Here is a 143,098-nt window from a genome sequence, read left to right as displayed (position 1 = left end):
AGAAGTTTAAATTTGCTTGTATTGGTTAATGAGATTATTTACTGCCATAACATTGAGCTGATTCCTTGTGATTTTTTTCTTTTTTTTTTTTTTGATAACAAAAGGAATCAAGTTTTTTGTGTTCCACCATAGAAAAAAGGGTGTCACTGTCAGTAAAATATTATGAAATTACATGCTCTGTCTTTAAAGTGTCAGACCACTGTACTTGAGTATTTATCAAGCCAGCAAATATTAAACCCTGGTGTGACAGCTTCAGTGAGAGCAATTAAAGGGTGAAAACTGGAGATACGAACCGTTGGCTGCAGTTTGGGGGCAAATGTTCTTTAATGTCAAAAAATAATTCGATTTAGTGTAACTGTTTAGGATTTTAAAGTTATGAGTACGTTATTGAAAGCATAAATTTCCTGGCTTCAGAGTGGCATGGCAAAGCTTTTTGTCTGCAAGAAATGACAATTTCCAGCAACTGAGTGTCAGCCATGAGGTGTGTGCTTGTCTTTATCCTTTCATTACTTCAAACCCTTGTCACTGCGGATAGTGAGATCAGTAGAAAAGTGGATGTACCACATCTGCTGAAGTGTAAAAATATTCCATTTCTGTAGGTGTTGTCCAGCATGTAAGACAAACAAAACCTATATGAAGTAAAATGTGTTCAGGTTGGATAGTAGGAAGGATTTCTTCTCATGAGTGGTGAGGCATTGGCGTGGGCTGCCCAGGGAGCTGGTGGGCTCGCTGTGCCTGGAGGCATTTAAGCAAAGGGTAGATTAGTACTTAGCTACGTGGTTTACTGGGCAATACTGGTTGTAGGCGGACGGTTGGACCAGATGATCATAGAGGTCCTTTCTGACCTTCATGATTCTATGGTTCTGTGCATGTAATCTAAATCCATTCCCATCTTCACTTCTCCGTTTTCAATAGACTTCTTGTATTACAAGCTGGAAATTTTTCCCACTTTTCCATGTCTCAGCTGGAAAGCGAGAAACTGGTTTCAGGTGAATATCAGCAGAGCTTCTGTGAGGACAGTGAAGGACTCCTCCGTGTTTTGTTGGTCTGAGGCTGAAAATAAGAGTAGGGACTTGTTTTGAGACTTGTTGTTAACAAGTCTCACTGCATTTTACTGGATTTCTAAGAGTAATATTCTAAGTAGATTTTTATGATATGATCATTTAATTATTATTATTTTAATGGAAAAGCCTTATTTGGGGGGGGAAAAAATGAAGTCCTCAAACATTTAGCGCATATGGAATGGAGCAGTTTATTTTAATTGAGAAGATTAGAAATAACATGGTGTGAAGAAGAGGAGCTTTGAAAAGAGCCCTGTCTCTGTGACAACCCAGAGAGCTGCATGGATACTGAATCCAATAGAGCCTGGAGAAGAGGAAAGTGGGTTCCAGCAGCAGGAAGAAGGGAGTTTGTCAGTAGTTTGTATTTTGGTCAGGAAAAGCATATTCTGGGTGGTTGTCTTCTGGGAAGTGTGGTATCGCCTGCTATTTTTTCAGATTACACGAGTAAAATACAGACCCCAATACAGACACAGGTTTGGATGTTCTTTACAAAGTAAAACAATATCAATTTGCTGGGCTTTTTGGTATTTCTCTTTCTGAAAAGAAAGCTGTAATTTCTTTAAGAGTTTTTGGCTGAGCTAATGGTCTCCCCCTCATTCCTCCCTGTCTCCTTTAATTCCATTTCAGCCTGTTTTCCTTCTTTTCTGCCCCTTCTTAAGGAGAGAGCACAGTGCACACAAACAAACAAAAATTGCTTAGTCTAAGAACACTTTTATACATAAGGCATCCTGTACATGAGATCTGTCTTCATAACTAGTTCACTCATATTAAAAATAAATATTGATGGGAAACAGACATGTGAAAAGCAAACATAATGGTGACAAAAATCATTTAATGATAAGTAGAGAAGCAAATATTTATTGAAAATAAAACCATGTCTAAAGGCTCTAATGCTGACTTTTGGAAACATTACCATGTAGCAGTATTAGCAATACTGTGTGTCCTGTACAGTAGATATTGTTTAAAATTGCTTGGGAACTGGAGCTTGCAATTGTGAGCTTGGAATGTCCTGCAGATAATTAAGTTGTGGTCAGGCTTTAGAAAAATAAAAAGTTCTCGAACTATGATTTTACAAACATGCTACAATAACATTTCTTTATATTTAACAGTTTCTTATAGAAAGCTGATACTCTCACGAGGCATTCACTAAAGGTAAAACATCAAGAAAGAAAAAATATTAAATTAAAACTTCACTTAGGATGTTGACAGTTGGCTTGTAATATTAAACAGATGTGCATGTTCTTGGGATATTCTTCATTTAGAACTTTGTTTCATACCCATTTTCAAGTGACAGCTACAAATTTTTAATTAATTTAAAATACCCTTTTCTTCAGTTGTTTTTGATACATATACATCTCTATATAATTTTCTTTAGGTCAGTTCAGCTGGACTGTGATGCATGTTGTGTTGTCCAAGGAGAGAGCTCCATTTTTCTAGGCTTAGATTGCAAGAAAGTTCATTCAACTCTGGTTTTAAAGAAATAAATTACACAAATGGAAAGATCCTTTGGCCAGATATTACCTTTGCATGTGTGAGCAGGGCACTTGCTGATTCTGGTTGTGGGTATCTTAGGACATAGTTTGGTCTTTTTGGCTCATAGTAAATGCTGCACTCGAGATGACACCCGAGTAAAGAAATTCAAGATCTTAAAAGAGAAAAGTTTAATGAAATATGGAGGGAATGATCAGTTAAAAAGAAGAGTATAGTATTCTTAAAATGGCAGTATATTGTGTCTAGTTCTCTTGTCAGTCAACCTTCTTCAAAACCAGTGTTTTGTTCTTCTAATAGAAAAGAGCTACAAAAACGATCTTAAGTTTGGAAAATCTGTGTTGTGGTGGGAAATTTCCACCTCCTATTTTGCTATGGCTACTTGCAAAGCAAGTCTCATTGTCTGCGGATTTTACACACAACCAAAACTGGGATACAGTGCTGGAGAAAGTGTGTTCTTATGATATGATTCAGCTGCCCTTTGATTTAGTGGGTTGTGCACCACGTGAATTCAGGCGCAAGTATTGTAACATCCAAATGATACTCAACACATAATGCAGGAGTTAATACACAGGGGTGGATCAGGAATTACTTTTTGTTTGTGGGACGTTGCTTCTTTGCAAAGCAAAGAATTGGATACTGTGTTTACCAGATCTCAGGCTACTTCTCTTCTGGTGACCTATGACTCTCATCAATCTGACCTTAGACTCTGAAAATGTATGAATGTACTATCTTTATTTTTTAATAACAAATGAAATTATAGGAAACAATGTGTTTAAGTTTTTTCTAAACTAAAATAGCTCTGTTAGACTTCACAGGGTGCTTAATATAGTTACCTACCAGAGGTGTTGCTTACTGCAAAGCATATGAGCTCTTATTCATGGTGATTTTTTTTTTTCCTGACTACTTCCTCACAGCTTTCGGAGGGTATATGAATGTACAAAGATGGTTAAATGGTGTTTTGTTAATTTGTTTTCATTAAGAATGAAACCCAGGTTATATATTAATTGATTAAATAATACTGCAGCCTGCATACCAGCTTAGGAGCTGGATGTCTCCTTTCCTTATTTTCCAATCTTTCCAATCTCACTCACAAAGTGAGTGAGACTGGGTTATTGTAAGAATACATTTCATTACAATTAATGGTGTTATTTCCAGTTCCAGAGATTCTTAGTTCATTATTCAATCTATTATAGTGTAAATGGGAAATGCCTACAAGAATTTAGATATACCTTATTAAAGAATATAAAATGCAGCAGAGATGCCTGTAGACAGTAAGGATAAATACATCTGAGACGGAATTATAATATGAAGGAAAGGAAAAACAGAAAAAATCCAGGAGTTAATCAGTTTGTCTAAAGTGTAACTAAGTTCTATATTTATTTTTCTCGGTGGCATATAGAAAGCACAGTGCTGCGGTCTGGCTTTGACTTCACCATTTTACCATACAATGCATCGCAATTTATTGTCCCTGTCCTGAAATTTACAGTAGTTTTAGGAGTGGTTTGTGGGTTCACTCAATACACTTGAAATCTATGGTATAATTTTATTTTGCAGGGAAAATTAAAGCATGTAAATTTTTCCAGAAGGAAGCTTTTTTTGCTTAGAATGAATGACAAGAAGCCCTTCCTATAGGGCTCTCAAAATAACAATCTCCTGAATTAAACACTACGTAAATTTTATTCTGAATATTATTTCAATTTTAAAGAAATGCATTCAGATGCATCCACTGGGAAAAAAGATAATCCAAATACTATGTTAATTTTATCTTTTGAGTAACACTCATTTGCACACTTGTCTTTGTCACTAACAAGAATCAAAAGTTTACTTTGAATATTTCCTTTTCAGAAATGGTAGTCAAGTACTAGAATAGGTTCCCCAGGGAGGTGGTTGAATCGCCATCCCTGGATGTGTTTAAGAGCCATCTGGATGTGGTGCTCAGGGATATGATTTAGCAGAGGGTTGTTAGAGTTAGGGTGCTATGGTTAGGCTGCAGTTGGACTTGATGATCTTCAAGGTCTTTTCCAACCTGGGTAATTCTATGATTCTAAGTGATTGCTACTGATGTTTTTATAAAGGCTGTTACTTCCAAAAATGCTGCTGCCTAAGTAGGTGTGCTGAGAGCTGTTCTTATGTTATACAGCATCTTTCTTCTGGGGTTCTTGTGGTGATTGGATCTGGCATCAGGATATGTCCCTTGCATGGAAGGCTATGAAATAGAATAGATAAAGTGTTCATCATGGAAATGATGTGAAGTAGCACGCGCACCTGTTGATAAGAGGGAGATTGCCTTAGTATACGTGTTGTGTAAGTGATGGTACTGAGCATAGTACAAACTCTCTGAAAGAACAACTCTGTAGGTATCCGATCCTGCATAGATATATTTGACCAAGGATGTTTCCAGTGTGATAGCGTTACAACATAAATTTGTTTTTAGATTCGTAACAAATAATACTTTATTACTAAAAGCAAGAAGATGGTTGTAATGTAAATAAACTGAAACTCAGCATTTTGAGTAGTGAACTTGTTTGCTTGTTTTTATTATTCCAAACATTTCCTCTTTCTTTTGAGGCTCTGAACTGAATGACTGTATTGCCTTTCTTTTATGTTCTGCTTTAAATTGCTGTTACAGTAGCTCCCAAAGCCCCTAACTGGGAGCAGAGCTATGTATCCTTTGCAGAGCTTTTGAACTTTTAACTAAGCAAGGCATTTAAAGAGGTAGGGGTAGACATGAGATGAAAACCTGCTTGCGTTGAAATACATTGCAGAGTTGCGGTCAATTAAATTGAAGGAAAGATTTTGCAAAAAAATTCTTAAGAGTTTAATGCTTATAAGATAGTACTAAAAGAGAAGTCTGAAATGCTTTTAGACTTTTTTAGTCAGGTACATGCTGGTTTTTTTGTTTGTTTTGTAACAAATGAACTGAATTCACTGGTGATATTCATGCCTTATTGAACTGGTTTCTAAGAGAGCGTTCTTGGAAACTTCTGACCAACAGGAAGGACTCGTCAATAAGGGCGTTTCTAATTTGTGTTATTTATTCCTGCTTTAAAGATGTTCTTTACTCCAAAAACAGAAATAAGTATATGAATATTTATACATAATAATTATTAGGTACAACTTGCAGATTTTTGAGAGAGTTCAGTTCTGGAGATATGTCAGAGTTGTAGCAATTAACCTACATGCACGTTTATAATTCTAGAAAATGGACGGCGTATTACATTCAAAGACTGGATCTGATAGACCCAAATTGCTTAAAACATCAGTTATTGAAGATGTCCCCCTGGGACTTTGAGAAACCATTTAGCAGATGAAAGTACATTTTGAAAAGTTTGACCTTACAGGCAATCATAAAATGAATCAAAACAGTTCTTTCCTCCCCTGAAATGTACAGAGCCCATCTGTATCTAATCCAGTAATTACAGACTGAGTTCAATTACCTTTTCAAACTTGCAGCAGACTGGAGACTAGGCAGTGAACAAACATAGGGTTTTGTCTAGACCTCAATTGACCACAGTCTAAAACTTGAATTTATATCTCATTTTATTTCTAGCTTCGCTTGATAGTTTTTTAAAGATTTATTTTGCTGTCTAGTTGCTATATTGTGATTATTTATTTATTTAACTCCTTGACCTACTGCTTATGGCTACATTTTTATCCCAGTGAACTTTATAAAATTAGTCCTAAAAGAGTTTAATGAGTTGATCATTTAAAATGTAATGAAAACTGGGCTAACCATCTCCTGAGTCTTTAGTGTTGCTATAATAAGATTATGAAAGAATCTGAACAACTTAGCAGATTTTATGCTCTGTGCTCACTCAATATATTTAATGTCCGAATTAAAGACACAAAAAACTTTTGGTTTTTTTGTTCTCTAAGAAAATTGGATCCCATTTCTACCAGGTTGTAATGGTGCCAGGAATTGGCACTGGCTAGAAACAATGATGAAAATATGCTTTGGGCTATTTTGTGAATTTCTGTTAGGTCTCAGTCTCTGAATTCAGCTACCACTAAAGAATACATCCACCGTTGTATCAGCTTATATAGGTTATCCTTTTGATTGTCAAGTCTGAGGTCAGGCATCTCGATAGTAGCCACAAACTCTGCAGCCTACCCTGTGGCATACTTGTCATTGAGAAGTGCTCTGCTGAGCTCACTGACTTGTGTGAGGACGTTGCCAATGTGATGGTGTGATTCCTTATGTAACTGTGATATACGTACAGCCTTTGGAGAGCAGACTGCAATGAAAATGTGTGTAGTTTGCAGTTGTTGAGCTGTGCAGAAGTCAACCAACAGCCGAGCTTTTTGCTACAACTATGTTTGCTTTGTCTGTGGTAGCTGTGTAGAGGCAGCAGTAAGGACAGTAAGTGGTGCGTTCCTGGACTTTGTAGGGATAGGCATAAGACTTTTGTAATCCAGTAGTGTTGCTGTCAGCATGTAGATGAGCTATCTAGGAGGCAGAACTGGGCTGTGTTATCAGGTGCCTTACTAGCTTGTGGATGGCCTTGCAAAGTTCACATCATCTGGTCTCTTCCTTCCCCTTTACCTTTTGGCACAACTTTTTTATACCTGTGTAAGCAGTGAGTTTGGCTGAGTCTCTGACTTGATTCTCTTCTATGGATTGAGGGGAAAACGAGGGGGGCAGAAGCAGTATCTGCCACGTTAGCACGGGTTGGGGTGGTGGGTGTTTGTGTGTCATATTACATGACTACTGAGCTTGCCCCAGTCACTTCCAAGGTGACAAAATGGTTTTGCAAGAGCAGGCATTAGCATGGGCCCTAGATGTGTGTAGTTTTAATGTGTTACTGTCAGCGCTGCTAAGGGGTGTTTCTAGATAAAGAGAGACTTAGGAACACTTCTGAGGTGCTGGTAGGAACAACGTGTCAGTGAGTTTGGAGTCGCTGGGTGTTGTGTGAAGCTGGGAGAATTCAGAGCTTTTCCTGGAGGGTGCACATGTGTGAAGGGCTGGGGTCTGGGGCAGTAAGAGCCTGTCATTTACTCCTCTGTGCAGGACACGAGGAAGTTACTTTGCCAGGAAAAGTCCCATACGTTCTTTGTTTGATACACAGAGAGAGCTTTGAAGGGAGCTCTTGTTAAAATATTGGCAGTGTGTCATTTGCATCACCTTTGTTTTCTTGAATATAAAAGTTAAAGCTGCTCTGAGTAACGTTTCAGTTTCTGGCTGTGAGTTAAAAGCCAGCTGCCAGTTTTGCTCAAATGAGGTTCTGCAGGGGGATGTATGGGTGCAAGCATTTGGAGAAAGCCAGTAATGCTGCAGCTTACGGTCTGGCCAGATTGATGACCGGGTCTTGAATGCACCCATATGTTTTGATAGAGAATAGCATAATTTTATGTATTGATTAAAAAAAAAACCAACAAAAACAACTCTTTAAAATCAACACTTATCTAACTGTATTCTAGTTGTAAATAAGGCTGAAATGGTTTCTCATACAATCTGATAACTTCCCATTGATATAATTGAGGTAGACTTATAAGTGGGTAATAGAGCAGCTAGAACAGTTTTCCATAGTATGTGTAGATACAAGAGAAGTGTTCTGTTAGGTTGCATTTCTTTTGAAGAAGGCTCATTCTACTGTCTGTTTTCACATCTTTTGTTAGATTTATGTGGTCGATCTGGGTGTTCTCACAGGAAATGATTTCCATCTATATTTCACTGTGGAAAAAATTTCTGGGTTTTGGGCTAGAATTTGTTGCCTTGGTGAAATATACCTGTGTGAACCTGGCCAGTTCCCTTCCATACTTCTACCTACTTAACTGAGCTGTCAATATTTAATGATTTTAACCTTAAGATTCTTTATCATTATTTTTCCACAGTTGCATTCCTTATTGTTTTATTCAACTTCGTAAATACTCTTACACTATTGTGAACACTGTCAGTTGGTGTTCTTAACATACTATAGACTATCATTCTTAGCTATGTTGATATATAAAAGTGGTTTCAATTTGTGGTTTTTTTTTTTGCCATTCCCAATCTTGTTATATCAAAAGCCCGGAAAACTTTTGCTTCGTGTTCTCGTCAGTCTCCCAGTGTAGTAACAGTTTCTCGTGATTGCCTTTATCATTTTAAAATGTTTCTTGATTGAACTACAGCTTCTTACTTCTAAAAGCCTTTATCTTTTATCTTACTGTTTGATGTGCATCTCAAAACTAAAATACACAGACATCTGAATGCCTTATTCAAATTGGTTAAGTATTACTGAGTTGTAAGAAGGAGCCCATCACTTAACATCTTACAACTGCATACAAAGCAGAATTAAAACAAACAAACAAACAAAAAACCAAAAACACTAAAAGCACCAAAAAAATCGTGCAACAAAACAGAATATTAACTTCCACTTGCACTAGCAGTATTCTGACTTTCATTATTTTGCTTTGCTCTATTTTGTATAAACTCAAGCAAAATTTCTGTGGCTACAGGGGATATAAATCACGAGCTTACTTGTAAAGGGGGTTGTTTATTCAGAGCAGGGCTGACAGTCTCTCCTTAAGAGAAGCTATTACTTAATTTTATTTTCCTAAGTATAAATTCTTAAAAAAATAATTGTAATGATACCCCAAAGGTATCATAAACATATAAATAATTATAGCCTGAAATTATTAAAATTACAGGAAATGGACATTTAAGAAATCCTAATAAGATTCATAGCTGGGAGGGTAGAGAAAAGGTGTCTTACTTCACAACTAAAATTCGTGTCAGGAGTTCCTACTTCTAAGTGATTAAATAAATATGTATATTGGAATTGTCAGCATTACTCACATGTGAACAAATAGAGTTGATTTCCCTTTGAATTACAGCTGGAGCTTACTGCTCTTTAATTCTGAAAGTACTTTCTTGGGAAAAATTTCTATGTGACCATGTACTGTAAGTTTTCCTAGTAGAAATTAGTCTCTCCCGTCCTCTCACCTCCATTTCTTCACAGGTTAAACCAGTCAGTACATCCTAGGTAGATCAAAACTGATAGGAACAGCATCTTGTGGTGATGAAATGAAGGGTTCTGGAGATGGTTTGTCATGCCACGTTTTGTGGTACCTTACTCAGCTGGTGGGTGGACTGGTAGCAATGTGTGGCAGTAGTGTCGCCTACAGGAGATTTTGCTCAGATATTGCTGCTCAGGTATGAGACAGTGGGGTGGGCCCAAAGGAACCTGCATTAGTTCTTAGTGCTGCTTCAGGACAGCTTGAGCTTAGCTTCAACTTCTGGCCCATGCTCTGGGATTGAAAAGCTGCCATGGTTTGTCTTAGTTGCTGTTTTATAAGACAGTTCTTTGGTTTTCTTGTTTGTTTGTTTTTAAAGTGTAGCTGGAGGGAACGAGGTACTATTAGCTGATGTGTTCAGAAATAGCTACTTTGCAGCTATTTACTTGCTGTTGTAAATTTTGCCTTCTGTAGGTAAACAATAAAGACGTTCTCTGTGCAGCCCAGATGGTTGGTCCATGCATAATCCTTGAACATGGAAACAAAATGGAGCTTGTCTATTTGAATGATACTTGTTAGCGCTAGGAATTTGAGGCATGGTGAGTACTGTGTCAGTTTGTACAGCATTGCTGTATAGGTGTGTTGGTGTAGACTGCAAATACACAGAGAACACAGAATGTAAAGTGAAGATGCTGTGAAAGCAGAGATGGGGACCTACTGTGGAAAGTTCCCATTTGGCTACAGCTTCAACAGATAGGAGCCTGCCAGCTGGTGCCACATTGCAGAACACACAAGCATTCAAGCAATGACTTCAGCTGAAGTTTGGTCCCAGAGTTAACTCGTGCACATGCAACTCCCCACAGATTGTGCTATAAAACCCTGAATTTCAGAGGGCTACTCAGGTGGAGTAACCTTTAATTACTGCATGTGCGTTAAATGAGACTGGAAATCTTTGTACATCGTGAAATATAGTTAAACAAAAATACATAATGCTGCATGAGTTTCCCCTGTGAGAAAGGGGATGAGTAAAATCTCTCATGCAGACACAAATCTGAGTGCAGTCATTGCGGTGCTGTAAGTGGAGTGCTTTGAACAGTGATGGTAAAGGCCAATTATTGCAAATATGTATTTTGACCAATTGACTTTTATCTCTCAACCAAAACATTCCCCACAATTGTTGTGGAATTTATATTTTAGTCAATGAGGTTTTGGATGATTGTGTAAAAAAATATAAATGTTCAAGAAAGTTATGATTAGAGTTGGACTATAAACAAGAAAGAGGGAAATAGTTTAAGTAAAATCAGATGTTCCTTTTTTTTTTATGGAAGGTATTTATTGCCTCAGAGAGAGTAAATGAAGACTGGTTAAATAACAACATTTAGCATGACTGTACATTTTAAAGTCTACTGTTAATTTTTTCTCAGGGTCACCTCACGTTCCTGTTGACCCTCTCTGTAGATCTTCAGAATATTGAGGTGCGCTTCTGTCCTTGTGGGTGTTAAACCTGGGCACTGCCACAAGATGAAAGAAAACAGCGACAAACTGAGCACAGACATCCTTATCTAAATTCTACATGTATTCAGTTCTCCAGTTGAGGATTAAAACTTAGCTTTTAAGTCATTATCTATAAAATAAGACTTTTCCCGTATTTACAAATCCCTGGAGTAAAATGATTGTAATGCTTTGTTAGAACACCTAATATGCATTATCATAATTTCTGTCATTTAAAAATAAAGAAGAAAAAAAGCTTCAAAATAACTTTTCAGTTGGAATCTGACGTGGGTACTACACACATTGTTCAACAATGCAGCAATCTCACCCCATAATAACAGCCCAGCAAAACCTAAATCCCCTGATAACACTGGGTGCTTTCAGTCTCTATGGTATTTGATGGGAAACTGGAGCTTTCGTCCTCGTAGCTTCTAATTTTACTTGACTCTTACTAGAAAAATTCATAACAAAAAATAGTCTGTCCATCTTTTACTTGACCAAAGCTTACACCCCCTGTAAATGGATTATGCTTTAAGGAAAGAAAGCATGGGAAGACACGATTTGAAGCTTTCAGTCTGAGAACAAATTTTCCACTTGTAATAAACAGTGAATGAAAACCTTAAAATGATTAAGTGCACACCCAGGGCGTAATTAGAGGCTGAGCATTCAGGGTGAGAACCAACAGTAGCAAAAATCAACGTGAGAGAATATCTGAACCCCAGGCAGGATGTTTAAATGTATCCTCAGGAAAGCAGGTATTACAAAATGAAGAGGATTTTCCCTAAATGTGAGTTTATTCCCATTGTACTGTGCAAGGTGGTGCTTTTTTACTCTGCCATTTTTGCCAGGTTGCTACTAAGCAAACCAAAGCGTTTTCTGCCGCAGTCCAGCTGTTGCAAAACGGGCTTTGCCTTTTACTGCTATGTAGAGGCTTCTTAATCAGTTTCTTAATGATCCAAATACAGTCTGTTGTATTCTGCAACTAGATTTTATCTTTGAATATCCCACAGTGGATTATATATATATATATTTTTAAATGGTTCTTTAAAATTTTGCTTCAGTTTTGCTATCCTTCACCCCCTCTGAAAAATAAACTGTTTTTTTTAATTACAGAAATACTGATAATGCTGCACTTTTGATCTTCCCATGTTGTTTTGTTACCTTTGATGGATTAGCATGACTCAGTCTTCATTTTAATGGCTTTTAATTGACTCGGTTGGATTTTGAACGGTTTTACCCTGCGTACCATACTTCTTTTTAATGCGACTCATGCCTATTCTTGGTTATGTTCATTACTGCGTTGTGTACGAAAGTCTACTAATAAAATGCAGTTACGATTTTTCCCTGCCCGCGTCTGCTGCTGTAACATATATGCTGATGGAAAGCAGGAACTGAACCAGGGCCCAATTTCCATGAGATTAGAGGTAGCCAGGCTGACTGTCTCCTTTCCCCTGCCCCATTGCAGCGTATGGCCACCCCTATGTTGTTTAGGTATTAGTTGCTCTTTTGGGTTTCAGGTTACAGGAGCAATTGATCTGCGTGACCTAGTTTAGAAACTATAACGTTGGCAGTGGAAACCTAAACCAAATGTATACCCTCCAGAGACAAATCTTCAGAAAACGCTGGCGATTTTGGGACAGTGCGGGCTCCTGTGCTGTGGATGCCGGTGGGACAGCACCACCTAATGGGCTTCAAATGGAAGCAGCAAAAGCTTCTAAACAAGCGTTCACGCTACCAAGGAAATGTCGAAGCTGAAGTTTTGTTTTGGCACCGTGGCAGGGAATTGCATCGCTTTGTCACTGAAGTTTGAATTTCCAAAGGGTAGAATCCAGATACTAGATTTTGTTTGTTTCTTTTTGAAATGCTGTCTGCTCCTGTAGAAACACATATGAATTCAGCTGGCTTACAGGGCTTAAAATATTACATATAAGGAGCACGTAACAAAATCTGGTCTTTCATTTGCAATTAAAAATAATAATAAAGTTCATACCTCTGTATTATCAAAGGTAGGTTGTATTGGAGGAAGCATCCATATGAATGATTTCTGTATCAAAGCCTTTCTGATTAGCGTTTCTTGATAGTAAATAGTATAGGTAAGAACCCAAATTCTTTACTTGAAATTGTATTTAATATTGTTTTTTCTCCTTCTGTGCTATTAATTGGGATTTGTTCCAGATTTCATCCCCTAATGTCTAACAGAAACTCGTCATTTCTTCTGAAATGGAAAGTGAATATGTTTGGGTTGATTCTATGCTTAGAACTGAAAACATAAGAATGCAACTCTTAAATATTTTGCTCTTGGTAGAGTGGACTGCAAAATGTTGTCACCTTTTCATGGATCTATAAACGATATCCACTTAGGACATCTGAAATGAGTACTTTTGAGTGCACTGGAAAATTAAATGTAAAACTTCTGTGGTAGCAGTGGAATTTTTTGGTTGGTTGTTTTTGGCGCTTAAGGGGGTCCTTCCATCAGTTGTGCTTGTCCGTACTGCCACGTCAAACACTAAGCGCAGCATCTCTTACAACTTCTGCAGGGTCTTTCTGTTTTGTTTGAGTTTTAGGTATTTTTAAAGTATTCTTTAACAAATACGTCTCGTAAAAAATCAGCATAGAAACAGTACAAAGTGTAGCAGTTTTATGTGGTCCCAAATAACTGTATTGTTCTGATGGCAGAGCAAATGGGCTAAAGCGCTGTTTGTTCAATGGAAGTGACTATTCAGTGCTGTCGGCTTCCCTCTACAATATGTCACGGGAACCTACTCCAATCATTTTAATCGTAAACAATGCTGCTCCTTCTTGCAATGGGTTAAACGTATGCAAATTGGAACCTACTGTTTCATGAGCGATCAATTCTTTGTTGTGAGTGGCAAGAAATGGTGTACGTATTGCTAAGATACTGCAGGAAACATACCCAGCATCTTTGTTCAAAGTATCCGCATCTTTTGAAGATGCTGTATTTTAGGGAATAGTTTCCTGTTTAGCTTATTTAGAAATGTAACCTACTCTAAAGTAATAAGAAAAATCTCTAAACAGAAGAACATCCACCATTTCTAGCGAAGGCTTCGTGTACGAATAGAGCTGTGCGTGCCACCTGTGGTAGCAGATGGCAGCCATTCTCAGCTCCTTTTTGTGCTGAACCTACATTATATGCAGTAGTTGCCTTTATGTTTTAATAAAAGTTTATTTGAAAAATCTACAGTGGCAACATAACGCAGCTGCGTGTGTTAAAGAGGTAATTTGCAATGAAGATAAACTTTGAATTGAAGATAAAGTCCGAACTGGAACATGAAATAAGTTTAAAAATGTGAATTACAGGCTTTAATGTAAATTTATGGGAAGGTTTTCACTTGCACAGTGTTGACACTTATGTTGCCACCCAGTGGATAATTGCTGCTGCTTCACTGATTAGTGTTGTTGGGGTTTCCACTGCCAAAGCTGTGCTCGGGAGGGATTTACCTGATTTCTATACAGCATCTTATGGGGTTACCATTGTAAATTTCTGAACCTGTAACTGAATGTGCTTCCCCTCTTGGAAGATGTCTTCTACAAAATTCCCTACTGGTACTACCCAACTTCTGCTCCCCCTTGTGATGAAAAAGGTACTTCAGCTTGGGAACATGCTGTTAATGCATTAGTGTGATTGATGTTGGTGATATAGGGAGGAATTCCTATGATTCCCAGGAAAGTGTCAGTTAAATCTAGAAATTCAGTAATATTCGTCCTCTTAAGTTAACTTTTAGTGTAGTGTATGTGTCCAGGGAGTAGGGGACCTACTCCTTAATAAGGAGAGAGAGACTGGCTGGCCAAGAAAGCTGTTGTAGAAGGAAAAGACTTTGTAAAGATGAAGTAGAGAACTGACAAGTTCACAGTGACTTAACCAGAACTATTAAAGGCTATATGGCTAAAGAATATTTCAACTTATATATAAAAGAAGAACTAGAGAAAAAGTGGATTTTCTACACATGTCTCTACTATAAATTAAGAATAGTTTAGGTGTGGTGTCCAAACTGAGTTAATTAGGAAAAGGCACAGACGAGCAGGGCAAAGAAACCAGTGAGGTGGGTATTGGGAACTGGGGCGTGGAACTGGGAATGTTAATAAGTCATGCCATTGCTATCAGATAATCTAGGGGTTGAGACAAAATGGGGTCTGATTTGCTATCATACTGATATAGAGTATTCCCAGCCAACCTACTGAGAACTGTTGGTGGTAGTAGAAGGTAGGACTTGGATGATTATGTAGGTCTTTTCTAAACTTGGTGGTTCTATGATTCTGTGAACCTGATGCTTTAGGAAAATTGTGTTTCTATCTGGTGTCAGATGGTTAAGGGTCTGATTGGTGCTAATGGGAAGTCTACAGACTGCAAAGAGAATATTACCCAAGAAAGATGTGGCAGAAGCAGTACTGTTGTATTGAAAGAAGTACTGCACTAAGGGGAAGCAAAGAGTTGAGTTATTCTGGGTCTGAATTCTAAAAATAATCAGATTTAATAATGATCTTATTTTGGGGAAAGAAGAAGTAAGGTTGTGCTCTTAAAATCTCATGATGAGAGGAAGGAGAAGGAGCGTGCTCTGTTACAGAAAGTGGTGAATGATTTCAAGGTCTCGAGTTGTGAAGAAAAGAAGGAAATCCAACAGTAGAATATGGAGTTTGAGATTAGACAAACAAAAAATAATAAAGCAAATACATGAAAATGGTGGATGGAAAGATATCTCCAGCTAAATTGCAAAGTACAAACACCAGCGTATGCCCTTCTGGTTACTTGTTTTGGAAGAGGATGGATACGAACTGGAGCAAACACCAAGAAAAGTCACAAATTAAGCAATGTCAGAACTACCCTGTGAGAAGAAAACAATGCTTGGGAGTCTTTTGTTCAGGGTTATGGGTGGATATGACAGTGAACTCAGAAGCACACATGGAGGAAAGAAGAGCTTTTGGGGTAAGGACTGTTTGGAAACAAGAGCAGATGGGGTGAAAGATGTTAATTAGGAAACCTGAAAATCTGACAGTTCTTATTCCTAGAAAGATCGGTAGGATTCTCACAAGGGCATTCAGATGGATTAGGTAGATGCTTTATTACCTTTAAAATGGAGCGTGATAACTCTGTGCAGAGTGTGTGGTGTGCTTCTGATAACACAAACCAAATGCCAGTTGATGACCCTTCAAGATTTATATTTGTGGAATAATGGATGTTTTGTGTCTGTAGAAGATTAAGAACCTTAGAACAAGTAAATAGAATTGAGAGTACTCTGGGATAAAATTCATTTTCCCTTTATTTATGCTAGTGGGACTTTTTTATTATTATTATTTATTTTAAAAATGCCTTATGACAAATTGACGGTGCTAGTATTACATGATAAGAAAAGGCCAAAGAGAAATAGCCTTAGTGCAAGGTCACAAGAGATGCTGATAGAATCTGAGGGAAAGTAGAACAAGAAGTCTCACTTCTGATGCAAATCTTGGGAACTAAGAGCTTGATGTGAGTATGGGCATAATAGTGTCATTCTAAATTCTTGAAAATAGCTTTACAAATGAAGGAGAGGCAAAGTGGGGTCAGTGCAATTCAAACACACGATGACAATTTTAGCCTAAATAGAATGCTCTTTGTGGCTAGATGAATTAATTACTGTAAGACAGTGTTCTTGCTTGTCATTCTGATTCTTTCTGCTTGTTAATCACCCCTAAATTGTAGCTATTGCAATAATGTTAAGATTTATTACTTATAAAATTTTGCTAATCCCTTTTCTAGTTCAGTCTTTGTTCACGTATTAATGTAAATGTTTTCAAACGAGTCTCATTTTACTGTTCTACTCTTTGTTCTCTGTCGTACTTCTTGCTTATTAAGTATTATTATTCTAGTGAAACACTGTATGGCTATTTTGACAATGCTGCTTTTATAGTCAAGCTTAGTTTACCTATCAAGCAAAGTCCTATGAAGCAAAATTCATTACATACTAATGCTGAGAAAGAGATGAAAATACAAAAGTAAGTTCCGGAAGAAACATCTGTAGAATGATTTAAATGGACTGTTTGTGTCCAATTGATCCTAAGTAGCATTTTCAGTATTTCTCTCATTAATGCTATTGACAGTGCAAACACGCTTTATGGAACTTGGTATCTGCTGGAGTTACTGACATGTGCTGTGAATGCCTTGAGATTTCACACACTGTTCATCTCATGGAAAATTTAAAACACAAAAATAGCAAAATTTCCTGGCTGTTATCATGAACTGTAATAAAAAAGCAGCAGCAGATGATAACAGGGAAATGTAGGCCCGTGTATTTGTGCAGGAAAACAGGTTTTTTGTTTTAATAGATCGCTGTGGCCTTACCAAGTTTGTTTTTTCCTCTTTTTTCAGAGACCTACAGATCTTGTGAAGAAATAATCGGGGATATTAATCTTCTATTTATGCAAACTATTCTGTGTTCTGTCGCTGTGGTTTTTGTTTGTTTAACTACAGGGAACATTTGCATGAAAATAGGATTTTAAGACTTGAACAGCTTTTGATGCTTTTTCCCAGATACACAGAATAAACCACGTTTATTGTCATTTGTAAACCAAAACAACTACTGTATTGTGAAATTCCTTGTGTGGTTTTGTTTTTTTTTTTAATACAGAATTATTGAGTATTTGAGAATATGCTGTAGGATGATTCCCCCATTTCCCTGTCCTGTTGAAAATATATACTGGTAATACAACCTCCTCACTCCATTGGGTCTCTTTCCAGTCATGTTAAGGCAGCCATCTGAATTGAGTGTTTATATCATTCTTTATCAGTGTTCTAAAATTTCTTGTACGATCTAAAATGAATTAATTTTCTGAACTATATCTTGGATTTTTTCAATTGCCAGTTGATGCCATTTTTAATGTTCAGTTATGCTTGGAGTTATGTTTCCTGTTTTAATGTTTTGTATAGTATTTATGTTAAGCATTTAGTAGCATTTAATGTTTAGTTTATGCTTTCTGTATGTGAGACGTATGTGCATTTTTACTGCTTCTATAGATGATTTCTATGTATTGACTGCTTGAACAATGTGCAAAGAAAATAAATGTTTTGGTGCTAATTAAATTAGTAAAATTCACAGTGTATTAAGTTTGAAGAGTGGATGTACTGAACTTTAAATGTTTACAAATATTAATGTCTTTAGCTGTGGAGTTTAAATATGATTTTGTATTTTTAATTTTTTTTAAAGATTTCCAATATTGGGAAGCTGAAAGATTTTCTTCTTCAACACAGAAAGGATTACATTAATGCATATAGGTAAGTGTGCATTGTGTTTAAATGGTTTTTATTTTCTTTTAATACATCTATAGGCATAATAACTAAAAACAAAAATGTAGGTTGCTTATTAATTGGCTTACTTGTAAGCTCCTTAAGAAGAAGAAAATGGTTCTAACTGAAATGAAGAATTTGATTAAGAGGCTTTTAGGATATGCTCAGAAACTAATCAGTGGGGTAGTCTGAGAGTAGCACTACTGATGGGCTGCAGAATGGCTTATTAAAGTGGTTCCCGAGATAGAAAGAGATTAGTTTCAGTTGCCCCAACCCAAGTGCAACACCTTGTAATTGACCTTCCTGAACCCCATTAGGTTCTCCTGGACCTACTTTTTTGCTTTTTTAGATGACATTCCTTCCTTCTGTTTTATCAACTGGACGCCTCAGCTTCTCATCAGCAAATTTGCTGAGGGTGCACTCAGTCCCATTGGTTAGGTTGCTGATAAAAAGGTTGAAGAGCCCCAGTTTCAAGACAGACCCACTATGAGACACTTGTGATAGGCCTCCACCTGCATGTATAGCTATTGACTTTAGCCCTCTGTAGCCCTCTGAACTGTGGCCATCCAACCAGTTCCTTATCCTTTAGAGGAAATGTTCTGTTCATCCTAGTTATGCACAGAGAAAGAGGTGTTCTTCCCATGTGGGAAGGGAATAGATGCAGCTGAGCCCTCTATTCCTTAGGCTCTGCCTGCATTGTAAGAGCAGTCAGTCTGAGAAACAGCTCCTTTTTAAGCCTTGAAAGAGTCATTAACAGCAATGGCATTGCTGTACAGTCAGTGATATCAAAAGGTGTCCTTGGGACTCTTCTGGCACCTTACCTGAGATTTTGAAAGCAGTTTTTTTGCTATTGCAAAAATGAAACCTCAAAAGTAAAGATTTTGAAGTGCTTTGAATATAAGGCAATGAGAGTTATTCATAGTATTAGTGAAAATGAATTCTGTGTGGAAGGCATATGACAAACTGCTTTTCCAAGCAGCAAGTCGAAGTATATGTGTGTATTATGTCTGGCTGTCTGCTTTTCAGTTCCTTTTCGAATAGGTAATGAATAACACTAGGTGGAGCTACCAACTGAATACTGAAATAACTTCTTGTGTGAAAACTTGTGAATGCATAAGCTAAGAAACCGCAAATAATTGCAGGAAGAACAAACTGTCAGTGGATGACTTCTAGGTTTTATTAGCAATACTGTGCATAAGAATACAAGTGAGAACACAGAGTACAGGTTTTGTCCACGCTATTTTGGTTTCTAAAAGCTGGTAATGTTCTTTTTGTAAACTCTTTTAGCCAGTTATCGTGGACTTCTCAGTTACTTTTCCCCTCACTGCCATAGGTATTAGCTAAGGAGAGGAAAAATAACTGTCATATTCTTAAACAATAAAATAATAAACTGAATCTCATCTGTTTGCAGTTGAAGTGAGAAAGACAACTGGAAAAAGAATTAATTGAAGCTAAGGTCCAGACCCAGTTTATCAAGCCCTAATTAATCAGCTGAAATACCTAAACTGAGTCCAGAAAGCTCAAGAATTAGTAATTGCTTGTTCACTTCTTTTCTTGATTTGACGGTCAGCTGTAATGTATGAGAGGCAAACCTTAAATGAGTGACAGTGTGATCTAAGCTTACTCATTTTAAGCCATTGCATCTTCATTCTTTCCTGTTCATCAGGATTCAGTGTCTTACCCTTACACTTTGTTTTTTCAGCTTTCGTTGTAGGGAGTCTTCCTGTCCTGTTATCTTTTCTGTTGTATCCTATCTGCCATTACTCTCCTCAGGTTAGAACTTCGGTAAGTTTAAGTGCTGCCATCTTCCACTGGCACAAGTTAGCACAAGTTAGAAGACTTATTTACAGAGGGGTACATATAAAAGCTCTTCCTTCAGACTCCTTTCCGAATGTAAGGTGATGGTTCCTTGTTGGTTGGTTGTCTTTTGGAATGTTAGAATTTTATTCCTGCTAAATTGCAGGCTTTAACGACTTACCTTGCAATGTAACATTCAGCAAATATCTGTCTTTAGTTAAAGTCAGTGATGAACAGTACCTTTTAAAAGAAAACAAAAATGCCTTTGTAATTCTGTAATATCAAATTCTTCTTTGATAAGAATCATCTCTGATGATTCTTCTCTGGCAAGGTGGAGGCAGGAACTCTTCATTCTTGCATACATTAGTGGGATGTGGGTGATTTCTTTTTTCCTTGCTAAGCAAACTGTTCATTCTTTTGAGATAAAAATTGTTACTTGCCTTTGCATTTTCAGAGTATTACTGCTGTGTGTTCCATGTATTCTTCCTCTCTGTACATTAGTGTTATACATTCCTACATTACTTCCTTCGGTGAGATCTTTTATTCATTCTTAGGTAAGTTGTCTGATGTGAACAACTTGTGTCTTGCCTTTCGTTATGAGCTCCATCGTGTTTTTGATCACTGAACTGTTTGATCATTTGTACATCTGTGTTACCTGTGGTTATAGGAACTAGCAGTATGCATTCACACTTGAGTATTTGAAATGTTCCTCTGCAGGTATCCAGTTTCTCCAAAGCAACTTTCTAGGCTGAGATAATTCAAACACCAGCAGTTTTCCTTACTGTTTTAATTTAACCAGATATTGGAAATATCTGGTTCTGGATTTTGGTGGTAGACCACCTCATACTTGAAAGGGAAATATCTGAGGAGATCTTTCTTTCAGGGAAAGAACCACCAGGCTGGATGTGGCTGTGGGCGGCCTGGTTTAGTAGTTGGCAACCCTGCACATCGCAGGGGGGTTGAAACTAGATGGTCAACCATGGTCCTTTTCAACACAGGCCATTCTATGGTTCTCTGATAATTTGATGTCTAATTTACTGACTTTTGCAACTGTAGAGGTATTTATGTAGTTCATCAGTGTTGTGCAGGTTGGTTTATTTATTTTTTTATTTCCTTGAGACAGGTGGGATGGATGGCTTCTGATCTTCACAACATCATTCTGTGGGCCATATGTACAGTTCAGTGCCTGAACATTTCGTATGTTTTTTACTTCAGTTCATGTGCTTTGGAAAAAAAAAAAAAAAGTTAAAGAATTCTTTTTGTCATAAATGTGCCGGAGGAACAATTATTGAGCTCTGACATCATTTATCTACCCACTAAAGCTGGAAAAAAAGCCCAATAAATCAATTACATGTTTGTCAGCTAATAGGAGATCGTTGAGCACATGCCCTGTGCTTTCTGGAGAGTATTCCCTTGATGTAACCCATAAAAGAAAATCAGCAGCCATTAAAAGATTCTAAAAATACTGTCTGATGGCCTCCCCCACAATACCGGCCTGCTTTATTACAACAATTTAATTACGTCTTTAGAAGAAGCAGTGAAATGTGTAGGTGACCTGTAAAGACTTCAAGTCTAGCATCATCTTCTTGAGTGAATATACAACATTTTTATGTTCTCTAGGGCTCTCATGTCAACTGATTCATTTATCTTTTTATTTTTCTGAGTTCACAAGGTTCATAAATCACATCTTAGAAATAATAATTGTTCTTAACAGCATTCTGCAATTTCTCAGCAGTATTTTACAAGACTGAAAATACTAATTCAGACGTGCCTATACTGCCTGCTGTAGTACCTGAAGCTTCTGTGCAGGTTGTTGTGAGATGTTCTGTCATTGCCTTACTTCTGTACTTCGTAATGCATTGCTGGAAGAAAACCAAGTTTTTCTGCTTGGTTTAGTGTCTTCATTGAGTGAGTAAGCAGAAAATATTTCATGCACCAGCAGAAAGAGTTACTAATTCCAAAAGCTGATGTAATGCCTTCATAGACTCTTCCCTGTGCTTTTCCAGCAAAATAAGTTCACACAAATGATGCGTTGGAATGAACATAGCTGACACTTATTCAAAAAGGGGAACAAGCAGGTTGTTCTTAACACCTTGTCTCGCTTGCTTTTAGGTATGTCCTTCAGTGGAGACTTGGTCATATTTTTTTCCTCTTGTTTGAATGCTGTCCCATCTGGTGTTGCAGTGGGTTGTGGAACTGAAACAGTGCTTCAGCCAAGCTCCTGTCCAATGCTAAGGACTGTGGAAAGGTTACTGTTTATCTGCAATGGGTTGTGCTGCATTTATGCATTGCACAGTAATTTTTCACTGTAATCACTTTTTTTTTTTTCCACAGCATCTTGTTGTTTTGTTCAGTTGATGGTCGAACATGATCCCAGATGTCTTTCTGAAGTACCATTTCCTAATCTGAATAGGAGGAATGTATCCTCCATCAGTTTTACCTTCAGCATTAGCTCAGAAGCACTGCACCCTGAGGTAAACTTGTGCAATGACCTGGATTGCCCAGTACTTTTCCTCAGACACTCACTCACTCAGCATCCTGTTATTAAAATAGCATTTCACGCTTGCTGTTACTGATGAAAGTATCAATTAAAAATCATTACTTCTTTCTGAAGGTCGAAGGTGCTAAACTGGGCCCAGATGATTCAGACAGAAGCAGTGATTTGAAGGGAATAGTAGCAGCAGCTTAAAATTTAACTTAGTGCTGAAAGTTAATGTAGAAAAAGCCAGCAACGTTTAGGTTTTATTTATTCTCTACATATAGTTTTATTTGTTTACTGAGTAGCAAGCCAACATTTTCTTTGGTCTTTCTCTTATTAATGTTTGCAGAGTAACTTCTTGTTATCATTGGCATCCCTTGCCAGTTGTCTCATCCTGGACTTGACCCTTTTCTGATTGCATCCCTCCGTGCAGTGTTCCTTTAGAGTTGTCAGTAGCAATCAGACCTAATTTGCACTTTCTGTATTCTGCTTTATTGTGTTTGAACTCAGTGAAGAGCTCTTGAAATAGCACAGTTGATCTCTTACTGCATTGCCTGTTCTTCCTTTAGATCAAGGGCAGAATTGCAAGGTATCCCAATGTCATTTCTGTAGGAAGACTGCTGGTGCACCTGGACTTTCTTCTGTTCCATCTTAATTTTCCTTTTCTGTGTTCAACATCCTAATTTATGTATTTTTACTTTTAGACTATTGGAGTCTGCCTACTTGATAGCCACTATCTTTTCCTAGCTTCCCAATACCCCTTTTGAAGAATCACGGATAACTTAAGTTGCTTTCCAGTCCACATTTCCCACAAAGCTTTCTCCAATTGATTAGAATAAATATCTAGAAGAATTTAGTATTCCCTTCCTCTCCTCTATCTGTATGCATTAGCCAAAGCTTTTCTTGTACTCAGGCTAGTTCTTGTGGTTGCTTCTGGTTCATCGGGATTCATGTGATCTCTCCGGATTTAGTGATACAGCAGCTCATTGCTGTGATAGTGTCACTCGTAGTACTTCTAAGCAAGTCTTTGCATCTGTGACATATGGAACACGGTTGGTTTATTTGTTTGATGGTTTGTGATGGTGATGATGTTGCTTTCCTCTTCTTTGGCCTGTTCTTTTTAAAGTATTGGTTCTTTCTACAGTAAGGTTAGAGGATGGTGGTGGGATGGGTGTACTGTATGTGCAGACTCACTGTTATTACCCAACCAGAAAAGAGCAATACAGATATTAAAATACAAGTTGAAAACTTTTCTGTAGGTTTTCGGTACATTACAGAGTACTTATAATAGTTCTGTGGGGTATCAGGCTAACTTTGGCAAATGAAAATCCCTTCTTTTCACTTCTTTAATTGCATTAATATAGTTGCATTATTCATATATTGAACAAGTGGGGAAATTTTTCACGTATAGAAATCTGAGTTAAAGTAGATTTATTCATTTAGGTTTTTCTTGCCTGTTGAAAGGCAGATATAACAGGCAGTGGTGACCAAGTGATCAAGAGACCCAAGGTAAACATAAGAATATACTTAGCATAAGAATATACTAACTCTACTAGAATATATTAAATGTATAATGGATCAAGTAAAATGGAAATAAACAATATGGACAGATTGCAATAAGTCTTATAATCTACTTGATATAAAAGGTACGAATTCACAAATTTCATAATACAGCTACTTTAAAAATGAAGCTCAGCATTTAGGAACTAAAAGCATACATAGGTGAAATAAGTTACAAACTGTTATACTTTCTTTAGTGTTGGAGCTATTCCTTTATTCTATTTGTTTTCTTATATTTAGAAGTGAAGTTTGCACAGTTAGGTAAGTGTTGAGGGTGACTATTTATTTTCTGGTTGTATTTTCTCCTTACTTGCTCAGTATTGGATAATACAGGAGACGATAAGATATATTGTTCTTCCTATATCTTTTCCCACTCCAAACAAATGTTGTAAAAAACCTTTCAGCTCTATAGAATTGATGGATATTGCACTTTTTATTCATACAAATAATTTATGTCTCCATGTTCTGTGAAAATTAGTGTTGCAAAAAGGCTTTTTGTGGAGATGGCGAGTGGGAAGAAGATCCTAAATGTGCACTTGTAGGTGTTATGTTAGGGATTTCATAAGTGACAGTTTGTCTTGTTTCTCAGCCATATTATGTCTGAATATGGGAGGATGACAGATACCGAGCGTGATCAGATAGATCAAGATGCTCAGATATTTATGAGGACGTGTGCAGATGCCATTCATCAGCTGAGAACAGAAGGTAAACTGAGCAGCTTCTAAATGTTCTTTCTTAGTTATCGGTTAAGGGTAATATGAGAATGAATATTGCATGGCATTGTGAGTTCTGAATGCTTTTGTAAAGAGACTGGTAAAGCCTCATTCCTCTTTTGTTTCACCTTTATAATCCTGTTGACTGAGTAGAACCACGACTGCTTCTTTTATGCAAGTGAAAGGATAAGCCAGAGCATTGAATGTTATTTGTTTGTGTGCACTAATTAACAAGCATGGTGTGCTTTGTTTTCAAATAAAAATGATAGTCTTACATATTTACTGTTTAGTTACATAGTTGCACTATGGCATAGAGGACTGAGTCAAAGCTCAGTGACAGTCTCTTTCTATGGTGTCCACCTATAACATTGTACAGGGATACTCTTTCCAAGTTTGAGATCGTTAAGTCACTGTGTAAAATGGAATAACATCCCTATCATTACATAAACTCCTCAGAAATTATCTTCAACTATGGATGTTATCTTGAGTTGTTGGGTGTAGCTCTTAACATTTTTAACTCGAACAGAATAAACCCCAACAAAGCAAATCAATATTTCTTAATATAATAAAAACATCGTGTAATAGTGTGTAATAATAATGTACAGATTTACAGAACCTATGCTTAAATATAGCAATGTTGAAAAGAGTTGTGTAATATATATAAAATGTTAATAGGCATTTGGATATAACTTGTGTATGATCTGAAAATGCAGGCTTCTGTGCAATGCAATAACCAATTAGAAGATCATGTTGTATCTTTCTTTTCATTTCAGCACACAAGGACATCCAGTCTGCTCAGGTGAAGGAGCACAGAACAGCTGTCTTAGACTTCATTGAAGATTACTTAAAAAGTGCGTAGTATTTCTTCTGCGGCAGTGAGTGCTTAAAAACAAATGAGTGTATTTTCCAAGGAGGAAATCATGCTCTCCTAACCTGAAGTTTTTTACTGATCTCTCAACTAGGAGTGTGTAAGCTGTATTCAGAACAAAGAGCCATCCGAGTTAAGCGGGTGATAGATAAGAAGAGACTGTGAGTAATGAGCTCTCGTTGTCAAAACATAAGCAAAACAGATTAGCCTGTGCCTTTAGCTTGTATGGCATTTAGCAAAACTTCTATTCATGTTTAGATTCTAAGGAGATTGTTCTAGATGGAAATCTTTAGCTGGGTGAGGAACTTTCACTATCAGCAGGTGCATTCCAGGGCTCTCTTATACTTCTCGTGTGATAATGAAAAAATGCATTTATTCAGAAGTAACTTAATCCTAGTGCAGAACTTCTTCCTGCAACTTAGTGTAAAATATTTGCTTATTAAACAGTTCTGAGAGGTTTGCAGTTAGAATACTCTTTATCGTGTTTACTTTTACACAGCTGAACACCCAAAGCTCTTCAACGAGTGACTGGAGTGGTACTGTTGTCTTACATAATGGGCTGGTTCCATTGGGGTGGTTCGGATTTTGATTATATCCTGAATTAATGTTTTATAATGTCAGAATTATCATTTTAACAGCATGGACATCCAAATAAGTTTTTTTGGGTTTCTTTCTTGGTATTCAGCAAACTTGAGCAGGGAGGGAGGAGAAATTCTTCAGTGTTGAAGTGACCAGAAATCAGACTTGTGGAGTTTTTAGTACTAATAAATGCATCCTGTTATTTTCTCCTTGTTTAAATAACGTCGTCAGCCAGCGATGACTAATACATTATACTGTTTTTCTTAGAATTTTCTAATTATGAGTTAGAATTCAGACGCAATACAAAGGAGGAAAGAAACAAAATGCAACACCTTCTGTTGAGCAGCGGGAGAAGATTGCGGATCATAATGAGATTAACTGTTGATTATATTTGAGAGGGGAGGAAGTGATGAAGGTGGCACAGCGTGTGATGCAGCGCGTTATTTCTTGGTGGTTTTCTGCTGTTGTTCTTTAGCTTTTCTATCAGCGTGATTGTTAAGCATTTAACCATCTACCAGGTAGTTACAGAATTCATAGTAGACAACAGTAGACCTTGAAGGCTTACTAGAAAAAACAGTATGTAGCCACTCATAGTGAGGAATCCTTGACAAATACAGAAGTGCTGATGTAAGCACTGAATACGCTTCTCCTTTTTTAATTGCTTTTGTATTAAAATTACATAGCAGTGACTTAGATGGAATGTGTAGCTGACCATTGCATACGGTTTTTCTTTGCTTTGCTTCTAAATGGTCTGTTGTCTCTTGGCAGACAAGGTAAGGATCACTCTCATCCTGGTTAAGCTGTTCCTTACAGCTAGTTAAATAAAATAAGCCTGTTTCAGGAAAGAGCTATTTCTGCTATATTTGTGTACTTCTTCCTTATGATAATTTAAAATATAAAGTAAACTAGTAGATGGTACTTGAAAAAATGAACTGGGTAAGATGGCTATTTTTTAGTTAAAAAATGTTATAGTGACCAAACTTTGTATATTTTAATATGATTATTTTTGACAGGAACTTTAACAAAATGTCTGGTTTTCATGCTAAGGCCTTCAAAATTCTTCTCAACTCTGAATATGTGATTTGTGTTGTTCAAGATTACGTGCTTCCTTTGCTTTTGTAATAGTATTTCAGTGAAGGTTGTTAAATCCGTTTTGCATTTAGACTGGGAAATCTTCAATGTGAAGTCTGCAAAAGCAGGTTGGAGTGAGGTGAATTTAAGAAATCTGTGATTTTTCTTAGTTTAGAGATGCACTTGCACTCAATTAAATTGCAGGCTCTTGTGCTTGTAGGTCCAAACTTGAACCTGAGCAGAGCAATGTGTCCAAATCAGCTCTTTCTCCTGAAAAAATTTCACAAAGTTCTTTAGATGAGTCTGAAGAAAAACTTTCTGCAGAGGAAAATAAAGGTAAGAATAAAACCATTACAAGCCTATTCCCGTTCCTGTAATTCGCACTTTCCTGTTTTCTTCTTCCCTGAATTATTTCTTCTTCATGGCCACAAGTTGTATCAGAAGAGGTTTAGATTCGACATACGAAGGAACTTTTTCTCTCAGAGTGGTCAGGCACTGGAATGGCTGCTCAGGGAGGTGGTGGAGTTGCCATCCCTTGCAGTGTTCAAGAAGTGCCTGGATAGGGAGCTAGGAGACATGGTTTAAGGGGTTTTCTGTAGGTAAAGGGAGGATGGTTGGACTAGATGATCTTGTAGGTCCTTTCCAACCTTGTGATTCTATGATTCTTGGTGTGCAAAACCACCTAACCTTACTGGTGTTCTTCATTGTAAGGAATTTCAAAGAAAGTTAGCATGGTTTCTCCTATATATAATTGGCTGACAATTAGCATTAGTCTGCTAATCTGTTGTTTATTTTTTATGAAGAGTGAAGTTTCTCTGAGGAGTGACATGTAGGTCCTACAAAGGGTGGGCTCATATGAAGGGGGTACTCCATTTCTGAATGAAGACTCGAATATTGAATTACCTCACTACATACAAACTTTCTTTTTCGATTTGGTATTTGCTTATCTTTCTAACCAGTTTGTAGTGCAGCCCTATTGATACACATTGGGTTTTTTCCTCCTCTCAGGAGGCTGAATTTACTATAAGAGGTAAAGGTTTTGATGAGGTGTCATTTCTAGTGCTTAGTGTCTTGAGAGATGCAGCACACAAGCACATGGGTGAGTTTCACCTTAACACCTTATCAGTATGTCGCAGCTGTGAGTTTGTACCAACAGCAAAGGAGCACAGCACAATAACATCTGCAGAGCTCAGTGCTTTCCTCATTGTCGAATGTTTCCACAGTCTCTGAAAGCATCACACAAAGCAGCACCGCAATCTTTAGCTCAGAAATCTGTGCCACACTGTGGGAAGAAAACACTGTTCTGTGGTTGCTTTGGACACAGCAAACCACTGCAACAAATAGAAACTAAGAACAGTTTATTACACATTTTGTTTACTCCAGTTTTAGTTCCTACTAGCTTACCCCATAGTTTTGTATGAGAAGGCAGCTAGACATATGGGTCTGGTTTCAGAAGTGATGCTGATGTAGTGCTTCCAATGGGGGGTGCGGTGCTTCCAAGGGGATGCTGACCAGTCTTAGAAAAAAACTAGGAAAGTTGTATGTTAACATAAATCTGAAATAGACTAGAAGTGCACAAAATGTGCATTTGGTAGCTCCTGTCCATAGAAGTCAGCCTTGTAGCTTCACTGGTAGGTGCTTGTTGAAGCTTGTTGAAGGTGCTGGTCCTGTCCTTAATTTTAACATTATAATGAGAAACTGAGTGTTCTCCTTGGAGTACCAGGGCACCACTTGGGTTTTGTCTGGTGTTTCAGCAGGTATAAACCAAAATGGGACACTTCTGAGATAAAGCACCTACTGAGATAAGGCACCTACATGCCTTTGTGGTAGGAGAACAATCTCTCTGGAGACATGCTCTGTTGGCGGTACCATGGTGACTGAATGCAGCTCTGAGGAGATGTGTCTTTCTCACTTGCCTCTTACTTGGGTATTTACTTATTAGCAGTCACATTGGATAACAGGTGCTGGTTTTAACAGTGCTGACAGTGCCTGAAAGTAATTGGTTCCTCTGGGATAAAATAGGAATATTACTTATTTCTTAGCTCCGTAAACTAATTATCTTCTCTTCTTTGAATTCAATACATTTTGATATAATTTAGAAATATTGATCAGGTAAACAAGTTTTGTCTGTGTGAAATAGATTGGAAATACTGATGATGCCCAGTGGACAAGATTGGGTTGAATCCTTTCCATACAATCTTTAGAAATGCTCTTGTTTTTCTTCCTTATTACTTGCAAGAAAGAGCAGCTATTTGATTTAAGGTCCATATCCTTTGTTTGTAACATTCTCACTGCTTGTCCATCCTGGTTTGAGGACCAGTCTGTCCCCCCCAGAAACCAGCAGACCAACTAGAATAAATAGAAAACCTGAAAGCCGTAAAGAAATGAGAACTAAATCTTGCTGTATTTTAATTTGCAGGGTAAGTTAAAGCAAGTTCAAATCTGAATTCATTTGCAGCTGGTGCAGATCTCTGTTTTGGGCTTTGTAATAATGCCTCTGGGGGAAGGAGGCCTTCTCAAGGTTGCAGTGTTAATGTTAGGAGTTTAAACCAATATTAGAACAGCTTCAGAAGCAGTAGGTTCCTGTTGTAAAGTTCCTTTTTGTTCCCATTCTAACTTCCTCGTCTATAATTAGAGGTATATAATTAAGCCTAAAAATAAATCTTCTAGAAGGGAATATCCTAGAAATAGCCATTGAAGATGTTTTATGCCCAACTCCTGCTAAGATTTATGCAGATGATTAGCTTCAATCAAAGGGAAAGTGCTGGTGAAATCAGTGGAGCAGCTCTGATGTGTAGGGCTTATTTTGTGGGTTCAGAACTGACTCTGTTACATGCAGGAAGGCCCCTTGCCCAGAGTGCTGTGGGATTTGCTCTGTAAAACGCAGCCTGAGCAATGTGAATAAGTTGGATTTCTCTTGTCAGCGTAGCTCAAAATGTCTTTGGGAGTCTGTTTTTACATTTGTGGAATGAGGAGCTGGTGGTTCTGTCAGATCTCATTGGGAGATGGTAGCTCTGCATAGAGACTGGCATTTGGAACATTGGTTTAGAATCATAGAATGGCTTAAGTTGGAGACCTTTAAAGATTATCTAGTTAGTTCCAACCATCTGCTGTGGGCAGGGACCCCCTGGTTTTGTTCTTCTAAATTCAGGTGCTGTGGTATATTCTGCCCTATTAAGTCTCGGTCCATTGTGAGTTGTTTTACATACTCCTCATAGTCCACAAATTCCCATGTACTTGTCCATCTCTGCCCTGGTTTAAAAGTTAAAGGCCATTGGTGTAATTCTGTGCTATAACTGTACGCTCAATCTCAGTTAATGAGAAATGCTATCTAACAGTTTTATCAGAGCTCAGAAATATTGAGAAATGCTCATTGCTTCGCTGCTCACTGTCCTGCATTGTCTCAAACTCTGGTTGTTCTGTTACAGACAGGAATCTGCCCGACGCTCAGTCTAACCTTGGGCTATGGGGGGATGGGAAAGGTGAAGACGAGCTGTCACCTGAAGAAATACAAATGGCAAGTATGCACTTATCTCATTGTCCATTTCGTTGTGCTTCCTGCCATGTCCATATGTGCGAAGTAAGTTCAGATTTACACACGTTCATTTACAGCTTCATCTGGTTTTCTTGCGAGCTGAAGCGTCGGGCATTAGCTCCAATGGTGAGCAGGTCCTACTGCAGACCCAGCCTGACCTGTGAGCAGTGCCACTCTGCTCTGTCCCAAACAGGACACCCAGACCATGCACTCCCCTCAGCCACCTTGACGTGCTTATTCTGTTAATTAAATTGTAACTTGATTGAATTACACCCAAATCCCAAAGCTAGTTCAAACTAAGTAGATTAACAGCAGTAGAATTGGGCTTGCTGTCTTGCACAGATCCAATGTCAAATACTTTGGGATTTTAATCCTGTTTTCTGGTATTTGGGCTGTGCATACCACTCAAGATGTAGAAGTGAAGCTTGTTAGAGCACATGCTAAGTAAGAACTTAAAGGTAGGTGAGTCCTGTGTGCTGCTTCTGTGTTATCACAGACTGGTCTGTCCTAGATTGTGAGAAATATGCATGAGATAACTGAAGTCAGGCCGTTGCATTTGTAAAGCACAAAGTACCAGATGGCAAAATGCTTCGTAGTGTAGTGAAATCTAAAAGCTGTAACTTCATGCTATGGGTAGTACACGAGTGAGGTGAATGGTGTTATAAAGACAGAACCACATGATGGGAAAGCTTCCCCCATTTAAATGTCTGAAATAAAAAAGGACGAGCTTAAGGCAGGACATTTTCCTTAGTGCAGAACTCTGGAGCCAACTGTAGGTTAGTATTGGGTCTGGTTCATAACAGGAGGGCAGTAAGGACCATTACAGTGTTTGACGATGGATGTGAAGGCTCATATTGTTCGTTTAGGCTGACGGTGGTAATTCTGGAGGAGCTTTGTGAAGGGGAAGGGTGGGTGTGTGGATGGGGATGGAGAAAGTTCACTGAGTCCAGGCATGTGAACCCCAATGAGACTGACTGTCTTCTCTCTTCCAGTTCGAACAGGAGAACCAGAGGCTGGTTGGGGAGATGAATAACCTGTTTGATGAAGTCAGGTACGATTTGCTGTTCCTTGATGCTGTAACCAAGGTGATATCCATGCACTGTGACTCACCTGTGAGGCACTGTGCTGTGGGGATCGTGATGCTGTAGGGAGGGAGGGACAAAAAGGGAATGTCTGCTGCTGTGTGGTTTGCTGATGAACTGTATGGATTTACATGTTATGCTCTCTCACAGTGTCTCTCACGGGTTCCTAAATACACATTAAATGTACTCAAAATAGTACTGGTTAAATGTGGAAGGTTTACATTTTATCCATCTCAGTTAAGTTGTAAAAGATGAAGTTTTCCATTCAGAGTGAGTCTGTTGCATATACAGTGCTGGGGGAGGTGCTTGTCCAGCTGGAGAACCTAAACCTGCAGCAGCAAGAAACGCTTGTGTGAGCTTCTAATGGAGTGTTTCTTTTCTTTGCCAAGGCAAATTGAAGGAAAAGTGGTAGAAATTTCCAGATTACAAGAGATATTCACTGAGAAAGTCTTGCAACAGGTGAGTAAAACTGGATGTTACTGTAGCAAATACTGCTTTAAGGTCTTCCTGGTTGTGTTTTGCTTTTGGTTTTATGCAAGATTTAAACACAAGATTAATGACTTTTTGACATAAATGTGAAGGAAAAGTTTGTGTAGGGTTTCCTTTTTAAACCAAAATCCAGGATGGTAACCACTACTGTTACATACTGGTGTATTCTGGAAATGGAAAATGTAATGTGTTAGACTGAAAATGAGCGTCCTGTTGAGTGTATTATATAACAGCAGATTTCAGACAGTTCCAGAAGAGCCATCAAAAATTCGACAGCTTAGATTTGATTGTAGGTAATCAGGGGACTTTCTGTTGATCTTAGTGGCCTCAGTTCAGGCTCATAAAGACACACATGATTAAAAAATTACAGCTTAATTACTTCTGTGCCTTTGCATCGCTGAAGGCAGCGTAAATGAAGCTATAATGTTAATAAGATCAGGTTTTATTTTACTTTAGAGTTCTTTCCAGATCCTTGCTGGTGTTTTGTTTTTTTTTTTTCCTAAGCCTTGTCAGCGTTTATTATTATTTTTAACAGGAAACTGATATTGACAACATCCATCAATTAGTTGTGGGTGCCACAGAGAACATCAAGGAAGGCAATGAAGACATAAGAGAGGTGATGTCTCTAAGTAATGTTCCTAAATTGACTTCTTTCTCCTACATCTCAGCTGTGTCCAAGTGTTACTCTAACAAGCTGTTCACACAACATGGTCAGGGTGTATTGTGGTACTGGGATGTGATTTTTGGAAAGAAATGTAGCTAATGTGACCAAGTGACTGAATGGGGAAGCAGAAATCTGCTTGACATTACCCTGTTTTGAAACATGAAGGTCTCCCCAATTGCATTTAAGCACCATTGAAGTTGGTGTGTCCTTTTGTTTTCCAGTTCTTTTATAAGAAAGGAGAAAATTGGTCATAAAAGACAACGTTGGGGTTGTTGAAACTGGAGTAAAACATGAAGCATTATCAGTAGTCTCTTTACCATGCTGAACACATCTCGCATGTGTCTAGTAAACAACTCTGTCCCATTGTCCTATTAATGAGAATGAGATGATGATTTATTCAGGAACTGAGATTTCACTAAAAACAGCTCCTGAATTGGGCTCTGGGGCAAATAGCTCAGTTTCATTTCCCTTTTTCCTCTTTTTTTTCTTTCCTCTCCCATGGAAGCACACAGAATAAGTAGTTAAAGGATGTATTTCCTACCACTCAGCTAGTCTGAAACCTGCATCAGAAACATGTTAGCAAGCATGACTCAGCTACTTAACAGTTCTGACTTGGGAACTTGTTTCCATGTTTCTGGGCTGCTCAAGTAGTTTCTTCCGCTTCAAGTATCATTTTCAGTGGCAGTCCACAAGGTGTGGTGGTGTGGCACGTGGTGGGGAAGATGGGAAGGATTTTTCAGTTGCTTCTGTGAGAGAAGCAATAGTGTGATAAAGGTAGAGAGGTATAACCAAGCTGAATGTTACCCACCTGAAATGAACGGCAAGCTTTGTTCTTGCAGTACAGACTGAAACCACTGACAGTCATCTTGGGTTGCCTTTGAGGAAATATGTACTGTACCTTTACCAGTGATGATAACCAAGATAACCTTTTCCTCACAGGCAATTAAAAACAACGCTGGATTTAGAGTTTGGATCCTGTTTTTCCTGGTGATGTGTTCATTCTCCTTGCTTTTCCTGGACTGGTATGACAATTAATTAAAATTACCATGTTGTCTACACACTTGGTAATATCTTATGGCTCTTTTTTCCTTCTGTTTAATGGGGTATATGGTATACCTGTATATTTTATGCAATTGTTTCATACTGCTGCGATGGAAATGTTTTCTAACAGCTAAGCACATCCATATGTCCCTTAAGGCAGAGAGAGGGTAGCATTCATTTCTAATCTCTTTATCAGATCTGAAACCACACTAATCCTTCACACTTAAACCTCTGCAAGAGATCCTCAGAAAGCTGTGAGCTGGAGTACAGCTGAGGGGAACATTAAAAGAAACAAGAGAAAAAAAGGTTTTTACCATTGTCAGAGTCACCCACATTTCTGATGCTTGAAATCCAGCTCCCAGAGCACAGAACAGATCAAGAGAATTGTTGCTGTGTGCAAAAGCATCTACACTGTCTTAGGCTTTTATTTAATCACACGAGTTCAGTACACAGCGATCGTTTTGCAGCTGTATTCTGACCTCTGCTTTTAATCCTGGAAAACTATTTTGTCACGTTAATAATAATTTTAAAAGTCAGCTACAGAGCTTTACTTTGGGGTGCAAAGAGATAACAATGCAGCCAACCAGACTGTGGAAACAGATGGTCTGAGGTGCCGGAACAAAGCCAAAGGATAGACAGTATTAAAGCCAAACTCTTCAAAGCACTCAACTTGGGAGCAGTTTGTTAACTAAAGAAAGTCCCAAAACCAATTGTAGATGAGATTCAGTAAACTTCATCCTGTTAAATCAGAGGGAGAAGCTCCTTTGGCTCTTGAATGCAGAGCAGCTGCTGTCTCTTAGATCATATAGCTCCATGTTTTGTGATGTTTGTTGTTGTGAGAGAAGTCAGCTTTCTCATCATTATGTACTTATGCATTAAAGCTGTTCTTAGTGTGCTAAATTTAAAGGGAGGAGGATGTAGTGTGGGTCATTTCTGTAGGACTGTCCTGGGGAAGAGAACTTTCCCTCTTGTAACATCTGAATGCCTTCTGTGACTGTGGTGATCAGGAGCGGTTTTGTTACCGCTCCTCTGATGTGCATATGCCTGTAAGTTTTATATGCAACAAGCAAATCCTTTACAGAGTGAAAATGTCAAAAGTTACATTCAGTAAAGCATAATTTGACTAGAAAATGCAAATGGAGTGATTTTGAAAATCTGAACATAAGTCTGTAGCCTTTAAATGCAAAGTAAAATGTGGCACATAACTTAATGCTTTTTAAGCACTCCACCCACAATGACTTAAAAATCCTTTTATGAATATTACAGTGTAATGCACACTTTCTTATCAAATGAATTAATAATGGTTCTTTTTACTGTACTGGTTAAAGTAAAGGCTGTTTATAATGTGATTCTACTGGAGAAAAATAAAAGCAGAGCTGATAACGTTTGTTCTACTCCACACCCTGATGGTTTTCCTTTGTTTTTGTATAGTCTCTACAACCAACTTTTGACATGTCCATGAAAAACTCTTGCTCTTAAATAAAATGAAAAAGAATCTGCTTACCCAGATAGTTCGCACCCTTGTCTGTTAAATTAATGATGCCTTCTTTTGTAATGCATTTAAGATTTATAATAAAAATGAAAACATGGTTTCACACAAAGAATAGGTAAGTTTGTAATTACAATGGAACTTGAACGTGCATCCACAATACTATGTTCTTCTACATCTTTGCCCATCCCAAGCCATACATAAACAGTTCTACTCTTCACTCGGTTTCACATGGAGCTTTCCAACAGCCACTTGTGTTACTAAGATGCTACTGTTTTGATGCCTTGTGTTTAAAAAGTATCAAACCGCAAACCATACATAAACTGAAAGCTCTAATTTATAAAAAGGATAAATGTCAATGGAATAAAAGAGAAGATTCAGTTACATCACTCCCTCTGCTGTATCCAGCAAATTACATAGCGGGCTACATCTACTGTGAATAGGCTTTCTGCCTTTTAAGTACGATCAAAAGATGTCATTTCTCTTTCAGACATCCTTAACTGTATATTCTTATGCTATCCTCAACATCCATCACTAGAATTGCCTGTGTTTTTCCATAGTGTCTATCTAGTTTGTGTTTCAGTGCACATCCTTACCAAGATGCTAAAGCCACAGTGGAAATGCAGTTAAATCCTGTTGACAGCAATAATAAAACATTGAGCATGCCTTCTTGCAGAGAACTTCATTATCACTTACAAATAAATAACAGTAAAGAAAATGTAAGAAAAACGCTACCTGACACTTGTTTTTTCCCTTTCTCCATACAAATCATTACATTATGCCCTTGACATCAGTGCTGATTATTGTTTTTGCTCAAGCCAAAACTAAATATTAAACACAGCTCTCAGCTAAACAAGAGATCACTCCAGTTATGGCTGTGGTGTTTCGGTTTGCAAAATGACTAACAATAAAAAAAAGTAATAAATAAAATATCAGTTCAGACAACAGAACACGTTTTAAGGTCTAAGCCCTGAAAATCCAGAGGAGAAATCTGTCAGTATCCAATAAACTGCAAGAACATATCTGTTGGTTTGTTTCAAACATTGAAAACGGTGTCAAAGCTCTAAAGCAACGCTGATACTCATCTTGTTTTATGCCCATGAATGTTCTGCAGCATGTTTTTTTTTTTTGTTTTTGCAAAGCAGTATCAGCAAACAGAAGCAATTGCACCATAAACATGAGTAACCTCTAAATTATCCATAATTATATTTAATGAAAAGTTTCTTAAAGTCCCTTAGTTACCTTCAAATGACATAGTGTTAATAATTAGCTTATCATACTAAGCTGATTTCTCAGCGGCTTCAGTCTCCTGCTCAGACAGTTTCTCTTCTGACAGTACTGTCATCCACGGGGACACTGAGCGCGTGATGGTTTGCTTGGCCAGATTGTAGTGGTTTATGACTGTGTAAAATTTCCCTCGAGCATTGGAGTCTTGTTCCGAGTAGTAGTTTTCCAACCCAGCTGGAATGCATTGATTATTCTGAAAAGAAAATCCATCACTTAGATCACAAATACAGTCCCACACACAACACGTACGTTTCCTCTTTTCCTTTGTGTCTAAGCAAATATTCACTCTGGGACTCAACATACAGCAATTACTACAGCATTGTCCTAATGCGTTCGAACTGTTTTTCCCTGTAATCCTTAGGCCTCACACAGCATTTGCCAGAAAGACCAATCTGTGTCTATAGTCCAGAACAATTAACAGACAAGAAACTTGCACGCCCCAATTTAACTTATATAAGTACTCAGTCTCTTGTTGCAGATATATTTTGCTTTTCTCTACCTTTTTCCTTCCCACTGAGTTCCAAGTGGTCAAATTACAATTACACATTCTGCATTCTAGCATCAGATTAGCTTCACGCAATCTAATACGCTGTTTTCAGTCTGTGGGCTAGAAATTAAAAGAGATACATCGGTGCCAAGGTATGGCCAGTTTTACAGCCTAATAAATAAGGCATAGAAGGAAAACACTGTGGGCAGCCCAGCTGATGTGTAACACGCCCACACAAACACAATACTTCACTGCTGATTTTCAGAAAGATGAAGTCAGTATCAGGCTTTTAAGGTCTATCTTTAGCTGTGGTCCTACATTATTTAATTTCCCAGAAGTTTAAGAGCACTACACAGAAACTCCTCCGTGCTCAGAGCTTTTGAAAATGAACTACTTGATTTAGATGGTTAAATACTAAGTAGGAGCCAAACTTTGATGTCATCTTGAAAATGAAATCTGCACAGCGGGTGGCACTGAGCAACCCTTCCTGTCATGATGCAGTAAAAGCCTATGAAGCAGCAGATCACACTGAAGGAATAAATGATGATTTGGACAGATCCTGCTGACCCCCAAGTTTTGCTCCAGGAGGGTATGGGGCTCCCCACAGCATTTCTGCCAGATCTGCCAGAGACCCTCTAAGCAGCACTCTTAAGATCCACGCTGAGCACCTGCAGCTCACACTAGCTCAAGGGAAAAGGAATGATTGCAATTGTTTCTTTGCTGACTCATTTCAGAAGAAATGATCTATGTCCAACACCAAAGACTAAAACTCATAGTACTGCAGGACAGCAGTGCTGCTGTTCTCATCAAACTTGGCAAGAAAGTCTTTATACTGGAAATTCCTGAACAAAAAAGGCACAAAATTGTTAACAGTTTTTATGACCAGATGCTATCCATCTCATATGTATACACATTTACTATGAATGCACGCCAGTGACTGTTCTAAGTCATCTGGCACAAAATGACTGGGCAAAAGATGCAGCAGTCTTAAGTAAAATAAATTTTGTATCCCAAAAACACTGAAGAAAACGGTATGAAAGAACACTGCCAAAACTGTCAGCTTGTGGATAGTCTTACAAACTGGCTTACCTAATGACTACCATACAATCTTATGGCAAACTGGAAGGAAGGCTGACTGTCATGAGATGAACAGTCCCTCCCAGGAGTTAACAACTTATCAGTCTTAACCTGCCTGTGTGATGGAAGCTTAGATGGGCTGCCCTGTCCCCTAAAGGTGTTCAAGGCCCTGAGCAGCCTGGTCTAGTATCTGATACGGAGGTTGGCAGCCCTTCCTGTGGCAGGGGATTGGATCTTCATGATCCTTGAGGTCCCTTCCAACCCAAGCCATGCTATAAATCTACAATTCTATGCATGTCAGACTCACACCAGCATCAGAAGTTAGCAATTCCAACCAGGTTCACCTTATCTTTTTTATTTTATTTTTTCTTAAACATAGTAGGCAAGGCAAAATTTGACTTCAAGTTTTATCTGAACTAGAAATACAAAGCAGGCAGAATTTTACCCTGGAGAAGCAAAGACATTGGCTGTTCTGAACTCTGTAAGGCACAGAGGCTTCCCTACAATCTTCACTGATCTCTCCATGCGTGTCAGGTGCAAGTCTGGTACCTACCTCTCAAGCATAACTTTAGAAGGATAACTCTGTCATAGAGCTACATGCTGTGCACGTTCACCTGCATCACTGTGCCATCATGTGTTAGCATTATCTGTGCTTTATCTGGGATAACTGACATGGCTCTGGATGTGATAAAATGACTAAGAAGTACTTAAACACAGACCTCTTTGTAGTGATTATTTCACCCAGTCACAGGATGTAGTCACAACTCTAAATATTTAAAATGGGAGAAGGAACACAATCCATTGATCTAATTAAATCTGCCAAGAAAATTCAAGCAAATGGAATATAATTATTAGTGCTGAAGACAAGCCAAGATTATTGCCAGTCTAAAAAAAAAATGCCACAGTCTTTTGTTGCTTAAAAGGAGCAATTTGCTTTTTAACAGGCAAAATGACTCAGTAATGTTATTTTTTCGTAGTCAAAACCCCACAGCAGCTGACAGAAGAACCTAAAGAAATACACAGCAGAGTTTCCATTTTGACTGAATTTTTTGGCTCCTAGGATTTCATGTTTCTAGAAAAGACAAAACCTCCCCTTTCACTCTGCTCCTTCTGTGCTGCCCAAGGACAACTCCTTTGCTTAGCATCTCATCAAGGCAAGCAATGCAACACTCAGGAGTTACTGAGCTGCATGAACTGGTGCTGATTCTCAGCTCTAACCCTCAGCTTAAGCAGAACATTCTTTTTCTCCACCCCCTCCCCCAAGTTTCCAAGTGTGAGAAGTAATAACAATGACTGTGAGGAGAAACTGGGATACTTCAGAGTTGTCGGTCTCTTGCTTCTTTCCTGGCCTTTCTATTTCAGAAGTTCATTGTGAGTTAAGGGCTCACAATGCCAGATGCCAGAGAAAGTCCTGGTTGCCAGTCTGTGTTTGGCTGTATTAAGATAACTCCTTTTGTCCCCCTGATGTAAACAGCCCAGTGGCATCAGTGTGTCACAATAATATGTCCTACTTGCTGGGTTGGTATTCCAAGCTAAATAGGTGATAGTGTTATCCCTAATGCGCAGAAGTGACTCTCTTGTACTACCCATGGGTCTGACAGAAGACAAAAGCCTCTGCAATGAATGGGAAGAGTAACAGAAGCAGCTCTGAAGTTTCTCCAGGATCCGAATGTGCTCAGATCCTTGAGGACAGTTCTGGTGAGTTTCACCCTGAGCCAGAAGGAGTGCTGCTAAGGAATCCACACCACAACAGTACTATGTCTACATCAGCTTCAGCAAGCACAAATTCGCAGCTCAGGTAGTTTAAGTATGTTATACAGAGGAAAACAAGCACCTTTCTAATTACACTTACAAGCTCTGGATGTGTAGGACAGCAAAAAGGTTGAAGACACTGAAACCTTTGGAACCATTATGTTTATGACAGCAACAACAGCATCAAGGCAGAGAAGTGCAGATTTGACTCACAGCTGCAGTAGCTCAGCCTGTATTCAGAGACTCCCATGGCACCAGGCCTCCTTAGGCAGGACACATAAACCCTTGCCAAGCAAATCGCATCAAAATCAAAAGCCTGGTGATGCCAGGCCAGAGCGTATTGCTCAGTGCACCTGAAGCACAAAGCCTGTCCACAGAGAGACTGGTCACAAGGTGATCACAGCCGGCCACAGGCTTTTGCTTCATCTTCTGGGACATCTGTGCCAAGCCGTGCCAGATGATGTTACTGACTCTCTCAAAAGACATGCAGGCAATAAATAAAAATTCATGTCAGTACTGCTGTTCTAGGCCTGGTGTCATTTAGAAACATGTTTATGCTATAAAAAACTCTTAAGAATTCCATGCCCAAAGATGCTGTGCCTCCTGGCATTATGCTGTTGAGCATCCAGGAAACAACCTTCACAAAACCCAGCACTGGGAGAACAGTAGTAAAGCAGCCCTGTATATGTGCTGCACTGTAGAGCACTGGCTGTGGGGGGTTTTCTCCCTAACTTGGGTTTCAGACAGGATCCTGAGAAACCTGATCAGATGGTTCTTCTCACACCATGCAACTGAACACAGCTCACAAATCTCTTCTCCTCTTAAATGTTTGCGATGTAAAAGGAAAAGGCAGAAGAAGCCATAATGCTGCAATTCACAGGAAGGGAAGATATGGGAAGATAAGGACACAGAAGCAGCAGACAGTCACTGGAATGATGATGGGAGCACATAACTGGCCATACCTATCAAGTCAGGATCACATCAAGGTAGGCTCTGTAGGAACATATAGTCCATATTCCACATAGTTCAAAGAGAATGCTTAGAACAAAAGGCTGTCATCACTCGAGACAGGAGTAAAGAGACGTTTCAGAACTTGTCTGAGACAACTCAAAAAGTACAGCAGAACCAAGACCTGTGTGTCCCAAGTTATTTTGAGTGTTCTAAGCACCTTATCTCAACTTTGAGCCAAGGGAAAGCTGAATCAAAACTGAACAGGAGTGTCAGGAGCACTGGAGCAGCCACTCTTTCTTACATCATTTTGAAAATCATTCCAGGTACCTACCTTATACCTTATTCATTAGGTGACCAAGTAATCTTAATTAGAGGGAAGAATGCCATAATCACTGCTGCTTTTATTAACTCATGACACCTGAGTTCAACCCTGTTACATCTCTCAATAGACAGAAATCAATGCTACCTTCAGGACTTCCAGCTCAGGTCACAGCTGAGAAGCCAGCACTACCACCTTGTAAGAAGTAAGTGAGTCCCAGCTTCCCTTTCACTTAGCAGAAGTATTTTTTCCAATAAATGTGTTCTCCCTTTTTTTGGCATCCATCTGGCCTGTGGCAGCAGGGTTCAGAGGTCTCTGTTCTAGAACAAGGAGTCCTTTCTATAAAAATAAGGTAACTCTGCTACTCTTAATGAGACCATCACTTCAGTCTTTTGATATATATACACCAGAGTCTTTTCCTCCAGGTCTTTAGATTTATCGCTCTCCTTTTCTATGACACGAGAATTTGGAAAAACATGCAACATCTAATTGTATGACCCAATAAATGAGTGCTTTGCTCAAACAGCTGCACATGAAGGAGGTCTGAAGGACAGCAGTGTTGATGTTTTTGCAACGTTTACATTAGCAAAAATAACAAGAGTGTGAAATCTGTGCGGTAGACACAACCTCCGTTACAAATTAAGCAGAAAGAAACACAGCTAAAAGCACTCTCTCCTTTGGAAGCAACTATGAATTTCCATGCAATGCACCATGACTTTGCAAAGCCTATGCACAAAACAGCACAGATTATATTATGATATTACATAATCACCCCTGTTTTTCTACAGTGTGTGCACAATTTACCTTGAAAACAAATCCTTCCGGACAGGTATGATCGTACTTGTAAACCTTGTAGACTACCAGAAATACAACGCATGTTAAGAACGCAAGGGCGAAAAGGACCAGCACAGTTACCTGTAAAGAGAAATACAACATGCTCATGTTAGTAATGCACTGCTTAATATGCTGCTGTTACCACAAAAACCAGCTATGAATGCATTTTACAGGAAAATCGAGCAAAGGCTAAAAACAGCTACTTAGTCATAGAGGAAGAACAGGGAAGGAGTACGAGTGCTTCCACCTCCCGCTTCTCACAGATGAAGGCAGATGATGCACATTCAGTGGCCCACTGCCTCTGTGCTACCAGGCTTTTTCAGATGCTTTTCAGTGCACACAGGAGGCCAGAAAAACACACTGGGGTGGTTTAGGTGTGCTGATTTTTCAGTATTTGGATGATGGAAGTGTAAACCTAGTTTACATCAGCTCATAAGCACATTGGTTTTCCTCATATCTGTCCAAGAATGGAGTCAGATGCCAAAATGTTAATACAGGTGGCGTCCAAATAATACAAAGATGGCTGTAGCGAGGCAAGGAGAAAGCAATGTCTGCCCACTATTGTTAGATAAGAGTTTGTTGCACCTGCTACGAATGTATGGATACACCAGTAGTCCACGTGTAAACCAGTTAATATTCCTTCAGACATCTTGTTTGAACCAGTGCTGCTTCACCACACAATGACTGCACAGGAGTCACTGCCAGATCCATAAGGAATACTCCATGTTCAGCACAGGGCCAGCCTTGACAAGTGCAGGTACAACTGTTCTGCAAATTGATGCATCGCGGATTGCACTGTGTTGTGTGGCACTGACTTCACCGTGTCCTTAAGTTCATCTCTTGTCCTGAATTTGTGCTGCAGCAAAAAATAGGGGATACCTGACATTGAATCTGAAATCAGCATCACTGCCAAGCTAACATTTCCCAGGATTAAGCTCTGAGCAGCTGGAGACCAGGCAGCCTTTAGGTGAGATGGGAGATTCAACCTGAGGGGTGTATGAGCCGTGCAAAGAGCACTGGTTACCTGGGGAAATGTCCCAGATGTCTGTCTTTATTACACTAAAACTTCTACTGACACAGAAATGAGCAGCTTCTGGAAATCACAGGAAGAGCAGAATAAAAGAGCGGGTGAGAAGCCAACATGTGGCACAGCATAAGAATAAACAGAAACAAACGTACATGATTAATGAATCAAAACAATGTACAGTGTTATCTAAACTTTAAAGAAAATAACCTGGAACTTGAGAAAACCACTTGGTGAAAAAACAGACATACTAAACAACCACACCTTCCCTTCCTGCTAAGCCTGCGATGCTGAAGGACTCAGGTGAACTTCTATGGACTTGTCATGCTGAGAAAGGTAACTTCACCATGGACAGACAACAGGGACATTAACATTTCCTGGCTGAAACAAGGCTGAGAAGTAGTGTGCTGCTGAAGCTAAGGAGTTTTGATAAAGAAAAAAGTAAAGAGAAAATATGTAATAAAAGGAGGGCCAGAGGAGAGGGCAGGGAGAACCACGGATCAAAAAGCAAATTAACAGAATAAATGTAAATATTAATGTAACAATGCCAATCTAAATGAGACACAAAGCAAATGACCTTTCTGGTTAATAATAACATCCTCAGTTTCTCAGAACAGACGCTGGATTAAAAGTAAAATCATATTCTTAATCATCCTCTGAAAACCGCAACTGACATCAGCTTTCAAATCCAATTAGCCTTCTCCAAGTTGGTTACTTATGGACAGATAGCTGTGCCTTGCCAACCTCGCATTTCCAGTCATGGCTCAGGATATCATGCGCAAATCTAAAAGACCCTTTCTTGTCATCTTCTGTGGCCCAGTTCAGTAACAACCAACATCTCTCCCCTCACACCTGACAGCCCTGCCAAACCATGCCCTACCATGTCCCTTCCCATGTGTTTTATTGTGCCTCTCCCTTTTTTCTTTACAGGTGTTTGCAGCCCCTTCCTGCGTGTCCCCAGCCATCCCACCAACAAACACCCACATTGCCCAGTCCAAGCTGCAGGTTTGGGATCACTCACCTCCCAGCCTACAACCCACTGGCACTAAGTATGTGTTGCATTGTCACTCTGATGATCCTGCTCTTTTCCTTAGAAAACGACAGAGAAGAAAGGGTAAAGAGGTGCTAATTGAAAGCAAAATTCCAGAGGGATTATTGCCAAGGCCTCCATGTCCTCCAAGATGTATTCCACACAGCCTGCAAGAAAGCCGCTCTCTGTAGAACAGCTCTGTGACACAAAACACAGACACCAAAAGAAATGCTGTGGTACAGACTGGTTTAGCTCACACCCATCTCCTCCACAGACAGGGGTATAAACAGTTTCCTAATGTTATTAATTTTGGTATTAGCATGTATATTTTTACTCTCATTATCCCCAATAATTTACAATCACATTCCATTTGCAAGTCCCTAATCAAGTAAGCTCTTGTCTCCTTCCTAACAGAAGCTCTCCTCTCCAACCAGCCGTCAAGATACAAGTAGCGTGTACTTCAGTAAAGGACAGCTACATGTGCCAATGAGATGGATACAAATCCATCACTGGATTTCAAGATGATCCCTATCATCTGATCATCCAGTTCACTTCTCTCCTGTAAAATCCCTCTCTTCCTCCTACTGGCTGTTTCCCTTCATTCTCATTGTCCACAGAGATGGTCCACACTCCAGCCAGGCTGCTGCTTTTTTCCTGCTGGTCACCCAGCAGAGCCCATCTCCCACCTCACCTCCCTGTTCCCTTTGACAAGTGAGAGCACAGAAAGAGAGAAAGCAACAAGCTGCTCTTTAGACCACAAGCCTGACCAAAGCTGACACATATTGCTTTCTTCCACAGCTAATCTGCCTACTTGCCAAAACCCAATGCACAATTATTTCCTTCCTCTTGCAGGGGAACTGGTAGCAACCCACCCTTGCCTTCTGTTCCAGGGAGGAGAGGATACCATCCACACAGAAGCACTCCCCTCTATCTTACATGAGAATGTTGCATCTCTTCTGCCTGTGGCAGCCAGCTGGCAGAGTGCAGGACCCATATAGTGGGAGCAGAAGCCCTTCAAATTACTGTGATCCTTCACTGCCACATACATCCTGTGGAACACCAGGGTCTCTGCCACACTACATGGGAGTCAGGCTTTTAAAATAACTAGAAGGGAGCAGAAACAAGTGTTTCTTTAAACAAGTAATGCAAAGAGTAGCCTTGTTTTCATCTCAAGAGTGCCCTTTAAGGTTAGTTTTGAGGGGATCTGGCAGCAGAACCAAGTGAGCACAACAGATGACAAGACATTATGTACGTGGCAGATTTTTGAATAGATTGTAAGTGAAGAGCAGAAGAAGGACGACGTCTAGCCAGAAGCCATTACACTAATCGAAATGAGAGATGACTAATGAATGAACTAAGTGTACCTGCAGCAACAAAAAAACAAACACCAAAACTCCCTGTTTTCTGACTGTGAGCATTGAGCCCAACAAATGAAGTTCACCAGATCTGACAACCACACCAACATGCACACAGCTCCTGGTAAGGCCTTTCCATCAGGGTCTGCTCGATCCTCCCGGTCAGTCTGTCCTACTCTGCTGCAGCTGTATTACACTACAAGCTGTTTTTCCTTCTCTGCTTGGCTGCTGCAATCTCCTCCCCTGTTCCACCAGCCTTTATCGTGCTCCCTTTTTAATAAGCCAGAATGTTACAGCAAAATGCATCAAATGTGCTGGTTTGCCTCAGACCCTTCCTGACTCCTGGCCCTTTCTGAACAATCTGCAAGCTTCACGGCACGTACAGCTCTGCCTGTTTTGCTGCTCTTCTCTCTGTTTTGCTGTCTCTCTCTCATTCCGTTCTGCCTGTACCCCACTGTCCCCTATTGATGCCAACTCTTATCCCGTGTCACAATCTGCACACGCCTCTTCATGTCTCCTCCTCTTGCTTGAATTTTTATCATTAATCCACTCTCATTGTGCCTGTCTGAACTGCCTTCTTTTCCACCGTGCACCTTTCAGGAAGCATAAAACGCAGCTAGGAGCACAAAGGGAACTAAAGTGGAACTAACAACGTGCCGTCATTTACACTGCCCAGTCTCTGGCACTCAGTCACACCTCATCTCTGTTGTACATCTATGCATTGCCCATCCCACTTGCAGCCTCCTGGGAACGAGCTTTCATTGCTGGTTTGTCTCTAGGCACACACCTGGCGCTAGCACCAAACCCAACGAGTGAGGACATGCATCTATAAAGTGCCTTTCATCTCAAGTGATTTAGAACCAATTCACGCTTTGCTCACCAGTGAAATACAGAGCCCTCTGGGATGAAACACTGCAACTCTGTGTAACTGTTTAGGGCAGAAAATTAAGATTATTGCTATCCAATTTAAACTACAAGAGAATTTTAGGTAGGCAGACTGTAATTACAACAGATTATGTCTGACTACATCTCACAGACTAAAATTCATAAAACATCATGCTTACTTCCCTGCAAATGGCTGTGACCTCCATTTCACCTCTCTCCACTGAAATCCTGCCTCTCCAGCATACAATGCACTCTACCTGCATGTGAGAGAATGTTGAAGGCAGCTCTCCATTTCCCCTAACGTTTTTGCTTTCCCAAAATGACTTTTCTTGCTATTACCCAGGCCTGTCCGTAGAAGTTTACATGAAAGATGTCTGAAACCGTATGTGTAAGGAATAGGAATCATGAAGTTTGAGGAAAATGGCAATATGAATAAAGAGACCCTCACTTATCTGCATGCAGCATTTGATTCATGTTCATTGACAGAGCAGCACAGATTATACAGAACGATTTGGTACAATTTCCCATTCCTGCTACAGGACTTTACCTTTCATATACACTATGGCCGGTGACACAGAAGGCAGCCAGGTACCTGCTTTCGAAAGGATATTTCTAAAGCAATAGGTCATGTTTAGCTGCATGGCATCTGTCTCAAAAAGGATGACAGCCTTGGGACGGACTGCAACAGAAAATGAAGAAATCAAAAGACTCCTTGAAGAGGCAGAGGAAGAGAACTGGTGTGGATCCTGGACATGACTGACAGCAGCAACGAGAAAGGCAGAATGAAGAAGGGAAATAACTGAATAGAAGCTACACTTGTAAAAACAAACAACGACTTGGGTTGGAATGGATCTCAAAGAACACCTAATTCCAACTCAGTGTTTCTTAGCAGTAGTGGTGCAGGACAACAGACCAAGTATGCAACGGAACTGACTAATGAAACCTGAGGGAGATGCTGTTAGACAGAACCAAATAACAAAGCAGCAGCCTCCAGAGTCTAAGCAATGCTGTGGCTTAATATGACTGCTTGTGGCAGCATCCCATCATCCTCTATCATATAGACACTGTGTATTAGACTGATAACTAGGGAGATTTGAGGAAGCAGCCCAACACATCATGTCTGAAGTTAGAGCCTTGTTGCCTTACCGTACAGACCTGGAACGGATTACCAGGGTCAAGAGAAAGGCTGGAAAAGGCTACACAGCCTTTCCTTACATGCAGCAAGTGTTAACATCTAGAGAGACCCAAAGGATCTTTTGTCAGCAGCGTCTCAGACACTTGGTTCTGCTCCAAGACAAGGATTTCTAATGGGATTCAACGGCACCTGGCCCAGAGCAGAGGAGCTGCTGTTGGGTATTACCCATTTCACTTAAGCCCGCCAGCTCTGACTGTAGAAATAAAATCCTTTTAGACAATGCTGCAAAATTATTGGCTATGTCCTGTCATGGAATTATCAGAAATTGTAAAAATGGAGTAAAGACAGTCACAATTCATTGCCTTTATTCACAGTGTTTTAAAAAAACAGCAGAAGAATCTTTTTTTTCTTGCCTAAAGCAATAAAAGGAAAAAATTCAAAGTCTGCCAAACTGTTACAGCAGTGAGCAACTCTTCAATCCTGGGAGTAGCTCTAGAGAAGAAAAGAGCACTACGGCAGGCAGTAAGCACCTGTCATCCTTCCAGCACTGAGTGACAGACACAGCACTGCTTAAGGAAGTGCTCCTGTACAAGAATCAGCCGACATCTCGTGCCTTTAACAGATTTTTAAGTGGATGCAAAGAGCCACTCGGCACACAGGCTGACAAAGAAGTATTCTCTGCACGTCCAATTATTTCTTCGGTAAGTATAATTACTAAGAAAAACAAGTCAAAAAGGCTTGAGGCAGAAATGTGTTTTAAAATACGGCCCTTTGAGAAAGATCAATCATGGAAGACTTAAATTCACGCTATGTTATATACTTTCTTTTTTTCTAGTAATTAAAATAATCCAATAAAACCTAGAACACTGAATTTGAATGTCTTGATTCCTCTTCCATAACCTCACACTTACTACTTGACATTACAGGCTTGCCTGGTGCAGTCTTACCTCAGAAGTAAGCTCCAGGTTTTGGCTCTGCAGCTACACATACATACAGATGTCAATAATAAAGCCTGAAGAACTGATCTGCCTTTGTATGAATCAAATGGCTTAAAGCATATCACAGCTTGGGTTTATCTGAGGGCTTTAATTACTGGGAAATGCTTGCTTTCAAAATACTTCTGAGGGTTCCCTATTCAGGTTTCCCCTAAGACAGAAAAAATAATCTCATTCTTCGATAGAATGGACAATTTTTGACATTCCTGTGCTTGTGTGCAGCTGTCAGCTCCCATCAGGAACACACATCTCACTGCAGAACTCAACTGGACTTTGGAAGAATGCAATGGAGGCAAAGGCTTGGCCTCAGCAAACTGGTACTATCCGTTCATGCCTCTTACAGCTTCCTCCTGCGTGCTGATTCATAAGGCTCCTTTGAAATGACGTGTCCAGCCATGTTGTTCTATTCTGTACAGCAGACAATTTACAGGAGAGGAAAAGCTGCCTCATTCAAAGCAAAGGACCAACTCTCTCCCCATTACTCTACACTGTTCAAAAGAACAGAAGAGGGACTTTTAGATCTCAGTGAGAAATAAAATCTCCAGTAAGAACGCCATCTCCCTTGGTGTGGTTACTGCCATGAAACTGAATTACAGCAACCTCAGAAACAGGAAGCCTTCCCATTCTTATGGCAGATTCTGATTTGGATTCAGAACGCGGCTTCGTACAGGAAAATTATTCTTGCAGTTTTCTTTGTAAACATTCTCAGCTCTGTTGTAATAACTGCGGTAATGTGGATTGAATGCAGAAAATACATTTTATAATTGCATATTCACCCAGCTGCTAAAACAACAAACCATCTACATGACATATGTACATGCTGGAGTGGCTTCATTTGTTACAATGTGTAATTTCTCAAGAAGTGCAGCTCTGGATGATGTGCACTGCTGAATCCCAAAGAAAGGCAATCTGTTCTGTCCTTACTTAAGAACTACATCCCGGAATACACGTGAAATATTAGCAAAGACAACTGACTGCCTTTATTTTAGCACATTTGTGCCATGTCTTGTGGTTAATACCGTGCATCGCTGATGCGTGTTTAAGTCATTGAAACAGCATCTGAAGCTTTTTTCACGAGCACAAGCCAAAGTCAATATCCTACCAGTTAAATAATGCATTTCATAATTATAGCAAATATTTAATTTTCAAACAAATATCCTTTTGCTCTCTCGGAATCAGCAGCAGCAGTTAACACGGCGGCTCGCAATTAATAATGACCCAGGAGGAAAAAAAAAAAGCCTCACACAATCAGTACTTTCCATCTCCATATTTATCAAATGGCATCAATTATTCATGAAATATTTACTACTGGGAGTGGGGAATGTGACAATTGTCCCTGGAGGAGAACCAGCCAGTCCTCTTTAAAACGATGCAGGCAGCACAATTCAATTCTGAAAACGTTACATAGAGATTAAGGGACGTTTTTAGGTCCTGAATGTTCTGTGTTAAAGTACTGTTTTCAACTACCTGAGCCTCAATTTTCCTAATCGATCAGCCCCCACGCCCTCCTTTAAAAGCAGACTTACAGCCAGCGTGAATCATCCTGCAATTCCCAAGAGACAGAAAATCTTACCGAACCCTCTCTCTGATGCAGTAGTTACCTAGCAGCAAAGCCTAGCAACCCTGTAGTATGAGATTAATCCCAGAGTGATCATCATAAGGTAATATCTAAAAGACATTTTCCTTTAAGTATGCCATCCAAAGGTATATAAAAACGCAACATAAAAACACTCAGGCTTCTGACTCTTCAGATATACAAATTAGAAAAGACTCCCCAACAGCATGACAAGCTATTTATCTGCTGTTCACTGAGGTCTTACTTGTTCAGCATCCCCAACAAAGAAAGAACCCAGATCTACAGAGAAACATGTACAATGTTTAGATGCAGCTAAGATATTCACAATCCTCTCTTATCTACAATTTAACGCTCGACAGATGAAAACCCTCACAGTCCCTGCAGCAGGCAGAGCAGTGAAGAAGTCTGCAGACAGTGGTTCTGCTCACTTGCTTGGAACTGAAGTGCCAGCAGGGCACTCAAATCCAACACGTTCCCCTCTTCTCTACTACAAGGTGGTATGTGTTTCCTGATCACATTAGTCTGACTAGGATGCATACAGAAGACAGCCATGCATGTTCTGTTTGTTGTTAGGGTACTATAGTTAGATTGCAGTTGGACTTGATGATCTTCATGGTCTTTTCCAACATGGGTAACTTTCCTGCTTCATTTCACTTGCACAGCACAAGAAAACCCAACCTCCAGTGGGAAGTGGGATTGGCAATAGAATCCCTGCATCAGTTAAACTCTCAGCTTTTCTCTAGAGCTACTGAAGGGAATAAGAAGGGTGTGGACACAAATGAGTAAATGTGAGTCAGATTCCCACTGCTCTGCCATCTCCCAGTGACCGTCATCATCAACCTGTATGATACAGCTGGACCGCAACATCGATAGCAAAGAGCTCTGTATGAATCCTTAAGTTGCCAAGTCATATATCTTACTATAAAAAATACCTCATGGACAATGACAGTGCTTTTAAGAGAATGGTTTGGCTACAGAAAAAAAAACAGTAAGCCAAAAAGAAAACACACACTCTTGTGGTTCTTACCCTTCAACAGGAGATTTGTCCATGCTGTAATCCACACTTACGCACACCCCAAACAGACCCCAGTCTGCCGTGCTGTGAAACACATGCTGACAGCACTGCCCCCAAGTCCGACTGCCAGGAAGAGTTAGAACCAATAACACCGCAGGGCTTCCTTCAGCTTCCAAATGTTAAACAACCATTGGATATAGGTATACGTTATAATGTAACTATTTTAACACTGAATTCCTTTTTCTCTTTTCCAGTTATGCCCCAAACAGCCACTCCATTACAACCACTCTTGACTACAGTCAGCAATTCATTTTAAGCATTTCCTGGAGCAGAACTGAGTCACTAACATACTTAGCTTGCATTGCTTACCTTAAATCTTTCTGAAACCCCTTCGGTGATGCTGATTGTGAATTCAGCTATTTTTGGAGTACGGAATTTTCCTTTCTTGCGATCAGGTTCATACTCTGTTTTCGTTTTGACCACAACCTTTAAAACAAAATATATATATACATATATATATCAAAAAGCTGTCAGTACCTTATGAGCACATCCTCAGGTGCACCTGCCAGGTTTGGAATAGCATGAAAAAAGCTACGGGAATCTTATTTTACTCTTTTATTGGCTTACAAGCAGATTTAGCACAACACTGTTTTTTTTCTTTCCTCCCCCATTTTGTGCAGTTCTCCTATGGAGGCTTCAAGCTGTTAGTTATTTCTGTCAGCTTTCTTCATAGCAATCAACAAAATTCTCTCAAAGAGTTTCCGATGGCTCCAAAGGAAGACTTGCTATGCAACACTTCAGGAATGTTCAGTTTTTTCAGCTATTCTGTTATTGTGCTGCAAGCACCTATTTAGTTCAAATCCAAATCATAAAGCTTTCAGACTGTTCAAAGTGGGAAACAGCCATCTCCACTTGTTTAGGAGAAGTACATTCCACAGCCATGTTCTCCAACAGCATGACTCTGAACTTCAGAGAACTGGAATGACCTATAGCTAGATGTGATTTGGTACGTGCCAGACCAAAGCTTCTGGCACTGCAATATTTAACATCTCAGATAACTTTTAAGTTACTAGCAGCAAAGAACACAAATCCTTACGTGATAATGACATTTCTCAAAATGCCCAAGGCTCTTTAATTTCAGTTTACAGCTCGCTATGAGCTATTTCACCAAGTTATCGTTGAGCATCTTACCTGTATTCCAAAACTACTTGTGGTGTCAGTTGTACCTCAAATACTCTCCTAGGTATTCTCATCATACAGAACTTCCCTATACCTATACCTATACCTATACCTATACCTATACCTATACCTATACCTATACCTATTTGCCTCATTTCTTTTCTTATAGGGTTTTCCAGGTTCTACTTTTCAAAGCATCTCAGACAAAACAGGCACAGTTCATTGTACTGCCATCTCCATTATGGTTTGGCCAATTTTCTCTATTCAACAAAGAACAAATATTGAGACTTCACACTTTGAGATTTTTAGAACCAGATGCTGTCTTTGGAGCAGCCCATGTTATCAATGGCAGCTATTCATAAACTAAGACTGTAATAAGTTGTGATAAACTAAGAGACACTTACAGGTAGCCAGCTACTGAAATTAAACCATTGGGTTCTCCTTTGTGTGACTGCAGCACAAAGCCTACTAGGTACTTTTATAACAGCACACAGACATAGAACACAGAGAAAATAGTTTCTAAATCTATTTTGAGCTATAATTAATAAGATAATTATAACTGCGTTACTTTTCAATTACCCAGCAGCTTCATGGAAGCAAATGGTCTGGAACGTCTTTTTAACATTATACTTCTTCCCCTTTATGTTGCATAATTCTCAGGCAACTCAAATCACTTTCAGCTGACACTGAACACAGAGTTCTATCTGCTTGGTTATGTAATGTCTTCTTTTGTTTAACATACCTAAATATGAATTCAAATCAGTTCATCCGTTTAATTTAGAAGCTGTCAAAACCATCAAATCCTTGGCACTACAGTCACTACTACCCAACAAGTTATGCTTCGCCGCCATACCAGAGACTTGTAAGTGAATAATAAGCACAGATATATGAAGGACGTATTCTGTTATACACGACTCTTCATACTTTAGAATTTGATCCATTTGTCAATCTTGACAACGCTTATCAACTACTCTACTACTGCCTTTGTGCCTGCAGCAGCCACGAAGGATACACTGACACCACCAACCATGTCAAAGAAGGAAACCAGTAAGACCAACAAATGCATGCTTCTATTTTTTCCCCCTCATTCTTTGCAAAATGAAGGGAAAGCTGCCATACCAATAGACAGTGGAAAGTACAGAGGAGCCAACTGAATGTTTCTTTAAGTTTCAAGCCGAGGTGTACATTTGCTGATGTTGAAGGCAAATCTTGTGGAGGCAGGAGGAGCTCTGCCTGCTCCCAGCAGGTGCAGTCAGGAGGCACAGAGTCTCCTATGTTTGCCACAGCTCCACTCAAGGTAAACCTATTATCCCACACGGCCCTAATGCAGCCTTCTGCTTAGCAGCACAATAACACAACGGATTCCCCTGGATGCTGCTCTCGGTAATCGGTTCTATACAGTCACCAGTTGGCAGGCGTATCAAACACAGTCAGACTTAACTTGTTTGAAAGCCTTAGGGTGCAATTTTGTCCTCGGTTACAAGATTTACACCCATGTAACCAAGGACAGAAAATGGGCCCTAAGGCTCTGTAACAGCTGTTATGGCTTATTGTATTTATGCCTGCCAACTGGTCACCAAACACAGCACAACGATGCTGATAGGAATTAAAATGGAGGTCATAAATGCGTTTGTGTTGCCTACAAGCAATGCACTTCTGAAGTGGATTTGAAAAGCTGAAATGCTTTACCCTGAGGTGGGATTATGTGATTTTTCTTACTTTTCACTGTGAGCAGCACGTACCCATCAGTTCGTCAAAAAGAAGAACCGAGCTCTTGGAGGACACGATGCCAAAAGCAAAAACCAGAAGGAACATATTACTAACCATCTTCCAGTTAAAGCTTGGATTTCAAAAACAAACAAAAAACACCCCAGCAAGTATCTTACTGGAATAGGATACTGAAATAGCTGAAAAAGTATCCTACCACTCTATGCCCCACCCACCCATAATAACTCTTACTGAAACATCTGAGTGAAATGAATATATAGATATATGGATTACTCTGTCATCTTCCTGTATCCCTAACACTGAAGCTATGAGATGAGGAATGTGGATACATGCTTCCCTTCCAACCTGTGAGCAGCACCTGCCACAGAGCACCTACATCACCTCTATTTAGAGGTCTGGGGCCAAGTAAGTTGCTAACCTGATCTAGTACTTGGTCTATCTATTTGCAACCCTGCCCACAGTGGAGGGATTGGAACCAGATATCTCTGAGGTCCCTCCCAACCCAAGCCATTCAATGATTCTAATGTGAAGCTCAGTGATCTGCTCTCATCCGAGTGCTTCAGGCTGTGTGGGGCTGGTAGAAGTACTACCAAAGCACAAAGGGAACGTGGAAGTTCTCCATAGCCAGTCTGCCTATATACATCCTGCAGAGAGACAAAGCCGTGTTCATAGCCCAGCAGGGGGGCCTTCCAGGGAAGAGAAAATTCCCTTCCACAGCACCTTCCACATACTAATGAGTCAGCCAGCGAGAAGGGATGAAACAACACAGCACAGAACACCTTGCATTTGTCTGCTCCTGCATTTCATGCAAAAAACCAAACACCTCACAAACGTTCACGTTCCCCTGCTATGTTTCAATGCAAATCACCACTGCTGGGTCGCAGGTAGCTCCGCTGCCCCCCCAGAGGGGCTGACACTGCTCAGAACACAGCATGTGTGGCTCCACTCGTCACACATAACCCATTCTTTGTTGTTTGCCCGAGATTTGGGTGTGATTCTCCGGGTTGGAAGCTGAAGGCACCGTACCTTGTCAGGAGGTGGGAACTGGAGCTGATTGACGTCCAGGGGTGTGATCAGGGGGATGGTGTCGAATCCATCCTCCAGAAGGGGTTGCTTTGTGCTCTTCTCGCTGAAATTATTCCCCAGTTTCACCATTCTTCCAGGAATGAGGGGGGTTTTCTGCAAACAGACACACATACACACACAGAGAAAAAGGCACAGCGGAGCGGTGTGTCAGACAGCCGGGCTGCACCAGCCCCCGGAACACACAGCGATACACATACACACACAGAATCACACAGAATCACAGTATGACCCGGGTTGGAAGGGACCTCAAGGATCATGTAGTTCCAACCCCCCTGCCTATAGCAGGGCCATCAAACATACACACACGGGCTGGTCTCTGCTATTTAAGCACGTCTCAGCACATGAGAATGACGACCGCTTAAAAATTAATAATAAAAAATAGCACACATCCACCGCGTCGCGTTATCGCCATCCCGGCGACCGCGGTGCGGCATCGCCCTCAGCCCCGGCCCCGCCCGTTGCCCCCCGCCATGGCAGCTCTCCACACGGCAGCGCTCCCCCCGGTTCTCCCCGGGGCAGGCGATGCATCTCCCCGCCACTCACCGCGGCGGCTCCCGGCCCTTCCTCGGGGGGCGGCGAGGCGTCGTTCCGCCGCGGCCCGCGCAGCAATGGCGGAACGGGCGGCGAGTCGGCGGCTTGTCCCTCGGCGGGCACGGAGACACTCAGCGCCGTGACGCAGCCGCCGCGTGGCTCAGGGCAGCTCTGGAGCAGCACAAAGGGACCCCGCGGGGATGGGCCGGGCGGGCAGGAGCTCCCCCCAGCCGGCTACTGGCGCAGCGGCAGCAGGTGGAGCGGGAGGACGGCACGGCACAGCGCTGCACCGCCCAGCGCGCCCCTCCCCGTGCGGCGGCCCTTGGGTGCGGCTGCAGGGCGGCCCTGGGGACGGGAAGCTGCGGGATGCCGGACGTTTGTCAGCGGCTTTGTCCTTAAGGATGTCGCCTTTTATTTCTTGTTCTCTAGCAACGCTTGCGAGGCAAGGACAAACGTGCTTTAAGGAGGGGGAAAAATTCTAACGGACGAATAGACGCTGGCCTCAAAGGGTAAAGGCGTATTGCAGAGCTTTCCAGCCTCGGCGATGAGGACATCTTATGAGCAGTTAAAAATCGATAAATTAAAAGTGATTCTCGTTCTCTGCCTCCCATCACAGAATCACAGAATCACAGAATGACCCAGGTTGGAAGGGACCTCAAGGATCATGTAGTTCCAACCCCCCTGCCTGGCAGGGCCACCAAACATACACCTTTACTAGATCAGGTTGCCCAGGGCCCCGTCCAACCTGGTCTTGAACACCTCCAAGGACGAGGCATCCACAACCTCACTGGGCAGCCTGTTCCAGGACCTAACCACTCTTCTAGTAAAGAACTTTCCCCTAACATCCAACCTAAATCTTCCCTCTTTTAACTTAAAACCATTTCCCCTAGTCCTGCTATTGTCAGCCCTTTATGCCTCCCATAACCCAGGGCAACAAGCACGCTGGCCTTGCAGCTCCAGGTGCATCCCTTCAGCACCCCGGGGTAGAAGGGCTGCGGGCAGTGCAACAGGTTGCAGGGCCCAGAGCCGGGCTGTAAAAAGATTTGTTCCTTGTTTTGCTGCTTGGAGTGAGCCGGCAGTGCTTGCTTACTGCACAGAAGGTCAGCAGTATGCTGGGCTGCATCCTAAGAGGGATGTGCAGGCAGGTGGTTTGTCCTCTCTGCACTGTCCTTGTGGGATCCAACCTGCAGCACGGTGTCCAGGCCTGGGGCACACAGCACAAGGATGTGGAGCTGTTTGACATTGAGGACTCTGAAACATTGCATTTACCCAAACACGATAAAGGTAACTGCAATTATATCCCCCTCAGTGCTGTATTTTTTTGGAGTCTTCATTGCTCAGAGCACACCAAACCCACGAGTCTGGCAGATATGGTCAGTATTTAGTTGTTACATCTCCATACATACTGATTTCTTACATTTGTTCCAGTTATCACATCAAAAACGCATTCTACCTTTTAATTTCTATTTTCTATTTTTTACCCTGAGGTCATCAGTCTGTGATGCAAAAGGCCCAGATTCTGTTGCTAGCAGGGGAATAAAGCAAGTCATGTCTCTGACTATGGATCTTCCTATCTGTCTCATTTATTTCTCCCATCAGTGTTCTGTTCTGAGTAAATAAAGTGTAAAACAAGCTTGTCTTACTTGAGGAACGATTCATAAATCATACTAGGATATGTTAAGTAGAAAAAAAACGTTACTCATTTTATATAGAAAATTACTCCTCTAGGTGGGAATGAAGGGGTTTCTCAACAACAAGAAGCAATTCATTTAATTTTGGCAGTACCCTTGTCTTACAAATAAACGTTCGTGAAGTGATCAGATGAATAACCAATGGATGGATGAGCGTAATCCATTCGTGTGTGAAGCCAAAGTCATTCAGAATCCCAAGGACATCAAAAGTTCAAATGATGATCAGAAATACATTTGACAGCATGGTATAGGGAGTAAAAATAACACAGCGAATGTTTTAGCAAGTTGGCTGACTGGGTCCTTTCATCTTCAGCTCTCGTGATTTTATTGTCGGGCATTTGTGTTGGCTGAAGATCATCAAATGCAATGGGCCGTTGTGTACTAAGTTTGTGCCTGAGAAAGTATCACCATCAGGTTAAGATGAATGGAGGTAAATTCCACCTTTAACTGATGAAAACGCCTCATCAGTAATTTGAGCATGCTCACAAGGCACTTGTTTAGTACCTCTTGCAGAGAAAAGGAGAATTTTGGACAGCGCCCGTGGTGCAAGTTGTTCCTCTCTTTGGCACTGTGCATTTCTTTAATGACAACCTGCCCTTTAGGAACTAACTAGCCGTAACTCCACCAGTTCCCTAATTTTACATATAAATCCTTACATAGTGTATTTTTTTTATTGCACAGCTCCATACTGCATTCTTCCACTTGATACTCCTCCAAACAGCTCGCTGCCTTTCCATTTAAGTGCAGCCACCCTCTATACAAGAATTAGGCTGAGGTTGCATGGGCCACACAAAAATCTGTGCTTAGTGTCTCCAATTGCAAGGCATGTGAAAGATTCCATTTCTGGTACCAAATAACCAACCAATGTTTTAGTAAATTCTCGTTATTTTTCTTCTTCTAGGAAAACTACCATGTTTCCTAGAGAGAATTTGCTGCTTTAGGGTTGCAGAAAACTAAATAACATTGTAAAAAATATTTGGAAAGTAATGTATCTTCAAAACTAGCACAACACTTTTCTCCAGGGCTCCTACCGTGGTTACACTTTGCTATGGTTATTCAGTGAGCTGTAAATTCTGGGAAAGGACTGTCCGCTGATCTCTGCTTTCTAAGAGTAACTCAGGAAGTTCCAGGTGCTTAACAAATAAAGCACACCCTTGCTGAGGCACTGAAGAGTCATGGAGTGCATATTTATCTACGTTAGTGATCTCTGAGGATACATGATAACGCCACATGGGTTCTGACTGGTATATGGGCAATGGAAAAAGCAGCCAACACACAGAAATGATGACCTAGCGGCTGGTCTCATTAAGTCCAGCTGTACCTTGATTTACTTAGTCTGAGACCTTAATGGGCTCAGTGAGGTAAGAATTCAGTGCATATCATCAACCCTCCTAAGAAAGAAGGCTTTGTGTATTACCGTCAAGTGGATGTAGTTCTTCCTAATGAAAAAATGTGGAATAAAAAACAAGAAGTAATGCTAACCTTGTGTCTGCTGGCACCTGGTCTGGGAAATGATGCGAAGGTCTTTATAAGCAGTCGGCATATGTCCCAGAAAAGCATGAGAAAGGTGAAACGCATGGGACAGCCTGTGTATTGACCCACACCGACAACACACGCCAAGTCTTCCTTTAGTAGCAGAGCTATGAACCATGGAGTTTTATACATATGGAAATGGAGGAATGTATCTTGGTAAGAGCCATAGGACCGAACCTTGGACTTGCTAGAGGCAAAAGCTCTAGAAAATACAGGGCTTTCTCTGCAAAATATTTTTTCTCTAAGAAGGGGGGAAAAAAAATTCTGACCATTAACCCATTCTTTGTGATTTGGCCGTACTTCATTCCAGTTGGCCACATCTATTTATTTCTTTCTTTTTCCCCTCGGCTGTAGTATATCGACACAATCAACTTTTGGAGCCATTACAATTTATTGTGTTAGCGCAGCTGAAAACACTTCAACGTACCATGTGTGGTGCTTTGTCAAGTTATCAGTTAATGTTTCCAAATCAGGATTAGGAACAGTGCTGATGCAGTGCAATGCAGCAATTGCTTGTGCAACATAAGCATTCATGAAAAGGGACAAACTCTGCTGGAAGGAAGAAGTGTTACCTACTGTTGTTTGTCAGGTGTGCTACCAAGTTTGTTTACCCTGGAGCATCAAGTGGTTCAACCCTTCAGCATCTGACATTACTTGTATATGAGGACATTATTATTCCTTTGGTGACAAGCAGACAAGCCACTCGTCCACTTTAACATAGCAATAGCCTTCAAAACTTATATGAAACTTTTAGCAATAGTCCAAGCAGCATAGTAACACTGAGACAAGGAAGTTCTAATCACCATTCTCAAGACAAGCATTTCTCAAACTGTGAAGCAACCATCAGTGATATATCCACTCAAAGTAATAAAAGGCAGGAACACTGCTCTGAGAGTCTGTACTCCGAGCTTGCATTGGCAGCGAGGAAGGAGAAATAGTACCACAAGGCAGATAATGCACTCATCACTCTGTCTGTAGGCTTAAAGATTCACCTCCTAGCAAAGTGTCAAAAATACAGCAGGAGAGGTGAGTGCTGTGAGGTGAATAGTTCTCCAGGCTATTGCCAGCTACCAGCCCCAGCACCCTGCTGAGCTGGGGCAGAAGGGTGATGGTCTGATGAGGAGGAGGAAAAGCTTTGGTGGAAGAATTTGGAGAGAGCCATGCCAGGAAGTACTAAGAGGCAATGAAGATCTTCTGTAGGGGTAAGGAGAGACTGATCTCTTCCTTGGTTTATTCTGCTTATAATTTAAACAGTTATTCAAATGGCTAGTTATCTGATTTTAGAAAGCAAAATAATGCTTTGGCTATTATACAAATGGCTTTTACACAGCATCTAAGTTACACAGGGCAAGCAGATACCCAAATGATCCTCTATTAATTTAGAGTATTACATGCATTTAAAAGATAAGATCAATTTCAACAGAAGATTGACTTAACCACTGAACCATTTATTTCAAGCAAAAAGTGCATAAACAAACCTTTCACCAGGAACACTAGGATGTGATCCTAGACTTCTCTTTGGCCTTGAACCACTTCAGATTAATTGGTTTGGAGCCAAAGGAGGTGCGTAATATAACATCACAGTTTATATTTAGGAAAAGTCATTAGAAATGAAAAAGTTATGTAACTCCTCAGAGAAAGGAAAAGAAATATAGGACAGATTATACTCGAGCACTGCCGTTAAATTATTTTAACAGTGGGGTATCTTTAACAAAAAAATGTTAGGACAAAATTCTACACAGAGCAGGAAAAAAAGCTTTTGTATATTACTGTAATTAGAAACTCATCAGGTTAATGGGGCAACTTTTCAAAAGCTGCCGTTTAAGGCTTTGCCAATGACATTGCTGTGTTTCGGACTGCAAATAGAACTTGTCCATGCCAAAAAAAAAAAAGCATTTTGGAATGTACATGAAAGTTCAAATGTCTGTGTTGCCGTGCCTGTGCTCCTTCATGCAATTTGTAGTTGTGATAAGATCCCAAGAGGATTTTGTTTTCACTTCTATCTTCATCAGCTGCAAATGATTCTGGGGGTATTTTGGTCTTTACAGGGGAAACTGAAAGGCTTCAAGAAAGCACAGGGAAGGGAGCCAGCTTGTCAAGATCAGCTCTGAATTGAAACAACCAGAATCTGAGGTATGGGAAATTAAAGCTTGCTTTTGATGATTTAGATCGGTACTTTAGGAAAGTTGCTCAATATTTATACAAATGATGAGAAGAAATTCTAAAATGAATGGAAAAGGATGAAGGGTAATGGGCAAAGTTTTCAAAAACAGCCAAATAGCAGAGAAACCTAAAGTCGTAACAACTTTGGTTATTGAGTGAGTATGGCAGCGTTCACACATCTTGTTTTGCAGCTCCTAAACGTGTTTCTTATGCAGAAAGATATTTAAATGGCTAAGGATAGAAGAGAAAATATCTCCTCAAATCAGACGACTAAATTAACTGAAATTACATTGAAGGAATTTCAGCTAAACAAGTAATGAATGAGCCAGCTACCTTTACTGAAAGGTGAACTGTTCCTTTTTGGATGCAATGAATTATTAGAATTAGCTGCCTAGACTGCAGCAGGTCTCCACTGTAAATAAACTTTGCCACCATAAGCTATAGATACAGTACTGAAAAAGAGAACTACAGACAGATGTCACAAAACAGAAAGGTATGGTGCTTACTACTATATAAGCATTTATCAGAATGGAGAGAATGAAATGAAGTGGAACAATTCAAAGGATGAAGTGAAACTGCCTTAGCTTAAAATATATTGCTATTAACACAAAATAATCCAGTTTTATATTCTGGGAGGACTGAGATTTACATATGTAAGTCTGGCCAGGTATTAAGAACTATAAATGTCAAACCTCATTCATAGCATAGAAGCACCTCATATCACACTCATTTGTAAGATCAGAGCTTTGTCACCGCCTTAAAACAGAAGAGTTTTTCTGATCCTGGTAACCCATTTTGCATTCCTTTACAGTGACAGTCGGTGTCAGAGAAGATACTTTGAAAAATTACAACAAAAATACACGGCAAGAAACATCAGTAGAAATTTCCTGGAAGTAGAATTAACCCTTCAGGATCTGCTTGCCACATAAATAATTCCTGCTATAATAGCTTGAAAAGTGGAAAATCAAGGCCAGCTCCTTCCAGACGCCATGGGTGCTGACCAGTACAAGTCTACTGATATTGCACAGCAAGGGATCTAAGAACTTAATATAAACCAGACAAAACCTACTTGTACTCTGCAAAATATGCTGCAATGTTATTGCTATCTTTGAATTATTTCATGTTTTCCTATATAGCTGCAACTTAAGGCACTGAGCATCTTAGATGCTAAACATTCTTACCTTAGGAATTTTATATCAATCCAATCTCGCAAAGTGGTGCATGTTAACAAAATAAATCAAATTGAAAACAGTGGAAAATAGGAAACGAACATGACAAGCAAGGAACAATTCCATAATGACAGAGTTCCCACTGTGCATTATATACAGCAACTCTGCCAAACACCTTCAGAGCTTTCTATAAATCGAGTCCTTGAATCTGTACCTTCAATCAGAACTGGCAGTAAAGGTATCCAGTTGCCTTGCAAGAACAGAATTGGAGCAAGAGCTCCTTGAATGCTAGACTATGGGCAGGCTGTGGAGAACAAATGTTAAGATTCCTTTGCCTGAGGAGAGTATGAGCAATTGTGCTGAGCAGCTTCCAAAAATACTTCACATTTACAAAGCACTGGGCAAGGATGAACCAACAATTTCCTGCCCCATTTCCCATTAAAGATAAGGCTGAATTCCAAAAGAAAAACAAATCACACCTGAGTCTTAAGAGACAGAAAAAGACAGTTTTCTTGATGGCCAAGCTAACCAGCTGTAGTAGCTCAGTGGTGATATCCAAGTCATATCTACAAAGAAGTCCAAAGTGGTTCCTCTTTTCTTCTATCTCCAGTTATCGCATAAGGATGTCAACTTCTGAAAAGTCAAAAGCAGGTCCTGCATGAAGAAAGGCAGTATGTATTATTTCTCCTCATGAAGGACATCAGCCATTGAAGAGCTAACCTGCCCATTCTGCCAACCTACTGTATGGCTCAGGAGATCATAAAACACCCTAAAAATGGCAGCAGTAGGGACTGGTAACTCCTTCTACATTTTTTTTCCCTTCAAATTAGACCATAACCAGCTTCATCTGTAACACGTTGCTTCTGGGGAAGAGTTACAATCTTAATTTGTCAAATACTGCAACTCCATATCAAGACAACCTTGAAAATTACATGTAAAGACCCAGATCTTTAGTTTTCACTTTAGCGTTACATTTCTGTTTATTTTTTTTTCATGGTAATATTTGCTAACTCTTATAAGAAACATTTTCTGACACAACTTGCCTGAAAAGTTCATGATTTTTGATACACCTCCCTCCCATTTTGAGGACATTGCAGCTAAGAAACTTCAATCTTGCATTTTCCAAACACTTCAATAATTCTGAATGCAAGCGACTCACTGTTCACACTTTGAGTGGTTCCTGTGATCCTTGTCCTCGTGCACACTGAATATATGGTGATAAAGCACGCTGTAAAGCTAAGTTTATATATATCACACATCACCATAGCCACAGGAGTGAAGTGCTGACATATTCCCGCTATGTTCAAAAAGCATGACTTAGCTGAGAAATGATTTCCTTACTTTGTTAAAGACAGCAAATCAGCCAACCAAATTATTAGTTCTTAATAAAGAAAGGAGTTTTATCACAACTGATAAAGCCACAGCCTGAGCACCTATGATATATAACAAGAAGGCAATAAATCCTAAGCTGCACCAGCCACACTGGAGCACAGAGCTCACTCACCTTTATTAACTCAGGCTTTCACTGCCACCTGGTGGTCAAATTGACTTACACCGTAACAGACTTCACTAGCAATGGGAGATAGAATAAATTGCTTAACCTAAGATCACAGAGAAAGAAAGGAGAGAGAGCACACACTCTAATACTTCATACAAACCACAAATCAAATGAGCTTACCTGAAAGAATCGTAAATATGCCTTAGAAATAACGGGTACAAATAGCTTCAAATGCTTTTTATATTCTGATTTCTAGACATGTTAGGCTTTCCTTACAGTACTCTTTTTATTAGTAGTTTTACCAAATCACTTTATCAAAGGGAAGAATTTTGGGGAAGAGCAAACAGCAAAAATCTTATAATTAAGCTGCTGAATGGTGTCAATATTAATACTGGTTGACAGAACTTGTTTCAAACAAAGTGATAACTTTGATGATTCCACTACAGCTAAATTACTACTAACAACGTAGGAACGATAGTTGGATCACCCAAGATGCTCACCCATATTGCAGACCACATCAGAGCCCTCCTTATCAGAAACACATCACAAAGTACCATTCTAGACTTTAAGATTATTTAGTATTTTGTCTTAACAGAGTTTTCTAAGAACTTAAAGTGTGACATAAAGCAACAAGAAAGAAAAACATGTGCCAGATGAGAAGATAGAGTGGAAGTGCGTGGCTCATAAATACTGCCTGTGTAAGGCTTGCACTAAGGCTTCAGTCAAAAGCATTCTTCAGGGTTACTGCCTCTAGTTTTAGAGTAATCAAAGCTAAGTCGGCCTTAGGTATTTAAAAGCTACATTTTAACTTTAAAGTTCTTTCCAGTTAGGAGTTATCAGGATTCCCATTTTCTTCACGTGCTGATGTAATTAATCATTTGCATCCAGTTTAAAACCTTCCATTCCTAACAAATACCAGAATGATCAGACTAGTCACTTACTAGCCATAAGAAGAAGAAAAAAATATGGTTTTTTCCCTATTTGGCTTTAACAGGGTGAATTCAAAGACCCACCAGGCACCTGGTGAAGATCCTTGGTGCCCTAAGGGCCCAGTCAGGAATCTTTCCCCAGAGCAGACACGAGAAAAGCAAAAGCTTTAAAGAGCAAAAGCTTTTGGTCAACATCCTGGTTTTTATTAACTCTGAACATAATGATTGCAAGATTGATATCAGAAGGTTCTGTGATAACGTTCTCCATTTCAGGCTGTAAAATAACTGCTCCAAGACAAATGTGGCATAATCTAATCTGATTTACTGTAACAGGAGCCAAACGAAGGTTTGACAGTGATTTTATTTTTGCATATTCAATTCCTAAACTCAAACTGAAGTTTGATCTTAAGAGGATGCAGACTACAATGAGTGAAACCAAAGGCAACATTCATGAATCTTAATGAAGGGAAGGTCTCAAGCTTCAGGCACTTCTGCAAGTCTGACAGATCTGCATTACATGAGAACTCGATGTAACATTATGATACTTTCACAAATACAAAAGGTTGTATTTGCCAGTACATAACTCCCCTGTGACCCGGCTTCGAAAAATCATGATTAAGGAAGGTTTGGGGATGAGAAGGAAGCATACCAAGAAACAGTGCAAACTGTTTGCTTAACAGCATTTGCTTTTAGAGCACGTTCACAAGTGTTAAAAATATGCTTCAGATGACAGGAGTGATTCATTACAAGACAGCTGCTGAGAGAGACATCACTGACAGGGTGTGCAAGAGAGGGAGAGGAGAGAGGGAGATTTGCCATGCAAATTACTTGGAGAAAGAAATGAAATGCTTTTTTATTTATTTTCCTTTCGAGCTTTAGAATTTCAGAATGATTTTAATCACTTCTGAATTGAAACTAAGTTGTTGCATCTCCTGAAGCTGTCAGAATGGTAGCACCCCTCAGACCCCTTTCATTACTCAGCTGATGTGGTGACTGTCTGCAATTGTCTTTCTTCTGGGTAGGAAAAGGCAATATTCTTTTGTTCATTTTCTGTTTTGCAACATTAAGAGACTGACTGTGGAAACTCTCGTCAAAGGCTTTAGCTTCATAAATAATGCAACCCTTACACAAGTGTCAATCTTTAGACAAAACCTTCAAGTTGGTTTGAAGCACATCCCTGCTCAAAAAGAAGGGATCCTTTCCTCATTCTGGATCAATGGAACAAACTCAGAAAGTGACTGAAATCCAAATCTCAAAGTTATGACAAAATTATTTAACACCAGAGCTTGGTCTTTAATGTTCTGATGACTGTGGCAGAAGTGCTCACCTGCAGGCCCCCTGCTTTTCCTTATCCATTTTGCACAGGCCTGGTAGCACAGCCCCAGACAACAAACAACTTACTGTAAAAGTCTAAGTCTAAACAGCAACCTTTGTTGATTTTCCACTTGGACATTGCTAATTATGCTTACAGTACTACGATGTTCTCTGAAGGCCTGAACTTCCGTGTTGTAGCCAGGTTCAGTCTTGGTCTTTTCAAGACCCAACGTGTACTCACTCATCTCCTGGCGGATTTAATCCTAGTTATTGTTCTGAATAGTTTTTCCCTGAATTATTGCATATTATTTTTGTGCATGGCGACTGATCTTTCAAAGAACCTTTGTTCTGAAGTGGAAGTTAAACACAGTAAAATCAGCTAAAACTCTATATCTACATTTTCAGCTGTTCAGCCGCTTCTACAATAAGCATGCCTTATATTCATATGTTTGCACTGAAAAAGCTAAGCTGATTTTAGAAAACCAGTATGATTAAATCATAGGCGAATTTGTCAACCACCCCCTTTTGAGAAGGGGCTTTTTTTTTTCTTCAGCTTTCTTTGTTTCACCAGAATACAGATTATCTATTTAAAATACATGGACTGAATGGACTTCCCATTGAGGTTAGTGTATTCTAGCATTGTAATAAACGTTATGAAAAGATGTCCGAGCACCAGCTGGCCTTCCTTTGATCCTCTCCATTCTTGTGATGATACATTTTCACACTTAAGATGATTCCCTTCTACCTCAAAGGCTGAGAGCTGCTTTGGTCCTTACAAATATTAACTGCGATCACAATGACCTATCTTTCTGGTTCCAGTCATCTGTTTATTATAGCGTGGAAGGTCAGAACTACATTAAAGGGGCCTGAAAGGCTTTATTTCACTCTACTGCCCCCTGCAGAGACTAACAAAAAGCTGGCAGACTTGTAGTTCATGCATGCACGCTCCTCAGCACTGCATTGTGTGCTTGTATTAATGGGCTTTTGTAGCCTTCCAGGAAAAATTCCCTCACCAAGAGAACAAAACTGTTGTTAGATCTGGACACACATGTGAATATCAACTACCCCATAAAAAAATAGAAAATTAAATATATATTTAAACAGTAGAGGTACTGTCTTTACAGAAAAGAATGAGTTGTCAATAGTTTGCATTTTCACCAGGCTGTGTTTTAAAGATAGCTTTTATCTATTCGCAAGGATGGATATTTAATAGCAGAGATAGAAACCAACTGTTCAGAGAAAGCAAATTCAATAAGAGATGTCAGTAAGGATTAATGAATAAGGCTGTGGACCAGAAAGCACAAGCCCATGTGTACCAACACAAAGCCATCTATTTGCAGTGCAGTGGAACACAGGTCACTTTGAAACCATTAGCATACCAAGTTACAGAATAGCTGCATCTAAGACCTTTCAGTTGTCACTAGCACATTCCCCATGCTACCATGTTTCCTTCCTTCAAATCTGCCTGCAAAACTCACTTTTACACACTTTGTATCAAGCCTTCTGTACAAGCAGGACCATTTACACCTGTTGTTTCACCTCTCCAGCAAGATTTTTGCTAAGAGAATCATTTAGTAACAAAGCTAAGTATCCAAAATTCTAACACATTGTCCAGAACAAAGACGTTGGAGAAGTTCTCCTAGATTTTCTAACTGCGGGACTCTGTTTACCTACACACTTCTACATTTTTGCTCTCTGAGCTTGAATATATTAACCTCTGCTCTGGATTATGAGGGGTGTGTAAGTGGGCATGAAGCGAGCAGCAGGAATTGAATGCAGCTGTCCTCATACGAATGAAGCTACCCACAGTGGGGAACACAATGAAAGCAAAGAAAAATGTGGATTCCAGAAGTAAATGGCCTATGAGGCCAGTTCCACTTGCTTCACACTTATTTTGTCTTAACTTTGGCTTGCTCTTGTATACGCCATTTAGTTGTTTTGGGGAGACTTCATGTGTAGCAATTACTTACCTATAAAATTATCAACCGGAGTTTAAGCCCACTTGGACTTGAAGAAGGTATAGAAACAAAGCACAAGTGCTCAATTCTAAAGCTCTGTCTGAACTCGGGAAACTAACAGCCTTACATTTTGGGAAAAAAAAAGAAAGACCCAGGAAAGCCAGATTTAAAAGTGTATGAGAGAATGTTCATAAAGCATCAGACCAGAAACACTACCCATGGCCAATGGCAGCAGGTCATAAACAAATGCTAAGTCCTTCCTAGTGACGTTCTCCTTCCTTATAGTAAACTGCAGGATAGCTACTCTAATAAGTAATTAGAGGTTCTTCTATTATACTACACCAATTTGGTTAACATCCTCTTTCCAAAAAGGGAGTTTATTTATTTATTTGAAAGTAGCGGGCCTTTTACATTGCTAATAATGGCACTGCAGCCCTGCCCTACAACTAGCCAATTGAGTGACGCTTATTCATACCCCTCAGCATGCTGGCTATAGATATTTATGAGCAATAGCTATGGCTGAGCATCTGCTGGTGGTAGAATACTATTGGCTCACTAACCATGGCACGGTTTCCACCTGTTCCTCAAAGTCAGGGGATAGCTGCTGTTTTCCAGCTGTGTGGGTTCTATGGCAGTATCAGGCCTATCAGATCACATTCTCAAACATCCTCTTCATTGTTGACCTAGAGTTTATCAAGAAAACTGTACGGATATAGTAGTAGCTGCTCTTTCAAGGTCACCTTCTACAGAAGTTTCACTGAGAGGAGCACTAGATACTAAATTGGCATAATATACTATAGAAAATACACCTCTTACAAGTCAGGCAGTGATGATCCCACTGCAAAGCAGGTGCAGGGACAGGTTGTCTTAAACCAAAACTTTTTACCCCATAAGTAAAACTCATTCTCTTCCATCTGACTCCATTGACTAACCACCTTTTGAAACCTCTCTCTTGCACAGTCTCTCCCTTAAGCCAACTAGCTAAGTAGTAACAATGGTTCCTGCATTACCCCATCTGTCACTGCAGCTCCTGCTTTTTCCAGTCCCAGCTGTGCAGGCTCAACAGACTCTGCTTTCATTTCTCCTACCAGTGTTTTCTCTACTTCCTTCTCACGTAGTTATGCCACATTGCAAAACAGTGTTTTATCAAGCACCCCAAATTGTAAACAGTATTAACAGTCTGGTAGCAGGTTTGAGAATGTTCATGTTTTTGGTGTGATGCACTTGCAGAGAGAAATGGTGCCAAGCAAAAGAGGTTATCCTCCATGCACAACTGTCCTTTCAGCTGTAAGTACTTGATAGCTAGCAGTCTGATCTATACATTTACAGCAGCACTGTAGATGTCTTTCACTGGAAGGTGTTCAGCCTTCAGCAGTAACGTTTCTCCCAAAGCAAAGCATGCAGACATATCTTAGCACACTGCTAGCACAAAGGTTGTGACACAGCCTCTGTTTCAAATCTTCTCTATTGACTCCCCCCAAAATACAACAGAGAAAGTCAACCAAGAGTTTCAGAACTAGAGGCTACTGAAAGGTTAAGAGGTTCACAACTTCTAGATCAGTCCTTGCCAAGCAACAAAACCCACTGGGAACAGGATCTAATTTCTCATTTCTCTTGGGATACGTAAATCTAAAAACAATTTCTGACAAGGGGAGAACTACAGCTCTGGTGACTGGCAGATACCCACATTTTGCCTCTGGCACTAACACAAGGAAAAGAGAGCGTGCATGAGTACATTTGGTCATCACAATGCATGGATTTCTGAGCAGCATGCTAAAAATTTCCACAACGATCCACAGCATTCAACAGAAAATTATGTAAAAGAAAAAGAACAAGAGAAAAATTAAATGTTCAGATCCATACATTCCATCAATCCTAAGTAGGACTCCATTCTGTTAGCCCGCTATTTTTAAGGTATGGCATTGAGAGTTCCTCTTTGTTTTGACTTCACTAGCTGGAAAAGATGTAGGTATATTTTAGTTTCCTAGTATAGATACACTACAGGAAAAGAAAGGTAAACCAAGAATCCCTAATATGCTCTCCAGTGCCTTTATGTATAATTTAACCGGTCTGTTAAAGGTTTTTCAGAGCATAATATGATTACTGAAATAAATTACTATTTTTCAAGATGCGCAAACAAAGTATAACGTTCTGTCCCTTTCTAAGGTCAATAATATCACCCATTAACAGGAAATGGAACGGTTAGTTTTGTACTCCTGAATAAAAAGCAGAAAGATCTTTAAAATTTTGAGCAATATTGCATTTATCAGGCTCTAAATTTCCACAGAACAAAAGCAGTAGATTTTAAGTCATCAATGGCTCACATTTCTGCTCTAGAAAAACTAATTTTTGCTCTACCAAGAACTTATCCCATTAGATTTGAATCTTTATGCTTTACCTGTAGACCATTAACAACATCTTTTCTAACAGCAGAAAAATGAGACATTATATATTAACCACTAGAAAGTTTCAGCTATTAGTTTCACAAAAAACTTCCCTTTTTCCAGCAGAACTGTGATGTTATTAAATTAGTGGCAACATCACTTCAGCTGATGCAAAAATGCTCATATCTACTTTTCAGCCTACAAACTCTTTCCTTCCCTAAGCAAGATTTTTAACCAGCTGTTTGGGATTTGTGTGATTCTGTAGCTCCAATAAATGTTGGACCATATTTAATGCAAGTGCAATTCCAAAGTCCTGCAGCGCACCCACATAATACTAGAGATCCAGTACTTACAGCTGTCTTGCTAGCGGTGAATGTTGAGGCTCCTTCTAGGAAATGACAGGTACGTACTTCAAACAGACTTTTCAGCCTATGAATGAACTTCAGAAAATAGGTTAGTACAGAGATATTGTCCTTTCAGAAACAGCAGTATCTAAATTATGTTCTACTGTAAAGCCTGACAGCACGATGCTAAAACTTGGACAGAATGGAAGAAGTTAAACCAGCAGGGACAAGCAGCCAAAAAATGCAGATCTGTACTGAAAATGAACACAACCATTCAACGCAGCAAAGCAGTGAAGGCCTGTAAGCAAAGTTTTTATCATTCATCCAATTAATTAGCAGATGTTTTACACAAATTCACTGAAATGCAAGGCAATTTACTGGTGCACTGACTGCACTTATTTTATATTCCCATCAGAACTGTAAAGATACTTAGAACAGATGGAATTATGTTATTGGAAAGCTTGTATAGAAAGATGAAACACAGTGAGCAATTAAGGTACAACGTAAAACATTGCCCCTTTATTCAAATTAAGTTAGCATCTCCTGATCTTGATCTTCATTGTACAAATAATCTTCTATGCAAAATAGCTTATAAAATACTAAAAAAGACTTTATTGTAAAAAAAATAAACTTTCTAGATATACAGTTACTTTGCACTATCACAAATATTATCCAGTATTTAACATTTAATCTTAATGTCACAATACTCAAGTCATGTAAACTGATGGTCCTACTGGTAAGAAAACTACTTTTCAAACCCAAGTTCACAAGGGATTTGATCGACATTTTCCACCTGTCACATCTACAAGGGCTGCTCTGAAAGTAATGCCTCCTATTTTATGATACCAGCCTTCTGACATCAGATGACGGCAGTATGGCAGCAGGGGTTGAATCTTCACATCGATATTCCATTACATTTTGTTGCTATGTGATAGATGGCAGCAAAATGGCGTCTGACATGGAAGTGTGTATGAAGCGAAGGTGTGCTGCTGCCTTCCTCCATGAGGAAAAAATTAAACCTATTTCCATTTGTTGACAATTGCTGAACATACATGGAGACCATACAGCGGATGTGAGCACAGTATAGTAGTGAGTGGTGCATTTTAGCTGTGGCAACAGTGATGTGAAAGGCAGGCCACGTTCCAGACATTCACATAGACAGCTAATACTAAAACAAAAAGTCCTTAGTAGCTGGGAACTTGTTTGCTCACTCTATCATATCGTGCACTTGTGCTCTTTGTGCCTGTTGTAGTTTCCATGGCAAGTAAGAGGAGGCATTACTTTGGGAGCAACCTATGTATATCCTCACATCATTCTGATGGCCTGCATTTGAACTGCAGTCATATAATGCAATTAGACATTAGCCCCTCCTCTCCTCCTTAAATTATCAGATTTAAAGAAATAGTTAAATAGTAAATTTTAGTACATCAGCTACATAGTGTAGTCACAGAACACAGATCCTTAAAACTAGAACTGAACTTTGCTGAGCAGCAGTGTAAAGGCAGCCTACTCTATATTCTGGGCACGTACCTTGATTTCTACCAGTACTCAAGCTAGTGGGTTTAAAAACTAGCTCAGACTTCTTTACACTGCAGTGTAATCATAATACAGACATATCTATTGCATGAAATGCCTTAACGAAACTTTGATGTAGTTGTTCGACCGTTCACTGTTCCAGTTCACTTTCATTCTGCAAGGTCTTCATAGCTAAACCCCATAGTGTCATGCTAGAGAAGAACGGTCCTTCAGTATTCTTGTATGCAACAGATGTTGTTCGACTGCCTAGTGGATCATTACAATGACTGTCCAAACTGACCATAGAGGAACGAATCATGGAAATGTTATCAGACTCTAATGTTTCTTCTGCAGAAGATCCATCTACATCTGCATAAGCATATGGTGGTGGTGGTGGAGTTTGCTGTGTCTGAGCTTTCGGGAGTTTAGCTGAATCCACATTCAATTTCTGCTGGTTCGCTGAGTCATGATGTTGAATCATCGATCGCAGCTTACAGTAAGAATCTGCAGAACTGCCAAATTCAGTTGAATTCGCAGTTGGACGAACGGGAAATTTAACTGACACCGGTAACAACGTGACAGACATTTCTTGGCCGAAAGAGTCAGAGCTCTGAGATTTGTCAAGATCAGACGTTTCAATCCCTTGAGTAAATTCATCTAGAGAGTTTGGACCTTCATCAGTGGCTTTGCAATGCATTTTTTTGTGCCTCCGTAAAACAGCAGAGCGAGTGAAGCATTTGTTACAAGTTTCACAGGTATAGGGCTTTTCTCCTGTATGCGTCCGCACATGTCTACGCAGGTCACCAGAGCCTGCAAAACATTTCCCTACGAGACAGAAGAGATAACATTATGATTTTGTTCTTAATACAGGTACATAAAAAAAGCCCTAATTAGAGAAAGGATCAAGTGATGAGCTATAGTACATCCCAGTTGCGATACTTTTATTTAGGGTTTCTTCTATTTTTACAAATCAATTACTTGTTTCTTCTCCTTGAACTGATTTTCTGTCTCTTGTTTCCAGTGCTTTACTTTTTCTCTCCAGAGAAAGAAATATCCATTCATATTTGAAAACTGTGAGCATTCTCAATCTGTTTCAATCTTTACGATGGGGGAAAAAAAACTGTAAAATGAAGATCAATAGGATTCCTCTGCCTGGTAAAGCATCATGCTTCTAATTATATTTTTCCAGCTAGAACTACATCATAGAAAGTAATGATTTGTTCGTTAGAAAGTAGCTATTGTTAAAATGCTCATAAAGTCAGCTTTTCTGTTAACTGTAAGCCAGCATAATTGTACAGCATAGGAAGTTCTGCACGAATGTGCGGAAGAACTTCTTTACAGTGAGGGTGATGGAGCACTGGAACAGGCTGCCCAGGGAGGTGGTGGAGTCTCCTTCTCTGGAGATATTTAAGATTCCTGCCTGCGGACGCCTTCCTGTGTACATGGTGTAGGGAGCCTGGCTTGTGGCAGGGGGTTGGACTCGATGATCTCTAGAGGTCCCTTCCAACCCCTACAATTCTGTGATTCTGTGATCACACATTAAAAACTATTTTTAATTGCTGTAAATAATAAAATACAATAAAATAGCAAACTGTTTGCCTGCGTTACGAACCACAGGCTCGAATAACTCAACTACCATATTGTAATTAAAAACAAAAAAGACCAAGGGTGAACCAAGGCAAAGCGCAGAAGCACAATAGAATGAGGAAGCATTAATTTCCAGAATATGATTCAGACATCTCATGTTCTTTGGAAGAATAAAAATAACCTGGTACCTCCTTGTGATTTTCTCATTTCGCCTCAGATAAAGATTACTTCGTTTTGAATGGACAGATACCAACCAAAACCAACTGTGTTATCTGAAAGCCCAGTGAAATTGCAGTCTGTTTTTGGCATACTTTTCATTCTACTGCTTTCTTTACTTTTTTTTCCTTCAGAAGAGCCATTAAGCAGTAGAAGTTAAGATTACACATTACTGGAATATTACATGTGCATTTTTGCTTCTGTAAATGATTTCATAACCCTTGATCAGACCTTTGTGCATTTCTAGCTCTCAGATTACCTGGCTAAAACAGAAAAAATGATTAAAAAACAACTAGGAGACAAGAGGAAAATAAATCGGCTTAAATAATAGCAAAGCAAAGGTTTGTTTATTCTTTCACATCCTGCACGTCTGTATTTCCTCCCACTGATGCAAGATCTAATAATTACAGCTTTTGTTGCTGCCTCAGGACATCACCAATAAAACATACCACAGTTAGACATTATCATATGATAAGTACCTTCCTCCAAAGCTGATTCCTCAAAACATGGAAGAAATTATATTAATAAAGTACTTAAGGGCAGAAAGGTAAGTAGCCTGCAAGATGCTAAGTAATATATGAGATATGGGCAGACTGCAATATCTCTGAACCATGTTATACTAGGATGAATCATCGATTAAAGAGCAATTCTCAAACCATTTGGAAGTAAAATCTAGCCAGCCGATTTTGAAAATGGATGTTCTCTGGTGTGAGGCTTTGATCAAGTTTGGATTCTATCCCAGAAGTTGAAGCAAAGTTGCAAAATGTTACTATCAATTCTATGACTGACTCCAGTTAAACCTCAACAGCATTCAAATGGCCTAATAAAAAAGAGAAAGGAAGGAAGATTCCAGTGATAGCCAAGTGCTGCTAAACCAAGCTTTCACTTAGAAAATTAAAACATTTTTGAAGCAGGCAGTATCAGTATTTCCATGGCAAACATACACATGTTGATTCCCTATTCCTTTTCTGCATCCTTCAACTAAAATTCACTTTTGAACTTACGGTAGTTGCAAAAGTTCAGTGCACCAGAAGATTTACTATGGAAGATGCAAGACAGAAGATTTTGTTAGAAATTTTTGCCATGTAGTATTTCGATTTACAATCATTTTAGTTGCTATTCTGTTGACACTGCGAACGTTTCTTATTTAAAAAACTAAGATATATCAAGCCTATGCACAGTAAATCTTACCACATGCTGAACAGCTGTATGGTCTCTCTCCAGTATGTCTAATTCTGTGCTTTACTAATTTTCGTTGCATGTTGAATGATTTCCCACATTCATCACAGGTGAACACTTTATCTGCAGTATGAGTCTTTTTGTGCTCCTTTAAATTACTGAAGTTACTGAATCCTAGAAAAATACGACAGACAAAGTCTAAAATGACTTCTCACATTTCAATCAAAAGACCTTAAGAGGCACAAGCTTCAGTTCTTACCTACCTCTGCCACAGATATCACACAGATGAGGCTTTTCTCCAGAATGAATGATAATGTGACGCTGAACATCACCAGAAGCAGCAAATCTGTAACAGAATATATAAATTGTGTAACTGGGTTTACAAGATCCTTTATTCTCCTAAACTGAGTATCATATGGGAATCAAATATAATAAATACATGGTGTTCTGAAGAAAAAAAATATCTAAACCACAGATGCCTAAATTAATATATTTAAAACAAACATTTTGAAGTTGGCAATGCATATTTAAATTTATGCTTGAAGAAAGAAAAAAAACCCCGAACCTCCCTAAATGTTATTAACTTGCTCCACTTAACATAGTCTGAAGTACTAATAACATTCCTAAATCAGTGTTCTTTTCCACCTGTTAGCAGAAGGAACAAATATCTATCAAGGTCCCATATTGTGCAAGTCTCATATAATGGAATAAAAATGATATGGTCAAGTAATGAAAACAGAAACTGATGTTAAGGTACAGAAAGGCATGATTTACTGTGTGTCAGACTGTTCAAAATACATACAGCAGTATATAAATCCTTAACTAAAGATGACAACATAAGTTATATAGGGCCATAGACCATACATGTAGTGACAAGCTTATCTTACTAATGAGACCTGCAACAAGTGGCTTACATACTTTAGTATATAAACCCAATGTCTTCTAACAAAATTTAGCAGCAGCTCTTGGCCCTTCCTTTATCACAACAACTAAAGAAAACACAAACAAGTTTTAACATGGTAACTTTACTGGAATTAACAATTCTACTCACCTTTTCCCACAGATCTCACAGATGTAAGGCTTTTCACCAGAATGTCGACGTAAATGAGTCTGGAGATTACCTGCCTGAAGGGACAGTAATTTAGCATTTAACTTCCAGTACCTCATCATTACTAATAGTCCAAATTGCTTATGTACGCAATTATATATTGACATGAACAGAGAAAAATAGCCTGGAACCTAACATTCAGGAAAACAGATTCAGCTATAAATAAAAATGATACTAACTAGATAGCAATCAAGAAGAAAATTTACTAGTAATATGGCTTATGCTTGTCTCATTTTCCCTGACCTACTAACAAAACACTGTTATAACAGGATGCCTGAATTCACCGAGCAGGAGGTAAAGAAAAGTAGTAAACATTTTCCTATCCATAAAAGACTTCAGAGCTAAGTGCTCAATAATTTCTTCCTACTCCTTTAGAGAAGGAATATAAATTACCTTTAACAATCAATCTCTCTAATCACAGCTTATGATATACAGAACAGAAATACTGTAGACACACATGCAAGACAGTACTAAAAGAATGAACGCACACCCTGAGAGAACGTTCTTTAACCCCATCAGGCAGATATTGAAATGGAAACAGAGCAGCATTGGTTGCCTATTTCTGTAGGAGATAATGGATTGAATTGACTTCTCCAAGAAGTAATTTGCACTCTGCAAAGACTGAGGATTATTGGAGAGGTGCTTTTGAGAGCAGCATGCAAGAGACAGAATCCTAACCTTTATCCATGACACCAAACAAAATATGACAAAGGCATGTGATATTCTGGATTAGGAGAGAGTCTGAGTATGAAGTGCAACAGACACTTTTGGTCCTGAATAGAAGTATTCAACAGACAGCAGCAAGCAGATCTATTTCTTAACTGTAATGCTGTATCACTTGCTAATGAGGATATAAGTTTGCTATTCACTGTTCCAAGACAATACCAAAAAGTAATAAAAAATTAGTACCTTGTCTTCTTCCTAAGCCTGTAAGACTGCACAACCTTGGCTAAAGCACAATATGCCATCCAAATGAAAAGGTGTAAGGGAACTTCTGTGTGGATTTCAGTGAAAGAAAATGTTTAGAATAATGATCTTACTTCCTCATAAGTTCAGAGATTGGAGAAGATACACTAGACTTGCTCCATTTGCAAGTGGCATGCTTTTAAAGAGAAGGAACTAACGCCTCTCAGCTCCCAAAAGGAGCTTTGCAGGAGGCAGTGAGGAAGTAAGATAGGATATCCTGGATCACGAGGAAGAGGAGGACCACATTGCAACATATTGCTTACTAGTAGGGAGAAAGTAGGCCTGGTCATTCAAAAGAACCCTGTCTCTCAAAAAATTATTTGTGCCTATTCCACGTTAAGAGCTGCAGTTTTAATTTTCCCTGCTTTCTTCAGTTTCTGTTTCACATTCCACCAAACGGAACATCATTCCAGCTTAATTAAACAGGAGCTGACATACCAAACACTAGAACTGCATTGTCTCCAAAGCCCAGAACATGAAAGCTTAAATAAGAAAAGCATTACTGTCTCTGTGTCTGTAGGCTGAGAAGTTGAAAAAAGAACGAGATCAGAGGAGGCCTTTTCAGCAAAAAATAGATAGTAATTATCCTCAAATCTTATTTTGGTCTTGATTATTTGCATGATTCAGAAGCAAGTACCTCAGAAGTATGCAAGCTCCTATTTACAACAACAAGAGTAACACACAGACTAAAAGCTATGGCTCATACTCTGAAGTTTACAGATGCCAGTGTATCTTCAGATAAAAATGGTAACAGAAAGGGTAGGGAAGTCCTATAAAAGCACTTAATTAAAAGGTAGAAAGGTGTTTTTTTTCATTCTAAATTAAAGAGAAAAAATGCCTGTTGACTTACAGTCTGCCATATACACTGCATAAGTGAAGCTTTTTCATTCCCTCTTTCCCCAAGGTAAAGATCTAAAGTACAGGAAACCACCATGTATGCCAGAAGTGCTTTTACAGGAATTTGTGGATACCCATTTTTTTTAACAAGTGACTATTCAGCCATTAAAATGCAGGAAAAGGTAAATTTTTCTGGCTAACAAGCAGACCCAGATTAGATCAGAATAGCTTGATAATAGCTTGCTCACTGGATGCAGTATATATTTAGTTCCAGAACAGACTGCAACTGCATCAGATACATGGATCAAAGAAGCCTCCTGATCAGCTCTAAAACTGGAGCCAGAGAAGCAAAGCACACATGGGTGGGTGGCTAAAGACCCCACAAGTCTAATCCCTAAACCAGGACTCCTAAAAAAGATCAAATTTGATAATTATGATGCAATGTTGGAATAAAAGTACACTGTCTTCCACAGCTCAGCATGAATATTCCAAATAAGAAAACAGAAAAGAAGTGAAAATATTGGAAGCACAAGACAACTGGGCAACTTATTTCTAGAATCAGAAATAAGTTGTACTCAGAACAGTAAACAAGCATTGCAGGGCAAGTTAAGACAACTATAGTGTAGGCCCTGTGTGTAAATAGGGAATTTCATGAGAATTTTGTTAAAAGTTCTGAGTTTTGTAACTTCAGATAGACTATGCTGTACTTATTTATAGAAGAAAATGGAGCCCAATGATAGAGACACTCATTTTTCTAGATGATTCAGAAAAATCTACTTAATTTAGGTCACATATGAAGATTAAATTGCAATGAGCATACAATGTATTATAAGAAATGTTCATGTTTTCTAGACACTTATGTAAAAATGCTACTCAGAGATGATTCCTAAACACAAGGCAACAGCACAATCTGAGAACGAAAGTTCTCACTTATTTCAAATAGGCTGTGACTCCATATAGACAAATGTTCATTTGAAGATAAAATACATAACAGGTATCTACTGAGAGCAGACAGAATCAAAGGTACAAAACGCGTCAAAGACATCTAAAGCACTTAACATGTTATTTTCAGATAAGATGTTTAAATATTTTATCTCTGAAGTCTAAGCAAAAAGTATCTAATCTACAGGCACAAAACCAAGTTTATTTTTTAGAATCAGAACATTTAATTTTCAAAGGTCAGTACTAAAATATAAAATATTCCCACCTGTGAGAAGTGTTTCCCACAAATGTTACATTCAAAAGGTTTTTCACCTAAAAGAAGAAACAGAACACAGAACTTCTAATAGCTGCAGCAGAACAGAAATGCTTCAAATTTGTACACTTCCTTTTAAAGTGATTAACGTCAAAGTAAAAATATCCCCCAAAGGACACTTACCCGTATAACTAAGGGGAAATTTAAGAAGGAAGTACAGCTTTTACCATGAAGCTTTTTAAGGCAGGCTTCTTAGAAACAGAATTTATATTTCAAACTAAATAGAAGAGTTTTGATACTAACAGGAGTGCTCTGTATTTTTTTGTTAATATTTTTTTTCCAGATGAAAGATGTACCATACCATCAGGAACAGAACAGATTTCTACTACAACAGCAGCCATGGAAAGTGCACCAGCCCTCTCTTTAAAAAGAATATAGAACACAGAGAAGCTAATTTGGAAGGATTCCATTTTCTCTGCTCATTGAGTACCTTACAATTCCAATCAGCACACAGACATTCACTGACCTCAAATGTATATTTATCTTTCAGTTTGTGTAAGAGTACATGATCATTAACTTAATATTTCTGAAGTTGTGTATCTAAAACTTGTATTCTTGAAACTACCCACTCCAGTATTTGATAATAAGTTGATGTTCCATCTAGAATTGTGACTGTGTCAAACTTCAGGTATTTCCAGAAGGAAATCAGTCTATACATTTTTTATTTGTGTATTTTAATATGCATTATGCAGATTTTCCAGAACACCTCTTGTCCATTTGCAGTCTTATTTTCCAGCAAGTACTCTCTGCACTGTGATTCTTCCTCCATCCTCAGAAGTGTTACAAGTACCATCTGCAATATCCAGGTGCTGAGGTTCTACTTTCCATCACCGCTGACATGTGATATCATTTCAGCATCAAGGACCAAATGCAACTGCCTCAGATTTAAAATCATAGAGCAAACATAGTTATATTGCTTCACATACAGACAGCAGTCTTCTAGTTACATGAAAAACTTAGTCTAAATTTATCTTTTCTACTTACTGAAAAATGGAAAGTTTCAAGAGAGCTTTTATCCAAACGTAAGATAAAATAAACCAATAACTCAACAATAAAGAGCAGAGAGTCTTGATTTTATTATCACTCTAAATATACAAACTCTGGCAATTTGGAGGGCTTCCGACAGCCATAAAAGCATTGAGGTAATTTGGAATGGAACACAAAAAACTGGAAGGGATAAGGTAGGAGTAAAAGGCTCAAATTCCTTGTAGTAATTGTTGTAGTCTGTATGCATTTCCATTAGGAATGTACCAATGCACACTCTCTTTGTTTCAAAGAAATTAATAGTTTTCTTTTTTCCATGATAAAGATAGAACAAAAAGGGTTGGTTTGTTAAAGAAACATCCAGCCAGTTTTCAGAGAGCATTTCTATACCTGCATAAAACTCCAAACAACCAGGCATATCAGGCACCTACTGCAAGAACAAATGCTAGCAGCAATGCTAGACTACTGAGTGCTGTAGCATCTCCCAGGTAATGTGCGGATAATGGCTTCCTAGGCTGTGTTACCAGGAGGGCAGCTAATAAGCTGAAGATGATTCTCCTCTGCTTGTCACCACTGAGACCGTACCTGGAGCCTTAAGAAGGCAAACAGGAAATCTTACTGCTGTCTACAGCCATCTAATAGGAGGATTGATGAAACCAGATACTTTTAGAGGTAAGACACAGGGCAACAGAGACGAGTTAGATTATCAGATACAGGAAAAGATTCTTTACTCCATAGGGTGGTGAACACTGGCGCCACTTTCCTGGAGAGGCTGTGGAAATCTCTGCCCATGAGGATACTATAAACTTGACTAGATGAGGCCTTGAACAAAACAGCCTAACCTAATTTCACCTGCTTTGAGCAGAGCATTTGGATCAGATGACTTGCAGGAGGATTCTTCTAACCTAAACCTTGTGTCTGTCATTAAACTCCAAACTAAAGACCTGAAAAAAAATCTGAGGCCAACACTTATTTCCCCAAAGACCAATGATGAATCAACAGCAGAAGAGAAATCTGGGGAGAGAGAGGAAAGCAATTGAACTAAAACTGACAATGTTTAAACAAACATCCAGGAGATTTCTTAACCCTTGTACTGCTTTCTGTTTTTTATCTTCTGTTATATCCTTCTTGTTCAACACTGCAATGTGAAATAATGATATAGTGCTCAGTAGTGAGGTCAGAGCTCCATAGCAGAATGACAGCAGCAGTGTTCCTGAACAGAACACACAGGTTAGGAGCTTTTTTTTTTCCCACTAGGAATGTGAGAGACATGTAGTTCTACCACAGAAGTCATACTAATTAAAATATATTACAAGATTCAGACAAGTCAAATCTAATAGACTCTACTTCACTGATATGCAGCTGTGTCTACAGAAACAAGTTTTGAAACATTTCTATCAGGAACCCTAAAGCGATTCTATATAAAGTTTAGTTCCCAGTCCATTCCCTTAACATTTAAGTTACAACGCAGTACACAAGGATCAAAGTTAACTTTACACCTTCTCAAATTATACAGTTTACCAGACTCAGAAGCATACAATAACACAAGTCAGTTGTACAAGCAATGCACTCTTAAAACAATCAAGAAGTCTAATGGACACCAGAATTCACAAAATCTAGATTCTTCCCAATATTAAGATACCTAAGGGCAAATTATAACACATTTCTCACAGTTGCAGTCTCTCTCCCACATTTATTCCCTTGCAAAAACCCACATTTTACCAACTTCAGAGTCTTTCCCTCAGTTGGGACTCCTCTAGATGCTCTATCTTCTATCTGACCACCTATTCTCCTGAAATTTATAAGACTTTAAAATATACTTGGTAATGTCAGTTTAATTCAACAACAGATTCAAAATACAAGATGAAGAAAGAGAGGATGAAGATAAAACACATGCAACAGTTTCATGGGAGAACAATAACAAAGTATTACTAGTAACATACACATGCAGATGAACTCAAAGACACTGAGTAAAAACTTGAAAAGACCAATGGAAACTGTTCATATTTTCAGGTTCTTTTCTACTAATAACATGGATAAATAAATTCATGGTGCTCAGGATTAATTAATAAAAGCAATTAGTGTCTGCTAAGAGGGACTCATTTATTGTCAAGGTAGCAATACCTTCCATGCTTGTTTGCAAAGAGATGTTTATCTGACAAGACCTAGAGAGATGCATCTGTGTATTTAATTTGGGGAAAGAGAAGGGCAAAAATTATTTGACAGTACTGATTGAGAACAACGATGTCTCAAGGACGTGGAATCAATGGTGTTACTTGACTAGCTACGATATCTTTAAAAATTCCCTTTAAAAAGCATTCCTAGTTGTAGAAATAAAATAGAATATGCTAATTCAACTGAACAAACAAACAAATTAATTTGAAATTAGACTCAGTCTTGTTTTTCACTAAAATAAAAACGTACTTACATCTATGATAGGTATAAAATAATATTACCTATAAGTATTTAAAACAAAACAAGTTCAAAATTTCCTTTCATTCTGCAGCTTACTTGTTTACAGGAGTATTATTTTTTAGATAAATATGAAAGAATATATTTTACAGATGACTATCAAGCTCTGATAAGTTTTATTTTACAAGGGATAAATGACACTGAAGAAAAAACTGCAGTTGCCTAGAACTCTTATAACATTTCCTTCTACTCATGTGCACTTTTGTTGTTTTCTGCCTTAAGACTTCGAGACAACCTGACTCTCTTAAAGTAATGGCAATGTCACGGGTTAATTAATATTTTCATTAAAATAATACACAACACTCCTTGAAAAAGAGCCCTGGAAACAAACACAAGGCAGGAATCTTCAACACAATAAAAACTCTAAACTGAACTAGACTCAGTCTTACAGTCTTTATTACTACACAATTATTCATTGAAAATAAAAATTAAAACAAATGAACAAACCCTTTGAAAACATACCCTGAACCAACATTTCTGATTCAAGAGATACAAGACATTCTCCTCAATCCAAATATTTGGTCTGCAGACCAAGTTATCAGTAACTGTACCTGTATGAGACCTTTTATGGAGCTCCAGGTTGCTTGGATGTTTGAAAGCCTTCCCACATAATTCACAAGTATATTGCCTTTGTGACTGAGGAGTCTGTGACTGTCCTTCTTGTTCCAAAGGACCTTGAGATCTTTCACTGTCAACAGTTTGTTCAAAATTCTCAGAATTCACTGAGTCATCAGCTTCTTTTTCTTCAGTAACTCTGACATCCGTCACATCCATGGTACTTTCATTTACAGATTCATTTACTTGTGTTATTCTGCTGTCATCTCCTTTAGGCTCTGGGGGTTGCTCTGCAGATTTCTGAGATCTTAGAAAATTCAGCTTTTTGAGGTGTACGGCCTTTTTCAGCCTCATCTGTTTGGTGGGCTGCAACAACACACTTTCCGCATCTTGTTCTGGAGTAACTTGATTCAAGGGCTGAACCAGAAAGTTTGACGGTAAATGTTCAGACGTTTCCAGAATACATTCAGAGTGACTGACAGGACAAGAATTACTCTGTACCGTGTTTATTTCTGTAGATGTATTGTAAGAAAAGGACTGTTCCGCTACCCTCTCATTATTAGAGCAAGCATTTTGTTTATAGAACTGTTTGCTGTAAAAGTTGCGCAGTTTGTAATAGTAATTTGGTTGTTTAAAGGGAAGTTCTGTACAGTTGCCATCTAAGGAGTTGTGGGACTGCTTCTGTATATCACCCGAAGGTGTGTGAAGATTAACAGACTGTGATGCATGGGAATGGTGGTCAGCCAAGACTTTGTTAGCTTGTGTGTCGGATGAACATTCTTGTAATAAGTTTGTTCCATAACTGTCATTGGTACAACTAGTATCTGCAGTCAAACTATTCTGCAGGGAAAATACACTATTACAAGGCATATTGGTTGTTTGCTCTATGGCTGAAGAAGACTTTAAGAAGGTGTGGCAAATATTCAGCACATTTTGCACTTGAAGACACTGTGCAATATCCAACATAGCTTGTACATTGTCCTGACTAAGATCCAGATGGGAGGTATACATGAAGTCCAAGATCTGGCCTATCCCACCTACATTTTTAATGTCCAAATGAAAGACATCATTCTTCTGGCCTGAAGAATTCTGAAAAAGGGTCCTGGTAAAATAAGGCAAATGTTCAAACACACAAATAATACACAACACTTTTGTAGGAAAAAGAACAATTACATATACACACACAGACACCTCAAACAGAATGCCTGGTATGAATAAAAAACTTGTGCTATATGGTCTTAGCAAATTTGTTGTGGTTTTGCAGATGAACTTCTCAAAACTGCTCAAATATTTGTTTCATGCTATTACCCCTATACTATTACACTTAAAGTACAAATTAAAGCAGAAGGTTATTTTTATCCTACACTCACAGTTTCTTCTCAATGCTCTTTAAAAATCTGGTGCAGGTATGTACTTATGGACTGTTTGCAATAGTCAATGGACCCAGAATGGTGTCCATTGGATACAGGATAAGACAGACCCCAAAGTCAGCAAAATTACTCTCTTCTGGCAATCAAGTTTGTCTACCAACCATTATCAGTGAACCTTACTAAAGATGGTTCATCAGTCCTTTTTTCTGCAAGTAGACAAGAGGATGGTGATAATAAACAAAACAGCAATTCAATAGAAAGCATCAGAGCTGTAGCTTTTCATATGCATGACCAGTCCTATATTGAGCAGCTTGGCCCTGCCTCAGCCAGGACCCTCACATTAAAAGTCCCTAGTCTCTACTTTGACAGTCTCCCAGTAAATGATGAAGTATATACCATCTTTTTGGGCTAGCTCACAAATTAGGTTTGCTGGGCATAACATCAATGAGCAGGGAATCTTACACAAAAGGAAGTTGAGGTTTAATGAAAAGCAGTTTTGGAAGCATCCTTGAATCCAGCTGGTCCTATCCTCATCCTTACATGCTAATCTGATGTGTCAGCACTCACTTTTTTCATTAATCTAGCCGGTACTAAGTGAATTAAAATTAAATACATAAATAATAAATAATAATCAAAATTTAAATATAAATTGGCAGTCAAGCTTTTGAAATGTTTCAAGAAGCAAGGTTAGAAAAACAACCTGCCACATCTACCAACAGCTTACTCATAAAGTATGGTAAACACTACAATTAGTGATCCAGAATCCTATGAAAGGATCTCCTGCGAAATCAACAGTGGGTGGGCTATAGTGAGAGGAGAAAAACAGTGATGTTGCTTTATGAGCTACCTGTATGCTTTAAAACACGTTTTGTCTCTCAGACAATTTCTTCTATGCAGAGGTTCAGTATTACCTATGGAATCAAATTTTGTTTCGGACACCACCAAACAGAAATAGATAACATGAATTGTTTCTGTCTGGTTCAGCTCACATTCAGTACTACGCCCCATGTACATAGATGTCTTTGCATACTGAAATACTGACTGCAGAATTTCATGCCAGAATCCATTGTATGAAGCAATGTAAGCAACTAAAGAACAAAAAAACTCCAAACTCAAACACTGTAGTAGTTACTTATTCATATCCAGACATTAAACTAGGACAGCCTCTGTTTTTAATAAGGTAAAATTCTTGATGTAGGTTCACCACTTCTCAGGTAAAACTTCAAACAACAATATTTAGTTTTTGTTTTTTGTTTTTGTTTTTTTTAAACAGAAGAAATTTCTGCCACGTACCTGAAATACTGACTAAAAGCAGCTAACACATTTTTGTGTGCTTTGAAGCAGACACCTTTCACCACCAACATGCAGTCACAGAGAAGACCCTGAATGCGTTGCTCGTGTAGCTGCTGGAGTAGATGACAACTGTGGCTAGCAACAGTGTCCATGCTAGAAAGTCACATTACCTACAACAAAATAAAACGCTAAAATGAATTTTAACTGTCAACTCGCAAAATGAATTGAGAACATGAGAACATTTGCACCGTTCTTTATCTCCTAAAGGAAACACCAGTTTAGACTTGTTATGTGAGCTCTGAAGACATTTCACAGCATCACTCACCAGTAGAAATACAGCAGCAGTTACAGAAAATATTGATTTCAATGAAGTATTTATTACAACAAAAAAGCTTCTGCAAAGATGTTCAAGCAGTGCTGCAAATATACTCATCTCTCTATCTACAGGAAACGCACTGCCAGCAATTTTAACAAGGTCATTATATCAGACCTATAAAACAGTAAGATTTGTATAGAACAGCCTCAGTTGCTTCTGGGCAGGGAGAACTCCGGATCAACACAGTATCACATTCACTGCTGTTAACAGCTAAGCATGTTTCTCACAGACCAGGTTAAAGTCTTTTAATTAACAAATAAAGCAGAAAAAAAAATCAAAATGCTTAAATGTGAGAAGAGCGCAGTTATCCCCATTTTCAGTTCTGATGAAGGGTTACAGTTCCCCATTTTAACACACTCCACTACCACACGTTTCCTTTCCATATTCAAGGGACATTGCACTGTACTTCATCCCTCTCCTTCATCTTTTTTTACCAGGCTTTAAAACAAACTAACCACACCTTTTGCTTGCCTCCCCCCGAACGCTTCACAAGGCCCTCAGCAACCCACGAATTCGGGCTTTCTCAGCAGCCAGATGTCTCGGTTTCCCTGAAGAATCATAGAATTACCCAGGTTGGAAAAGACCTTGAAGATCATCAAGTCCAACCGCAGTCTAACCATAGTACCCTAAGAAGGACACCCACGCAGAGCTACTCTCAAGCAAGAGCAGCTCACTGAGGGAGCAGCACACAGAGGGGACAGCGGAGAGCGGCACAGCCTGACAGACAACCAAGGCCATGCCCCAGCCCAGCTCATCCCGGCACTTACCGGCCGCAGTCACCGCGCAGCTCCATCCCATCATCAGCCCCACGCTCAGCCTCCACCCTCCGCTTCCGACGTCGCTCCTTCCGCTTCCGCTCTCTCTACGGCCCCGGACAGGCGGAAGCGGCAGCCGAGGCGGGTGCACGTGTGGCTGCGGTTGGCAGCAGTTGCGGTGAGGGGGAGTTAAACGGGTTAAACGGGGGAGATAAGAGTTAGAGTGCTTCTTTCTAATGGTGACAGCGGGGATCTCTTTGTCTCGCCAGGGGAGGAAAGAGATCGGCCCCATCCCATAGCAGCTGCTGACCCTCACCGCCATGGTCGTCTTCACGTGCAACGCGTGCGGGGAATCCGTGAAGAAAACGCAGGTTGAAAAGCACGTGAATGTTTGCAGGCACTGTGAGTGCCTGTCCTGCATGGACTGCGGCAAGGATTTCTGGTAGGTGGATGATGGCAAAGCTGCCCTGTTTGCTCCTCAGCACTTGTCCCACATCAAAGGTTCACTGTCAGCCCTTTCGAAGGGGAGTAAACTCTTGGAAAGGGCTGACAATAGCAGGACTAGGGGAAATGGTTTTAAGTTGAAAGAGGGAAGATTTAGTTTGGATGTCAGGGGAAGTTCTTCACTAGGAGAGTGGTTAGGCCCTGGAACAGGCTGCCCAGGGAGGTTGTGGATGCCCCGTCCTTGGAGGTGTTCAAGACCAGGTTGGACGGGGCCCTGGGCAACCTGATCTAGTAAAGGTGTATGTTTGGTGGCCCTGCCAGGCAGGGGGGTTGGAACTACATGATCCTTGAGGTCCCTTCCAACCCGGGTCATTCTGTGGTTCTGTGAACACTGTGGCACTGCACTCACTTATCCAGAGCATCCTTGTGCATCTCAGATCTCACCTGGACATCAGTATCAGACTGACAAGTGTCAGATAGCATTGATGTTGTTGCTGAGAAGACCATCAGCAGTAGACAAAGGTGTCTTTGGTACTGAGTGTATATATTAAGACCAGTTCTGCAGAGTAGATGCTGCTTCTGGTCATTGCTAGAGGTTATGTGAGGTTGGCAGTAACATCCAGAATTGTGAATTTGCCACTTTTCATAACTTAGAAGACAGTAGTGCTAGTATCTGCTTTTTAAATATGGATGTATGAATTTGCAGAAGAAAGTAAGCTCATCCTCAAATAATCACAAAGTTATAGAATGGCTTAGGTTGGAAGGGACCTTAAATATCATTCAGTTCCTGCCCCCTGCCATGGTTGCCAGCTGCTAGATCAGGCACCACATCAAGTTGCTCAGGGTCCCATCCAACCTGGCCTTGAACACCTCCAGGGATGGAGCATCCAGAGCTTCTGTTTATCTCCCTCAGTCCTTTATCAACAAAAAAGTTGTTATTCATTTCTTTTTGAGAGGCCACACACGTTGGTCAGAACTGCATTACTGCATGAGTGTATCCCCATTCAATTTAAGCAGTCTTACAAGGTGGTACTTTAACCATGTTGAACTTTTATCATATAAGCGTTGACAGTATTGAGGCTTAAACAACAGATGCTGTTACTTCAATGTGTTGGTTACTGAGTCTGTTTGGAGGACTGAGCACTTCAGTGAACTACGGTTGAAAATCTGTGTTCAGGGGTGATGACTATAAGGACCATGTGAAGTGTGTAACTGAAGATGAGAAGTATGGAGGAAAAGATTTTGAAGCCAAAACTAGTAAAGGAGATGCTAAACAACAGGAGTGGCTTCAGGTAAGGTGTATACTGATATAATAAGTAACTCTTGGTTGTTGAACTGACTGTGGGTTACTGAAGCTGTTCGTCACTGATTTCATCCTGGTTTTCTTCATTCAGAAAATTCACGAAGTAATGAAGAAACCCAATATAAACCCTAAGGTGCGAAACATTCTGGAGCAAATGCGTTCCTTTGGTAATATTCCAAGGAAAAAAGTAAAATTTCAGGTATGTTTTAAGAGCTTTGTAGTAATTGTACTTTAAAAATAGACTTTCCCAGCGTCACTCTCTTTCAAGAAAGGTGGGACAAATTGTTTTATTTTGAGCATCAGGAAGTGGATGATGTTATGGACAAGTTTTAAATAGGAGGTGTTTCTAAATTATTTCTCATTTCATAAAAGGTGTCTAAATGCAGTTTGTCTAACTGCAGTTTTAATTATTCATTAGGCCAGAGACTCACAAAGTTGTCTCCCAGACTTAGGGATTAAGATTGGATGTGTAGGCTTGTACTGTTTGTTATAGGGAGTTTTCCTGTTGATTAGCATTCTGATTCCCCCTCCCACACAGAGTACTTGATTGTTCTGTGCTTCCCAACCACAGCAGACTCCAAATGCTTTATGTGGTATCTGTAAAGAATTACAAGTTGGCCTTTCCTCCACTTCATTTTGTGTCTCAATTTGTAAAGCTGAGAGAAAATCATGACTGCTTCTAGGTGATTCAGATAGGATGTAATAGAACTGGTGTGAAATTGCTGCCAGAGCCAGCCAGAAGGTTAGACTAGTTTGACAAAATTAACCAAAATGTTCTAAGCCAAGGAAGTTCCATTTTCAAGAAGCTTTCTTCTTTTTGGTAAGATATTGCATTGAAAGATCAAGTTTTTGCAGTACATTATTCCAGTTTACCAGTGAAGCCTTTCCAGGTGTCCCTAAAGGATTATTTGTCTGTAGTGAAACAAAGAACAGATCCTTAATATTTTGGCTCATACCAACAATCAGAAGGTTTACTAGCTCTGTTCAAAAGCTTGAGGATATCATTTTCTGTATCATTCTGAATCATTGAATCACAAAGTTGGAAAGGACCTACAGGATCATGTAGTCCAACCGTCCTCCCATTACCGTTGCTAACACAATTGATCTCATCTGGATTATTGTTGGTGAGGCAATTGACAGGCATGGCATAGACTTTTAACTATATGCTACACAAAACAAATTAGCGTTGGGTTTTAAGGGATTCGTAGAGGATAAACATCGAACCAGATATTCATCATGCAAAATAACAAAATTCTTAAATTTAAGAATGAATTATATGGTAGTGAGGAGAAGAAAAAAGGAAAAGGAGGCACGCTTTTTAAAGTTATTGGGATTGTGTTCGTTTTCTTTCCTGCACAGAACTGGATGAAGAACAGTTTGAGAGTTACTGACAGCACTTTGCAAAATCAGGTGTGGGATATTTTTTCTGAAGCAAATGGAGATGTAAGTTAATTTAAGATAATAATAAATAAGAGGTATAACGCTGTACAACAGCAGTGCATTAAAAAAAATGTTTATCTTCAGAAATCAAAGCTTTTTGTTACCTGTAACTTGATTAATTTTAGCAAATATATCTTAAAAAAATATACAGACTCTATACTGACTCTAATCTGCACATTCCTTCTTCCTTGTATTCCGATAATGCAACTAATTATTAATAGCAGTGTTTCGGAATTATGTCTTTGCCTGCTAAATATAGTGTTTCAGTTTAGGATGTACATAATGTTTTGTATCATCATGTTTATGTTTTCTGGCATTCACATCAATTGTGCCCTTAGAAATTCCAATACTGCATTTTAAATGCCTTGAGAATGGAGTTTTTAAACATGTATCCATGCAACAAGTGCACCATTTATTACATAGAGCAAAATATACTGTAAAACAAAGCAAAACAAATAAAACCAAGCCAAATATTTTTTTACATGATAACATTTCTTCTGTGATGTCGAGGTTATTAGCAGTTAACAGAAGAATCAAGCCATAGAGTTTACTACTGGTGTTACCTTGTGTAGTAAGCTTGGCTGAATTCAGGATAGTGGTGTATTTCAGAAATGGTGTAGTGCAAAATAGCTGAATTAACAATTAAGGAATGTCAAAAATTGTAATTCTCTGTCTCTCAAAATAGGTGGCAGGTAAAAAAGAACCTGACAAACCACAACAGAAGGATGTAGTACAGTCTGCAGATAATGGGCAAAAAGCAGTGGCGGAAGAAAATGAAGTTACAGATGGTGAAGCCAAGCAGAAAAAGAGTAAGAAAGAAAGAAAAGAAGAGAGACAAAAGAACAATAAGAAGGAGAAAAAAGATCTGAAATTAGAAAATCAGCCTGTGAGCTCAGAAACTAAAAAGAATAAGAAGTCCAAAAAACAGAAGGAGAGCTCGGAGAATGAATTTGAAATGAATGGAAATGGCCATCAGAATGAGATTGAAGAGGAAACCAATGTCAGGAAACGCAAACATAAACATGTAGAAGGTATCTATCCTACTTACTCTATTATTGTTTCCAGACCTTTGCCAGTGCCTAAAAGATCAATAATCTACTTCAGTGGAATTTGTAAAAGTAATGAATGTTAAATACACAGATTTTACAGAACATGAACATCCTAACAAATAGAAGCTTATGTTAACAAGAATAGAAATTTGCTCCCCATGGAACTTCTAGTTTTATCACTTTTTCTGTGTGTGCATTTCACCTCTAGAGGAACCCTGTATCACAAAAAAGAGAATGAAAACTGAAAGCGTGTCAGAAGACATGGAAACAGAGAACACCAATGGCGATGAAGAAACTCTTGGAAAAGGTAAAGATATTCTGAAGGGGAAAATTTAGATGGTTACAAAACTGTGTTACAAAAGATCTCGTGCAGAATATGATGCTTTTGCAGAAAGCTGTGAAGTAAGTTCTGCCTCAATCATAACATTCACTTATCTGTTCCAGAGGAAGAAGCCTGTGCTACACTTTACACCTAGTTCTGCATTCTTATGTTAATTCTGTGCTGGCAGCCTCTAGCTACACTTAATTTCATCAGACTTTGAGGAATCTGGAATATTTGTTTCACCACATTAGGTTTCTTCCCTGCTGCCATACACCTGAGGCAGCACAGAGGAAAAATGATAGCAGCTTTGTATCTGTGTTGTCTTTTAAATCACCATTTTTTATAATTGAATCATAAATTCGAGTTTATATCTGTGTTTGACTTGGTTTGTTCTTAGATATGCCAAGGCACTTCACTATCTTTGAGGGATGTCTGTCCTTGAACATGCAGATTGTGTATTATGTAGTGGTTTCTGGTTTATAGCTGAAACTCAGGAGCTAAGTGAAAGCCATCTTGACCCTAACTACTCATGTTGCACAATGGTTCTTCATGGACATCCAATTAAAATATTCAGGAACAGCCTACCTGACTTTATACTTAAGACATTCTGCTGTTGTAAAGTCAGTAGGATAACAGAGAACCATGATGGCAGCTGAACTGGTTCTAAAAGAAGAAGTTTGAAGGTTCCTACCACAAGATCTGGTAAACTTACATTTTTATATGCCTAATTATTTTCTAGGTAAATTCAACTGGAAAGGAACCATCAAAGCTGTTCTGAAACAGGCTCCAGACAATGAAATTTCAATTAAAAAACTAAGGAAAAAGGTACAGTGCACTATCTTTTTTTTTAGGTTCTAAGTCTTCTTTGCTCTTGAGTTTTGTTTTCCTGTAGTGCTGAAGCTTGTAAAATCCTGTTCCTGTCAAAAATGTTTGATGTTTCTTAGCAGAACATGACTAGAACTAGACTCATTCTTTAGAACTCAGTAGAATACAGAGGCAAGTTCTGCAAACGCGTAGCGTAGCAGTTTCTGTACTACTTTTAATACAGTAACATGATTGTATTACAGCTTTAACTGGATCTTTACTAACTCAGAGCTGTTCCTCTTTCTTTGTGCAGGTTATAGCTCAGTACTATGCAGTAGCTGGTGATCATCACAAATCAGAAGAGGATATTCTAGTTACGTTTAATAAGAAAGTGAACAACAATCCCAAATTTAAAGTTTTAAAGGACAAAGTGAAACTTGTGAAATAATTTTTCATACTTTCCATAATGTTTGCAGTGCAGACTGAGTCAAATTCTGCTGTCAAGTGGACAGACATCATGTATTGGTCTCAATTTTAATTGTTTGCATATGAGAGTTCAGAATTTAAGTCGGGACTCCTTTTTCTAGATTTATTGCAGAATATTTTAGGAGTGCTGCATATCTGTTTTCAGATCTTTTATAATTTTTAAGGAAAATGTATATTTTTTTGTACAAGTTTTAAGAGGCATTGAAAATAGTAGGCAACAGATATATAAAATTCTTCCAGTAATGGATTTAATTGATAGGCATGAATGTCTGTCAGGACCACAGTTGTGTGGCTTTTTGTAGAAACTACTGTAAGATCAATAGGATTTTCATATTCAAAACCTCAACATGGAAAAATGTTTTGTTATGATCCAGTTAAAAATGGTATGATTGATAGTTTCTTTATGCACTGTAGCTTGTATACACAGGCTTTAATGACCTCTTAATTTTATGTTGTGAAGTGCATAACTACAATGTCTGTAAAATTTATGTTTTTAAGATTGCACGTTCAGTGAAAATCTAAAGACTGTTACCTGTATGTGCATAGCTACTTAGTGTTATAATTAGTATTGCAACTGACTGTAAGTGATCTCACTTATACTAAAAATTGACCAGTGAAATAAATGACTGTAAAGCACTACCTTGAATGTATTAAATCTTATCAGTTTATAATTGTACTGAAAAAAGGAACAAACCAACTGAGAAGAAATTTGTGCATGAAATCCACAGACTATACATAATTTCTTGTATTACAGTCACCAAAAAATTTTAAAAGGCAGAAATCTTAATTAAAATACTCAAATTTGTAAAACTGCTGGATTTATTAGAAGTATGAAAATGTTAAATGTCTGGGTCCAGTTTTTTTGAGTACATATTTGTCTTGTTTATAAGAAAAAAATACAATAGAAGTCCATAAAAAGTTTCTTTCTTCACTAAGTGCTTGTTTGCCAGTTCATGAGAATGGCTTTGGATGTATGTGAATAAAATTTATTTACAACCCTGGGAAAACTGAGAAGTTCTTTCAATGCTTTTCAAAAGCTATTTTTTATTTTTATTTATTTATTTTAATGTAGGAAAGGACAGAAGACTAAAGTGAATACACTCCCATTAATCTTTTCACTGTTTATTGTACTATAAATATGGATGTCAGACAGAGATATTAAGTAGTTTTGTTGGAGTAATTGTTAGAGGTTTTAACTATTGTTTAAAATTTGTTCCAAGTTAAGCCATTTTTTTAGTATCTTCCAAAGATTAAAAGTTGTTTTATTGACCATGCAAACGTTGACCATGTGGTGGTGACTACACTGACCATGTTGTTGACCATAACAAATATCCAACAAGCGTATACAAATGACAGACATGTATAAAACTGAGATATGGAATATCATATCAGAATGACAATACGCACCAGCTGAGCAGGATTTGCCCATTTTCCTACAGTAACTTGTGATTCTTAATGCTTGAAATGCCTGATTTCCACTGGGTGCTGACATGCCTGTATTAGTATTGCCTATGTGGGACTGTAAATTCGACTTTTGCATCTGATTCTTCTCTCCCTTAAAGGGCAAAGAAGCACAAGCTACTTATTGGCCGACATGGAGGAAATTAACGCCTCCTCATTGATAGTCACTAGCAGGGAGTCTACTATCATCCTGTTACATTAGTATTTCTTCATTATATATCTTTATAGCAATATCACCTTTTCACTGTCTGTTGGCAGAAAGAAAGGGAGGGAGGAAGAATAGGCTTTGCAAACTTGTATGCTTTTCCTTATGAGTATTGCTGGAAGTGGTACCGTATGGTAGAGGAGACTGTGTCCCTAAAGATCACTTGAAATGCTAAAGTCCATGCACAGCTGCATTACTGACACACAGCTCAACATTAACAATAATAATAAAAAAAGAAATCAATATTTTTTCATTAGACAAGAGATTCCTCAGAGGTCTGAACGTGGCTTTTTTACTTAAAACACATTCAAGATTCAGTTTACTACTTGCAGGTAACAATGTTTCTATCTAACTGAAATTACCCTCTTAATAATTACCAGTTTAATGGTCATCATTTCAGAGGGGGGGATACTCCCTTGTATCCCATTCAGAATATTTCACCAAGACATAAAAACAGTAAGACCTTCCTACTTTTATCTCAAAAATGATTAATCAATGTATTGACTGATTTGTTTGTTTGTTTCAATCCCAGTGGTCTGTTACAAGGAAGTTACATACCTACAGTCATATTGGCAATGTTAGCAGTCACAATAAATTGATGAGAAACCATCAGATATCAGTAACGTAGCATTACAGAATGTTTAAGAATATTCTGTTTGCTGATTTTCTAAACAGCATAACTTATCTCCATAAGGAAGCATGCTTTATCACTAGAATTTTCCTTCCTAAAATATTGTATTGGAGATCGAATGTCTTTGGATGAGTGAGAAAGATGGAAGTGCTGTTGATCAGAAAATGAATTGTTTAAAGTCGGTGGCTTTCTTGGTTAAGTGTAGCATCAGAATTTAAGCAGGGATTTTAATTGCTGAAAAGAAGAAAGCTTCAAAGGATGTCTACTTGTTTGTTGTACTCAGCACTCCACCATACGGGTGCATTAGAGTATTTCATTCTCCTTTCTCCCTGTGAAAAAAGATCCTCCCACCTGGTGCTCTAATCTGATTGCATCAGTACAATGCAGTTGGAGCCCAACATGAGTACAGGCTTATAACTGATGACCACACGATACATTTTCCATTTGGAAACTTTTAAAGCTGTAATGCTCACCCTTATTAAGGAAATGAGAGAGCAAGTATTAAACTTTTTGTGCAAGATAAGCAAAAAAAAAAAAGTATATAGTTCCATACATTGGGCTGTGTTCACAGGTCACAAGATATCTCAATATATTTAACATTTATCCCTTTCTTCTCCTGGTTTAGCTTTCAAGGAAAAAACAAAACCAAAAACCCACAAGAATAAGCCCTCTAAGTTTCTTTTCTGCTCCGTCAGCCAAGAAAAGCAGCATATTGTGTTCCCCATTAGTTCTTTTCCAGGAAGTGTTATTTTATATTTAATACTAAATTTCACTTGGAGCAGAGGAAGTTTCAGTGGTAACTGTTCTTTGCACTTGATGAGATACAACTCCTTTTGCACCTGTAACCTACTGCTTTTCTTTGTACCTGTTGAGATATAATTCCTTTTGCACCTGTGTTCTCATGCTTTTATATTCTCACAGGCTGAAACAACCTGAAGAACATATTTTGTTTCATTTCTGTCTCCAGTTTATTCCAGATGACGTGGAACAGCCATTTCTCCTAACAGACTGTATACTTTGATCTTCTGATTTGAGATTTGAAACAGAAATTTCTCTTGATGCTCCTCTGAAATTACCTCAGAAGCAAAATGATTCACTTTGTACAGAATTTGTTTTATAGTTCCTGAAATGTCTTGAAAGCAGCAGGACAACAGAAATTGTGTCTCTGTGTGCCTACCCACTAATCAGGTAGAATGCATTACTACTAAACAGCACTGAAATCCTTAGCAAGGCCCGATTACAAAACCAATCTCAGCTCTCACATGCATTTGTTCTAGTAAAAAGAAGATGCTTTTACTGAGATATATTGCTCTAAGGCAGCGTAAAAACAAAGGGAAGAGAATATCTCATATTCTTTTTTAGCCAGTAAAACAAATAACAATAACAAAAACCTTTTATCAAGAACTCAGAATGCCATTATAAATTATTCTCTAAATGACTATTTCATTGCTCCATCTTTCAGTACTGGTTTCTCTCTCCTGAAAAATCAGAATAAATCTACACTTAAACTTCAACACTTCATTTATTGCTTTTCTATTTTAACACATCTTTCTCGTACTGGATATCAGAACTTTAGCCTAACAGCCTCCTTTTTCCACTAAAATGCATGTGGCACTTGATCCATATAAAAGCACTGAAATCACTACATCTCATTTAGATGTCAAACAATGACAAATAACACCAGAAGCTTGCCTGCATTGTAGATGGTTCAAGATATGTGAATTTTACTCCTTTGATCTGTTATTTGCAGTAGGCATGTAATGAACTCTTAAGATTCAGACGTTGAGTTATAAATAGGAAGCATGAAGTGCACTTTTATGTGCTTGATTTTCTGCCTTTCTGATGGCCTTTAGTGCAGCTGTTGGCACTATACCCATACAGTACCCATGCATGACAAAAGCTGATGTTTTTAGTGAGACAGGGCAAGAATTTTCTCCCAGACTTTTATTGGTTTTGGTGTTTTTTTAATGTTTAAAGCAAAATGCTTCACTGACTGAAGTCAATATATTGTACCAGCATTTCTGCCTCGGACTTAATCAACTGCCAGTGTAAAACCTTTCACTGAATTTATAGACATTTCTTATACATACAGGCTTTTATTGATTCTTTTTTCCATCTATCCACTGTACTATTTATTACATTTTTATGGACTCTTTGTTCCTACAATTTCCCTATTCTACACCATCAAATCTCTTTCTTCCTATCTTGCTGCAACACATCTCACTCACCTCTGAACGACTTCAGGGGTTAGCACTGGGCAAGTTCTCTATGAGAAGAAAAAGATATCAACTCTGTCTTAGTTGTACACTTTTACAAACCTGTTAATATGAAGTAGATTTGTCAAAGTAGTAATGGGAATTGCACAACATATTCCAGCTAAAATTTCTAATTGAGATACTGCTGAATTTAGTTCTCATACCAACAAACATCTTTCTTTCTCCCTTTGACAGTATAGCATTCTGTTGGTTCCCTCTAACTCGAGTGTCCAATCAGGTCACCAAATCAAAGTATGTATAAAAACTGATCTTGCAGATGTAGTAAGTAGTAATGGACTGTGAAGGACAAGAAACAAACAAAAGTACTCCCTTAGGAACCTGAATAAAATTTATAAGAACTTTGTTTCATGTTTACTTCTGCAGGACTCCTTGGAAGAATTTCCACAAGCAAAGAGCATGGGCTGAATTCTATGCTGTGTACATCAATGAGATGTTCCTATACTGTAGGTGGTACAATTTTTTTCTGTACTTTGCAATCTTGTAGCAGTGATGTCCATTTGCCTGAGCGACTTTGTAACACTGTCTCTAGCAGTGAGAGGGCACTAGATGAGGTCTGAAAAACAGTTAATGTGCCACCAGCAGCCTTAAAAACAATGCTGACCTCTATAAAGTATCAAGTCTAAATAAAGTAATACTCCTAGAGTAAGTTATTTTAAGTCTTAATAGGTTAAAAAGTTCTATGAACAATAAACTTGAATACTCATTCCCCAACTGATACATAGTCTTTCCTATGTAAATTAAACCTATCTTGGTTATTCCAAGAAATGATACTTCAGGATGTTCCCAAGTGTAGTAAGGATGAAGTACTTGTTATAGTGTTACAGATGCATTTTCCTCAGTGAGGACGTCAGTTTCAGTAATTCACAAGGGTTCCCTTTCCCACCCTCTCACATCTGGTCATTTCCTTTTGCCTCTTTGCCATTCCCCTGCTTTTTTTTATTTTTTTTTATTTTTTCCGAAGGCTTTTAAAACCAGATCAAATCCTCAAACTGAGAGGTATTATATACCACTACTGTGGTCTGAGTAGTCAAGAACAATTATAGCTGGAGCACTGCTGCCAAATGCTTTGTATCTTTAAACTGTAGTCTTGGGAAAACATTTTGAGAGCCATTGTACTCCCTAAGAAAGTAAGCATAGTTAAGTGAAACTAAATTCAAGAAATGACTTAGAAGACAGACTAGGAAGATATACTTACCAGCTTCAAGGAGAATGGTTTGTCCAGAGTTATCTCATGCCTTTAAAAAATAAAATAAAATAAAATAAAATAAAATAAAATAAAATAAAATAAAATAAAATAAAATAAAATAAAATAAAATAAAAACAAAGAACCCCACACATTTGAAGATTCAAGCTGGAATGAACACAGTTGTCTCATTATATATTCTTAATACTGATTATAGCAAAAGGCAAGAGTCTAACACTGAAGCTACCTAAGATATTGAAACAGGCTGATCGAAGGTGTTGAAATGGTCTTTCATCAAAGAGACAGTGATGTCCTGTCCTAAAGTGATGTCCTGGACCAGCCACGTTTTTGTGTTTGACAGCTTTCAAGATGAAAAATAAGCTAACTAGATAAATCAGATCACATGATGTGGTTGATTCTTCTTCATTTCTCTTAGATACCTACTTCTTGTTTTTAACTGCCTTGATCTTTTCTGCCTTCTTTTCTTTTGAAAAGTTCAAACGTTTGCATGCTCAATGGTAGTGCATTATTTGCATCACACTATTATATCTACTGCTTCCTCCCTTGAGGGTCAGTCTAAGGCTGCACTGATGTTTAATACTAAACTTTAGTTGTATAGTTTGTACAACATTCAAGTCAGACTAAGTTTTAACCTCTGGTTGTTTTTCATGTTTGTATTACAGTACTAACGGTACTACGGTAGTAACACCACATGCTTTCAGTCCTTTGGTGATATTTTTTTTCCCCATTGCACCTAAGTGAACAATTATTCCTCAGAATGAAGAATATACCCACACTGTAGCCACTGTCCTTCAACTAAAAATGCCTTTCTTAGATAGGTAATGAAGACAACACCCACAGTTTGGATGCTTTGTTGATTATGTTGTTGATTTTGTAACAGCCTCAGTTCAGCTCCTGATTGTTATCCTTTTGCAGATTAATAATGACTGAATCAGAGAAGCCCTGTGAAAAGATCACAGAAAACATCTCGGCTCTACAAACACTGAACATGAGTGGTCCAGGTTAAGGTCAAAAGTGAGTCAGGGAAGGGAAGCTCTTATTTCAGCTCTTTGCACAATGCTTACTCTGTAGGTAAACAGGAGTCTTCAGTTTAACAGCACTAACAGATCTTAACCTTTTCAAGCATACATGTTTATTTAATTACTACGTTTAAATCAAAGATATTTCCTATGAATAGCTTTAGCAAAGAGAGTGCATGATTTCCTTTGTTTCCTATTCGAGTTACCAGCATGAAAGTGAAGGCTGAGGTCATCATTTCATTCAAAGGAAGTAAAACAAAGAATCCTCTATTTCATTGCTAAGAAAGTTGAGATCAGAGACTCCTACAAGCTGTTAACTTCAAAATATTCAACTGAACTAAACAAAACATAATCCCTGTAGCCATTAAAGTCCATGATGTGGATGTAAGGCATGTTCTACAGTAAATGAAGTAAGCAAATACATAAAAATACATTTTTTTTTGCACTGAATTTACTCAAAAGTCGGTGCAAAGTAATAAAGAATGATCAGAACTCTTGCTTCATTCAACATTAGAAATCCTTATAAAAAAGATGAGAGGACATTTAGGAAAATAATCAGGTCCAACCCTTTGTGGGAAAAGGGAGCGTAGATGAGATTATCCATCTTGATTATCTGCATCTTGAAAGTCTCTGGGATGGGAAATGTATCATGTCCCTGGGGAGGTTGCTTCGGAGACTGATTGTTATCACTATAAAAAAAAAAAAAGTCTTATATCAAGACAAAGCCTCACTCAGTGCAGCTTGTACCATTACCCCTTGTTTTCCCTACGTTACTCCTTTGTGAAGGGAGTGCCTCCATCCCCTGTGTAGCAACTCTTTAAGTACTGAAATACTGTAATGATGTTCCCCCTAAGCCTTTACTTCTCCAGGCTGAAAAGCTCTAACTCCTTCAGCCTTTCCCCATGGCCAGGTATTCCAGCCCTTCAATCATCTTCATGTCTCTCTTCTGGATCCCCTCCAGTCTGCCCACATCTTTATCGAACTGGAGAACCAGAACTGGACTCCAGGTACAGAATGACAAGCACCGAGTGGGATGATAACAACTCCATCTCTGCTTGTAATTCCCCTGTAGGCACAGCCCAGGATCTGTAACATCAGTACAGCTGCAGGACCTTAACATCTGTTAAATGTACACATTGTTTATGGCAGTACTTCTGCTGTATGACACCGGCACTCCTCGCTGAGGAAAGCGCCCTTCCGTCCTCCCCGCCCCGCCGCGTCACTGCCGGAGCGGCCCAAGATGGAGGGCGGCGGGCAGCAGCTCCCCAGGCTCAGGCGCCATTTGCGACAAGGGACAGAACCTTCATCCCCGCTGCTGCAGCCGCTGCTCCGGGGCGGTGGGACGGCGGGTGGGTGGTGCCCGGAGCGCCATGCCCGCCCCCACCGGGAGGAGCGCGGATGGGGGCTGTGAAGCGGCGGTAGCGCTGCCCGGACGGGATGGGACTGGGTGTGGGGCTCAGGATGTTCGGGGGTGCCTGGAGCCTCGTTTCACGGCCTGCTAGCCCTGCTCTGCCTCTCATCCTTGGCTGTTAGATGGAGGTGCTACTGTGGCGATGTTGAAGTGCCCCCAGCAGAGGTCTGAGCTCAGCTGGTGGCGCTGCTTTTAGTGGGGTGCAGGGCTAAGTGTGTGTGTGAGGCTGATGAAGGCATACAAACCACTAACAAGGATAAGTGCAGAGTATGAAACATCACATACACCTGTATCTCAACAGGTAACTCTGTACCACTGCTATTGCTCAGCCAAATGGGCAGCCTAACTTAGCTTTGCATGTCCCTGTTCATTGCAAGGGAGTTGGTCTCGGTGACTTTTGAAGGTCCCTTCCAACTCTATGAGATCTATGGTTCTGTAATGACACTGCAGTTAATAACAGGCTTTGGTGGTGTCATTATGTTCATGTTTACAGAAGAATCTATGGTATCATTATGTTCATGTTTACAGAAGAGTCTACAGCTGGAGAGAAGAAAAAGAAGCCCCCTCCCAGACTGAACGTTCATTCTGCGTTCTGGATTTTGGCTTCCATTGCTGTGACATATTACTGTGATTTTTTTAAATCTATTAAAGAAACAATTCAAGCAGATAGGTAAGATGCCTTACAAAGATTTCTTACGAAGAAAAGCTGTGTTTTCATCTTACATTCAGGCTGTTACATCTAAACTTTGCGTTTTGAATCTTGGATAAACAAGATCCACATTAGGAACAGAGAGAGCTGGGTCTGTTCAGACTGGAGAGGAGAAAGCGAGGAGGGGGGAATCTCATCAATGCGTACAAATACCTGAAGGCAGGGTGCAAAGAAGATGGAGCCAAACGCTTATCAGTGATGCCCCAAACCGAAACAAAGAGGTTCCATCTGAGCATCAGGAAACGCTTCTTTATCGTGCACTGGAACAGGCTGCCTAGAAAGGCTGCAGTCTCTGTCCTTGGGATTACAGCAGAAAAGCTGCCTGGATTTAGTCCTGGGAGACCAGCTCCAGGTGGCCACGCTCGTTCAGTCCTGGACCTCGTTTAGACCTTTTTGAACAGGAGTGATGTATTGTGAACTTAAACTCTAGTAGCTGTGCAAGTGTTTTGTAAAAGTAATTTGAGAAAAATAGTTCAGGAGTTTTAGGCTAATGTGTAAATTAAACAGGTATTGTCTGTTCTGTTTGTGGAATAGAATGAAGAGTAATACATGAACTGAGACGTTACTGTACTTAACATGTTTTTCCCTTCTACTGCAGTTGGTGGTTTGCCTCTGGCAGTTGTTTATTGGCTGCATGTTTATCCATTGCCTTTTACTGCATTATATACCTTGAGTGGTATCGTGGAATTGAGGACTACGATGTGCAGTATCCTGTACTGATACCTGTCACAACTGCCACTTTTATTGCAGCAGCAGTTTGGTAAGTTGAAAAGTGTATACAGACTTCTGCTAAACCTGGGCAGTTCAAACAGTATTAATGGGCTCATTTTATCAGCAGTATCATTTCTCTAATTCCCCTGAATTGGATATTGGAGAATTGAATACCACTGAATTGGTATTGGAGATAGTATTGCATGATTTCTTCTGTTTTCAGCATTCATCGATGACTCAAGATTTATAGCAGCTGAAGCTGTTATTAAAAAGCTTAACTTTAGATATACTGGGTCTTTTCTGATTAAAGAAATAGCTTAGGATTAGTAAGATCCTAATTGTAACAAATTGTAAACAATTTGTAAAGTAAATTTTCTTGCTATCTCTTTCTTATAATTCATTCTCAAATATATTTGGCTATAAGTATAAATTAAGGTTTTATTTTCCTCAGATACTGTGCTTGCCCATTGAAAAATCAAGAATATTTCTCATAACTTTTACTTTCATAATTTCTGTGCATCTTGATGGGTCTAAGTGGTTACAGGATGAGATGTCAGCCAATAAGCAGTACGCTAAACTATCAGTTTTATAAGTGCTCTTTTTGCCTTTTTTTCCCCTTTATTTATTTATTTAAACTCTGAAGTTGTAAAGAAATAAGTATTCCTTGGGTTAAGTTGTTTGAATTTCATTTCTTCTTGTGCTATGATTTACTTCTATGCCTGGTTTTTCCACAGCGTGACAGCTGAACTAAAGCTTTCTTCTTTTATTCCCAGTTTTAACGTTGCCTTATGGCCAGTCTGGTCATTTATCACACCTGTGGTGTTGTTCATTCAGTTTATGGGTGTTGTGATGCTTGTGTCACTCCTAGGATAAGTCTTACAGGTAAAGTATTGAATTATTTAAGTGCATAGAAATGTTTTTCTTGTTGCATGAGTTGATTTCTTTTACAAACCATTTGAGGATTCTTTCTTTATATTTTATATACAGTTTTAGAATGCTGAAATCTTACGGCAAATGGAGTTACCTGAGAATATGCAGTTATCTTTAAAGGAAGAATACCCTTTTCTTATTTGCGTGTTCTATTTAAGCAATGCAGAGGTGGGGAAAGAGTGTATTGTGAGCTGTTAGAGCTGTGCTCATATTAATAAACTAAGACAACCATATTGCTTTACTTTATACTCAGAGGTAGAAAGTAAGAAGTATAAGTGAACTGAAGATATTCTGAACAGCTAAATCTTAGGAAGACATCCTGGTTTTCTCTATGAGCAGCCAGGTAAATTATTTTGTACAGTATATTATTGATTGATGATGTAAAGTCATCCAACTGATGAATATTAGATTAGCACAGGATACGACTTGTGAAGTATATACAGCCTTATAGTGTTTGTGTGTGTGTATATATACAAATATAAAAGCATTAGATGTATATTTATATATACATATAAAAGCATTTGATGTGCTTTTTCTTTTCTTTCAGCTTCATGTGGAAGATTCAAGTAACAATTATCCTACAAAGTGGATGTTGCTTTAGTTCCATTCCAGACTTCTGATTACTGAGCTACCTGATTTTATAAATGAAACTGACATTAACTCATGGTTCAAACAGTGTCTGCAAGAAGGCAGATGATTTAAAACTAACTGAAATATAGATTTTATCTTAGTAACATGAATGCATTTCATGCTTTCTTTGTAACTACATTATAAAAGTGACTTATTAGTCATTCACTTAGTCTTAAATCCCATCTGGGGTCTCCAGAGGTCACTTAGTCCAACTTTCTGCTTGAAGCATGTTGACTGGTTTAAAAATAAGTGATGCTTAAATTTATGCATTATGGGTTTTTAATATATTATTTTTACAATTGAATTGATAGCTAAAATACTAATATTTGGAATCTCTTTGAGCTTATAAACTTGCACATAGATGACAACCGAGGAGGCATTTATTGATCCACTAAATTTATAATGTTATGTGTGTTATAATGAAGGAAATATTTCATTGATCTAACCACTTGACTTCAAATATGTAAGTATTTGAAAGAAAGATATGGATCTGGGTAAAAGTCTAGAAAGCTGGTTGAAATTTACATCATTGATAGTCCGACAGTGCCAACAGTGAAATAAATGGATTACACTCATATTGACATCATTTGTCTACAGCCAAAGGTTGGTTATCAACCTGTGAGTAACCAGCAATACAGTGAACAATAGGAACATTGTGCAAGAAATAAAGAGCACAAAGAAAACTATTTTGATGTATGCACTATGTTTTAGTATTCTGGATGTTTTTATTCAAAAAGTCACTTTTTATTCTTTAAAGTGCCTGTTAATAAAATTGCCATTTTTCCTTCCTCAGCAATAGAAGTCAGTATCAAATTAAAAGCCATTACTCACATACAGCTGGGTAAATACAATAACACTGTCAGTTTGTTTAGCTTCGCTGTGATACTTAAGTATCTGGGCACCATCTAGTTTTCAGACCATTTTATATATGTCATTGTGTTAAATACTTTTCATGGATGATAGAAATATGTAAAAGCTGGGTAATGAAACATGCTTTACTCTTTGTGGCTTGAATTTTGGACAGTTAGAAGAGACCATGTTTGTTATTCTGACTTTCAGATTCACATCATTGCTGAAAACACCATATGTGAAATGTTTAGTAATGAAAAATGTAGGTGTCTGAAGTTACTGCTGTTTCATTGAAGAAAAAACGTTGCTGTCAGGGTGCAAAGTAAAGGATAAGTCGAAGCAAACCAAAATGCATCCAGCACTATTGCTAGGTAGCTTGTAAACAGCTTGATTTTTAAAAATATATAAAAATAATTAAGAAAAAAAAAATCAAAAATAGTTGTTCTGAAAAGATCTTCAAATATTCATCTTTTAACAAATTCCAACAGTTTTATGTCTGCACACATGTGTCCTTTGAGTTACTTTGTTCTTTGTGATATCTAAACGCACTGTTGCTCAGGGATGGTCAAAGTCATTGTATTTTTATTTATCAACTATGTGAATGCTCTGGGTGCTTTAAGTTGCTTTGTCCTCTTGAATTAATATTTGCTACATGTCTGTTTCAAATGTATTCTTCTGGACATCTTAATAAACTTTGTATAAAAGTGATCAATTATTGGTTAGTATGTAATTGTTTAACCATCAAATTCCACCGTTCTTGGGTTTGTCAACCCATCATTTTGCCTGTGTTTGTCTTTCATGACCTCTCAGCTGGGCTAATTGATTGTCTAATACCAGTTTGTATGACTTGGTTAGAGGTATTTACTTACTGACTTTCTGCAAATCCCAGGTAGAGAGAGAAGCTTACTGCACAAAAGTCTTGCAAAGTCCTCTGGTAACCATTTTGAGTATCAAATGCAATACTCGTATCCTTCTATGCTCAAAAGCAAGTAGTGGTGAATCTGGTAAGAATATTAAATCCTTAACAACCTGACAAAATCTCGCTTATTTTCCTTTTACCAAATCAAGAACTCAGGGCAAGAGATCAGAAAGCGATATCTTAATGGTTTCCTGAGAACAGTTATTAGGTTCCCAGAAGCCTTACTTGCACTAAAGCTTGAATATATTTGCTGGCTTCAAAACACACTATATATAAGTATATATCTGTATATATATATTTTTTTCTCCATTTCCACTGATTTCATTTGAGAATATGTGCCAGTGTCAAAGAGCTTTCATTCACAGATAAAATGGGATGCTCTAGAATCCCCTTAAAAGGAATGGAAATAAAATAGCCCAGACAGTTACACGTAGAAGCTCTGCAAAATGAAAGCACCTTCCTTCCTTTGCTTTAGATGTAATGTTTGTGTAAGATACCAAGTAGAACATAGCAGTTCTATAAGCTTCAGAGAAGGACGAATGTAGTTCTGTGCTGGAGGTGATGGAAGTGTTCATCTGTTACCAGAAATGTCCTTCGTTACTTTTGTTCTTTGGCTTCAGAAGAGAAGCTTAAAGTCGTAAGTTTTGCCAGTGGGAGTAAAATAGATGCCATCTTCTCATTCCTTCCAATTGTGTAAGTAGTTGAGTATGTGGTTTAATTTCATGTGAGGCATAGATTGCAGAGGGTAAAACAAGAAACCGTAAAACAAACAGCAGTACTTTAGATGTTTGTTTATGCTACCAGCAATGTTAGGGTAAAAATGTGAGACATGCCTGGTCAGAATTAGGACCAGTTTATCTTCGTATTTGGCCTCCAAGCTATGGCTACGTGAATAGCTATAGGGTTAAGAGAATGTGTGCTGTACCATCTGCAATATTTCATGTTCTACGCCGGGATGAATTCTTGTCAGCCCCCATAGGCAATCAACTGGTGCTCTGGATTTGGAGGTTTACGTGCATCCTTGTCTTCTGGCCATAGGTCACGGAACGTTTTCTCCTCTAGTCCTATTGCCGGCCCCAGCTATTGGCCGACCCCGGGGCATGATGCGGCCCCGCGGCGGCGAAAGGCACGGCGAGAGCCGGCGGCCCCGCTCCGCCCCCGGTGCCGCTGTGGGCCGGGCCTGAGGCTGCTTCGGGGCTGCCCGGGGAAGCGGAGCCGGCTGCCCGCAGCGAGCGACTGGGAGATGGAGAAAAGCGGCTGTTCGTCCTCCGCGGGAGGCAGCTACCCGCAGAAAAACGCCGAGATCCTCAGCAGCCAGTATGGCATCAATCTGTTCCTGGCCGGGCTGCTGCTCACCTTCGCCTGGGCTGTGCACGCCGTGGGTATCAGCAAGAGCCACCTGCTTTCCTACCTCATCACGCTGATGCTCGTTCAGCTGCTGTGGATGCTGTGGTACCTGTGCAGGAGCTGCACGCAGAGGAGGCTGATCCGGGACAAGGACACTCATGCTGGAGCCCGCTGGCTGAAGTGTAAGTATGTGGCACACAGGTGGCACCGGGCACAGGACGTGTGTGCCATCATCCAGCTCTGTATTGCACCAATCCCCTATGCATCTCTATCAGGGTGCATCCAGGTGCTGGGGATCCGTGCACACAAAACGAGCACTAATTAAATACGGGCATAAGGATCCGTGTTGAGGGATTGTGTGGGAAAACTCTCTAAACACTTTCCAACGTTCCACCTACAGTACTGAAAGATATAGAGCCTTTTTTTTCTCTTCCCCCAATGTATCAGGCTGTTTTGGCAGCACATAAGAAATAAAGTACAGATTTTGGAGGAAGAAGTTTTTACGTGCAACATTCCCACAGGATGTATCACCTTTTCCAGGCAATGAAATAGTCCTTTTATTAGCACCAGTCAGAAATATCCTCAAGGGCTCTCTCTACTCATGTATTCCAGATATTCCCATTTGCATCTGTTCAGTGATGCCTTAGAATTGTTTTGTAGAATCATAAAATGGCTTAGGTTGGAAGGGACCTTAAAGATCTTGAAACTTCTACCACTGCACCATGAACAGGGCTGCTAACCAATGGGTCGGGCTGCCCCAGGCTCCCATTTGTAGGCTGGATCTTCAAGATCACCAAATTCAACCATCAAACTTTAGAATAACTTGGAGTCAGAAGAGGATGAGATACTTGTCCAGACCAGTGTATAGTTTAACAGGTAAAGTATATAATCTAAAGCTAGCATTACCTTGTAGGAAAAATATACAAATCCACATGGACAGTGGAGGGTTGTAATGGCCCTTACTTGCAGTTCAGGTGCCTTTTGTAAGGGCACAAGTTATACAATATATATATATATATATACATACATATATATATATAGGGGATTTTATTTTAATTATTATTGTTTTGTAATGTATAACAATATAGACTCTTTCTTGAATGTATGGACTTATGTGCCAACTGCTTCTTTTGCCTATTCACTCTTTTCCAAAATGATATTCAGCTCTCAGGCTCTTTTTTTTTCGTTCATTTATTACCTTTTGTGACTTAAAAGCTGCCAAAGTTCGTTATTGCAAGGTTTAATTTGATCCTATTTTGGACCAAGCTATGCTTTTCTTAGAGAGAAAAACTTTCTCCTCCTATGCATGGAATAAATACTACTTAACATGGGTGAGTACAGCAGTACCCCCTGCCCTTTCTTCTGTTGGCACAGAATTCACAGCATTTCATTTGTCCTACAGGATATAAGGAGTTACAGACATTGAGAAATAAGATCCTGGAATGCACTACTTGGTTACCTTATCCATTTCTTTTACCAGCACAGCATTGCTCTTTGTAATATGTTCTTAGCTGTGGCGGCTTCCACAGCTTTTCTTGGATGTCTATGCTGCAATTCAATAAATTTGTCCTTAGGGAAAGTCCTACACTTTCCTATTCTTAAGAGTTTCTTGTAGTTACATCAAGTAAATAAAACTCTTTTATCCTGTAATGGTAAAAGAAAACTTAGCTAAGCTATGGTGGCAGTTCCTCTGCCAAGATCCCTCTTGTCCTTTCATGTATCAATGGTTTTGTCACAGAAATCTTTTATCTGGCAGACAAGTCCAAAAACGAGGGGAATGGACACATTTTCACCAAGTCTTTCCACAGAAAACAACTTTCCTTTCTTTTTCAAGGCAATTCTTGATTAGCTTTATCAGCTGTTTTTGAAGAACATCTTGCTTTCATCACTGGAGAAAATGTGTGTGAATCAGTTAGTCTAGCGTGTAAACTCCAGCTCAGTGTATTTTCGTTTTTCCTTCAAACAGTGATTATTGTTTTGGTAAAAGTGGTGTTAGGTGGCTATGGCAAATATGGGAAGAGAATGACTTAACAAAGCCCTCTTTTAGCCAAGTCCTAGCATGCACTTAACAAAGCTAGAAGGAGAAATGGCCAGTGACAAGAATTGGTTACAGAAAAGTTCCCTGGAGCCTTTTTCACCTAAATGTGAACTTTGTGAACTAAAGCAGTTCCCTTCCAGCTTGCATGGTAGACCAACCACTTTTGCAGACTTACTGTGATGTAAGCTCCTATGACTTCTTTGTCTTTAACGAAGTCCAGTTGTACTGACCCAAATAATCCCAGGGAAACTGATGAAGCCTCGTATAGATGGGCTCCTTTCCTTTAGTTATTCCCAATTTTATTCACCTGAGGACGCTCTTCTGTAATGAAAAGCTGTGTGGTCACTATTTAGAAGTTCAGCCTGCTGAAACAAGGAACTCAAAGAGAAAATTGATCAGCTTCACAAATGGCTTTATTTCATTATGTTCTCCAGCAGCACATCTTGTTTAAAGCATAGGTGGCCAGCCACTTTACCCAGCTCTTGGCAGACTTCAGCTCGCATTTTTTTCTTACTTGCATTAAATTGTCCTTTATTTAAACCCAAGCTCTATTTTTAGAGAGATATTTTCACAACTGCATTGTCATAGTTTCCTGCTTTTTAATGGTTAATAGAAAGAATTAAGCCAACACTTTGCAATACTGAAAATCCTATTCTTCATCTTCTAAAGCAAAGAAATTTCAATGAATGTTCAAAAAGCAGTCAAATTTTCTTAGTATGGTGCCCAATAGAAATTATATCATATTTCTTCAGCTTACAAATATAAAATTAGTGGAACCATCTTCATCATTTCTAATAGTGATGTATACCAATAATTAGGATTAATTTATGATACTGAAGTTTTTGTCTTTGGCTCCTTTCTGGGAAACCAAACTACGCAGCTTGTTGCAGTTTTGGTCTCTGACATGAAGTGTAACCTCCAAACAATGGGGATGGCATACCAAGTGATTGTGTTACTGCCTGTTGTAGAGCTCTTGGGCACGGAGACTGTAACATTATTGTTCAGTCCCCCTGCCTTGTATAGTTTGCTTTGTGACTGTGTAGAGCATTAATTCATGCACTAGATGGCCACTTCAGTGATACCTTTTGAGAGGCTGATCTTACAAGGACTTGAGAGCCATCTACAAGGAGCTGAGTGTCTTCAGGTCTATCGCTGGATGGACTAGGTGTGTATGGTAGTACGCTATAGTGATGTACTGGGCATAGGCTTTCAGTAATCTTACTTATCTCTCTAAGTCAGTTGTCCTCATGAACATAAATCCACTTTTATTTCCCTAAACAAGAATAGGAATAGCGTTCTCAAGGTTTTAGCATGAGGTACAGATTGTCTCTAGACTACATACAACAACATTTTCTAATATCTTTTCATTTGCAGGTGGAATTACATTATTTGCAGTGATTACTTTAATTCTGGACTCCTTTAAAATTGGATACTATATTGATTTTTCAAACTGTTTGTCTCCAACTGAAGGCATCTTTCCCGTTACGCATGCAGCGCACACCATCTTACAGGTAAAAGTCACCAGCTGCAATTTTATATTATAGATGTATTTCTTACTAAAAATGCATATATTTTTTTCCCCTTGTCAGTGGATTTTAAGCTAATTTCTAACTACTTAACAAGGTAATCTTGAGGACTCAGTTTTAATGCATGTATATCATTTTTATGTGCAAATTCAGACTAGGCATCTTGACACTTCTGTAACTGCTCCTATGGGTTCAAAAAAGAAATAAACAAAAACCTTCCATTGTAGTTGAAGTTACATACTATTCAGTTTGTCATTTATAAAGCTTTTGGAACTTTGTGTCAGAAAAGAGCAGCTTGACAATAAGATGATTTAGGTGAAGACTGAGACTTTTATCCTCTTTCTTGTCAGGACAATCTGAAATTGGAATTCCTTTAGTCCTCTATGAGCATATTTGCAGTAAAAAAAGACAGGAAGAACCACTAAAGAACAATGATCAGTGGCAGCCAGGTGATCTGATGCTCTTTTCAAGATAATTAAGTAACACACTGATGAGAATGAGAACAGGAAAGAAAAGAATGCTTTTTCTAGGGATTGTGGATGCATGTAAATGAGCCATCAAACCACCTACATTCTACTCTTTTCTGTAACAGAAAAGAAACATTGAAATTTAAGCAGTAGATCTCTATCTTTTTATCTGAAAGCAATATTCAGATGTGATGGAAGTAGTCAAAAGTTTACTTTCTTGTACTATTCACTCTCCATAGAATCACAGAATGGCTTGGGTTGGAAGGAACCTCAAGGATTGTCAGGCTCCAGTGCCCTGTTATAGGCAGGGCCACCAGTGTCTAACAATTTCTTTGCTTTACTTCTGAGAAACAAACCTAAGAAATTGAGCCTTTTTTTTTTTTTTTTTTTCCTACTGATCTGCCTGCAGCATTCTTTATTGCATCCAGTAACCTCTACTTAATGGTGATTCCAGCTACTGTGAACTAAAGTGTGGAATAGATGGAGCTGAAAAAAAGAGAACAATAATTTTGTTTGATTTAATATTACATCACTCACATTGCTGATTTTATCATTTGCTTAGATTAAAATAGTGAAATCTTGGATGTTAGTATGAGCACTCAAAGAAAAGGTAAAATGCATAATTTACCACATACCTCTTATTTAAGAAAAATCTCATGTCCTTGAAATGCATGCTGAAATTACACCAGAGAGGATTCCTAATTACTTGTCATCTGAAAGTCTAGGGATTCATTTTCTACAGAACATGTATTGGATGCTGTTGTGTTTTACTCTAATGAGACATCCTATTACTTGCCAGTAAATGAACAAATACAACCTGCCACTGTGCAAACAATGAGCTAGCACCGACCTGCCTCTGGTTTCCACTGTTCCAAGGCAGCCTTTGCATTAAGCTCTTTCACAGACAGAGCCCTTTGTTCCTTTGATATAACATGTGCTCTGGGAGCAAAAACTAGATTTCCTGTAATTTCTTTACCTTACTTATTTTCATAGTCCTATTTTTCTTCCATTTGCTTGACTTCGGTGTTTGAACTAAGCTTCTTTTTTATTTTAGTTCTGAAGAATGTTTTCACATCTGCTGTTAGATTTTACCATGTCTATCCTATGGCTGAGATAAGGCTAAGATGATAATCATTCATTTCAGTCTGAACTTCCACGGCATCTTGTAGTCTTTACATCTGGAGTTTTGCAACAGTTATACTTCCTTGTGTGCTTAATTGGATGAGTAGGTGGCTTGATTCTTGGATTTGAGCAAAATCCATTCCAAACATCCAGTAGTTTCTTCTGTGCCCTGGACTTCTCGTAGGAGCCAGAGAGTACTGCACAATCACATCTTTTTCAGAAATCAGTTACTGAATGTCACAGGCAGCACCAGCTGTGGAGGTACCCTACATTATTGAGAAAACATATTTCCAATCACTGTAGCTGCTGCAGAAGAACCAAAGTTCTTTGCACTTTTCAATCCATTTCTGAAACACCACACCAAATAGGTCTCCAAGACAAACACTTTGGATCTTTTTCTCTCCTACTAGTCAAGTTCAGTATGCTAGGAGCTTTTCTAAGTAAATAGGAATCCCACTTTCACACTAACATCGCTGAGGTATATCAATTTCATTAATCTTGCCCCTGTCAGATTTAAAGCAGGTTTTGTATTAGCAACATCCTGAGGTTTTCATTTTCCCACCACAGAGATAGCAAGTAAAGGGGAAAGAAGGACTATAAGTGACTAACTCAGTACCATGCTCTCTCTTTTGTTCTCCATCTTGATCTTTCTACACTACTCTTAAATGCAACTATATTTTTTCCTCCTAATGCAGTCATCTCCCAGACTGATAGAACAACCTTCTCTTACTTTCTGAACATCCATTGTTTGCTTCATCAGCCAAGTCTGCCCTCTTGCTTGCCACTTTCCCTTCATAGAATTTCATGTGTTTAGTAAATTATTCAAACATCAGCATGCCCCACAGCACCAAAACATTGTCTATTTTATTTCCTTTGTCATTAAAATTAAAGCTTCTTCAGATATGGAAGTATGGTATGCTTTGGTGAATCATTTGAAACTTTCTACTCTCGATCCACTGGCTTGAAATCCTAGGTTCTTCATGCAAGGTTATGGCTGAATGTTGCAAAGGATCAGGAGTGATTTCACAGGTGTGGATACAGAGCCACAGTGGTATGAGTCATCAGTGGATTTAATCATCAAGGTTTCTGTCTTCAGATATGCCTTCCTTTTTTGAGTTCTATACATATTTATTAGTATAATGACATTTCTCTTTATTCATTCATTTAGGTATACTTTCTTTGGTGTCATGCAAAGGATATTATCCAGTCTTTCAAAACACTTGAAAGGTAAAGTAGATCTGATCCTCATCTGGAATGCAATAAGTGCACATCTGCACAGTGTTTCAACACCTACTGTTTTACAGTATGAGTGACACTGAAAACTCACAGAGCTTGATTTTCCTTTTAATTGTGTTATTGTAAATAAAGAGTAACACTGTTCACCCAAGTTGGAATATAATAGTCTGAATTATGTTTTTCTTCTTTTAAGTATGTTTCATAATATACAATAGACACAGAATAAGTATATGGTTATCATGAGAGACATGCCCAAATTCATATATGTTTGTTAGAGGAAGAAACATCATGTTCTTGATGAAGAACCATCATGAGTCTTGGGTGCAAGAGAATAATGCTTGGCAGAAGAGTGAATGAAAGGAAAATAGGGAAATTCTCGGCAGTTATGAACAAGTATTATACCGATTCGACTAGAAGGTTAAGAATCATTAACCCATTTCTTTCTCTGATGCCATTCTTTTTTCATCAAGCCATGACATGGCTTGTCTAAGACCAGGATTCTTAAAATCACTTGGTGACCTAGCCTCACTGTACCAGTAACCTGAATGGGATAAAGCCCTCTGTTGTTTTCAGCTCTTTCCAGGAGACAAAAATGCATGGACTAAAAGTTAGACAAAGCAATGGTGTCTCTTAGAAGAAAGGTCGGCCGCAGTGAGTATGGAGAAGCACCACAGCAATGCAACTTGCAGAACAATTGACATTGGTCTGAATGTTAATTCACTGTCATTAACTTGTCCAGCCCAGAAAATAAAACTACATCACAAAAGAGAGCATAAAAGCATCCCATCTGTGCTTTAATATATTAATTCATTGTGTTTCTGTGCTAATTTGAAGGTCTAACATTCATTGTGCTCCACCGTGGAACATATTTGGAGAAACCATTTACTGTTTATTTTTTTTCCTGCACTAACTAAATGGCACCGCATGTAGTACTATTAATCCATTTTATTTTATATAAGTACATATACATATATGGAGAGAGAGAAATATGTTGTATAGATTCCTTCAATAATTACCTTGTTTTGTAGGTTTGGGGTTATCCACTCTGTGTTCACAAATTTACTCTTGTGGACAAACGGAGTGTTAACAGAATCAAAGCATCAGCTGAATGAACATAAGGAAAGACTAATCACACTTGGTTTTGGGAACATAACAATAGGTAAGATGAAGGGTTGGTACATTTTGGAATTCCTGCTCCCACACAAAATGCTACATCTCTGCAGGGTAGTGCTGGGTACTTGTTGTAAAGTTGTTCATGGGCAGATAGAAGTCAACTGATATACAGTCTGTTTACATAGTAATTAAACTGATGTATTACCATGATCATACACGCAATTCAGGCTGTGTTTTCTGTCAGTTTATCTACCCATTGGTTGAGGTCCAGAATAAAAACAATTGCCAGAACATACAAAAGGATCTTAACATATAATTCTCTTGAGGAATAATAGATTCATAGTTATTTTACCTTCAAACTGTACTGGGGCATCACAAGAAAGTATCTGTGGATTATCTTTTTCCTACACATAAACAAAATGTTAATGAAGTGCTGTGGTTACTAGAAAGTTATTAGTGTAAGTAACTGATAAAAATGAGAGGAGCCCTTTTCTCATTAAGTGTATGCTGTTCATCTGACCCACAGGTGGCTTCTATAAAAGCCACCTATGCCAAATTACTGAGGACTCAGTCCCCAGGAATCTTGGATATTTGTATAATAGAATGGTATTTCTACAAAGGCTCTGATGCACTTTGCTGCAGCATTTGTTCATGGTGTGATTATTGCTAAGCAGCTAGAGATCACACTTTGGGAGCTATGCAAGCTTTGTTATGCTAATGACTTAAACAACCTGAACTCATTTTAGAAGGCTATGTGATGGATATGTATACACAGGATGATGTGTTGTCTCACTGAAATCTTACCCCTATGTTCTACTGTTTTATTTATGTTTTATATATTCACTTTAAGCAATAATTCTATATAGTTCACACATCTGATCTCTCTCCCTTTCCTTTAGTTTTAGATGACCATGCACCTCAATGCAACTGTACAACAACAACTCTCTGTTCAATATTTTCTCAAGGAATCTATTACCTTTACCCCTTTAATATAGAATACCACATTCTAGCATCCACAATGCTCTATGTCCTATGGAAGAACATCGGCCGCAAAGTAGAACACCATCAGCAACACAAAACTCCATTCAAATTCCACGGCATAACCGTTGGGATGATTTTTGGACTCATTGTGTTAACTAGCACAATAGCAATTGTTGTGGTGTATTTAATTCAGATTGGGCGCTCGAAAATCAAAAGCGAGTTAGCACTGACAATGTTTTACCTCCATGCAATCTTTGTACTGGCTCTCATGTGCACAGCTGGAGTCATTGCCCTGCTGATCTACAGACTGGAGGATAGGTCATTGGACAACTCCAAAAATCCAGCTCGAAAACTGGATGCAGAGCTGCTGGTTGGCACAGCTGCTGGGTCCTGGCTCCTCTCCTGGGGCTCCATCCTAGCAATTATCTGTGCTCAAGCTCACCCCAAATACACCTGGTATAACCTGCCCTATTCCATCCTGGTCATCATTGAGAAATACATTCAGAACCTCTTTATCATCGAATCCATACATCGTGAGCAGGAAAAGGTGAATGATGATGTTAAAACCCTTCGAATAGTGACAGTGTCTCGAGGGAGCACTTTGACACTTACACCATCGTACAAGGAGATTTACAATGGCCACGCTGCCCAGGATGCTGGGGAGTTACCGTGCTTGTTCCGTGGCAGCATCTGTGCCAGAGAACGCGATGGAAGCAGTGGTGACCATGAAGGGACAAGTCAGGGAGATGGTTCGGGCATACATTTTGCCTCTGAGTTCTCCCTCTGCAGCAGGAGTTCAGTGGTTGACAACAAGAGGAGAATTCTTAAGAACATAGCTGCATTTTTATTCCTCTGCAATCTTTCGGTAAGGCATTTTGAACATAAATCACAAGTTAATACCCAAAAGCTTCCTAACCCTTCTAGCCTGATAAGTATGTTAAAATTACATGGTTCCATAGTCTGTAGCAAGTAAATTTTAGTTCTTCTGGAAGAATAAGTGGATATGCCTTTGGGGAATAGAGTTTATCTAAACATGGAGTCTGACTTTTTTTAGTCACCATAAAGAAAACATAAAAACACTATCAGCAGTGAAAGCTGAAATCTCTGCTGTTGTTGTGCCCTGGTAACAGGGAGGGCTCAAAGATTTCCAAAAGTAAACTGCAGGCCTATGGGAGCACAGTCATTATGGGCTGGTTCCTCATCAGTTATAATTAATATGGCATTGCCTTCTTCCCTTGCAGCTTTGGATACCACCGGCATTTGGGTGCCGCCCAGAATATGACAATGGGCTGGAAGAAATTGTTTTTGGCTTTGAACCTTGGATAATTGTTGTGAACCTTGCGATGCCTTTTTCTATTTTCTATCGGATGCATTCAGCTGCCTCACTCTTTGAAGTCAATTGCAAGACATAGATCATACACGGTCCCTCAGTGAACAATTGATTGTATAATTAATTAAACAAATAACAAATGAAAGAGTGGAAGAATGAGTGAGCATAGCAACAGCTGCTCAGTGAATAGAAGATCCAATAAATATTTCTGAAAGAAGGGACCATAGCTAATACCTTGTAATATTGTTTTTTACTTTTTATCCATGCATTTTGTTACATATGTAGTGTTATCATTTAGACTTTTCAAAATCATATTAGTGTTAACTGTATATAGTCAATTTAATCTCATTAATCTTTGTCTTGGTCATCAGCTTTTTGTCCTTGGAATAGTCTGTATTGCTCTACTTTCATTCACTGTGACCTTTGAAAGCTGTTTAAAAAAGGAAATAACAACTGCTCAGCTTCTGAGGGAAAGTCCCAAGGACTGCTGAACCAACTGATGTCCCTGAGTCACAGACAGTCTGAAAACCCCAACTTTTAATTCCTAGATGCATTTGTATAATAAAACATGAAAATTTTTCCTGCCTTGTTGTGTTATGGGAATTATTCTGAATGTTGGTGAAAAAATCAATGTTTAATTGTTTTTATTTTTCTCTAACTATATGGCATGAAATCCAAATAACTAACACGTAGGTTAGATAGCATGCTGTAAGTAACTTCTTCTGATGAAATATATTTCTATTAGTGCATCTCTCTTGTAATTACTCTATGACATAACTGTAAAATAAAGTTATTTCTTCTTTATTCATACATCCTTCAAATGCTTTGAAAGAGAAAAATGTAGTCTTGTAGCTTAGTTTTAAGTTACCTATGTTCTGTTGCCATAGTGCTTTAAATTCCCTGTACAGTTTCTCTTAGTAGCTGCTAATTTCTTTGAACTTCATTCTCTCAGTTGAAAGATAACTAAATATACTCCTACAGGGGTCCGACAGAACACAGCTTTCATCTGCCCTGTTCGCAATCATGGATCAGAATGCAAATTTTGGCTTTGTACCACTAGATGGCAAACACAGACCATTGCCTGATGCCTTCTAGGCGTTTCTTCGCATAGTAGTTACATTTATTCTGCGGCAAATACAGCCATAACATACCTAGGAACTTTTATTGCAAAACCTGTATCAGGTAAAGCAACACAGAATCTGAATTAGGTTCACCACCACTGAGGTTGAGTATGAGAACACCTGTGTTCCAGCTGAGCAATTTCAGCTCCTTGGACTTGGAGTGGTTTCTTGCAGTCACCCCCTGATCACATCACTGTAACCTCTGCCTCTCTCTGGTGTTGCTTGTTGTGCTCTTCTGTCACACTGCGATTGGTTCCTGCCCTCATTCTCTCTCAAAGTCTTTTCTACCTTTTCCCTACACTATGGCCTCATCTCACCTTCTTTCACACTCCTTTCATGAAGCTCTCACCTCTTGGTTCTCTCAGACCAGTTTCATTTCAATGTTTAGTCTGGTCTGTCCCAAACATCTGCTTTCAAACCTATTTATTTATTTATTTATTTATTATTTTTCTCCCTTTCTTTGGTGTATCTCCACTATAGCTGTAAGTCCTACTTTATACAGACTATAAGCAACAGCAGAAAGTTAGCCTATATAATCACTCAGGCACGTGACCATAGGCTGGAGAGCAGTCTTACCCAAGGGAGGTCTCACAGTTGCCATTGCTGTGTTTCAGAGGTGCCTACAGGGGGACAGTTTGTTAACTTCTGAGCTCTGCAGTGAATGCCATTGAGACCAATTCAATACTATTTAAAAAGAGACTTTTTTAATAAGAGAATTTCATCACAGTCAAATCTGATGTTCCATTGAGCACCATGTAATAAACCCTCCAAGATTAAATCTACTGAGACTTTCCTAAGCTGAGGCATCTACCATGTCCTGCCTATGTTCTGATTTTTCCTGCAAAGGCTCTGAGCAGAGTGCAATTATGTCCAGCTGGCTTTGAATCACTGACTCCCTATCGATGAAGTGCAGCTGAAAGGCAGAGGAGTGTCTTTACACAGCATTTTATATAGAAACTTGTGTAAAAAGTGACTAGTCTGTGTTTATTTTCTGGTAAAATGTTTGCTTGAATATCACTGTAGTATACCTGTATTAAAAGCCAGCTTGTGAGAAAAAACCACATAGATCAGCTTCTGCCAGGGAATGTGTCAATATTTCAGTCAAAGCAGAGTGAAGAACAGCTCCTTCCACACATATAAGATTATCAAGAATACCATAACTTCTTCATTTTAATTTATTATGCAATTAAATATTTTTCAGGGCCTCCATTTCTCCAAGTCTTTGATTTTCTTTTCTTTGTTCATCCTATTGGGAAACCTGCCCAATACAAAAACAATCACAAATTAAAACTTCAGTATTTAAGGAAAATATCATAGAATCATAGAGTCATTCAAGATTGGAAAAGGCCACTAAGATCATCTCATCCAACCATGGACCCATCACTGCAATACCCACTAACCCACATCCCACAGTGCTACATCTATGTTTCATCATGTTTCTTGAACACCTCTGGGGATGGTGACACACCATCACCAGCCTGGGCAGCCCATTCCAGTGCCTGACCACTCTTTCTGAGATGGCAGCACTTCCATTTGACATCAGGTTTGTGCTTGGTTGTGTCACTGAGACTGAATCTGTGGTACACATAAGTACAGGTAAACCAGACACCAGCATGATCTGTAAGCCACTAGGTGGGGATCAGACACTGAAATAAAGTACATTAGTGAGGCATCATTAACAGATTAAATTGCTCCAGGAAGGAAACCACCTCATAGACCTCTGTGTTATTCTGGCAAAGCAAAAATGGATGTTAAACTTCCATGCAACTATAATTCTCTCAACTATCTTTTATGATTAGGTAATGCTGCTGCTCTGCCTAATATAAACTCACTTTTGAGGTCACAAATCTCTGTCAATAGAACTAAAATAAATTGCATTATTTTGTTATTTTTAACTAGAAGGACCGTAAGTAGCTGTGAAGTGTTCTGAAATAAAAATTCAGATCCAGAGGTGGTATTTACCTATTAGAGATAATTATTGTAATCAATACAGTTAACGTGCAATGAACAATTCCCAAATAATGGAAAACTCGATCCACAGCCTTTTCTTTGATGAAGGCACGTAGACAGTTTTTCAATGGATAGCTCCAGTCCTTGTTTTCGTTCACTGCCCTGACATTTTGGAACCTGCTGTTCCCTACGGCCACTCTTTTTTCTCAGATCAATGCACATTTTATGTTTGATGAAGACAAGTCTATATACAGTTACCTGTGTTGAATGCTCAAGGCAAAAGTAATCCTTTAGCATATCTTGCAAGTCAATATATCTGAGATTTCCTATTGGCCAACCCTGCCAAAATAACATGAAGAAAATTTCACTGGGTTCAGTCACTACTTTACTAACATGAAGTTGATAGGGATGAATTCTTGGCTTCAATAGCTCAGATCTCACTGGCACCTTCAAACAGAAGGAGAACAAAGCCATTTCCAGAATGAATCCTCAACTGACCAGTTGCCACAACTGATGACAGCCTGGCTGAGCTCCACACAATGCTTTCCTCTTTCTCATCATTTTTTTCCTACATTGACCTAAACCAAGGCTTCTTTTTGTTACAAAGCTGCATACTGTGACAATCCACTGTGGCTATGACTTGCAGAATTCAAGCTATTTCCTGTGAATTATTGGAGCATATATTTTTGACCTTTATATATTTCTTCCTCTGATTTGAAGTGATGTCATCCAGAACAGGGGTCACAACGGTGCTATAGAGGAGCTTGAAATAGTGAGGGTTTCTGCTTTGCCTTTCCTTATGTGTTTTAGAGAAGGATAAGCCAATAGGATGGCAATTCTAGACATACTGTGGGTTGAAATGCCTCTGTTCAGTATCCAAATGGCTATTCACAATTCAGAATAAATAACTTTGCTGTCTCATGTATGGACAAAAGAATAAATTTAGGTTTGGCTTTGTCAGTCCCAGTACAGTTCTGTCCTGTGCTGGCAGACTGATATCTTTGTCAGCAGTTGCTCTGTGCTCTGTAGTAGCACATACACATATGGTCCTTAGGCTCACTGCAGTAGAGTTGCTGATCGTCCTGATATTCTGCTACTGAGATTAATTAGACAGGTTTATTGTTATAAGAGCATTTTATTTCAAGGCTTATTTGAGGAATAAATAAATAAAGAATCAGGACTAAGTAAAAGCAGTCATTTACTGCTATTATCCCAAAGTGACAAAATTGCTCATTCTTACCACCTGTGTTTCTAAATTTGAAACTGCAATTCTTCCCTGAAATAAATCCTGAACTACAAAGTTTAGTCCCTGTCCCTTAAGAATTGCAAAGCCACTACTAAATCACCTCCAACTGTTGGCCCAGATGTAAAGCCACCTCACAATGCAGTTTTCTGCTGAGCACTTGCAGCACTGCAAGAACACTGCTGTCCCCTGTGCCACTGTGGGGGTCCCATTCCCCACTGCTGCTCCACTCTGTCCCATAGTTGCCTACCAGGAGAAGGGAAGCCCAGCAATAAGTTCCTCATTGAGCCCTAGGAGTTGTCACCTGTGATCCTTGGGAGGTCAATACCCAGATGCTGACTTCCCCTGCCCCCAGATTCTCTCTGGTTGGGATGATGCTCATGTTTTCACGTTAACAGCTCAGTCAGGGCTGCCCTAAGGTGCTGATGCATTTTTGTTGACTTGTAAGAGAAGGATATGGAGATATTCAAGACCCATCTGGATGCCTACCTGTGCTATCTATTGCAGGGTACCTGCTTTAGCAGGGAGGTTGGACTCAATGATCTCTTGAGGTCCCTTCCAACCCCTGCAATGCTGCAAATCTGTGATAAAAACACACAGAGTGACTGGTCCTCTGTCCTCTGAATCCTTGTTGTCTACCAGTATTTTTATGGACAGAGCCCATTTTCACCACTGAAATTGCTATTACTATTCCATGCTATTCAAAAATGACTGGATTTTACTGCTCATTTTGTGCAAGACCATCTCAGAGTTAATGGGCAGAGTACCATCCAAAGATGTTGATAGCAAAAGTTCCAATAGAAGTAACTAACAAGAAAAGTCTACAATTTACACATGCCATTCAGTATTCACAGACCCAGTTACTGATCCAAAACTATGTAAATGATCAGTATTAGATAATTAAAACAGCTTTTTTATATTGATGATTTTCTGAGAACAGATGCTCAGATAGGATGTGGGTATGCATGCAATGAGAAAACACATTTTACCGTTGCACAAATCAATATACCTTCTTCTTCTCTTCATGTTGCTTCAAAATCTTCCGATCATTAGTAGTTCAACATGTGATCTCTTGCTGTATTATTTGCACCTTCTGTAGCCCTTGAAAAATATCAATATGAGTTTTAGAACATAGTTATGGATATTAAATAATAAAAGATAATATTTTGTGTGACAGAAATTCCAAAAAAAAAAAAAAAAAAAGAGAGATCTAAGTTGACCAGGAAAACATATTTCAAAGGTTCTATTTCTGTGGTGACTGACATTCATCTTTCACCTTTAACCATGAGTTTAAGTTGTCAGGGTCAGTCTGAACAACAGGAAAAGGACATCTGCGGAAATCTCTTTTGGTGACATCAATTACTTCATGACTTCAAGCAAGAACAATCAACAACTTGTGTGGGATCTATATCACACTCACCACAAGAAAAAAAAATGATCAACAGAAGTACTGAGAGGACTGTTTATTCTCTTACCTGGCTAATTAACACTATCCATCACAGTCTCAAGTCAACAAAAACACTGATGGGTTTTAAAGCTGGAAGGGATAACTGTAATCACCTGCAATTGCTTTCCTCCCTGCACAGCCTCCAGACCCCTGCCTGGTGCTAGGATGAGTTGCTGGGGAGTGGAGGCAGCACCGTTAAGAAGTTCACTCAGCCTTGAATTTCAGATCTCAAACGTGGCAAATCCATTACAATCTTAAATCAATTGAGTCAGCTACTAATTGTCCTCACTGTTCAAACCGTGCACCTTATCTATGCTCTGATTTGCCATCAATTCAGTTTTCAGCCACTGCAGTTTTAAAACCTTACCTGAAAGATGAGGTACTCATCAGACATTTCTAGCTCTTTGGAACCCTTCTGATTCTCTCTGCTCAGCTCAGGAAGTATCCCAGACAATTTCTACAACTCGTTTGCCTATATGTATATATACAGCAGAACAGGACCGAGTCTAAAGGATTTTTTGATGACATAAGTCCTTTCCTCTTCCTTCCTCAACATTTTCTATATATATTCATACACAGCTTTGTCCATATCTCTGCAGCACTTCAGCTTCAGTGAATGAAACCAATGGAGCTTAAGCATATGTCTGCTAAACAGAGCTCCACTTGAGAATATCTCCAAAACTATGAGTGCAGTTGCCTCACTAATATGGCTTCACATGCAGTGACTTCAGGTGGGATGGCAGGAAAAAGTTCTTCTCAGAAACAGTGATTGGGCACTGGCACAGGGAGGTGGTGGAGTCATCATCCCTGGGGGTGTTAAAGAAATGTGGAGATGTGGCACTGAGGGACGTGGGCAGTGGGCATGGTGGGGATGGACTGATGGTTGGACTGGATAATCTTATGGTCTTTTCCAACCTTAATGATTCTGTGACTTCTAGGCACCTTTCCTGAGTTGGAACCTAATGGATCAGAGCTGCCAGGTGAAGAGCTTTTGTAGCCCAGCCCTTAGCACTACATCTATATCTATAGGTTTGACCTTCCTTCTGGCATTAATTAGATTTTATCTGTTTTCACTAAGTATCTCTTAGATGAGAATGTGCTAATTTGGAAACATCACTTACTTTTAAATGAATGTCTTTGTTCAGAACAGTGAGTTTCTATATTGTGAATTGGAAGTAAACTGAGTTGCAAGGAAAGGAAAGAGAGGCAGAAAAACACACTTCTCAAGAATCAGGAACTGCAAAATGTGGTGTGTTTTCTTCCCCTCAGAAGCATTGCAATAGCAGTTAAATTCCATTACTTCCAATCTGCCAGCTGTGAGAGAATTCTAACAGGTGAATAAAATAAAAAGGGAGAAATGAGATGAAGCTCTGTAGGAAAAGCACAAAGCCATTACAAAGATGATAGCAGGATGAAAAAACACCACCCCAAATCTCTCAGCAAGTGACAGCTGTGGTTTTAATGGACACTCTTAAAATGATATTTATATGCAAACTGCCTACAGAAGTAAAAAAAAAAAAAAAAAAAAAGACGCTTGTAACCTATAAATGTTAAAGGATTTTATCACAGGCTTAAAAGATGTTGATGAAATGGGTGAGATACTACAACATCTGTAACTGTCCCCATTAAAATATGGCTCTTGGCCCAGTTCTGCTCCCAGTGATGCACAATATGCAGTGCAACTGCTGTCTTTTCTCCCTTTGCCCCCTCTGCTGAACCAATTGCCAATGGCATGAAAACCAGCAGCCTTGTCTGCTGCACTGGAAGTATTGTGAACGCCTGGTGCATTGCTGTGGCTTGGATTGAGTTCAGAGTGTGCATAGGGTTGGGTCACCACTACAGACTGCACTTTCATGAGCCCATGGATCCAGCAGGTGAGACAACTTCTCTGATGGCAACTTCATTGAATCATCATAGGATTGTTAGAGTTGGAAGGGGCCATTAATGGCCATCTGGTCCAACTCCTCTGCAATGAACAGGGACATCTACAGCTGGATCGGGCTGCTCAGAGCCCCATGCAGCCTGACCTCGGTGTCTCACTCCAGTTCATAGTAGTTGGAGCTCAGGAGCATTTGCTAAAAAATAGGTTACAGGATTATATCATCTGAATTCTCAGCTACACAGGAGTCAGACACATCCAGATGTGGCCATGCAGATATACTTCAAAAATTCCTCTCAATTTTGGGTCACTCTCTGGAGGTCCTGCAGAAAGTGGAATACAGCTCCATTCTTCAGATGCTGACAGTTTAGAGATCAGACCATTTTTGTTTTGATGGGTCAGAGCACCTCGTCTGACCCTCTGGAGGAGGGCAGCCAGCCCACTGCTCACTGCTGCTGAGCCACCGAGCTCAGTGCTGTCATGTTATCATCAGGCTACTGCTGTTGTCACGCTATGCGTGTGTGTGTTCAAATAGCTAACACATAGTGACTGTATGCATGGGAATGCACACATATTATCACTACTATACATAAATGCTTTTACATATCTATGCACACCTCTGCACCACCAAAGCAATGCGTGCGTGTTAAACAAGCAAATCAGATCTCTACTTTTTGTTCTACAAAACGTTCATGTTTGGGGATCAGTGGCTTTAGGGGCCATGTGCACAAGTACCTGCGGGATTTGGTCCTTCTTTACATCCATCTCAGGAGTCACTGCTTGGGTTGTGCCAGCAGCGCAGAGCCTCAGCATCCCAGCTTTAGTCACGCTGCATAGAGCTCGGTGACAAAAGCTATAGGCTCCTTCCAATATTAAATATAACTCGGCTTAAACGTGCATGAGCAGTGCCAATTTCTTCAGCAAGAGCTAAAGTGGAGCTCCAGGTTTTCTTTTAGAAAACTGCTTAAATGGTTGCTGAACTTGTTTTTTCAGCATGTATTAACACTGACGCTGCATCCTCGCTTGTGTCATGCCGGATCCAGGAGGTCTCTAAGTGTCCTGCCCGGTCCCACCCGCAGCGGAGGGGCAGTTGCTCCTGACCCGTGCGACCCAAACGGGATGTTCAGTCAGGGACGGGTCCGGTCCTTTTAAAGGGTTACAAAATGAAAGAAAATAAAGGTATTTTAAATACAAGTTACTGCACTATGTTTGAAACAGGCGTTATACCAGTTCACGGTGAGTCCAATCGCACCGTGTCTGCTTCTTTCTTGCTGAGGGTCCGTTTGCTGGCTGCGCCGTGCCCTGCGGAGACGAACGATGCATCCCACGGAAGAGCCGCGACGAACGAAACTCGGGAGTCCTTTGCCGGCTTCTTTCCCTGTGCCAAACATCGGACGCCCGGAGAAACCCGCCCAGCCCTCCCTCCACGGCCCCTTCCAGCCCCGCCAGCCCCACGACTGGGTCACGTTTTCCCGTTCCCTTCGGTGGGACCGCGCTCAACGAGACCACATCTGCACTGACGACCCGTATACGCTTTAGGACTCGCTTTCCCACTCCGTCCTCCGCCGGACCGGACGGGGAGTCCCCGGTAGCGAGCATGCTCAGAGGGCGGCGGGGGCCGGCCCGGGGAGCGGGGAGCGAAGTGAGAGGAGCGGGGAGAGACGAGCTCCGCTGAGCGCGGTGCGGGCGGAGCCGGCGTCGAAGCGGGCACGTCGAGCAGCGCCGAGCCGAGCAGAGCGGCCAGGAAGGGGCGCGCCGAGCGGTGAGCGCGGGCCGGGGGCTGCGGACCGCCGGGGCGGGGGGCAGCGAGCAGGGGTGGCGGCCGGGCGGGGGGGCAGCGGCCCCATGGGGCCGGGCGGCGGGGCGGCACTGGATGCTCGGCGCTCCCCGGCCGCCGCCGCCGCCGCCCCGCTGCCGCCGGGAGCTGCCAGCCATGCTGCGGGGCGGCCGCAGCCCTCTGCCGCCCCAGGCGGGACCCCACGGCGGGGCGAGGGGGCAGGCGGGAGCCCCCGGGGCTGCGCAGGTGGCGGCGGGCAGCCTGCTCGCTTTGCTCATCCTCTGGACGCTCTTTGGGAACGTGCTGGTGTGCGCGGCCATCGTCCGCTACCGGCACCTGCGGAGCAAGGTCACCAATATCTTCATCGTGTCGCTGGCCGTCTCGGACCTGCTGGTGGCTCTGCTGGTCATGCCTTGGAAAGCAGTGTCTGAGATCGCTGGTTTCTGGCCTTTTGGTTCATTTTGCAACATCTGGGTGGCCTTTGATATCATGTGCTCCACGGCCTCCATCCTTAACCTGTGCGTGATTAGCGTGGACAGGTACTGGGCTATTTCCAGCCCTTTCCGGTATGAGAGGAAGATGACCCAACGACTGGCCCTAGTGATGATTGGAGTGGCCTGGGCACTGTCTGTGCTTATCTCCTTCATCCCAGTCCAGCTCAACTGGCACAGAGGTGGGGATGCTGCTGCTGCCACTGGGGACATTGACAGTGGGTTTGGTACAGGTTGGGAGGCAGCGGGTGCTTTCACCACCTGGGCAGAGGACATGAGCACCACATGGGTGGCCCTGGCAGCAATGACGCCCTCTGATGGCACCTATGGCAGCAACAGCACTGTCCCTGGGCCATCGGAGAGTTGCGACTCCAGCCTCAACAGGACTTATGCTATTTCCTCCTCCCTGATCAGTTTTTACATCCCAGTGGCTATCATGATTGTCACCTACACACGGATCTACCGCATTGCCCAGGTGCAGATCCGTCGCATCTCCTCACTGGAGCGGGCAGCCGAGCACGCGCAGAGCTGCCGCAGCAACCATGTTGACTGCCACCATCATACCAGCCTCAAGTCCTCCATCAGGAAAGAAACCAAAGTGCTGAAGACTCTCTCCATCATCATGGGCGTCTTTGTCTGCTGCTGGCTGCCCTTCTTCATTCTGAACTGCATGGTGCCCTTCTGCGAGAGCCCACCCAGCGACCCCCGGGCTGGGCTCCCGTGTGTCAGTGAGACCACCTTCAACATCTTCGTCTGGTTTGGATGGGCCAACTCCTCCCTCAACCCCATCATCTATGCCTTCAATGCTGACTTCAGGAAGGTCTTCTCCAACCTCCTGGGATGTGGCCAGTTTTGCTCGACCACTCCAGTGGAGACTGTTAATATAAGCAACGAGCTCATCTCATACAACCAGGACACCCTTTTCCATAAGGAGATAGTGACTGCTTATGTGAACATGATCCCAAATGTGGTTGACTGTGAGGAGAACCGAGAGGACCCTTTTGATAGGATGTCCCAGATCTCCCCTGACCCCGAGGTTGCCACCGACTCTGTCTGTGAGCTGGACTGTGAGGGGGAGATCTCACTAGGCAAAATCACACCTTTCACTTCAAATGGTTTACATTAAACTGCATCCTGCCCCAGTCACTTCTGCCTGGATTCTACACCAAAATGTTAGCACTAAATGGAAAAACCTGCTTGATTTATGCTGTAGTTTGGTCAGTCACTTCATGTTAACTTCACGTCTCCATGTAGCACTTTGCAGGATGTCACACTGCTGCTGATGGGACAAACTGATTGCATCCATCGGGAGGTCTCATGGTACAAGTACAGTCAGTCCATTTGTAGATAGACATTGCATTGTCAGTGCTGAGTGTTGCTACTTTTGCAAACAGGGACAGGTGTTGAAGCTGGTATAGACATCCAATAGCTTAACTTCTGGACTGCTCATTTGTTGAGGTCTTATGTTTCAGCTCTCTTTTTGTTTGTTTATTGTTTTTCTTTTGAGATAGAAATAGCGAGGTGGTGATTTGGTTGATTATTTAAATGCGTGTTTCTGCCAGAACAGTTTATGTGAAATCCGTGTTCTCCAGGCGGCGTTGTTGCCTGTGGTATCCTTGCCATGTTCCCGGATGAATAAATAAACATTACATTGATCAAGGGGTTATTATCTTTCATTTCTCACTCCGAAAGATTCACAGAAAATATTCAAACCGTAGCATTCTTACTGGGATGGTTACATGACTAATTACTAAACCCTGTTATTGTGAAAGCAAAACGGTCTGCACAAAAATACCATTTTTGAATGAAAGGAAAGATCATAGGGACTATTGGCTTAAAGGAGCTTTTTTATATGGCTCTGCTTACAGCCAGTTAGGTGCTTTTTTTGCTTTTCCAGTGTAACTGATGCTGTCCCTATCAGTGATTTCCTTTCTGTAGCTAAGAATATCAAGCACACACACTTAGAAGCTGTTAAGACCTTCCACTTAATTCTATATTTGAAATTACCTTTATAGATACTGTTAATGAGAAGAACTTGGTGATAGAATTAGTGGCTGGATGTGTCTAAAAACATTAATTATACTTGAAAATGATGTTAGTAATTAGCAGAGTAGACGTAGTACATTGGAGAACTCAATGAAACTAAGAGAAGGAAAACGCTTTTTTAGTGATTTACTTTGTCTCTGGAAGTTAATTACGTTTTTCAGGTGTGTGAAATGTCCTCGTAGTGCTTTGACTGTACAAAATGTCTTAGAACAGTCTAAACAAATTGTAGAAGAGTGTTTTAAACTCGATGTCTGCTGAAGCATTTACATCAGGTGGAAGGGACTGTTTAGAAATGTTTGCACGCTTTCAGCTCAGAAGTCAGAAGCGATGCTATTTACAAGATGAATGATCAAAGGTAGTAAAAGCAAGTTATTCATGCATAAGATTTGAATTAATTCACCCTTTAGGAATCTTCATGCCATGAACTGTACAGATTTTCATTGAGCAGTTTGTGCTTTTTCAGTAGCACTCTCTGTAGGGATACTCTACCCACCCCACCCCACCCCCCCAAATCATCTCACCTAATGAAGGTCCCTGTGCAGTGTTTGGGGGAACAGTAGGATTTACACCAGTCAGCATTCTTTAGGAGAAGAAGTGTAAATGGCACTTGTGAATGTTATGAACTTAGGATTGAGCATTTTCGGAAGCTAAGCCTCTAATAATGAGCAATAAGGGGTTGCCTTATCTCTGCCTGGGTTATCGGATGTAATAATTCTGTGAGGCATTTAAATGAAGTACCTTTGTTGTTGCATCTGCCGTCTCAGTGTAATATCCCCTCACAGCTGTCCTCAAAAAAGGGTGTTGTACTTGTGGCTTAGGAGTGCTCAAAGAACAGAAATCCTCTGCCCATAACCAGGTTCAGCCTACTAGTGGCTTGACAACTAGGGTGAATAGGTTGCCATTTCCCTGATAATACAGTTGTGTATTGCCAGGACTTAACTACAGTTCTGGCCTTTCTGGTTGGGTAGTAGTTGCCTGGAATAAAAACCATTTCCTCAAGTGCAAATGAAGGTGATAAATTCTGCACTTTACCCCAGTTCATTGCAGGAGAGTTGGACTAGATGACCTTTCAGGGTCCCTTACAACTCAATTTTATGATCCTATGATTTTCTAGTTACTGCTCAAGCTTTGAGGCCAGTGCTGCATATTAAACTTTCTGGGTCCACGTAAAAATTTTTAAGCAGTGCAAGAAGTGTATAAACCTGTTGTTGGTTCCAGCTCCCAGGGCAATGGCTGTATTTTACCCATTTTTAAATCAGAAACTGCCCAAGGAAATGAGGAAGGGAAAAGACCCCTTCCAGAGCACCTTGTGCCGGCAGGGTGTGGTTGGTCAGGAAGATGACATGTTTATCAGTGAGTGCATAAGATAAGAGTTCTTCATGGTATATTACAAACATTGCATTTTATCGTGACTCAGGTCTGAAAGAAGTTGATTTTTGCTTGCCACCAGATTTGGGAGCATAATTGCGGCACTGCAGAAAGTTGTTCACATTGCCACTTTTCATTACTAACTTCTAGTTTGAAACTTCAGCTGGTAAATTATTTCTGATGGCTGCTTTATGAGGTGATCGCTCTCCTTGGAGTAGGTGCATATCCCTGAGAACCCAGAAGCATCATAAAGGGAACATTTCTGCTTCAGAAGGCAGAGAGGAGATTTTCCTTTATCTTCTTTTCTTCTTTTTTTCTTCCTTTTTTTACCTTTTTTTCTAGAAGCTCAGATTGACATTGAGGATCTGAAGGAAAGCCTTTCTCTTTACTTTGGCTTGTAACATAGGGACAATTTCATGCTTCCTAATGTGTGTTAATTTCTAATCTCTGACAAGGCTAGAGTACTCAGATAAGATTTTTAAATAAATATGTTTCTTGCCTTGAAGTATGAAGAGGGCAGACTGTTCTGATGTGGTCATCTCCCAGAATTATCATTTTTTAACTGATTTCTTTCAGATGAAATGGCTGCTCTGCTTTTTTAATGATTTCCTTCTTGAGATCTAACGCATTTGCCTGTCAAGTGAGCAGAGTTCATTGGAACGTTAAGTAGGCGTTTATAACAATCATAGCCTTATGGTGTCACTCTGGAATTCACTTCTTTGAATGGTGTTGTACTTCCCATTGAAATATTTTTTTTTTCTATGCTTCTGTCATGCATTTTACTCCATAGTTAAACATAACCACTTATTGCTGGCTCCGTTTTGGGGGATTTTTCTTTTTTGTCCTTTGCATATTAGTAGTCTGAATACACAGTGCAGTTTGGCTTTGAGTCATCATTACTTAATCTGGTCCTGAATGATGGCTAACCTTTAGGATCCATGATTATTTGCTGTTTCTACTTTGTGTTATTGCTTACGGATCATAGGTTGCAATACTTGTCACTGTTAAATTACCCCTGAGCCAGTCAGGTCTTCAGATATGACATATTCTGTTAGTCCTGGAAATCCCCATACCAAAGGGAAGTCAGTGTATCAATAGTCTTCATGGTTTCAGAGGAGTTCATTTCAATGAAAAACAATCAAACAAACAATCAAAAAAATCCCAACCCAGTAATATATGAAGCTATTTTAGTTCACTTTTAGAAAGCTGGGACATGAAAAGACATGGAAGTAACAATGTTTTATCTGAAATGCTGCAGACATCATAAAGATTCTTTCACTATTCAGACCTCTGTAGAGCTTTTAATAGCACAGGCTTTTATAGTTGGGGCAGTTTTGTGCTTTGTGGTTTGTTTGTTCTGCAAGCAAAAGGAGTATACATGACTTTCTTAGAGGTGAACACAAACAAAACGCTTTTCAAAAGGAGAAGAAAATACTCCTTTTTTATTTTGTATGTTTGGTACTTTATCCCTGTGCTTTCATCGTGCCGGCCAAATGCAATATGTTTCTGTGGGGTGAAGAGCTCTTGCATTTTTAAAACCCATAACAACAACAACAACAATAACAACAACAAAAACTCTTAAAAATTAAGAGGTTTTCCGGTAGAAATAAAACTAAGCCAATCTTACACAATTCAGAAGTCAACTGTGCAAACCCAGCATTCAGGAGGCTGACAAGGCAGTATTCAGACTGTGCATCAGGCTGCAGGTATAAGAGGTCTTGCGTCCTTCAGCTGTCTGAGTGAGCCTAAATTGACACTCTTGACAAGGAGGGCATTTGCGGCCCTGTCACACAGTCGCACAGTACCCACTGTCTACACTTGTGGTGGGGGTAATAATAGTGCAGAGATTTTTCGTTCTTCTGAGGCCATCGTTGCAACTGTTTAATTAGATGCATCAGATCTTTAGAATGATTCAGTGCCTGTCTACATTAGTCTAAGACCTCAGTGATGGATGTGGGCTTGGGTCACAGAGTAATGAAATTATTTGTCTTGGGTTCTTAGGAACATTATTACTGGTATTCTCTGCTAGTGGATGATGACGTGTTAAAGCTGAACAAACTATTTTTTGCCAGACTGTGTGGAAATAATTCTTGTATTCATATTTTCTTATTTGTTTTCAAACTGCAGAAAACTTTCAAACTTTCCAGTAGCTGCACAAAGTCAACACAAGTTATCTTCTCTTTGATCATGTCTTAGATCAGCAATGATTGGGTCCTTTTTTGGTATACAGGAAACCATATGGTGCATAATGCCTTTTTTTGATCAGATTCCTGCCTCAGAATCATGCACCATGAACTGATGCTTTTAAAGATGAAGATGTACTTTTGGTCTAAAAGCGCTGATGTGCCACAAGCGCTGATTGTGAATACCCACAAATGAAGACCATTTCCAATATTAATGGGGCCACAAACATGTGCCTCTTTTTTCATACTTCTTTTTAATTATTATTATTTTAGCAGTGAAAAGTTTGCTGTGAAAAATAATGGGATTAGGGGAGTAAAGAGTGGAAACACAAATAATAATATCATTTGAAGCAGATGATGGATTGCTCATTTTGGGAAGTCTGCCAGCCCTCCCAGGATAGTTTAGTTTAATAGAAAATGTAGATGATGATTTTATCTCGTTATATGTCTAAATTTGTTTTCAGCTGTGACTGGAGATAACGTTCTAGGTGATATATTGTGGAAAGATAGCTGTTTAGGGAGGACAGGCATTTTGATTGACTTAATCATTTGTATCATAGTCATAATATTTGTGAAGTTAGCGAAATGCAATGCAGCAATCAGGAAAAAAAAAACAAACAACCACCAATAACAAAAACAACCCACAACATAAATAAAAATTTCCAATCCATGAAAAACTTATCTTCCTATGATTTATCCCCTACCTCTAACAGTAATTTGTATTTTATACTGCACTCTCATTACTACCAGAATAGGCTGGAATGCTCTGCGTACACTTCTTGCAATCTGCTGATGCACATTAGGAGATAGATCTGAAAAATACGGAAATGGACAGCAATTTAATCACTTTGCGTGAAAGCAAACTAATGTATACCTGTGGTGGCACTGCAGTGAGCTATTCCTTGTGTCACACAACTCTTCAGCCACAAATGCAGACTGAATAAAGAACTGGTTGGATTGTTGCGGCCATTGAGACATTGAGGTCAATGTCTCTATGTCCAGGTGGAGGCTGGTGGATAGTGGTGTCCTCCAGGCATCTGTCTTGAGACTGGATCTCTTCAACGTCTTTATCATCGATTTCGATAATGGGATCAAGTGAGTCTCAGCAAGTTTGCTGGTGATGCCAAGCTGAAGGATACAGTTGATACAAAAGAAAGAAGGGATGCCATCCCTTCTTGAAAGCTTGAAAAGTGGGCCCATAAAAACCTAATGAGGTGCAACTAGACCAAGTGCAGGGCACTGTGCTGAGGTCAGGGCAATCTCAGATGTGTGTATAATTCTCAGGATATGTGAATTTTTGACATGTACTCTATTGTTTACCATAAAAAAGATAAATATCCACTCATGGAGAAGAGTGGCCTATGAGGTTTAGCAGCTGCGAGGCTCATGCTTCATCCAACATAGCTACAATTGCTGCCTGTATTTAGATATCTGAACTACGTAGAAGTCCCAGTTTAGAGGTCTCATACTGAAAAGATGAAATACTAAATTCATAAAATTTTCCATTACTTCCCTACAAAACAAAACCTAGTCATACTAGGGCAGAGGTGATCATCAACCACAATCAAAGTATGGTTCCTCCCACAGACATCAGAGAAGTCTTGTCTCAATCCACCTGCCATATTTGCAGAAATGTCTCATTATAAAACATTAACAAGGAGGTTCAGAGTGCCCTCTTTTACCCTTCAACCTCATTTTTTCCAGTTGGAAAGGTTTCTAGTAAAATTAAAAGTCTACGTTTTTAGCCTTTGGCCTTGACCTTTTACTTTCTCTGTTAACTTCATGCAATTAGCCTCCTTCAGTAAACAGAAGCTCTTGGCATGGTTGGCTGCTTGAGTACCTCAACATCACCAAATCTGGGACAGCCTCAAGCTGTACTTAAATTACATGATGTCTCCAGCCCAAAGGAAATCTTTTAGGTATTTTTTTTTCCTTTTTTTCCTTTTTCTTTTTTTCCCAAGCAATCATTATTTCCTTCCACAAGATTATTCACCAGAAACACAGCTTAGAGGACAAGCGTAAATAGACTTTTAAAAAAGCTTTTAGAGATTTTGCTTGATTATAGAACGTGAGAATGGATTGGGATTAGGAATAAATCAGCCAAGACCAACTTGCACTCGTGGGCTGCATGCGACCCAGCACGGCCCACAGTGCAGCGGCCCCCTGTCCTGTGCCATCTGTCCTGGAAGAGTTTTAATTATTAAGTATATAGATTAAATTAATTTATATATGTATATATAAGCTTTGTTATTTATGCATATTAATGATAATATATATTTAATGAGGGCTTCTCTGAAAGTACTGTTTAATATTTTATGATGTTGGCCCATTACATCAGAGGTGAATGTTGGCGGTATGGCAGTAAAGGCTGAACCTTCCTGCCAATATTCCACTACATTTTGTTGCCATGAGACAGATGGCAGCAGAGGGGCAGTCTGACCAAGTGGAAAATGCATATGAAGCGAAGGTGTTGCATTGAATTCTTCAGAATGCAGAAAAAATGGCACTCACTGACATTCACTGATGCATGCTGAATGTTTATGGAGATCAAGGAGTGCTTGTGAGCACAGCGCAGTAGTAGGTGATGCATTTCAGCATTGGTGACAAAGGGTCACCTCTGCAGGGCAGGTTGTTCATGCATGCAGTCTCTTGTTCATCATGGGTGAAAATGCTTTGCTTAGCTAATGGTGGTGACTGTGCTTTGTAGCTGAGACTTTGCACTATCAAGTAGTGTTGTGCTCTTTATATCTGTTGTAGTTTCTATGGAAGGCATTACTTTTGGAGTGACAAACATAATAAGCGGCCTTAGACAATTCCTCTTCACTCAGTGCAGCCCAGACAAGACAAAAGGTTGGACTCTCATGGCATTAACTGTTTTTTTTCCTACAAGGAGTTCAATTTGTCTTTCAGTAGAAATGAAAACAGGATGTTTTTACTGTGATCAGTGTATAGATTTGATTGTATATACTTACACACATACGTGCTTATATTCTTTATATATAAATACATTTAATCACGTTAGTTGGGTAATGAAAGATTTTTTTCTCTTATAAGATGCAAAAATTTGTACCAAAGAAGCAAGTCAGATCCTAAAATTTTGCTGTTACAGTTTTGTCACAACAATTAGACACAAGTACACAGTCTTCTCACATTCTGAAGAGGCATTTTGGCTGCTTAGAGTTGAGCATCTTTGAAAATCTAGACTTGAATTACACAGTGAAGAGGAGCACGCAAAATCCCACCCCACCTCCCCATTTTATGCTTAGACGATTTCTGTCGTGATTTCCGAACTGATTCTTATCTGTAAGCATTTGGGTACATGGCAAAGGAGATGATTTAGAAGCACCTCTTGGATGTCTCTCAACAACTGATATTAAACAGTGTCATTGTCTTTCTGATAGGGTGAAATATGGGTGAAAGCTTTTTGACAGAGTGCAAAATGACATTTGAAAACATCTAGTTCAGTTAACACGGTGTCAAAAATTTAAATGGCAGCTTAGACAGAAGTCTTTTCTGTATTAACCAACCTCTACCTTGATAATTCAAGTAGTACTCACTGAATAAAGTAGAAAGATTGAATGTCCTGTCAGTAGCAGAGCTGTGTCTGTGGACAGCGGAGAAAACAGGATAGGAAGATTGGAGAATTTTTGGGAGGAAAGAGTGAAATTAGCTGAGGGACCGTGCTATGGAAGGCAGGAAGCTAGATATTTGTTCGAAGAAGGTGAGGGATCAGAAGGAATCTCCAAGATCCCAAGTTACTGAGGCAGGCCTGATATCAGAGTTCAGTGAATGAGCAGATCATTAAACAGGTCTACCCAAGTATCAGTCCAGCGGAGCAGCAGATCAACAGCTGTTGAATTTCTTACTTACATTGAACTTTATCAATAACTTCCTTGGCAACAACCTGCATGATATTGTAAGGAATATTTGGTCAAGGAGTGGACAGCAAAGAGTACTTTGAAACCATCTTTTGGCTGTACTGGATGGTGCTGTTTTTGCTGCGCAATGGTCAGATATTTTAAATGTTTCTCCCAGTCCCATTGGCTTGCTAGAAACATGTCTATCTTCCAGAAACGTTCTGAATGCTCATAATTCCATCTGAAATCTCTATTAGAATGGCCCTCAGTGTGTCTGGACTATGATTTCTTTAATCTGTGCAATAAAATATTGAACATAGCCAATATCTGATGCTCTATATTTTGTGCATGTATGTTCACTGATCTCCTGTGGTTACTTGTATTCATGTGCACTTTGTAATGTTGCAAATGAAACCAAATGCCAGCTGGACAGGCTTTGAAATGCAACACAAAGCTGTGCAAACTGAATGTCTTTGAACACATAGATTAACCAAGAACATGAGCTTGTGCCCCTTCTCTCTTGTGAGCACCGAGCATCTGCTCCCTGTCACCCAGCAGGGGAGAGATCCTTCAGTGTCTCGGCATTATTATCCCTTCTCATTAAGAGCTGAAGCAAAGTTCTGGCACTGCAGAGTGCTGTGCCCATTCATACACAGGAGATGTTAATATACCCTGGGGCGTGGTTTTTCAGCGTGAGGATCAATCACAATGAGGACAATCCTATAGGATGTGTCCCTACTAGCAGTTCAGACTGGCAGGAGCAGTGCTTGTTGCACATCTGTTCCTGGTTGCAGGTTCGGGCAGCCTCAGGGAGGCTTAATGCTACCCTGAACTTCACCTCCTGAATAAAGCTGAGAGCTTTCTTTGGTGGCTCAGAGAGGCACAGCCCACCTTCTACTGCTTTTTAAAAAGATGGTATGCTTCAGTGCCTTGTGTATAAGAGCAAATGTGATGAGTTCAGGGATGGCAGCAATACAAACTGTGTAACTTTAATCTGCTAAGACAGTTCATTCAGTGGTGAAGGCAATGTAAAGAGATGACTTTGCTATTCTAAAAGTGTGAGGTTTTTTTCTGTCGTCTCTTCTCTCCTTCAGTTCCTAGCATAGTGGTTGGAGCAATAGAGTAAATTATTTTGTACAGGAAAAAAAAAATCTTCACATTGACTAGATAGAATTAACTGAAAGTTTCTGATAACCAATAGCAGAAGGACACCAACTTTACAGATCTTTCGTCTAGCCAAGATCTTCCCCAGGATGAGTGCTCCTTTCTGCCAGCCCTTGCTTTCCTGCATACCACACACTCTGTGTGCAGAAGCACTTTGTGTGAGCAGCCTCCTAACTCACATTTCTCTTTAGTTTGACCAGTGGGGTCTTCCCTTGTTCCTTCTTGATTTCTCTACAGGATGAGATAAATACAGTGACCAGTCCCCATCACTGAGTTATAATATCCACACACAAAAAGATAATATAAGAAAGAAGGAGAAGGATCAAGTACAAGGAGAAGTGAACAGCAAAGACTTACTGCTTACCTCTTGGCTTTTGTGCTGTGTAGCTCATGTTTTGCCACAACAGTGGCTGAGTTAGTTCCCTGGTGGTAAACCACTGAATTTGTTTAGAGGCAAAGATGAGATGTCCAAAAAAACTCAAAGGCTCAGCAAGGTTAAAGAAAAAAAAAAACACCAAAAAACAAATAAAATTGAGGGTCAGGAAGCAGTAACTGGATTTATTTCTGGCTTCTTTTCAGTCTCAGTGGCTTCCTCCCACTTCTACCTCTTAGCAAATATTTAATACAAGTGAAGGTGATACACATGTAGAAGGTGAGTTATGTGACATGCCTCTGTATTTACTTTCTGGTTGAAATTCAGAACTGATTAGTAATGACAGGATCAACGATCTTTGTAAGACAGGTTTTACTCCTACAATATGAGCAGCATGGCCACTTGTGTGGGAAGCAACGAAGGAAGAGCACTGAAATTCTTTTTGTCAAACTTTTAATAAGTTTTGGTGTGGGTTTGACAAAATGCTAGTTTTTACTTCTTCCGCAGTTAAGAAAGCTCATGTCCTGTTCACCAGGCTAGTATGGACGTTACTTAAAAATGAGCTAACAATTCTTTCCTGGAAAGGGGAGGGAGATTGCTGAGGTCTTCAGGAGGATTTTGCGCTGAAATCCCAGAAGAAAGAAATGGTTGCAGCTGGTAAGTTGTGTGGATAGTTTGTATTTCTAAAATTGCAACTCAAAATGAAGGCATTTCCTTTTCTATGTCTGTTCCATGTTAAATTATGCTTGAAATATCAATGACTGAGGAGTCATGTTTTACTTTCCTTCCTTTTTTGTTATGATTGTAGTTGATTATATATCCCGAGAAAACTATAATATCTTATATCTAACTGATACAAACAAATGGTTGAACTTTTGTGGGGAAAAAACCCCCTCTTTTTCAGGTCTGAATTAGCTTGCCTCTTCATCTTAGGAAGCCAAGTGTGTGTGCCAGGAAGTCTGCTTGTTTATCATAGAGGGTAGTAAAAGTTATTACCGACTGCTACAAGCAGTGCTGTTCTTCTAGTCTTGACAAGCTGTGATTCCTCTGCAATTTTTCTACTTTAGATCGTTCTGGAGATTGTGTAAGGAACCAACTTGCTCTTGGAAGTTCGCTATTGTTTCACTTTAAGATTTTAGAATGTCAAACAGGTTGAAAAATTGGCTCCTGTGAGCAGCTTTTGGCTTGCTGCCTCTCTGTTTCATCTGATGGTCCTTCTTTCCTGTATCAGACATCAAAGAGAACAGTAACTCCCAGTTCAGTTTATTGGTGAACTTATACGCTTTAAAGTAAATGGGTTCAGGTAAATGCTGGATCTTCCTTCTTGCCCTTTTTGAAGACTCGAGTGACGCTGGCTATCCTCCAGTCTTCAGGCATCTCCCCCATTCTCCAAGACCTCTCAAAGATGATAGAGAGCAGCTCAGCAATCACCTTCACCAGCTCTCTATGCACCCATGGATGCATCCCTTCGGGTCCCATGGATTATGAACATTGGTGTTGCCTAGGCGCTCACAGACCACCTCTTCCCTGACTAAAAGAAGTCTCCGATTCCCCATACTGTCTCACTAACCTCCAGGGTCTGGGATTCCTGATGGAGAGCTTTTTCACTGGAGACAGAAGCAAAGAAAGCATTCAGTATCTCCACCTTCTCAGCATCCTCCGTTACCAGAACACCTCCCTCACTTAGTAGGGGTCCCACATTCTTCCTAGTCTTCCTTTTACTGTTAACATACTTAAATAAGCCTTTTTTTATTATCCTTTATTACTTTTGCCAGATAATGGCACATCTTTCTTTTCTGTGTTTTCTCTCTATTCAGTCCATTACGGAAAAGTTTTGAGACCAGCTGTCTTGTCCTATGTAAATGTGAGAAAACATTGAAGTTATTTTTAAAATTATATATCCAAGTTGTTACTGGCTGGATAAAAGAAAATGAATCAAGTTTTACTTAATGCTGCCATACATCATTAACCATTTGAGTGAGTGCTGTGGAGCTAATGTCTTTAAAAATCTCCTTCTTTCCTTGCCTGGAGGATATACCTATTTTCATATACTAGCTACTTTCATAGGTTTTAGTAACAAAAAAAAAAAAGTATATATATTAGGCTGAATTAGCAAATCAAGTGCTCTTCGGCGACAGAACAGGTTGTAGCCTGTGGGAGACCCAATCGTGCATTTGTGGATGTGTGGGTGACAGTTGTGGCAGGATCCATACGTGAATGACAGCAGAGAAGGAGCTGGTCTGCATGCAGAGGCCAACTGTTTGCCTTCCGACATTTAAAATACCGTATATCTATTTCAATGCATATCTATTTCAGTGCTAAAATTTGGAGGGAACTTCTAAAAAGTGTCAACAGACAGTACAAGTCAACAGTCAGTACTAGTAGGAGTAACTGAGTAGGTTTGTGGATGAGTGGGTTTGTCATTATATCTTTTAGAGGCCAAATCTGTTTCCAACCTAATGATATATAATGAAAGCAGATCTGTTATGATAGCAGCTTTCATGGTGCAGTTGACAGTACACAGCCTTACAGCCTAGAAGTTCACTAAGGTTGATTCTTTCCAACCTAAGCCATGGTAATTCAGACTCCCAAGAAGAAGTTGAAATGTGAATTGAAGTCAAAATATTTCATTCAGATGCATTTAAAGTAATTTGTATTTCCCCAATTGATTGCCAAATTGCTAGGAAATTCTACTAGCAATACCTTATTCCCCCAGCTCTTTTCCTCCCCCACAAAAACTGCACTAGAGTCAAGGCTGATAGGTGCAGTCTAAGAGAAGTATTTTTATATAAAATGCAAGCAAAACCTCATTCAAATGAAAACTCCAGTTTATGCTCCTATAAACAATTCTGACATCAAAATTAGTATTGCGTTTCTAAGAAACACTGTTTACTACAGTAACTGTGGAATTCAGTCTTGTAATGCTGGCTTTCTTAACTGAAGAAAGAAAAGAAGAATATGGTACAGATAATTGTTGTAACTTCTGGGGTAATAAATTGTTGTCTCCACTTGACAGCAACCAATAGGACCTTTACACAGTGTGATTATACATTTGTCTGCAAAGCTATTGCTTCAGCCCCATGACAAAAGGAGGAGAGTTGGTTTCATCTCTCTACTACACATCCAAGGCATGACCAGTCTGGGTTAGTAATTCTCAGAAGGCAAAGTTTAAAATCTTGTGGCAAAAGGGAAAAATAATTCTTAGGATATCTTTCATACAGGAGCGTCTGATATATTCTGAAATGCCTGTGGTGTGTAGGGGACCTGTACAGAAGAAATAATACAGCATTCTTCTACTCTGAGATCAGCAGAGAAGTAAGAAATAAGCAGCCAACTCATGCTGACCCTTAAAAGAAGGTGAGTCAGTTAATGATACCACAAAGTGGGAGTAGCTGGGAAAGGAGTTACAAAGGAAACGGAACCAGACTCTTACAGAATTATGCACAGAGAAAGGACAAAAAACAACAGCCAGAAGCTTTAACAAGGGAAATTCTGTCTGGATATAAAGAAAAAAATCCCCATGAGGATGATTAAGCACTGGGCAGGGTTGCCCAGAGAGACTGTGGAATTTCCCTCAGAGATATCTAAACTCAGTTGAATGATGCCCTGAACAAACCTATATAGTACTGAAATTAGCCCCACTTTGAGAAGCAGTGTGGGCTAGAAGAGGTCAATAAATAAATTTAGCAAACTGAACCCAAAGTGAACCATTTAGTAGCTGGTATGCTATTGAATGGTGTGAAACTGCTGCATGGGGAAGCTGCAAGTGCAGGCTGCTCTGTGTGGGAGCCAAAAGTGCATTCAACAAGGGTCTCTCTGTACCCCAACAAAAAGAATAGGGCAGGTCTGGTGACAGTAATCAGATTCAGCTGAGAGTCCAGTGGACACCAATCAGTTCACTAAGGGGAGGCAGGCCCAAGGTCATGCTGAGAACTCAGGTCAGCAGTTTGGGAAGACGATGAAAGAGGTACACGAGTGCACCAATATACATGTAGCATAGCTCAGTCAAGGAGCAATGTGAGGGCTTGAGCTTGGGTGTAGTCATGGAGGTGAAGGTGAGGAGGACCAAAATGTGATTTTAACATAATTCTGGTCATCTATGATTATGGAGATGGACTTGAGCTGGTGCCCCTCTCCCCAGAAAAGAGAAATGAGAGTGGAAGAGGGATCTGAATGAACAGATAGCTGCAATTTAACTGAACGTGTTAATTTTTATCTGAAAAAAAATTTATTCAGTTTTTCAGAATTCACTTCATATTTCTTAAAATTTTTTTGGGTTTCAGAGAATCTGTGGGTCAGAGAAGGGGAAGGTCTTATTGGACATATTCATTTTTCCTAGAGACCTGTGTTTTACAGCCAATTATTTGCTTTTTAGGAAGGAGGTACAGCAGCTGGCTCTAAACCAAAACTGCAAAGATATCTGATCCTCTCATTGCTCTGTTAATTACTTTTTACTTTGAACTGAAAATAATAATTGCATATTTTATTTCCTTTTTCCTTTTGTCAGATTTCTTGGTTTTGTCTTCTTGATAAAGTTTATTAAATATTTTATCAGGAAAGGAAGTCCCCTTGCATTATTTGTTCTGTCAATCTCTTTTTCATAGATTCGCAAATTCACTCCAAGGCAGCGCTTTCCAAGATAATAGTGACATTTTGGTTCTCATTTCTTGTTTTTCCTGTCTATCTCTCCTCAGCAGCAATTTCAGATCTGTTTTGTTTGTGCTTCGCTGTGTGACCTGCAGATATGAAAACACCCCAATGCCCACTTCACTGTAAGGTCACCAGGAGACCCAAGGACTGTCTGCAGCACCTTGTTCACAGACCTTCTTATTTTACTGTGCTGAATCGAGTAACCATGTGCTGCAGATACTTTTAAATAAAAAAAAGAATTACTCTGTTAAAGATGAAGCCTGTAAAATA

At 39.5% G+C, this 143,098-nt stretch overlaps 8 protein-coding genes and 1 long non-coding RNA gene across 10 annotated transcripts in view; 6 read left to right on the top strand and 3 right to left on the bottom strand.

Annotated features, from left to right (window-relative positions):
- The window catches only part of STX18 (syntaxin 18), a 40,379-nt gene extending 4,746 nt beyond the window's left edge, over positions 1-35,633 (top strand). Inside the window, exons 2-11 of the mRNA XM_015862702.1 lie at positions 18,173-18,240; positions 24,678-24,793; positions 25,575-25,652; positions 25,764-25,830; positions 27,540-27,655; positions 30,748-30,836; positions 31,847-31,905; positions 32,326-32,395; positions 32,961-33,041; positions 34,029-35,633. Coding sequence (XP_015718188.1) covers positions 18,173-18,240; positions 24,678-24,793; positions 25,575-25,652; positions 25,764-25,830; positions 27,540-27,655; positions 30,748-30,836; positions 31,847-31,905; positions 32,326-32,395; positions 32,961-33,041; positions 34,029-34,124 — 840 coding nt within the window. The 3' untranslated portion in view covers positions 34,125-35,633. The remainder of the gene's footprint in view (positions 1-18,172; positions 18,241-24,677; positions 24,794-25,574; positions 25,653-25,763; positions 25,831-27,539; positions 27,656-30,747; positions 30,837-31,846; positions 31,906-32,325; positions 32,396-32,960; positions 33,042-34,028) is intronic.
- Positions 18,247-21,277, top strand: LOC116653336. The gene is made up of 2 exons (XR_004306930.1): positions 18,247-20,037; positions 20,504-21,277. It is a non-coding gene; the product is annotated as an uncharacterized LOC116653336 (long non-coding RNA).
- Positions 35,634-35,732: 99 nt separating the features above from the next.
- Positions 35,733-56,145, bottom strand: NSG1 (neuronal vesicle trafficking associated 1). The gene is made up of 5 exons (XM_015862703.2): positions 55,878-56,145; positions 55,275-55,427; positions 51,711-51,827; positions 42,297-42,407; positions 35,733-37,099 (listed from the first exon to the last, which is right to left on the bottom strand). The coding sequence occupies exons 2-5, from the start codon at positions 55,401-55,403 to the stop codon at positions 36,899-36,901; spliced, it is 558 nt and encodes a 185-aa protein (XP_015718189.1). The 5' UTR covers positions 55,404-55,427; positions 55,878-56,145; the 3' UTR covers positions 35,733-36,898.
- A 15,187-nt stretch (positions 56,146-71,332) lies between these two features.
- Positions 71,333-87,422, bottom strand: ZBTB49 (zinc finger and BTB domain containing 49). Its single transcript, XM_015862796.2, has 8 exons — positions 87,329-87,422; positions 86,186-86,355; positions 83,519-84,624; positions 79,464-79,510; positions 76,397-76,470; positions 75,609-75,691; positions 75,358-75,519; positions 71,333-73,188 (listed from the first exon to the last, which is right to left on the bottom strand). The coding sequence occupies exons 2-8, from the start codon at positions 86,335-86,337 to the stop codon at positions 72,515-72,517; spliced, it is 2,298 nt and encodes a 765-aa protein (XP_015718282.1). The 5' UTR covers positions 86,338-86,355; positions 87,329-87,422; the 3' UTR covers positions 71,333-72,514.
- Positions 87,400-94,171, top strand: LYAR (Ly1 antibody reactive). 2 transcript variants are annotated; one of them, XM_032444253.1, is made up of 9 exons: positions 87,400-87,494; positions 87,586-87,758; positions 88,938-89,052; positions 89,155-89,262; positions 90,423-90,506; positions 91,189-91,534; positions 91,761-91,859; positions 92,614-92,699; positions 92,992-94,171. In XM_032444253.1, exons 2-9 carry the CDS (start codon positions 87,637-87,639, stop codon positions 93,124-93,126), a joined length of 1,095 nt encoding a protein of 364 aa, XP_032300144.1. In that variant the 5' UTR covers positions 87,400-87,494; positions 87,586-87,636; the 3' UTR covers positions 93,127-94,171. The 2 variants fall into 2 exon arrangements, with proteins under 2 accessions (XP_032300144.1, XP_015718283.1); XM_015862797.2 differs by having other exon boundaries at positions 87,422-87,758.
- A 6,989-nt stretch (positions 94,172-101,160) lies between these two features.
- On the top strand, positions 101,161-105,912 carry TMEM128 (transmembrane protein 128). The gene is made up of 5 exons (XM_015862927.2): positions 101,161-101,309; positions 101,900-102,041; positions 102,679-102,840; positions 103,565-103,673; positions 104,269-105,912. The coding sequence occupies exons 1-4, from the start codon at positions 101,201-101,203 to the stop codon at positions 103,662-103,664; spliced, it is 513 nt and encodes a 170-aa protein (XP_015718413.1). The 5' UTR covers positions 101,161-101,200; the 3' UTR covers positions 103,665-103,673; positions 104,269-105,912.
- A 1,391-nt stretch (positions 105,913-107,303) lies between these two features.
- On the top strand, positions 107,304-118,089 carry OTOP1 (otopetrin 1). Its single transcript, XM_015862535.2, has 6 exons — positions 107,304-107,648; positions 110,879-111,015; positions 113,788-113,846; positions 114,884-115,014; positions 115,868-116,814; positions 117,191-118,089. The coding sequence occupies exons 1-6, from the start codon at positions 107,363-107,365 to the stop codon at positions 117,359-117,361; spliced, it is 1,731 nt and encodes a 576-aa protein (XP_015718021.1). The 5' UTR covers positions 107,304-107,362; the 3' UTR covers positions 117,362-118,089.
- A 4,499-nt stretch (positions 118,090-122,588) lies between these two features.
- Positions 122,589-126,854, bottom strand: LOC116653383 (predicted GPI-anchored protein 58). Its single transcript, XM_032444438.1, has 2 exons — positions 126,147-126,854; positions 122,589-122,694 (listed from the first exon to the last, which is right to left on the bottom strand). The coding sequence occupies exons 1-2, from the start codon at positions 126,852-126,854 to the stop codon at positions 122,674-122,676; spliced, it is 729 nt and encodes a 242-aa protein (XP_032300329.1). The 3' UTR covers positions 122,589-122,673.
- DRD5 (dopamine receptor D5) lies at positions 126,802-128,848 on the top strand. The gene has a single exon (XM_015862525.2). The coding sequence runs from the start codon at positions 126,853-126,855 to the stop codon at positions 128,311-128,313; it is 1,461 nt and encodes a 486-aa protein (XP_015718011.1). The 5' UTR covers positions 126,802-126,852; the 3' UTR covers positions 128,314-128,848.
- The last annotated feature ends 14,250 nt before the right edge of the window (positions 128,849-143,098 follow it).

The sequence above is a fragment of the Coturnix japonica genome, chromosome 4 (assembly GCF_001577835.2).
Source record: "Coturnix japonica isolate 7356 chromosome 4, Coturnix japonica 2.1, whole genome shotgun sequence".
Classification (NCBI taxonomy): Eukaryota; Metazoa; Chordata; class Aves; order Galliformes; family Phasianidae; genus Coturnix; species Coturnix japonica.
The sequence above is the reverse complement of the archived record's forward strand: the minus strand, read 5'-3'. Positions and strand labels throughout refer to the sequence as shown.

What these genes read in the sequence shown, in the direction of transcription:
- NSG1 (XM_015862703.2), bottom strand. Translation starts at nt 55,403, where the DNA reads ATGGTGAAACTGGGGAATAATTTCAGCGAGAAGAGCACAAAGCAACCC. An exon ending in GGGTTTCAGAAAGATTTAAG is followed by an intron (nt 42,408 to 51,710) that starts GTAAGCAATGCA and finishes TTCTCTTTACAG; the next exon opens with GTAACTGTGCTGGTCCTTTT. An exon ending in CGGAAGGATTTGTTTTCAAG is followed by an intron (nt 37,100 to 42,296) that starts GTAAATTGTGCA and finishes TTTTCTTTTCAG; the next exon opens with AATAATCAATGCATTCCAGC.
- ZBTB49 (XM_015862796.2), bottom strand. Translation starts at nt 86,337, where the DNA reads ATGGACACTGTTGCTAGCCACAGTTGTCATCTACTCCAGCAGCTACAC. An exon ending in CCATAAAAGGTCTCATACAG is followed by an intron (nt 79,511 to 83,518) that starts GTACAGTTACTG and finishes TTCTTCTTTTAG; the next exon opens with GTGAAAAACCTTTTGAATGT. An exon ending in TGTGAGATCTGTGGGAAAAG is followed by an intron (nt 75,692 to 76,396) that starts GTGAGTAGAATT and finishes ATTCTGTTACAG; the next exon opens with ATTTGCTGCTTCTGGTGATG.
- LYAR (XM_032444253.1), top strand. Translation starts at nt 87,637, where the DNA reads ATGGTCGTCTTCACGTGCAACGCGTGCGGGGAATCCGTGAAGAAAACG. An exon ending in AACAACAGGAGTGGCTTCAG is followed by an intron (nt 89,053 to 89,154) that starts GTAAGGTGTATA and finishes TTCTTCATTCAG; the next exon opens with AAAATTCACGAAGTAATGAA. An exon ending in TTAAAAAACTAAGGAAAAAG is followed by an intron (nt 92,700 to 92,991) that starts GTACAGTGCACT and finishes TTCTTTGTGCAG; the next exon opens with GTTATAGCTCAGTACTATGC.
- TMEM128 (XM_015862927.2), top strand. Translation starts at nt 101,201, where the DNA reads ATGGAGGGCGGCGGGCAGCAGCTCCCCAGGCTCAGGCGCCATTTGCGA. An exon ending in GAAACAATTCAAGCAGATAG is followed by an intron (nt 102,042 to 102,678) that starts GTAAGATGCCTT and finishes CTTCTACTGCAG; the next exon opens with TTGGTGGTTTGCCTCTGGCA. An exon ending in TTTATTGCAGCAGCAGTTTG is followed by an intron (nt 102,841 to 103,564) that starts GTAAGTTGAAAA and finishes TTTTATTCCCAG; the next exon opens with TTTTAACGTTGCCTTATGGC.
- OTOP1 (XM_015862535.2), top strand. Translation starts at nt 107,363, where the DNA reads ATGGAGAAAAGCGGCTGTTCGTCCTCCGCGGGAGGCAGCTACCCGCAG. An exon ending in CAGCGCACACCATCTTACAG is followed by an intron (nt 111,016 to 113,787) that starts GTAAAAGTCACC and finishes TCATTCATTTAG; the next exon opens with GTATACTTTCTTTGGTGTCA. An exon ending in TTTTGGGAACATAACAATAG is followed by an intron (nt 115,015 to 115,867) that starts GTAAGATGAAGG and finishes CCTTTCCTTTAG; the next exon opens with TTTTAGATGACCATGCACCT.
- DRD5 (XM_015862525.2), top strand. Translation starts at nt 126,853, where the DNA reads ATGCTGCGGGGCGGCCGCAGCCCTCTGCCGCCCCAGGCGGGACCCCAC.
- LOC116653383 (XM_032444438.1), bottom strand. Translation starts at nt 126,854, where the DNA reads ATGGCTGGCAGCTCCCGGCGGCAGCGGGGCGGCGGCGGCGGCGGCCGG. An exon ending in ATTGGACTCACCGTGAACTG is followed by an intron (nt 122,695 to 126,146) that starts GTATAACGCCTG and finishes ATATTTTTCAAG; the next exon opens with GGCTACAGAAGGTGCAAATA.